Raw genomic sequence first — 121,896 nt, 5'->3', positions numbered from 1 at the left:
AATTCATTTAGCTGCAAGATCAAAATTAGGATAAATAATGCCAACTAGACATCAAACGTAGCATCTGGCGCATAACTTACGCGCACCCCCACCAAAGCAAGGCATGCCCAGCACCTAGTCCACGTCTGCACAAAGGCTTTGGTCAAATCGGACTAAGCACAAGGGGTTGTACGTGGGGCCGTTTCCCAGTGTGCTGGACAGCTGCAGCCTCCCCTGCACCAAGAGCCTCACAGAGCTACTCATCCTCACAGCAACCCAACGGCGGGGAGATGCTCTTTCCCCTGCCATCCCGCAGACGATGTCCAGGGCACAGAGAGCCGAACATCACGCTCCATCGAGGCAGGAGGGTCCAAGCGCCCGGTGACCCCCAGCTCTGGTACTAAGTGACTCGGTCAAGGCTAGCCAGGAAGTTTTGTGGCAGAGCAGACACACACGAATCCAACTGCTGGTTACACTAACGATCATACTCCAAGTTCTCTAATAATCATCCTGGTCACAGTAAGAGACAATTTCCATCCCACCACCAAAATTCAATGTACAACCTTCTGAGGTCCTTTGAGACTCTGCTAATAAATTAATTCACAGAACTACCCCTTTGAATCATGGGCCAGAGCCTTGGCTGGAATAAATCAGCACTGCTGAAGGAAAGGGATAGCGCAAGCGCTGGAGGCAATGTCAACAGGACAAGGTGACCTCTCTGACCATCTTCAGAGGGGCTGCAGGAGAACTCGCTGGAGCCAGGCCAGCCCGCCCCAAAATGTGCTGGCAAATGGGAGAATTTCCCTGCCTGGCAATTCAGTAATTCATTTACCCTGGTTTCTGCGTCTCGGGGAACAATTTCCACACTCAGTGTTAAGCGGACACGTGTTTGCTTGGGGCTTGGGTGCTCAGCGCCTTCGAAACCAAATCTTTCAGCAGTCCAGCCATGGCCCCACCAACCGCCGCCAGCTGCACCTGGAGCCACGCTCGCCCTTCCCGTGTGCCGATGCTTCATACCGGCTGGGTGGGATGTTGCAATAAACCACACGTTTGTCTGCGAGGTGGTGAAGTAAATGAAAATCGAACCAAAGAGGCCCTCAGGGAAGAGGAGCAGGGCTCAGCTTCCCAGTTGATCTCCAAACCCTCAGATCCTCGACTCCATCCTCCAAAACACAGACTGACCCTGGCAAAAGCATCAGACCCTGATGCTCCTCCTGCCGATTAACATCTGTCTTATTTAGAAAAAGCTTCAGCAAAATAGCTTCAGATGTTTTTTAGTGTTTTAAAACTCGGGCTCACATTCAGGAAGGATTTATAAGCCACATATAACCTGCCCAAGGGTCCCAGTCCTGCTGTGTATAACCGGTGTTGAAGGCAAACATCCCACTGGCAAAGGGGATACGCCATACGCTCAAGCTCTGTACCGAGCTGGGACCTAGCTGAGCAATTCAGAGTAAATCCAGCTGGGAAGCTCAGGCTTCTTACCCCAGGGAACCGCTGACAAGACTTTACGTTTTTAGATAAATGGGTGAATGGAAGGAGCACGAATTAAGTACAAACTAACACTGCAGGGCTGGACAGCGTATAAACATGTGCTTAACTTGCATGTCCACCTTTTCATTGACTGCTAGGAAAATGAGTTTGAAAACTCATTGAACTCATTGAAAAAATGGATTTTTTTTCTATGTAAAAAGTTATTTTTGCTTGAAAAAATATTTTTAATATAAAAAGTTGAGTGAAACTATATCAGTCAGCTTTACTTAACACTAGCATGTATAAGCAGGGGTGGGTGAAACTATGAGTGGAATCAAAATATGCCTTAGACCAGGACCAAAGGTAAAAAAATACCAACAGCAAAATGTAGCACAAGTCAGGTGCACTTCCAATACCTTTTTCTAAGAGATCACGAAGGGGAAAGTGGGGGAGAGAGAAACTGGGAGCGCTGGGGAGAGGCACAGAAAGGGGGTGGGTTACATACCAGCGACTGTGTCTGCTGCAGCGGAGCTCTTCCCCCACCCCACAGCAGCTGGCCGAGCTGCTGCTTGCTGCCGAGGGGCAAGGAGGCAAAGCAGCCTTGTTACTGGGGCTGGCTGCGCCCTGCACACCATCCTGCCTCCTCCTCCTCCAGGGCATCGCACCTTCTCCAAACCGTCAAACTTTGGCCGTCACCAAGAGGAAGCAGGTGGAGAAGATGGTGGCAGTATATATGTCTAGGTTTCAGAAAGAAAAGAGGGGAAGAGGATGGCTGCGACAAGCACAACCAACAGTAAAGTTATTTTTTCTCATCGTGCAAGTCCCCCCTTGCCCTTCCTACCCAGACTACGAGCAAACAGTGCTGGGAATAGCTGGCCCACAACAGGTGGAGGTCGTGGGTTTAATGTCATTGGGAGCGTTGGCACCACATGGTCAACACGGGGGCAGAGAGACGTCCAGCAGAAAATGCAGGATTGCGGTGGGGAGACATCACTCAAGGCTCGTCTCATGTGAGACACACTTTCATTTGAAACTGCGGGGTTCAATGGCTGCTCTCCCCAGCCAAACAGTTCTCTGCAGCCTGTCCACTCTAGGATCATCTCCAGGTCATGTTAAGGCCATACAAGGAAAGAAATAGAGCCTTCGGTCTCCTCAATTATTCCAGCCCCGACATTGAGGCTAAAACCTGGGAACCAATCTTTTCATGCAACGTAGCCTCCAGCACTGACTGATGGCAAAGGGACCTGGAAGGCTTGTGCAGCCCAAGCCACAGCTCATGATGCTCCTTTGGCAGGTGGCAAAGCCACCTTGTCTGAAGCTAGAACTAAAGAAACGTCTCCAGCACGTCAAAGGAGATGTCTGTCTGCTGGTGGCACAGCCAAGAAGGCAGTTCCACCGCTCCCCCAGTTGAAGAGGACCCATATCGCTGTGTCAGAGCAGGGCTGTTTGGCCCAGGACACTGCATCGCTGGACTTCCAGGCTTTGAAGTGACCAGCTCCTGGACTTTCAAGGTGTTTGTTTTCAATCCCTTCATGAAGGTCTGCAGGCTCCATGGGAAGGATGCTCTCTCCTGCTTCTCTCCCCCCTGAGTTTTCCTGGCAGCACATTTTAAATATGGGTTTTCTCCTAAATACAATTACGCAATCCTCCCTGCCTCCAGCCAAGCCGTGTGCTGCCTGAGGGGAGAGCTGCCTCGGGGCTCCCTCCCCTTCAGTACCCAGGGCAGGAGTTTTCAGCCTTGCTTTAGAAAGCACCATTAGGATCAGAGATACAAAGTAATGGTTTAGGTAGGGATGCAGCAAAGTTGATGAGAGGAGCTTTTTCTATCCAACAGAAAATCACGAGCAGTGCAATTCACTGCTACGTTATTATCCACCGCTCCTCTACGTGTTGGTCAAAGGACCTTCTGGGAAAGCAGCCGTTAGCCTGTCCGTGGATAAAAGGCTCTTCTGCATTTCTTTTTTGGTCTGTCTTCTGCCTCCTTTGAGGTTTGGCTCCCACTGTGCCCGTGCCCGACTCGGGGCAGCCTTCGCTGGGTAACTTGACCCTAAACCCCTGCCCTCTGCACTGGGACCACGCCGGGCAGCGCACACCTCTCCTCTTCCCACGGCGTCCGGGCCAGGACTGAATCATGGCTCCAGGCGGGATCCTGGGCTTGGCGAAGCAATGGCACAAGGATGCCAGACCTGGGGACAGGCGGGTTCTGCTGACAGCAGCATCACCAAGCCCGCAGGGAGCCTCTGTGCACAGCTTAGCAGAGGAACAGGGTCTGAGCAGGTTTGCGTGGGTGGGAATTAGAGGTGGAAAGACACCCTGCAGCGGCAGTGAGGTCTGTCTGAGGGCTTTCGGCTCCGGAAAGCGGCAATAAGAAGTTTTGAGGTGGGAGGGTGCAGCCCTCGGCAGGGCAGCACGTTATGGTCTCTGCCCGCGTCCCACCAACACCGGGAGCCGCGGTGGGAACAAACGGCTGCCCAGGCAGCATCAAGCACTTGTTTAATAATGACCCAACATTCGTTTCATGACAAAACAAAATTAGTGTAGGCTGAAGAGGCATTTGCATCTGATTAGAAAACAGAAAATGCAATTGTGTTGCTTACAGGATCAGCTACAGAGCATTGATAATAAATCAAACAGAATAAATCAGGTACTGTGGAGCTGGGAAGCAACTGCACACTGTTCACAGTCACGGCGCAGACCACATCATTTTCATAAATATTACCCATGGAGCTGCTTCAAATGAGCTCATAAGATCAGGGACGTTCACAGACAAGTCTGAACAGAAGAGGGAACAAACAAAACCACGCTGCCAAAATTACTGGCGGAGAAAGCAGGCAGGTACTACGGGGAGCACCCAGGGACCGGCAGCTCTGTGCACCCACTGTGGTGCCCTCTGCCCCAGCCCTGGGCATCAGCAGCTCCTCGGCCACCCGCCTGCAGGCAGAGGGGTGGTAGCAGATGAAGCGGTGCTGCCGGCCCCGGCGGGGTGACACCGCTCCGCCGAGCCCGGGGTCCTGCCTCTTCCCGGTGACACCACTCATGGAGAAAGCTCATCCCCACGAGCCCGGCTGGCAGCGGTCACACATCGATGTCTCCGCACCCTATGGGCACCTTTCTCCTCCCGATGGCCGCGCAGACCGTGGTGCTCCTTCATCCCCTTCCTCTGGTGCAAAGAAGGGGATCTCAGGGGACCAGAGGGGTTGCCCCGGGGCTGCTACTGCTTCCCACCACCACCTGTGTGGTTGCACACCCATCCCCTCCTCCCCGAGGCGGAGAGCCAGCCCTGGTCATTGTCACACACCTCATCTCCGCGGTGTCCCTTCCTTGCGAAGGGGCTCAGTCCTCCAGGCCAGGAGGGAAAGGGACCTGCCCTTCCTCCGAGGTAGCACCCCTACCCCATACTAACACCCCCTCGCCAACCCAGCTCCCCTCCCTGCAGCCGAGCACGGGTCTCCTCTTGCCCATAGAGGAGCGTTTCATCCTCCCCACTCCTTGTGTGTGTGGGTCACCCTTCACTCCTGCCTGAACCAAAGCCTGCTCGTTGGTCTAAAGATGGAGAGGTGCGGAGGTTTTAAAGCTGAGGCAGTTTTCCAATGCTTACTCCCTCCATCTGTTGAAGGAAGATGCTTCCACCCGGGGCTGGATGTGTCTCCTCACCCTTTGGGGAGGGAGACCCCTTCTCCCATGGCATCTGCCCCATGAACCAGGACCACCGGGCCACCAAGACCACGGTCAGGTGGAGATGCCATCTCTCACTGCTGGACAGGCTTTTCTGTTCTTCAACCTCCTTTATCACCCTCCTCTAAACTTCATCCCATTTTCCAATGTCCTTCTCAGCCAGTGGATTTCTTCAGCATGAGGGATTGATCCCAATGAACCTTTGCTGTCTAAAAGTCAGGTCTCTGCTGCCCATCACCTACACCCCGGTGGGGACAGGGGCTTCCAGGAGGGAGCTGATCCCACCTGAAAGATATGCATCAAGTCAACCGAGGTGGAGCATTTTATGGACGTGCTTCTTGCCCAGTGAGAAGCAGCTCAGCTCGCGGGCGCTTGCCTGGCAGAGCAGAGCTGGTCTCAGAGGCCGCTGGGGCTTGGAGCGGGATTATGAGTGTTTTCCCACGGACAGACCCCTCCATCGACATGCAGCTCTTCCTGTGCTGCTTTAAAAGGCTTTGCTTGAGGAAAAGGCCTCTTTAATTAGCCTGTCCTGCAGTAATTAGGAAGAGAGGCTGTTTCAGGTGGAAGCAAGGTCAGGCTTGGTCTGCCAGAGGTTTTTTTGGGAAAGGTGTTTAGGCCAGAGCCCCGTACCCAGCCGAGATAAGTGTCCCCCAACATCTGGTCCAGCCCAGACCTCCCATGTACCCACCTGAGATGGGGATTAATGCAATTTAAATACAATCACAGGGGAAAGCTCGAATGAGCGCGCTTCATTTTCACCCCAGCAGGACCAAGGCACGGTGGCATACCGCACGCGGGGAAGCCTTCCTCCCTCCTTCTCCTCCTCCCCCTCCCATGAGGTAGGCGATCTGCTGCTCTGCTTGGGGACTCACGCTGCAGCCCTGGTTTGGGCATCAGCTCCTGTGAAGGGTTAACAGGATTATAAACCTGCCTGCCTTTCTAAATCCCCTGGGCTGTGGGATTGGACTGGTTATAAACTTATTAACAGGGGACGGTCACTGATGGGGGCTGCGGACCCTGCTCTGCCGGCCAGGCCACCGGTCTGTCCTCAGGGTCAAGCTCTCCAGGTCCCCCGGGGGGGGGCAGCAAATCAATTAACTTCCCCAATTAGGGAAAATGCAAGAACAATGGCAGGGAACTCACCCAAGTGAATCCATAAGAAAGAAGAGGGAAAGGAGGGGACGGAAACAGCTGGGTACGGAAAGACAGGAAAACAATGTATTTTTGGGAAAGATTTCAGAATGCGCTACTGAGCTGGGAACGCGGCAGAGGCTGGCGCAGAGGCTTGGGAAGAGCTTTGACCTGTCCTTGAGCTGCGAACATCCCTGTGCTCAAACCCAGACCCTGGCACAAGCCCTAATCATGGCAGCAATAATAATGCAAAGAGGATTGGGGGAAGTGCCGGGCTGGTCTTGCACCCCGGCCGTGCCCAGTGAGGAGCCGGCAGCGGGTCCGCACCCACCTGGGGCACACACAGCATGGTCCGGCCGCCAACCACAAGACCTGCCCCGCATCGATGGGCACCTTTGGGGCTGTTTTATTTCCCACTAGGTCTGACAAAGCTCCTGCATAAAAGCCACCATTGCAAAACCTGCTTACGGCCTCCAGCAGCCGCTCTCCGGAGGAGCGAAGCCGAGCGGGAGAGCCCCGCGGGACCACGCTGGCATCACATCCAGGAGAAACCGGTGCTCAGAGATGAGCTGCCAGTCCCACCACGTACCGTGTCAATCACCACCCCATGCCCTGATCATGCTGGGTGAGGTCCCGCTGGCGGCTCATGTTTATTTATTAAATTCCTATTTCAAACTTCAAAATTAATCTTTTAATCAGTGGCAGAGCGGGGCCATACTTATCGGAGCACTGGGGAGGTGTTATCTCCCCGCCATCTGCTCGCCACCCTCCGCCGTGTACCGGCAGAGCTGCCAGACAGCCAAACGCCGGCTGGCACAGCCGGCATCCGTCACATGTGGAGGCTGGTCCCCCGGCACAAAGCCGGCCGCCCCTCGGCCAGGGCTCTCCGTCCACACAAAGCGCAACCCAGCAGGTTTTGACCTGAAACCCCAACATATGAGCAGATTTCTGATGTAGAAAATGGTTTTTGAGCATTTTTGCCTTGCAAGTGCAGGGAAGCAGGACTTAGCAGCTCCATGGGGCCAGGGATGCCCGGGAGACCCCGGTGAGGCTGCTGATGCTGCCGGGCAGGGGTATAGCACTGCCTTGACTTCCCCAGCCCTGGTATGCACACCGTGGCCCCACAACATCAGCACCCATCGGTGGCACCAACCTGGCAGTGCTCCCCAGAGTGCACCCCACGAGGTCAAGCCTGTCCTGCACTACCTCCTTCTGACCGGCAACGGATTCTGCCTTTTCTGCTCCCAAAAGCAGCAGGGAGGCATCGGCGTAGTGCCCCAAACCAACCTCTCAGGTGAAGGTAGCGGTTAGCCCAGGGTGCTGCCCTCACCAGCCTGCCTGCACCCCCGTGGGGTGCTGCCACCCCCCAGCCCCCCCAGCCCTTGCTCCCATGACCTACTTCAGCAGGAGACAGATTGTGCCCCAGCAGCGTCCATGGTCCCCAGTGACCGCAGGGTGCCCTGGGCTCTCGGTCCCCAGGGAGGATGCCCAGGATCAGCCAGCCCAAGAAAGCCTCTGCCAAACCTCAGGGTGGCCCTGGATCCGGCCCACTGACCCCCAGTTAATCGGCTAAAGTCGCATTGTCTGAACCCTGGCCCCGGCCGTGCTCCCGCCCGCTCTCTCTGCCCTACATAGACATCTGCAGCTGCCCAGCGCCCACCTTCACCTCCCGTCCCCTCTGCCGTGCCCACCGCCTTCCCCGCACCCACATCGGGGTTCCTGCTCCGCACCCACCTGTCCCCCTGGGCACTGGCACAGGGTGGACGTGGCCCCTTTGGGGAGGCTGGTTTTGCCAGATGGGACAGCCCAGCACTGGGGCTGCAACAGGAGCAAGAGCACCCACGGCTGCTTGCAGAGACTGTAGGTGCTTCCCCAGCTGCTGTCTGCAAAATAAATCCCCTTCCCCACCCCTGGCCGATACCGGCCTCACCTGTGCGCTGCCCCTCCTAGGGGAGCTCCGATGCTGCGGGACCCCCGTGAGTCCCTGCCCTCTGGAGAGGGGCCACCAAAATGAATTGAATTAAATCCTGCAAAAAGCTGCGGGCTCACTGAATGCATTCTCCCTCCACGGGCTAACGCTGCTCCCGAAGACGGGGTCTGAGGCGCCGAGCAATGCCCTGTTACCGGTGTGGCAGCATCCTGCCCTGCTTACCAGTAAATGAGAGAAAGCCCATCGAAGTGCTCCAGGTCCTGGCCGGGTGGCTGGAGGTAGGACATCATCCAGGGCCACCCGTCCCCACCGAGCCCTTAGGGCCACCACGGCCGGCTCCCGCTGCCCGGGGCCATGGGCTCAGAGCGCCGGCGGCCAGCACAGCTCCCCAGCACAGCTCCCCGGCACAGCCAGCCACATCTAATCCCGGGCGGGTGAGCATGTGATCGCCCCTCTCCCGGCTCCCCCCCAGCTAAACCCTGCCGATGTCTCCAGTTCTGCGGTGCCAGCCAGGCACGGAGCGGCTGTGCCGCTGCCCAGGGATGCTGTGGTATGGCTAATTCCAGCCGGCAGGTCCAAGTCCCCCCTGGGGGGGGTTAGAGCCGCTCGGGGCACGGCACGGTGAGTGCCTCCGCCACGGGACCCCCACAGCACCCGGCAAAGGCGTCCCACCACCGGTGTGCGGCCGTCAGCTGGGGGCTCTCCCTGCCTGGCATGGCCCCCGGTTCAATAAACCGAGCATTTATTTTAGCAGGATGACCCCTTCACCCCCCCTACCAGTGAGGTCCTCCCCTCGCCTTTCACTTGCAGTGGCTGTTAATGATGGTTATAATCGTTAATGATGGTTATAATCAATGGTTAACCTGCCACAACAACCTATTTAAAGCTAATTGCAGGCGTCACTGACCTGCGCTAAGCACAGGCTGTGGCGACACGCGCTGCTCCCCTCCTCAGCCACTGCCAACAGGCTTCAGCATTTCTAATTATTTATATAATTTATATAATTTGGGGCACAATTCTTGCATGGGTTTCCCTGCCTCCCCGCCCTGTTTAAGGTCGTCTGGTCATACCCAAGCCTCCAAATGATCCTTTAGACTATTAGGAAAGCTCTGGGAGCAAGCGCAGATGGAAACTGTTTGAAGCGGGGGGGCTGGTCCCTGTAAATTATCCTGGAGCGGTGAGGTCACAGCTGGCCCCGCCGTGCTTCCCCATATCCAGCTGTGAGTGGGATGGGCAGAGAGCAGGACGGGCAGACAGCAAGACAGGCAGACAGGTCCCTGATTCAGGGTGATGCAAAAGACACAAATGAGCATCAACCTGCTGCACGATGCCTATTTTATTTCTGCATCTCCCCATCAGGCACGGCCCCATGGGACCAGCCCGGGGTGGCCGGGACCTGGGGATTAGGTGAGTCTCGGGGATTACAAAATGCATCCGTCTGCCCCCATCCCGCATGTCCCAGGAAGGCCGACAGCCCCCCCAGGGGCCAGGTCCTGCACCCACCGCTCCTCCCTGCTCCAGGTAACGCGGGGACACTTGGGGACTAACTGGGGAAAACACCAAATGGTAGAGGTGGTGACAATCCATCTGTCTGGCCACTGCTGCCCGAGCCGAGGCGTCCCGCAGGCATTGCACGGCGGGTCTCTGAGGACTTGGTGGTGGCCGGTGGCATCTCCAGCCAGGGCGTGAGTGCCCGCGGGAGACGAGTCAGGAGACCTCGGTCCCTGGGGTCCAGGGCTGGACCAGGTGGCTCCCCCTGGGCCACCCCAGCCCATGTGTCCTGGTTTCAGCTGGGATAGAGTTAATTTTCTTCCTAGTAGCTGGTACAGTGCTGTGTTTTGGATTTGGGATGAGAACAATGTTGATAACACACCGATGTTTCAGTTGTTGCTGAGCAGTGCTTACACTAGTCAAGGACTTTTCAGCTTCCCATGCTCTACCGACTGAGCAGGCTGGAGGTGCACAAGAAGCTGGGAGGGGGCACAGGGGGGGACAGCTGACCCCAACTGGCCAAAGGGACATTCCATACCATGGGACGTCATGCTCAGCACATAAACGGGGGAAAGCTGGCTGGGGGGGCCGCTGCTCGGGGACTGGCTGGGCATCGGTCGGCGGGTGGTGAGCAACTGCATTGTGCATCACTTGCTTTGTATATTATTATTATTATTGTTATTGTTATTATTTTATTTTAATTATTAAACTGTTTTTATCTCAACCCACGAGTTTTCTCACTTTTACTCTTCTAATTCTCTCCCCCATCCCACTGCGGGGTGGGGGGAGAGTGAGCGAGCGGCTGCGTGGGGCTCAGTTGCCGACTGAGGTTAAACCACGACACCACGCCAGCCACGCTGTGACAAAGAGGAGGGAGGAGGCCGGCAGGCGGACCCGGGACAGGTGGGTGCGGAGCCCCATGGCACCCAGCAGCCACCCAGGAGGATGCGCCCGTGCCCGGGGTGACAGCCCACAGGCATTGCTCGTCAGGCATTAATGAAGCTGCCTGGGAGAAGGGAGTGAATTAAGGCTGATCCCGCTCAGAATCCTTTCCGAATGACTGTGAAGGATGTGCCGGTGCCAAAATCCTTTTCACCTGCTGCTTCCCAGCCCGGTGACAGGTCCCCTGAGGAGGCACAGTCCTCCGCCTGGGACAGCTGCCACTGCCGGGGCCTCATCCCTACACGCCTTTAGGGGTGCAGCTCTGCTTTACACCCTGCCGCAGGCCAGCCCTCTGCAGCACATCCCTGGCCAGGACCCTTATCCACAGGGACACCGCACGGTGCATTTGGGGTGCATGACCTTCCCCAGCCCAGTGAACCCTCCTGCCGAGGGGTGCCGGTACCCCACGCTGGTGCGGGAAGAGCCGCCCGCTCCCAGGGCTGTTGCAACCCGGTGCCAGGCGGTGCTGGGCGTGAGCCCCAGGACTGGTTTCTGCCGCCGGGAGAGGACAGGCAGCAGGGTTTGCCGAAACCGCTGGGAGCGGGCAGGGGTGCCAGGATGCCGTGGCCGGCTCGGGGCTGGGCTGGCCTCTCCCAGTCTCACTGGTCGGGATTGTCAAAGGCGGTGTCACCCCACTCCGGGGCAGGACAGCACCCAGAGACCGCGGGGATGGCGAGGCCACCCTGATCCTGCCCTGGTGTCAGCGGTCCAGCTCCGCCGGGGTGCCTGGTGCCCTGGGGCATCATTTCCACCTCCCTGCCTGCAGCTGCCAGGAGCCCGCAGGGATGTCCCACGGATGTGTGCCCCCTTGCCCACAGCCCTGGGGGGGCCACAGCATCCCCCGAGCCGGGCTCATAGCGTAAATCACAGAGACGTGCCGGGGAGGGACGCGCTGCCTTGCCCTTTCCTCCGAGAGTTTCCGTGCTGGCGGAAGCGGATCATTATCTCCCTCACCCATCAGAGGCAGCTGCCCGTGGGTGCACTCCATCTGCATGTTTATACAGATGCAAACATTACACCCCGGAAATTCCCAGCCTTTACATCACGGGCCAAAGCCTGCTGTGGAGGCTTGACCTTTTTCTCCCTCTCGATGGGTCTTGGGGAGCCTGCACCAGGGCGGACCCTAGCTTGGGACATCCTGGCTAGGATCTCGGCCACGGGTGATGCTCCCCTGCGGGCAGTGGGAGCCCCTTCAGCATCGGGACCATCGCGATGGTACGGGGCTGCAGAGGGGCATGGCTTGCCTCCGAGCTCCCACGAGGCCAGGGCTCCTGCACAGGTGTCCGGGGCTGCAGCATCGTGCCACACAGGAGGCAGAGGAGACAGCTGGGTGTCCCCCCTTGAGGAGCTGGGACCCCCCTCCCCTCTCCATCCCTTCATGAGACAGGAGAATAAGGACCAAGAGTGGCTGCCACCGCCTCGGATGCAGTGAGCGCATCACAATCTTAAAATCCTGATGCCACCAGCCCCGTCGTACGGTGCTCAGTGCCTTTCTGAAAGCCGTGGCTGGGGCACACAGGATAGTGACACGCCAAGGAGGGGGTGTCCCCCTCTGTCCATCCCCCCACAGTTTGGTGCAGATGCACCCGATCCCTCCTCGATGCCCTCCGTCCGTGCCACCACTTGATGCCTCCAGCCTGGCACGGGTGGCACCAGTACCACCCAGCACCCCAAAGCCAGCACACCAGCGTGCTCAGCTGCACTGCCAGTGACAACACAGCTCCTCTGCTCCATACCGCACTGGGAGGATGAGGAGGAGCTGAAATTTAATTTATTCCATGCTGCATTTTCATGCCAAATGAGTCAGAGCACCGGCCTCGCTCAACCTTTGTTTTGCTTGGCTGCTAGCGCTGGCTTTTGCTTAGTGTTTGTTCAATATTTAACTCCCTTGATGGCACTTGGGCTCAAACCAGCAAGTGCAGCAGAAAAAAGCCACTTCTCCGCAGGGGCAGGAGCTTTCCCAGCCTTCGGCTCCACTTGGGAGCAATGCACTAATTTTATTTATTTCTCGCAGCTTGATGAAGCCCTGAGCTTGGTCCTTCGAGCCACCACATCCCGCAAGACCCGTTTAAAGCTATTGGGGCTCACAGGGGCTGCTTGATGGGGCTGGAGCACCTGGAACAGCTGGGCTGGCTGCTGATTTTGGAGCAAACCCAGCCTTAAACGGAGCCGAGGGAGGTTTCGCCCGGTGCAGGACCAGTTAGGAACGAGCACGGCTGCATTCCTGTGCACGTGGGAGCCAGCGAGAAGGAAGCGGCAGTGCGGAGGTGTTTCGGTGCCCTGCTTTCCTGCGCTGCGCCAGCTGTAAGTGGGAACTCCCTTCCCACCCCGACAGCCAGAAACCCCCCAGAGATGGGAGCGAGCGGTTCAGCTGGCCCCCCCGAGGAGGGCTGTCAAAAAGGCCCACGCAGAAAATAAATGAGGTTTTGGCCGATCCACTGTTGGTTTGTGTTCCACCAAGTGTCTCAGCTTTTGGAAGAAATTTCAAAAAAATTTTACCCCCCCCATCCAAAGCTAAATCCTAAAGTTCTTCATTGGGAAACGCCCAGGGCTGAGCATCCCCATGCCTGGCTCCTCTGCTGCGATGGGTCGCCAAAACCCCTCGGCACCGCAGGACGTGCCAGGGCCGTGGTGCCTTTCGGGGCGCGCGGGGAGGGGGTTGCCGCTGCCGTGATGTTGGCTTGACCCACTAAGCCCCAATGCCTTCCCAAATTAAGATGGGCTTGCGTGGGGTGGGACGGTGGGACGCGGCGGATGGCCAAGCCCATCGCGAAGGTGTCAGCAGGGAGCAAGACCCCAGCAGCTGATGCCCATCCTGCACCTCTCGGCAGCGGGGTTGGCCTCGGCCGGTGGCGATGGGGACGGTGCAGGGTGGAGCAGGGCGAGCTCAGCAGGGTGTGGGATCTGTGCCGGTGAAGGGCTTGCCAGGAAAATGCAATCTTGTTGCATAAAATATGCTCCTCTCCTGCTCCCCTCCCGCGGCAGCAGCTCAAGAGCTTCTTACCCAGGTTAAGTCAATATTGCCACATCGCTGCCTCTGTCGAGGTGCTCACCCCCATGGAAGGAGCTCGATGGGTGTTTTAATGGCTGGAGAGGAGTCATGGGAGCGCGGCTGGGCGGGGGGTCCCGGTGGGCTCCAGCCCTGAGTGCGGCTTCTCAGGGTCCCCATGAGTGGCACTCAGCGCACCCCTGGGGCTTGGCGTTCCCTCCCCACGAGCTCCTGGCTGCCCCACAGAGGGGCCCGACCCCGCTCGGCAGCTCCCCGGGCATGACAGAGCCAAAGCCCCCTCCCCAGCACAGGGACACCCCTACTTCTTGATTCTCAAGAAACTTCAGAGGAGCCAGCGGCACCGGCTCTGGGTACCAGCACAGGGATGCGCCAGGTCCAGCAGCAGCAGAGTGGGGGGGGGCACAGAGCGCAGCGGGGACCGACGGCATCAGTAAAGCTGCCGAAAGGGTCATTTGCAAAATAAACACTACAAAAAAAAAAAACAACAACCCTCCCGTCTCAGCTCTGAGCTGTGGCTCCGGCAGACCCCAGCTGGGGAGGAAACCTCAGTGCAGGGTGTGCGGTGCTTTGGGCAGGCACCGGAGCTTGTACGAGAGCTGCCAGCACCCCCAAACCACAGGCCCCCAGGTCCCCAAAAGCACGCTTTGTACAGCGCCTCTGATCCCAAGCCAACGTAAAGGCAAAATACCTGGGCAGTTTACGTAAGACGTAGTTTTCCATTACGATGGAGTTTCTCACCGCCCGGCGTTTCACCCAGCAGCTGCAATTTTGCGACTTTCAAGGGCATTCGCACACAAAAATGAGCCATGCCAGAGATGCGGGGAGATTAGGAGGCTTAAGGCTGCAGAGCTGGCACAGGAGAAGATGTGATGCAAAAACCCTCTGGAAGGCAAAGGCATTTCACCCCTAAACCCAGCCTCTGCTCACCTTCGCAAAGGGTTTAAGAACGAGGGGGGCTCTGGGACGCGTACGGCTCATGGGGAGAAGCTGGAAGAGGAATGACCAGTCCCCTGAGCACCCGGGAATGTGTTGCCGCAAGATACTGGGGAGGGATACAAAAGCACGAAAACCAGACGGTGTTTCTAGAGCAAATAAAGACACGCAGAACCTCACGCAGTAAAATAAAAGTAGGTGGGTTGGGTTTCTCCTTCCTCGCCTACCCTTGTTTCAAGGATCGGAGCCAGCGCACGCTGCCCAGGGCGGGGAGGATGGGGATGCGGGTGCTGCCTGGCTGGGCAGCGCTGCCTCTGTGGCACGGGGATGCTCGCAGCCTCTGAACGAAGCGCAGCACCAGGCAAATCCTCCCCCCCAAAAAAATAGGGAAAGCCTGATCTGCTCCTCGTCCTGGGCAGGAGCCCGGCAGGGACGCGTGGCTGTTGTGGGGAGTGTGCCAGCCTCCCAGCACTGCCAGCCCGGCCAGCCCACAGGGATTAACCGGGACTGGGGGGATTGGATGAATAGTTCTTACCAAGGGGATTCTCACAAACTTTTCAATTTTATTTAGAAACAAAAATTGAAGCTGGGCACCCTGAAGACAAAGCTGTAACCTCAGTTATAGTCAAAACGGAGTCGTCATGGCTGGTAACTGATAAAGCCCAGAAACTCGGCCCCAGTCAGTGTGGGGTCAGGCCAGCAGCCCCGATTCAGGCTGTTTCGGAGCTGGTGTGGGAGGGCTGCCGCTGTTGGGCTGCTCCAGCCTCACCCCATCACCCCCCGGCAGCAGACGGGGTACGAGTCTCATTGCACGGTTTCGCCCCACGGGAAGCTCGATGCCGGCAGGACCCTGCCACCTCTGCCAGGACATGGCACCACCAGATTGGGCTATGGCACAGCCGTGGGCACCTGCAAGCGTGTTAAATACATCTCTGCTCGCCAAAGACTTAAAGATGACTGGCTGGATGAGGCCATGAAAATGCAAAGCATTGCTATTTTGCAGGGTGGTAGCCCAGCTCTGAGCAGGGTCAAGGCTCCGCGGGGCATCGGCTGCAGTTTCAGCCTTGCAGCCGAGCTGGTTTCTGATGACTAATTCACCACCGAGAAGCAGCTGGCAAAGCCAGGGAGCGGGGTTGGACCACCCCAGTGCCACAGAGCCTCCAGCAGCCTCCCCGCTGCGTGCCGATGCACTCAGCCCCATGAGGAAACTGCCTCTCGCTCCCCAAAAGCAGCCGGGAGGGCAACCCGCACCGAACCGGGACGGAGGAAACCCTCCTACAAACACACACACACTTGCCTTGCACTGTCGCTGCCGGGACCCGCAGCCGCCCAGCACCCTGGGCAGGTGAAGCCGGACCCACGCAGGAACGTCTCGCAGGCTGGAGGGCTCTGCGCTCTCTCAGGGTGCCTGGGATGAGCTGCCCCGGAGCAGAGGCGATCCAACGTATGCAAGGGATCGGGATCAATAGGTCACAGCATGCACTGGCTTGCCCCCAGAATGAAAATCAGCAGAGGATTTGGGGGCTGGTGGAGAAGCTACAATCAGGCCTTTAATCCCACATGGGCACAAAATCCTGGGATAAAAAGGCCAGAGCTGGACCTAATTGCTGACTGCTGTGTGCTTGTGGATGTGTGAGCACACCTCTTTGGCTGCAGCAGGCCTGGGGGAGGCATCTCATTGCCTTCTTGCTGCCTGTGTGACCAAGGCCCCCGGGAGGAGGCGATCCCCCTTTGTTGGGGGGATCTGCCCCAGCACACGCAAGGGCAGCGCTGGCACCGGCTTCCCGAGCGGGGCTGCAGGCCCGGGAAGGGATGTGCCTGGAAGGAGCTGTGATGCTCGGCACACCGGTCCCTCCTAAAACCAGAAAATACCCGGGAGGCGCTGGGGCAAGGCAGACGGCGCAGGGAGTCTGGGGAGGGGGCAGCCCCCTTGGCTGCCCCTCCACGCCTGCGCCCATCACCCCTGGGCGCATCGGGGCTGGGGGAGCACCCCGGCTGCTGCCGGCTCTGCTGCTCCCCACCTACCCCCTGACTCCAGGGGGAAGTCACGGTTGACCCTACACGTTTTGGGGGGTCCAGCCCCGCCGGAGCCCCTTTCAGGCAGGGCTGGAACCGGGAGCGCTGGGCTCCGCCAAACCCCTCCTGGAAGCCGGGGAGCGCCGGGGGCGGGCGGAGGATGCTGTGGGGCGCGGGGGGCGGGGGGGGGCGGACCGGGCCGGGCCAGCCGAGCAGCGGCAGGCAGGAGGCAGGCAGGAGGCAGGCAGGAGGCAGGCAGGAGGCGGCCCAGCCCCGTCCCCGCCTCCCGGCGCGGCCCGGCCCGGTGGCGGCGCAGAGGCTGCGGGCGGCGGCGGGGGAAGAGCAGGCGGAGCGCGGCGGGCGCCGTGCCGGGGACGCGATGCACTCGCTCTTCAGGAAACGCAACAAAGGGAAATACAGCCCCTCCGTGCAGAAGAAGAGGTGAGCGTCCCGGCCCCGGGCAGCCCCGCTCCCCCCGGGCCAAGCAGCGCCGCGATCCCGGGGCTCCCATCCCGCAGCACTCCCTCCCGGCGCCGGGGCTTGGCGGAGCCTGGGCACCCCCCGGGGTGTAGGCACCCCCCCGAGGTGTGGGAACCGCCGAGGCGTGGGCATCCCCCGAGGTGTCAGCGCCTCTCCGAGCTGGGTCCACTCTCTGGTGCCCGGTGAAGGCACCGGGATGGTTTTTTTCCCCGGTCCCCCTCGCATCGCAGTAGCAGCAGCTCCGGGGAGCGGGTCCCTTCGCTTCCCAGGCGTGCGCTGGATTAGATCTTAGGGGAAAAAAAGTTTTGCTGTCCTCAGCCTTCATCCACTTGTTCCATCAGGACCGAGTATTCAGTCGATCGTCTTTTCCTCAGCTCTTTCTGAGGGGGTGGGGGCGCGTTTCAGTTGTACTGGTCATGAAAAAAAAAAAAGAGCAGCGTGTTGAACGCGCCCCGTGAAAGGTCACTGTTAAAAGGGAAAAGGTGTAAAAATCCCCGCCCCGGGAAGGCTCGGCCCCTCTCCGGGCTGCGTGATGCATCAGGAGCGGGGCTGGAGAGCGGGCAGCCCCCAGGCCCTGCCTGCACAGGGTGGGTGGCCCAGGGGACATTTTTCTGAAGAGGTGGATGTTCGGATCGATTCGGAAGCGCGTCCTGCGTTTCCCGGAGGAGCTGCAGGGGCTCTGGAGCACGCGGAGCGGGGCAGCTGGTGCAGACTGGAGCCCATGGCTTGTTCATCCCTCTCCAGAGGCACCTGCCTGATGGGCTCGGAGCAGCCGCCCTGCTCCCCAAAATCCTCCTTTGGGAAGGAAACTGGGGAGCTGGTACAGGGGCTGACACACCTTCAGGGACCCAGAAAGGGACCAGTCAGCCCAGAAGGTGCTGACATCTTCCAAGCTGGGGGAGCCCCTCGCTGCTCCCTGCCCATGGGTGTGGTGCTGTGGCACATAGGAGGGGTGTTCCTCGAGCGGGGAGGGTGCTGCCCTGGCACAGTGGGTGCTCAGGCTTTGGTATTTGCTGAGCTCCCTCCATTCGGGCTGATGCTCCGGCTTCAGCCCTGGGGCCGGGCTCCCCCAGCAGCCCGGCTGGCTCAGCAGGGCCACCCAGGCTCCTGCTCCCAAAGCCCGGGGCACACTGCTGCCAGCTCCTGCCCTGGGGAGGGCTGGCAGGAGGAGACGGGTGGCACGGAGCCCTCTGAGGCTCAGCATATGCCTCCCTGATGGCCCCAGCGTTCCCATGGTCAAATGACGGTGTAAATACCCAGTTGCGCTTCTAGTCCTCAGGGGTGTTAGTGGAAGGTTTGAAAATGAGAAACGCCACACCTGGGTTGACAACTCAGGACTCTGAGCAGCATCAGGGTGTTGGGAGGCAGGAGAAGACAGACCTCCTCTGCGCCAGGTATCCACCCTGTTGATCCCCACCCTGGGGCTGCGGTCGGCGTTCCCACTGCTGCGCTCTGAGCCCTGCCAGCGCCGGGTACCCTGTGCTCACGTCATTCGGCAGCGGATGGGGCTCGGGAAGATGGTCTTCCCTCCGCCGCCCTGCCTGTGGGCCCGGCTGGCTCTGGGGCAGGTGCCAAAGCACCTCTGAAGGCCACGGGCCAGGCTGAAATCTTTGTTTTTCTGGCTGGCTGGTGGCGGCTGAGGAAGCAGGGCTGTGGCCTCGGGCCTCCCTCCCTGTGCCCCGGCTGTCCGCGCACACCTCGGGGAGGGCTGTGCTCATTAGCCCCAATTTGTTAATTCTTGCATTGGAGTTTACAAACATCTGTGAATCCAGGGAACACTCCCACCGTGTGGAAACAGCCCCACCATCAAGATGGGGAAGCCGGTGCCAGACCGGTTAAACAACTTGCTGGAGAAGGATTGCGAAGAAGCGAGGAGCTCCTGCCGCCCCGTCCCCTGCTCCAGGCGCTGCCAGGCTCCCAGCCGGCTCCCGCCCAGTTTTGCTGCTAGGAAAACAGAGCAACACTGCTAAAATCAACCCACCGCCCCCGCCATAAACAGGGACAGAGATTTCGACACCGTGTATAGCCCAGCCTCATCCTGCGCTTTGGCGAGGCTGCGCAGCCAGAGTGCAGGGGCTGCACCTTAGACGAGGGCTTAGTGCCAAGGTGCTGCTGGTGACGGAGCCTTCAAAGCACAGCGGTGACAGGGCAATAACCAAGCACCGGTTTGGCAAGCGTGCAAGGGCGCTGGAACATTTCCTGCAAGCAATGAATGAGGAGCCAGGGCTATGAGCTCAGCTGATTTAGTTAGGGGTAGCCCAGGAAGCACTGTCCTACAGCAGGTCGTAGCCTGATGAGGAGCCGCTGTGAGTCTTCGTGGCTTCTTCAGCCTTGGGACAAGCCCTTCCCGTGATGGGGGCATCTTGATGAGCAGCACTGGAGAGTCCAGATCTCCATGAGTCTGTGCAGCTCAAGCCAGGCGCTGTAATCTGCCCATGAACACCACTTTTTGTCCCCCTGGATGCAGACAGCCACCCTTCCCCAATCCCAGACTGGCCCTTCAGCCTCCCATCCAAAGCACCTCAAAGCATATGGGCTTCGAGCAGCATCCCTGCCTATCCCCAAGCTGCCCGCAGCCTGTCCGGCTCCCAGGGGGAGAGAGGTCGGGGTGGGCAGGGACGGGTTTCCCCACTCCATCCCTGCTGCCGTGCCAGGGATGCAGCTCCCCGCGGGAGCCGAACCCCTCTCTGAACAAGGAAGGAGCTATTTGCGGCAACCGCCTCCACGTCTCGAGGCCGGTCAGCCCCACACTGGCATTAGTAAGGAGGAAAGCCAGCCTGCTTTGAAGCTCTAATAGGGCAACAGCGGGGAAAGGACAGGAGCGGCATTAAATCCTGCAAAGCCACGATGGTTTGAAGGCAACTTGGTGCCAGGTCCTCTGGCCTGCCGCAGCTCGTCCGTCCTCGGCAACACCAGTTGAGCCTTGAAGCGCATCGGCCACGTGCTGTGCTGTGCCATGGCTTGGCTGGAAGAAAACCACGGCAATGCTCTGTGCTGGGCACCCTGGACCGCATCCCCATCCATCCACCTCCTAATGCCACTCACAGCGCCAGTGGTTACTTTACCCCCGGTGTGCAGGTGATGCTCCTCAACAGCTCCCCGTGGTTTTGTTTTTCTGATGCACAAATTAGCAGGACCAGGGTCCAAGTTTCTCCTTAGGAATATCTGCTGCAGCTCTGGCCTGGGCTTGTGGTCTCCAGGCTCAGCAGCCAGCCCCGTCCAACCCCGGGCACGTCAGTAGGTGTGTGGGCATCTCCCTACCTTGCCTGGGGAACGTGGATGATGATGACATTTCTTTTGCCTCATGGACTTGGTTGTTTTGTGCTCTTCTTGCGCATCCCATCCCAGTAGCGTAAGGCCCTGGGATTCAGCTGGGACTGGCCATGACTACTGTGTTAGCACATCATATATATATATCTCCGTGTGTGTCCCTAGAAGGGAAGGCAGAAGCCTTGAATAGGGACATAGTATGGGGGAAAACTATCATCGTCCTTCCCCGTTATCTTCACCAAACACTTGCCACACTTAGAAAACAGGAGGTTGGTTTCTCTCTTAGAAAGTCCAGGCTTGGGAGGTAGAAAAACACAGCTCAGCCTTGAGAAGTCGCTGCTGAAACTCACCCTCCTGCCAGCAGGAAAGATGTTCATCCTCAGGGTCCCCTGGTGAGAGCATCCATCCAGGAGGGCTCCCAGCCCTGGAGACCCTTAACGGTGTCAGGAGACCCGGTCCCGACCTGAGACGGGGCGCAGGCAGCTGGAGCAGAAGTGGGGAGGGCTCTGCCTGCAGGGCTGGCACCCATTTCTAGAGGCTGTTTGGTAGGGCTGGAGTCAGCACGAAGGATCAGACAGCAGGTGAGTCAGGGGAGCTGCTCTGTATTTAGCGTGGATCAAGCCTCGCCATCGCCTGGCCTATTTCTGCTTTAATTTCCATGCACATTACAATAATATATCACCATTACTACGAGGGAAGATAAATATAATTGAAACGAGCTGGACTAAGCACAGCAACCCTGCTGTCCAGCTACGCCCTAACATAGGTAGCTTGACGGCACGCTGCTCCAGAGTTTTGAGCCAGATCTTAATCTCTCCCAAACCTGAATCACACTAGCCATAGCGCAGCCCTTCCGTCCTCTGCTCTGCCACAGTTTCACTCCGGTGTCGTTATAAGCGGCACAAGGGAATATCATGCAGTGGTAGCTGCGGCTCGGGGAGCTTTAAGGGCATTTCTAGTTCTGTGCTGTGGCCTTCTAGAGGATTCGTGCAGTGTAAGTCCCTCCTGAAGTGCAGTCTCCAGCAGCAGCGCTCACATGGGTATGGTTTTTATGAAATCTGTATAAATGGAAATTAAATTGAGATGGAATTGAGAGCAGCAGTAGGTGGTCACTGCCTGATGCACCGTCTGTGCATCCCAGTAGTGGGACATAGTAAGCAGGACCAGGATCCGTGCTCGGACTCCATCCTGAACCGACTCGCTTGTCCCTGGCCGAGCGGTCCCACCTGTGGGGAAGCTCCTGGCATGGGAAGATTTCCCAGCAGGAGAGCAGGGGCACGGCCAGCGTCGCTGAGCTGGGGGAAGGAGCAGGACAGAGCCCTTCCCATTAACCCTCCCGGCAAGTATCTGATTCACGGGACAAGCTCCCAGCAGGAGCTTTCCCAGGGACCGTGGTCAGCTGGAGCAGGCAAAACTCCAGGAGTGCCTATTTGAACATCCTCACTTGGGGGGATTAGCGAACTAACCTCCTTGTCCGGGAAAAAAGGAGACAGAGAAATCAAAGGGTTTTCCTACCACCTGCCAGCAAGTGCAAAGCCAGGGTGCGAAGCTGCGGACATCCCGGAGATGCCGGCCTCGGGGAAGTTTGCTCCAAAAAGTGCTCTTATCAGTGAGGGAGCAACCTAATAGGAAGAGAGAAAAAAAAAATAGGAATAGAGAAAAAAAAGTCCAGTTTTTAGCAGCAAAGTTTCTGTATCACAATAATTATCAACATGTTTGTTGAGAACCTCTCAAAAAAAACCCAAAAAACCCACAACCAAAACCCTAAGAAAAACCCCCAAACCCTAAGAAAAACCCAAGCCCCTCTGAAACAAAGCATCACCTGAGGTCAGAATTGTGGTACACGGATGAAGTGAAGTCTGCCACAGAGCAGCTGCCTCCTCCCAGCTCCCCAGCTGGGAGAAACCCAGAAAAACCCCTCCTGTTCCTCACGGGAATAATCTCGGGTCCTTCACGCCAGCCAGGCGATGCTACAGCTGCTCAAGGCAGCATTGAAAAGAAATAACGCTTCTGCCGAGCGCAGCTTTTCATGAGTGATACAATTTTTTCCTTCCTGGTCAGAAAATGTTAAAGTCCTCCAGAAATGGCAAAGCCAGTTTTTCCAGGCTTTTTTTTTTTTTTTCCCCATCTTTCAAACAAAGACTTATCTATTTTAGCAGAAAAGCTTTGCATTTCCCTTCCCTCTGCCGGAGCCTCACAAGGGCCGTGCCCTGGGCACCTTTGCTCCTGCCTCCGCTCAGTCTCGCGTGCGCTGCCCTTCCCAGCTGGGCTATGGCCAAATCCTGTCCTTCTCCCTCCCCAGCTCCGCTCTATGCTCCGGCCATCCCCTCCTGCCTGTTTTTTTGGCCCCGGCAGCCCTTTGCCTTACCCTGCCAGCAGCTCCGCTCCAAAGCCCGGATGCACCCGTAGCTCTTCACATCTTCTGCAAATCCCATCCACAAACCTTTCCCGGGCCGGCCAAGGTTTCCTCACTGCTTCACCCATCACCTCGTGCTTCTCCTGCATCTTCCTCCTCTCAGCAGATGAAGGGCACGGGGAAGCTGACCTCCTCCATCCCCTGGCACGGAGATTTTGGCCAGGCTTCAGCTTCCCCAGCCGATCCCTTCGGCGCCCTGCTTGACATCCAGACGGATGCAGGGCCCGCGCTCGTTCTCGTGTTTTATTAACACAGACCCAGCTACGGAGGGGACAGGCAGATTATTAATAGGGCTGATCTACTCATATTGTTGAGTATGTCAATGTCCAAGCTGGTTGATTAAGTGGCACAGAAGTGGTAAATATGCAGAAATAAATACAGAAATAAGAGAGATCTTACAAGAGATAAGGTGCTCTCTCTTTTTTCTGTATTTATTTCTGCACACATTATTTCTGCATTTCGAGCAGCAGTGGGGGTGAACTGGAGCACACACCGACCTCCCCGTTGGCAGTCCCGCGCCGTGTTCAGCACAGGATGGGGTGCGGAGGAGCCGCTCCCCCAACGCTGCAGCGGCTGTTTCGAGATCCAGCTCCCGTGGGAAGTTTTTATTAGGTTTCCCTGCACCAAAACCTCAGCTGGTGACAGTCACCCACTCCGCCGATGGCTCTCGCGTAAACCGCAGAGGTGGAGAGAGCAAACAGCTCTTCTTGCGTGCGTCAGGAAAGCCGAGGCTGAGCAGCAGAGCCATGCCCACATTATAACCGAGCATGTCCTTGCTTGCTCCGAGTGAGCTCTGTGTTTTCTTTTCCCTGGTCACCCAGATACTGCACATCAAAGCAGTAGTTTCTGGATTACCAGGCAAACCATCCTCTCTGACACAGGGAAACACCATCCTCTGCCCTCCCTATTCCCCAGCCCCGACACCCGCTTCTCCTCCCCGCAGTGATGGAGAAGGGACCGTCGCCCCCCCCCGGGTACCACCGGGGCTGGGGGTGGAGGGCGGCTCTGCCCCGGCGCTGGGTTCCCTGAGTCACCCAGGGAGGGTGGGTGGGTGGGGAGGGGTGTCCGGGGGCAGCGCTGCCAGCTTGGGAACCGGCTGGCAGGGTGCAGGCAGCCCCACGTCGGTGGCAGGGTGATTAGATCTCATGGCTCAGACCCGGGGGAAGAACGGGGAGAAGGGGACGAGGGGCACATCCTCGCCCGGACACGTCATCCTCATCCCGAACCAGCCTGGCTGTTCCAGCAGCAGCAGCGCGGCCACAGAGGATGCTCCCAGCAAAGCCGGTACCCGAGTAAGAGGGTCAGGGCCTGGGTGTTGCACTCGCCGGTTCCCGGCACCCGAGATCAGTTTTGCTGATGCAGAGCGAGCACACAGGCTGGGCAGAGGCTCCAGGCTCAGCTCTGCTAAACCAGATCAGCAGCAACAGCTCGGGAAGCCGTGGCTGAAACGCAGCCTTGCCGTGGATCCCAAATGATCCCTGGCTTAATTTTATTTCCCCCGTAAAATTTAGAAGCTTCACTCAAAATCAGAACTAGAAAAGCCCCAAACCTCTTCTGCTTTTTGGGATGGTTTCTCCATCCATACTATAGATCCACTGAAACTCTGAAGATTCATCCATGGGCTTGCTAGAAAACACTGAGACCAAGGTAGGGAACGCGGAGACAAGCCAGCAAGCCCTGCCAGCTCTTCCCGAGCCCTGCTCAGTGCCAGTTCAGCTCTCTGCTATCGCAGCAAAGCATCCCAAGCTCCCACCTGGATAATTAGCCTGTCCTGCCCTCAAAGCTCAGGTGGCCCCCAGTTCATCAGTGAGAGATGAGGAAGGCTCCTTTGCGGTTGCGAGCTTTCTGAGGATGCAGGAGAGGCCAGCTCTGAGTAACCTTCATCTGAAGACACACAAACGCCTGCAGCACATTTTAGTTGCCCAGCTTCAAACCACTTTCTCTCCACTGATTTCATCTGACGTTTTCCCTGGTTTACGTGGGAGGATGTGGATTAGAAGAAACCCCCAAGTGGATTTTGAAGAGCTGCTTCTACCATTGCGCCAGGATCCAGCCACCTGCATCCATCTCCCGGTGCCCCCCTGCACCCTCCAGCTGTGATTATTGAACAGAAAACGAGGCTCATCCTTGCACTTATTGCAACCAGCCTCATGACTCGCAACAAGCCCTTCGTTTGCTCCTCTGCTCGGAAGTGCCCGCTCGGTCCGTTTCTGCTGATGCGAGAGGGCCCGTAATTACGGCAATCCCTCTGCTCATCAGGAGGTGCCAGGCAGGCAGCAGCAGCGGCGACAGACACAAGCCACCAGCCATGCCGAGTACCATCCTGATGATGCAGCTTCTATAAAAAGAAAAAAGATCAGTGCAAATCCCGCCCGCGCCAGAACTTCCCAGGGAAGCGTGAACTTCTGTGGAGCTGTCAGACGCTACAAGGCTCCCGCAGCCCAGGGCAGGGTTCGAGGTAGGGAGGAACAAGCCCAGAGCTGGGTTTTGTTTTGTTCTGCTGCACTGAAAGCGGTAGCACGTGTAGCAGGCAGGAACGTGTCCGGAAGCTCAGCACCAGTGCCAGGAAGGAGGCTGGCCAGACCTGGGCTTGCCAAGCTTTTTCTCCCAGTGCCCACACTGGAAAGGCAGCGAGCGGAGACATCCCCGCTGGAGACTGCGGGCGATTCCCCTGCAGCGCACAGGACTGATGAGGCCACATACTGCTCTCACCTGCTGGTAGCTGAGCACTGGCACATGTCCAGGGAAGCCACTGCAAAGCCCTGGAAGAGGACTGCCTTGGTCGACAGGCCATTTCCACTCTCAGCTTTGGCCCACCTCGCTGTGGAAGACGGGAGGACATGCCTCGTGCTGTCCTGGAGAAGCTCACGTGGTTAAACCTTGCCCTGTGATGGACGTAGGTGCTGCAGGACCCCTCAGAGCTGAGGGGACAAAGGTGCTGGATGAGGCTGTCCACCCGGGGATGAGGAGCTGCCACAGGAGCCCTCCACACCATGAGCAAGCACGGTTGGGATGCTGGTGCTCCACCAGCCAACTCTGCTCTCCCCCAGCCTGCCCCGCTGCCTTTCAGCCTTTGCAGGAGACACACAACTCATCTACTAGCAGCTCTAACGGCAATTAACACTTCCAAGCGCCATATAAAGATTAATTCTACCACCACATAACGAGGTCATTAAGGCTCATTATCCCCGCTCTATAGGTGGTTGGGATTGGAGTGAGCCAACCCTTGGCTGAAGCCCACATGGCAAAGCAGCACAGCTGGGACGAGCCCCAGCCCTGCCACCAGCCTTGGCCCTAGGAACCCTCCAGCTTGCAGGGACTGTTGGGGGAGCACACCCTGCTTTCTGCCTCCGGTCTGCAGAGGCACAGCAGGAGGCTGCGGGCATCGCCTGGCACACGGTCCTCTGGAGCCGGCCCTGGCACGCTGCAACCTCTCATTGCAGCCAAAGTGACAGCAAGAAGACGAAATGTTTAAAATAACCCCAGCAATGCAAAAGCTGCATCGCGGCTTGTTCTGACTCTGCTCTAGCTCAGCCGTCCCTGCAGCGGAGCTGTGAATATTTGGGCTGGCCCTGCACCCTGCCAGCCCGGCTGCAAACGGAGAGGCTTGGACCAGCGTCACCCTGGGAGCAAAAAACAGTGCCTAGCAAGAAACAAAGCACTGAGAGAGAGATGCAATGTGTGCTGTCCCCTCCCTTTATTTGGTTTAAATTGTGAATAACTCCTTGCAGAGCAAGGAAGCCCTGATCATGGCATAGAGGGGCACAGCAGGGGCTCCAAGGCAGGGCTGCGCCCCAACGTGGGGTTGCACACAGGGCTGCGGGCAGGGGCCGCCCAGGACATGGGCAGCAGCCTGCACACAACAGCCTCAAATGGGCCATCTTGCCTGCGTTGCATAGATTCCAGGTCCTCTCTGCTGCTCAGACTCCTCCATCTCCACGCGTGACCCCCCCTCCGTCCCCTGCAAACAGCTCTTTTCTTCCTTGCTCCGAAGCCAAGGGAGGCTCAGGCTCGCCTACGGCATTGTTCCCATTTCGACCGTGCGGGAGACACTACATCCCCCCCCCCCGCCACCCCCCTCCTGGCAGAGCAGCCGAGTATTTTGGAAAGTGTTAGAAAGGCAGCAGTGAGTCACACGCAGCTGCAGTGCCTGGCAGGCTCGGCTGGCCCCCAGCCACCCCCCGGGGTCACGGCACCCCGAGGGCAGCCCCCGGCAGCAGCTTAGGGCTGTGGCCGTGTTTGTGGGGTGACGAGTCCCCCTCTTTCTCCTCCTCTTTCTCCCCAGCATCTCCAGCAAAGAGCTGACTGAGCTCATAGAGCGCCTGCAAAAAAATGCCGACCAGGTGGAGAAAAACATCGTGGAGGCCGACTCCCGAATGCAAAATGTAAGCAAGCCGTGGCCCCACGCGCACGGGCTCCTCCGAGCAGCCCTGTCCCCCCTTGCTCCCTCCTGCCTCAGCCCTTCCTGCTTCGCCACGGTCTCGTCTCCTCTCCTAAGGCACATGTGCACGCCTGCCCTGCCCTGCGGCAGGTACCCGGGCTGCGATGATCCGTAACAGAGGGCTGCACGGGTTCCCCCGGCTCGTGGGAAGAAGGTGGGAGGGTGTAACAAGTGACGGGGTCCCGAAATTCTTCCCTACCCAGAGCTGGGTAGCACTGTGCAGAGCGGGGATGTGCATCCCTGGACGTGCATCCCAGCAGGCAGCTAGGATGGAGGAGAAGGGGCCTGAACCATCCTCCTCTCCCCAAAGGGTATGATGCATCCCGAGGCGACACAGCCCCCCAGCCACAGCCCTTCCTCAGGGCTAACACAGGCGAGGGGAAAGCAAAATACATCCCTGGGAGGACAGGAGACAGCAGAACTGCCCATCTCTGGTGCCCAGGGGCAGCGTGGCGGGGCGACCTCTTGGATATCGTTTATTTTCCCCTCGTGACCCTTCCTCCCCGCTCTCTGCCTGCCCAGGACTTGCACAAGATCAAGGCATGCCAGCTAGCGCAGTACAAGGACCTGACGGCTCAGAAACTCACCGAGTCCGACAAGCTGCTCTATGTGCTGGATGGGGATGCAGCGGTCGCCCGGCACATGAAGCACCCCCAGGGTGACATGATCACAGAAGAGTGAGTATCTGCCGGGGGGAAACCCGTCCCCACAGCCTTGCAGGGCGGGAGGATGCTTCTCCAGGGGCTCCGCTCAGCTCCTGCCTGCAGCTGGGGGAGGCACCGCAGGCTCCTCCACCGCCCAGCTTGCATTAAGGTGCATAACCCGCAGCCATCCGCGGGCAGGTGTTGAGTGAGAACGGCTGCACCCCTGCTGATGGCTGTGTATAAAGCTCTGCACGAAGCACAGTGGGGTGGTATCTGGCCAGCATATGGGCAGCCGATGCTCTCCCCCAGCACCAGCCTGCCCTGAGCTGGCAGACGAGCTGAGCAGCCCTTGGCAGAGGACGGGCGCACAGGAATCTTTGCCCTCTCCCTCCCCAGCCCATTGCACAATGCGGCTGCTGCCAGCCCGCCTGGCAGCGCTGGGCTCTCCGAGGTCCTCTAAGGACAGCCCCCCCCGCCTCCATAGGGGGGCTGGGAGAGGATCACCTACAGCTACCGATGCTAATGCCGGCCCATGCCCACATCCTGCATCTCACCCTCGTCTCTCCCTTCCCGCAGCATCCGGCAGCTGAAGGAACGAGTGGCAAACTTGCGTGTGAAACACGACCAGATCTACAACTTCCCCCTGCAGCGTATTGAGCCCCAGGTCAACTGGTCAACAGTGATCGAGGAGAAACAGGTACCAAGGGGACGGTCAGAGCCCCTGCCTGGGCAGCAGCACCAGCTGGGGACAGGCAGGACCTCGTGCATCTCCCCATGGAGAAACAGGCTCCTGGAAACCTTCTTGGCTGCCTGATACTGGCAGCAGCGAACAGCATGGGAAGGAGGTGGGGTGCTGGGTGGCAGGGGAGGGTGCAGAGATGATGGGGCAAAGCCAGCTGCTGCGGCACCAGGAATCGGTGCTCAAAGTGGCACCGCTGGCAGCAGCCAGGCTAAGCGAGGAAAAGCAGAGGATCGGGGGGCCGCGGGGGAGCGCACCGGCCTTCAGGGGATGGGCTCCTAAGGCTCAGCCTGGCCATTGACCGCTTGGGTGAGCTTGGGCAAACCTCTGCCCTTCTCCATCTGAGGATGGAGATCGCACTCCGTCTCCAGGCAATGTGCTCCAATGCCCCACTGTCCTAAGAGTGGAAAAGCTTCTCCTTATACCCAGTCTGTGCTTCTCCCATTTCAATTTACGCCTGTCATCTCTCATCTTCCTACCACACACCACCCTGCAGAGCCTGGATCCGTCTACTCAACAACTTCCCCGTAGTTATGGGAAGGATGCTGTTAGGTGTCCCCCCCAAAGCCTTCTCCTGCCAAGGCTGAACCAGCCTCAGCCTCTCCTCTTGGGTCCTTGGCTTGGCATCCCCAGTCACCACCTGCTTTGGGCTCTACTCTGTGGCCCTTCCTCTTCATTTTATCCCAGCACTACACTCTTCCAGCCAGAAAAGGGTTAAAACCCCCAAACTGGCTTTCCCATGGCCACTGTCCGGCACGGCCGCCTTCACCCACGGGCTCCCAGGCACCCATGCGCTGCTGATACCGGAGCCCATCCAAGCCCAGCTCCATGTCCACCTCCAGGAGGAGTTTCCCAGGTCTTAGCCACCGCATCCCATTCCCCCATCACTAACCTCAACTCCTGTGCGCCTCAGGATGCGTTAAGCAGCAAGGGCTTCGGGACCGACCTGCCACTGGTCAACAGCCAAGTAGAAGAGCACAACATCTTCCACAATGAGGTCATGGCCATCGGCCCACACATCGCCAAGGAAGGCAACAAGGTCAGCTCTCCTGCCCCTCTCCCTGCTGCCCCACAGGGTTGGCCCCGTCCCGCGTCACTGATGAAGGCGAGGGCATCCCACCATCCAAGCTCCTACAGCCTGGACCAGGTTGGGTGGTCGCCCAGATCCACGCCTAACCTCGGAGCTGGGCATCGTACACCGACTCTAGCTTTACAATGAGGCAAATCCCATAAACCCCACATCCCCCTCCATCATCAAGGCCCCGCCAGACCACCACTCTCCAGAGACAAGCTCCTAACTCTTGCCTTGCTTCTCCTCTGTTACCAGGAATATAGGAGCGACTTCCAAGCCAAATACCAGAAGCTGCTGGTAAGAGACCTCTGAGATCCCAGGGGCAGAGCCCTTGTGCAGGGGTCCCTTGCCGGGGTGGCCAGGCACCCCCAGGGGACATGTGAAGAGGAGCTTTGGACTGAGCTCTCCCTCTGACCCTTTCCAGGCCGGCTCCCAGCAGCGGCAGCAGGATCTGAATTCCCTGCAGGACTACATGCAGCGCTGCACCAACAAACTCTACTGGCTGGATCAGCAGGCGAAGGACAGGACCCGTTACGACTGGAGCGACCACAACCTGGACTACCCTAGCCGGCGCCGGCAGTACGAGGTCCGTGCGCGCTCGTGTGCTGCCTGGCCCCGCACCGACTGGGTGCTTTGCAGCAAGGGAGGGCGGGCACGGAGCCAGGGGAGTAGGCTGGGGGTTGGATGGGGGCAGGAAACATCCCTTCCCCCGTGCCTCAATTTCCCCCACGCCATCATGAAGCACTTTGAGATGTACAGATGATAGCATATAGATAGTAAGGTTAATCCTTTCCTCCTGCCAGAAATAAGGCAATGAGGAAACTCCAGAGCTTCCTCATTCTCCTTCCCCTTACCTCAGCATTCACTTGGCAAGAGTCACATCTTTAGCAACATCTGCAAGGGAAGGAAAAGCGAGAGCTGCAGTAGGGGAACATCACGCTTTCTGTCTCGTGGAGCTGTTCAGGCCCTTTCAGAGTAGCTCAGTCACAGGACGCAGTCAGGGTCCTCTCTCTTTGCGTGGGGATCAGTATCTTGCCTGTCTCCATCTAGAACTTCATCCACCGGAAGCTGGAGGAGAAGGAGGAGGCCATCAACAAGCTGCACACGGATGGAGATCAGCTGCTCGCTCAGAATCACCCCGGAAAGAACGCCATCGAGGTGAGCATCAGGGACGGGCTCCAGCTTCCCGGCCTGCCCCGGTGCTCGGGGGACTTGCCCAGCCCTTCTCCAGTGTGGGACCTGGTGCCAACACGACTCTTGACTTTACTTCCTGGGATGCCAAGTGGGAAAAAGTCTTCTTCACGTGCAAGTGTGTAAACACCATCGGAGGAGCCGAGATAAACCTAAGTAGCTCTTCCCATCTTCCTCGTTCCTGTGTGATTACCCTGTGCCGGCCTACAAAGGATAAACTATGGTGGCAAGTTCCACCTTTGATGGGAAGATGGACATAAAGCCACAGGATTTGCCACCTCCTTCCACCCATCCCCACGCTCCCATCGGAGCATCCCAGCTTTGGACTAGCTCTCCGGTATTCCCATCCCAGCTTTGACCTGAGAGCATCTGGGTGGCTTCACAGGCAGCCAAGGAGTTGTTTGCTCAAGAGGGAAACGGGTACTTTCTGGTGGGCAGCCCAGGCTCACCCCTAGCACGGGGCGTCCTGCTAACGTCCACCTCCCACCTCTGTGTTGCAGGCTCACATCGAGGCAGTGCATGCCGACTGGAAGGAGTACCTCAACCTGCTGATCTGCGAGGAGAGCCACCTGAAGTTCATGGAGGACTTCCACAAGGTACCAGATCCCCAGGGGCAGCGAGCCACTGTTTGCTCTGCACAGCTCAGAGAGCAGGCGCTGGGTTGCAGGAGACCCCAGCAAACATACAAGCTCCTGCTGCTCTGGAAACAGGGTAGAAGACATTTAGTCCTCCAGTCTATGGGGCTTTTAAGGCTAGGAGGACCACTTTGAGCTGATGACACAAGTCATAATTGCTCAAGCACCAAACAGTAATTGCCTGGCCAAAGCATAACTTGCAGAAAGCATCCGCTCCAATGCCGAGGCTCAAGAGCCACAGCCCAATGTCGGCATCCTTGTCTGCAGGACAGCAGAAGTATCTCGCAGAGGTACCTCACCCCCAAAACAAGGGACAGAGAGACCTTGCATGGTCCTCTCGGCAGCAGAACAGGTCCGAGTGGGGAAATTACACCTGCAGAAATCAGAGTTGGCTGTCCGGGGAGCCCTGCGCAAGGGCTCAGCGCCCCAGCTGAGCTCAGCAGACAGATGTCTGCTGGATAAATTGCATCCGACAACCAGGGAGGCTCTGCAGGGGAGCAGGTCAGGCTGGATTCCTCTCCCACAGCCTGGGTGTGTTGACAACATGAGTCTGTTGCCAAAGCTGAATCCTGGTACCCAGCCCAGGCAGTGCCTTTTGTAGGTATCTGCCAGAATAACTGCCCCAGGGGGTGGTTTGTGTGTGGAAGGGTTTGGCTCTGCCTTCTCCTTGGCACTGGCAATGGAGACACCACGCACTGTTGTGATGCTGTCCAAGTAAAACAAAATTGAGGGCGGGGAAAGGTGGGATTTAACAACTCTGCAGGAGAAGACCATGGAATAAGCTGCCCCTGGTTGTCTTTCCCCTAGCTCTGCTGTCCCGAGCATGGGAAATAGCGATTCCTCACCTTTCTCCAGGCACTTCCGAGTGCTCAGATGCCCATCATAGCTCCTGGTGGCTGTCCCTGCTCTAGGCAGCACGAAGACCAGGGTCATGTTTCAGCAGGACCCTCTCTCACAAGAGACTTTGCCTTTCTGCAGTTTCAGAAAGACACTAAGGATGCCCAGGAGCTCTTGAAGAAGGTGGATACGGACCTGGACCAAAAATTCAGCCCAGAGTTCAAGGACAGATACCAGCTCGAGTCTCTCCTCCGGGAGCTGGATGTGAGTATTGGTGCAGGTTCTGCCTGCAAGGGGGGAGGCAGCAGCAGGAGCCAGTGTCCCTACGACACCGATGGAGGGACATTCCTGTTGGAGCAGGCATCTAGCCCAGCTTTCAGCATGGCGAGCAGCAGGACCATGCTGCTGCCTCCCTTTCCCCGGCCTTCACCTGACTCTTCCTTCCCCTCTAGCTAGAGATTGCCTCCCCCATAGCAACGCAATTGCTCACTGGGTTGGTTTTTATTTGTTCTGTCATTGAGCTAGCACTCGTTAAAGGCGGGAGCATAATTAGACCTGCTGCCAGAGGAGGTTGTGGAACTTGCTGTACTGCCGAGAGCCGGGATGGGAGATCGCCCACTTGGGAAGGGCTGTGCTGAGCCGAGCCGCGGGCCCAGCCCAAGCCCAAGCATGCTGCAGCAGGCCCAGATGATGCACGTGTCTTGGGACAGCTGATAGCTCTTCCTGAGAGCGGTCCCTCTCCTCCTGCGTGCTCCATCCCACTCAACATTGTGGGATACCCACCTGCACGGCTAGAAATAGAGCAACCGATGGAGAGCCGTTTCATGGGGCTCTAATTAGAGCTAATAGCTGGGAATGGGGCTATCTATCAACATGCAGCCAGGCAGATGTGGACCATACACCAGGGAATGCCTGTTACTGCCCGGTGGCTAGTGCCAAGGCATGGCAACTCACGGGCACAGTCCCAGTCCTCAGCCTGGCTGCAAAAGTAGGCAGGAGAGTGCAGGAACACAATGGCTGCAGAGCAGGACCCAGGAGCCGTTTTCACTAGCATGAGCAAAAGAGAAGCCCCAGTCTCCGTCCTGGTAGCGTTGGTACGGGCTCCTCCCCGGCCCTTCCCCAGCTGGCAGAGCCCAGGAGCTCGTTCTTCCCACACTTCCCTACTGGTTTTGGTCGTTACCCTGTCCTAGGACCAGGAGAAGGCCTTGGACAAGTACAAGGCGGTGGTGAAGTCCCTGCAGGAGCGCAGCCAGCACGTCCTGCCCCTGCGGTACCGCCGTGAGATGCCGCTCCAGGCCATCCCCGTGGAGGCTCTCTGCGAGTACGAAAGCGAGCAGGTAACATCTCCGTTGTCCCATGAGCAAAGCAGAGGTGCTGCTGGGGACCGTCTCCTCAGGGGGCACTTGGGGGTGGAAGAGACACCTGGGGAAAGAGCAGTTTTTGCCAGTGCCCAAGCGGCAATGTCTCCCGCAGCAGGGACAAGGCGAAGGTCGTGCTCGCCCTGGTGGGAAAGCAGGTTTTGCAGCTCAGGAGGAGCAGTGCAGGAGGGGTCTGGGGGAAATGCAGCCTCTGTCCGCCCTGCAGACAGCATGCCTATCACACACCCTTTGGGAGGCTGCGACAGCCCGGCTCTGTCACATTCCCACGCTCCCTGTGCTGGGACGGTGAAGATGTCCAGGCATGTTTCCGATCAAAGAATCTCACCCCAACATCACCAGCGCAGTCCCGGCGGGTACATCTGCATCCCCCCATCCCCACCATCACGGCATCAGTCTTTGCAGGACTGAGTAGTTGACGGAAAGGATGGGACAGCAAAGCCAGCAGACACCATGGGAGCGGCAGGGGCCTGGAGAGGAGCGAGCGGCTCGGGCTGACTCAGCTGCCTGCCTCTCCGCAAAGGAAAGCCACAGCACAGCCTTGGAAACGCCTTCTCATCTCTGCCCTAGTGGGAATTTGCTTGCCGTGGCTGTTGCAAGAGGAGGCATGGCTTCATACCTGAAGGCTCAGGGGAGGGAGGAGCAGGCACACGAGATTTCTGCAAGCAGCAGATACTTGGATAAGCAAGAGGGAGCAGAGAGAAAAGGGGTTGGGGTTTATGCTGGTCCTGCCGCCCCACAAGCGCAGCTCCCCGGGGCTGCCGGCGTGGAGCAGAGCTGGTGGTGTTTCCTGACCTGCTGCTGTGACCGGTTCCTGTCCCCCAGGGCCAGATAAGCCGAGGAGCCCACTACACGCTGCAGAAGAACAGCGGAGATGTTTGGGAAGTGGCAGACAGCTCAGGAGACAAGATCAGCGCCCCGGGGGTCTGCTTCATGATCCCCCCACCTGATGCAGAAGCAATAGCGCTGGCGGATCAGTACGTGCCCCCCAACCTGCCGTGACGGACCCTCCCGCTGCCCCGGCAGCCTTTGCCCTTTCCTTCACCAGCCCCAGGCCATGCCACCAGCGCTGCAACCCCCCCAGTCTGGCAGCACTGATGGCGGGCTCCTGCCCCGATTCCCACAGCGAAGCCGTGCCTGTTTGAAGCCTCAGGCTTCCTCCAGGAGGGATTCCTGCACCCTCCTGCTTGCACACAAGATCCCACCTAGCAAAGTGGGGCCAGCTCAGAGCCGTCCAGGTCCCCCCCCCTCCTCTGGGGGGCCAGTACAGCAGGGAGAGCTGCCCATCCCTCCCTCAGCAGGCAGGTACCTGCCTTTGCTGCCTCTCCCCTGCCCTCACCCCTCCGGTGAAGACACTGCTCTACCCCTTTGCCAACATGGGGTGAAGGTGCCTCTCCCCTACTTGCTTCGTGGCTGCCTCGAGGGCCCAGGTCCCGCAAACCCCTCCAGAGCTGCACCTCCTTCCTGGAGCAGCGCCAGGATGGGCGACGGGGTGATGGAGGGGCCGAGGGCCTGACTCTGACCTCATGCCCACGCTGTCCCGTTTTGCAGAATTGCCGATCACTACGTGACCGTGAAGGAGAAGACGGCCAACTGCAAGAACATCCTCCAGCAACGCCACGAGGGGCTGAAGGCAGACAGCATTGGAGGTGCGGCTCTGCAAGGGCAGCTTGGGGCTTGCCCCTTCCCAGGCACAAAAAGGCCGCTGTAGCCTTGAACTTAGGTGGTGACCCATCTTAGGGGGGATGTCACCAAGAGCTTCCCATCTCCTAAGGGTCCTGGGGACAACAGCGCTGGGATACGTGCAGGGGCAGAGCAGCCAGGCTGCGGTCGCAGCGGGCAGGGCTCAGGGAGTAGAGGGCGATGCGGGTTTTGCACTCACCAGTGGGACTGAGCCTAGACCCAGCTTCCAACCACCTTTAACCTGGTCCCCCCTCCTTATCCAGATGCTGCATCGGTTCGGGGGCGCCAGCTTCTGGCAGGGCTGGAGAAAGTTAACAGCGACCTGGACAAGCAGGAGAAAGCAATAACGGCAAACCTCCGTCCGCCGCTGGAGCAGAGTCGGGCTGTGCAGGACAGCACCGAGCGCTCCAAGGACCTGAAGGTACGGGGCTGTGGAAGCAGACCGACGGTGCCGTACAGGGACCATGCTCCCAGGGGGTCTCCAGGGTGGCCCTCAGTACGCCGGGTGCTGTAAGCGCTCCCTGAGCCCAGGAGCATGCAGGCATGGAGTCACGCTTACAGCTGGCTGCTTCTTCCAGTGGAGATGGGGAGCAGCCCTTTGAGCAGCCTCAGAAGCCAAAAACCTTTGCCCTGCCCTCCTGGCCCAGCTCGGTCACAGAAAGGTTGAATGGGAAAAAGGTGATGGCTGCAGAGTGTGGGTTGTGAGGAAGAGAGGGGAGCCCTGAAGTTTTGATCCTGCCCATATTCTGAGCACAGCAGGGATGTTAACTTTGCCACCACCATCACCAGCTCAGAAAGGAACAGGAAAACACTTATGGTCCAGGGCACTGTTTCTCTTTGTGGACCTGCTCCACTAGGCTCCAGTGCTGGCAGCATCCTGCTCCTTTCCTCTCCTTCAGACCCCTAATTAAGCCAGGCTCCGTGCCACAAACCTCCCTCAGTTTAGGAGGAAGTTCAGGTCCTGGTTACATCACCTGCTGAGGGCTGTGTCAAAATCCAGGTGCCACCACAAGTGAAAGCAAATTGCTCCAACTGCCTGCAGCGCTTTGATGTCCAGGCAAGAATTCATCCGTCAGGCTGCAGAGCCCAACGGTCCAGATGAGTCCAGCATGTTTCTGACAGAGCTAGAGCTGGTGGGAACCACTCCCCAGCCAGAGTTTCCTTGCTAAGGGCTAGCTAGCCTGCCCCAGAAGAGATACAAGTCAACAGAAAATATCCTTTTGTCCCCTACAGGGCTGAAAGGCACCTGCCATCAAACACAAGCCCTCAGCCCTGACCTCTCTTCTCACACTGGACAGCCAAGGGTCAGCTTCTCTGTCATGTAGCCACAAGGTCTTAGTTCAATTGCTCAAAGGCTTTGTTCCTACTGCAGAACATCACCAATGAGGTCCGTCGCATTGAACCCGAGAAAATGAGGAAGATCCAGGAGTGTGAGGTCTTCATTGAATCCGTGCCGAACACTGGCAGCGCCACCTTGGTAAAGAACAAGGTAGAGAATACCAACAAGAAGTACGACCGCGTGGTCCAGCTGCTCAGCGCTGCCCAAGAGAAGTAAGTCATGGCTTCAGCCCGGCACGATGTAGGATCCTGCAGAAGACAGGGGCAGGCGTGCTTAAACACCTTTCCTCTCGCGTCCATACAGAGTTGAGGTGGCCATGCACCTCGAGAGGAGCCTCCAACAAGGCCGAGACCTGCTGTCCACCTATGAGAACAAACTGGTCATAGATGACACGGTACCAGAGGATTTGCGGGTGGTAGACCGTAAGAAAGAAGAGCTGCTGGTGAGTCTTGTCTCCAGCCAGTTTTCCACCCTACTGACATACTCCACATACAAAACCACTTTCCACAAGCTGGGGTAATTGCCGCTCAACTCACAAGCTTGAATCAGTTGGTAAAGGGATGGCTTCCTCCAGCTGGAGGTGAGGCCTCACGTTCACTGCAGTGATCCCCACCTACTTTAACTGCAAACCCCTCCCATCCCCAAACCAGAAAGCAAATGCCAGTTGAATACTTGTGATTTGACGAAAGGACTGATGGAGAAGTGAAGGATAAAATGGTCTGGGAAAAGCAACGCAGGGGTCTGACACATGAAAGAGATGGACCTAGCAAGGCTTTGAGAACAGTTATCGCTAGGAAAAGCTACCAACCAAAACTGGCAATCCTTCTGCTAGAAAGGCCAAGAACTGGCTAGGCCAGAATTTTACGTCCTTCTTCAGCTTTTCCATCAAGTCCCCAAGCTCAGACTAGCATGCAAAAGCTTTCACAGCTCCTTCTGGAGCTGCTGCCCTGGCAGGAACAGGGTTTAAGGCTTGCATGAGGAACACCAAACATTTTGCACATAGTATGCTTGCTTCTAAAGATTAACAAGGTGGAGAAGGGAGCAAGAGCTAGCTTTTCTCCCCATCAGGTTTACCAGATGGCTCTGCTTATGATGCAAGCCTCTAACTTGCTTTTCTCCACAACCTGTAGCTCTACTGCAGCTCAGCCATTCCTCAGCATCCTCTGCAGCTCCAGTGCAGTAGCTGATGTTGATGGGGAACAGTAACAAAAGCCTGGCATGTGTGCAACCCCAGAGAATCCGTCTCTCCTGCTTTTTCCACAGGCCATGGGCACCGAGCTCCAATCCAAGAGGTTCCTGCTCAATGAAGCAGAGCAGAACTTGCTAAGGACAAAGACGTGCTCCAACACCCTGGCCAGCAAGTTCCAGGAGCACTGCCCCGATATCGAACGGCAAGAAGCCGAGCTCTACAAACTCAACCAGCGCTTCAACAACCTCAGCAAGCAAATCGACCACAGGTAAGACAGAGGACTCAATCCAGCTAGGACTAGAGAGCCGGGATATTTACAGTGGAGTTGGAACCACACTGAATCTGGAAGAGGCATAACACCATCACGGGAATGAGCAGTTGCAGAAGGGCTTCCAGGGAGGGCTAAGGAGGAACAGAGAGAGGCTCCTGGCATGCACTGGCTGGGTAGATCTGAGCAGCCTTTAGGATTAAGTGCTCTTGCAACAGAGATGGGGACTTTGGCAAGAAAACAACTCTGGCTCACATCTGTGTCTTTAGGGAGCAGGGGAAGCGGGGACGGGTTAAGAGGTGTTTGCAGAAGACCCAAGAGATGTGATAATACTGAAGTTGAGCTGATTTCCCCCACAGAACGCAGACCCTGCAGAAAGCAAAAAGCGCCTATTCCAACTACCGCACCAACTACGACAAAGTCAACCAGTTCCTGTGCAACATACCTAACTACGAGCCGCAGGAGACCGACAACATCCAGCAAGTGGAAATGAAGCTGAAGAACCAAGTGGTAATTCTTTCTGAGAGCGCCCCGGGCTCCACGGGGAGAGGAGAAGGAACAGCACTAAAAGATAAGGAATAGAACTTAGATGGCTCCTGAACATAAAATGGAAAAATATAAATACTTATTAGCTTTATTTATTTTTACGCTATACGGTCCCACTGTCCTACCTGTGCCTCATTTACACGTAGAAGGGCAACTCAAGAAGGTTGTAATTCTCGGTGTTGCAATTTTAATGGCAACCCTCAAAAAGGCTGAACAATGCGTTTGGATTTTGTGTTCCCTTTGACATGTATCTCTCTGCATGCCAGGCGCTCCTCAGTGACATTACAAGCAAGGAACAGGAGGTACAGAAGGTCTCCACCACAGCTCAGCAATACCAGCAGGCAGTGAAGGTAAGGACTGCAATCCTGCTGGTGGGAGAACTTTAACATAGAATAGTTTGGGTTGGAAGGGATCTTTAAAGGTCATCTAGCCCAACCTCCCTGCAATGAGCAGGGACATCTTCAACTAGATCAGGTTGCTCAGAGCCCCGTCCAACCTGACCTGGAATGTTTCCAGGGATGGGGCATCCACCACCCCTCTGGGCAGCCTGTGCCAGTGCTTCACCACCCTCAGCGTAAAACATTTCTTCCTTACATCTAGTCTGAATCTCCCCTCTTTTAGTTTAAAATCATTCCCCCTTGTCCTATTGCTACAGTCCCCTACAGGACTAAAAAGTCCCTCCCCATCTTTTTTATCAGCCCCCTTTAAGTACTGACAGGCTGCAGTAAGGTCCCCCCGGAGCCTTCTCTTCTCCAGGCTGAACAACCCCCTCTCAGCCTTTCTTCATAGCAGAGGTGTTCCACCCTCTGATCATTTTCGTGGCCTCCTCTGGACCCGCTCCAACAGGTCCGTGTCTTTCCTGTGCTGGGGGCTCCAGAGCTGGACACAGTGCTGCAGGGGGGTCTCACCAGAGCAGAGCAGAGGGGCAGAATCACCTACATCCTACAAGGAGCCACCTAAAGAAAGCCTAGTGCTCAGTCAACCTATGAGCTAAAACCAGGCTACATCTGCTCTGACATTGACATCATGTGGCCATTAGCGTGGCAACTGGCTCAGATTTATTGTCTGTGAAAGGAGGATTTCCACTCCAAGCCCAGCCTTGGTAAGGTAGCTGGAAGGTCAGCATACCCCTGCAGCTGTGCTGTTATGGTCACAGGGCAGTACCCGACTCAGAACCTGCTGGGAGGTCCTGCCAACAGTGCTCCACATCCCACCATCCTCAGCAGCTCGCCTAACACACAGGTCAAGGGAAGAAGTCATTAAAGCCAGGGTTTAGGACGGACCTGTGCATGAAGGGGACCCAGTAATCTCACTTTCCTCCTGGGAACTTCTTCCCACAGGACTATGAGTTGGAAGCGGAGAAGCTACGGTCCATCCTCGACCTAGAGAACGGCCGGAATGGGTACATGAGCAAGAAGCCCCGGCTCCAGTCTCCAGCCGCAAAAGTGAAAGAGGAGGTAAATAAGGGGTGGCCTACAGCGAGCTAAAGCAGATGGCAGCTTATGGAACCAGTGGGGATTTTGCAAACAGTTATATTTACTGTCGGTGGCCTTGGTCCCAGAGGGGACTGCAGGGGAGGGCGGAGAATCGGCGGGGGGAAGGGATTTTTCATCATTCTTAACCCATCCATTTTTTTGGACTAGGCTGGCCAGAATGAGAGAGGGAAAATACTGGATTTAGCACTTCCCTTCTGAAAGGGAAAAGGGGGGAGAAAAGCCAAACCCCTGAAATTTTTCCCCTCCCAAGACTTTGTGAGGGGAGAGTGAGATTTCACCACTGAAGACTGCATGCTAGATAGAAATACTTACAGTGAGAGCAGGCCACAAGCTACTTATTTATGCAGGATCTGTTTGCTACCTGCCTCAAACTCATCCTGCCTGTCGAGGCAGGCAGCCAGAAGCGTCCACCCGGTTCTTCCTCGGCTGCATCTCTTTTTGCATATCTTGAGAAGGAAACATACAGTACGACCATGAGAGTGTGTGTGCACGAGAACCACTCTTCCTCCCCCAAAGCCTGGCAGATCACCACTGTAGGTTTTTAGAAGAGCACCCAGGGTTACTTCTTTAGGGCCTGGCCATTGCTTCTATGCGGCAAGTCTTGACCAAGCACCCCTGGTTCCACCACCTTTTCTCAATGCATTTTTGTTCCGCAGGAAGCTGTTCTGGCAGCCAAGTTCACCGAAGTAAATGCTGTGAATAAACAGAGGCTGCAGAATCTGGAGTTCGCTCAGAGCCTCCTGCGGCAGGTAAGCGATCACCAGGAGCAACATGATACTGAAAGGACAGTCGTGTAAATAATATACGCGTGTGCCTTTGCTATTACAAGTTGAACTGGAAACAAATCTAGTGTTTCATGCCTCCAAAAATCATTAATCGGCAGACACTTAAATCAGATATACAACCCCTCTGTGTTTCCCAGTCCCATCTCCCACTCACCCTAGGAAGCTCCCCATCAGTTTTAACACCTCTTTTGCCAAACCCATGCCAGAATTAGCGTCCCTCGTGGCCAAAAGATTTGTTTTGACAGCAACAGGCATCGCAGAAAGCATTTCTCAGGCTGGGAATCCACAGAGCAGTTCAAGAGCAGCCTGTTTGCAAATATCCCCACTCAGCATTTGCAATAGGCAACCTCCATTAACCAAGATCAACATCCTCCTGTCGTTTTGTCACAGGAGGCACTGAAAATAAGCACCAAAAGTATGATTATTTGGGTTTTTTTGACTGCGCATTCTTTTTTCAACAACAGCAACCAGAGGTTCAAGTGACACAGGACTTTGTCCAGACCAAAAAATGCGTGAGGCCCGTGGAAGAAGTCTGGAAGTTGAAGAAAGAGCTTGAGGATGAGACTCAGCGTCGGCAACAGCTAGAAGCTGAGATCAAAGCCATTCAGAACAACATTGTCCACCTGCAAAACCAGAAGCCCCAAGAAACTGTTGTTAAGAAAGAACTGCTGAAGAAAGTGCCTGACCCTCAGCTGGAGCAGAGCTTCCACGAACTGCAGCAAAACCTAGCAGAAGAGCAGCGCAAGAACCAGGTGCTCCAGGATGAGCTGGAGGCTCTTAAAATCAGGCTGCGCGTTTTGGAGCACGAGAAGAGGGAAGGAGGGCAGGAGTACATCGTGAAAGAGGTACTGCGTATTGAACAAGATAAGGCTCAAGCTGATGAAATCCTGAAGCTCAAAGAAGAATTGGAAGAGCTCAGGAGGCAGGAAGGAACCAGAGAGAACGAAGTCACCCTTTTACGCCAACAAATCGCTGTGCTGTCCAGCGAGAAGAACAAAGAGCAGGAGAAGGTAACGGAGAAGGAGGTGCTGAAGCTGCAGAACGATCCCCAGCTGGAGATGGAATTCCGGATGTTGCAAGAGAACAAGCAGAGGGAGAGCGCCCTTCGGCAGAAGCACGAGGAAGAGCTCAGCTTCCTCCGGGACAAGCTCAAACGTCTTGAGAAGGAACGGGCCATCGCCGAGGGCAAAATTACCGTCAAGGAGGTGCTGAAGGTAGAGAAAGACTTAGCCATTGAGAGAGAGGTGAATGAGCTCCGGCGCCAGTACGAAGATGAGAAGTCCAAGGGTCGTTCCAATGAGCGGGAAAAGGCTGAGCTGCTCCGGAAGATCCAGCTGCTGGAAGAAGAGAACGCCAAGGTGGTTGTCCAGGAGAAAGTGCGTGAGATTGTGCGCCCAGATCCCAAGGCTGAAAATGAAGTTGCCAACCTTCGTTTGGAGCTGGTAGAGCAGGAGAGGAGATACCGAGGTGGTGACGAACAGCTGAAGAGCTGCCAGAATGAGTTGGCTGCTCTGAGGAACAGAGGGCCACTGGTAGAAGTCAAAGAAGTCATTAAGGAGGTCATTAAGTACAAGAATGATCCAGAAACTGAAAAGGAGCTACAGCGACTCCGGGAGGAAATCATAGAGAGGACAGGAGCAATTGAAAGAGCTGACCTTGAGATCTACCAGCTGAAACAAGAGATACAAGCTTTGAAAGATACCAAACCTCAAGTGCATACGAAGGAAGTTGTTCAAGAAATTCTGCAGTTTCGGGAAGACCCCAAGACTAGAGAGGAGGTAGAGTCTCTGAGAGTGCAGCTAGCAGATGAACAGATGAAACACATTGACCTGGAGAGGGAGCGGCTACTCCAAGAAGAGAAAGTAAGACAGAAGGAGGAAGAACTTTCCCAGGTGAAGGAGAAGGTGGTCCAACAGGAAGTAGTGAAGTATGAGCAAGATCCTGCCTTGAAAGCTGAAGTCAACTCCTTCTCTCAGAGCATTGAGAGCGAGCTGAAGCAAATTGATTGCCTCCGTGAAGAACTCCGCAAGCTGCAGAGAAGGCGGTCTGAGCTAGAGCGTCAGCTAGAAGAACTTGAGAAAGAAAGACAGGCCCGCAGAGAGGCTGAACTGGAGGTGCAGAGGCTGAAGATTAGGTTGAATGAGCTGGAAGAACAGGAGAGGGAGACAACAGAACGAGTGACTGTGAAACAGAAAGTGATCCTTCAGCAAGATCCCCAGCAAGAGAAGGAGCACTCCCTCCTTAAGCTGGAGTTAGAAGAAGAAAAGCACCGGAGACAAGTCTTGCAAACTGAACTAGAAGCCCTGAGAAAGAAGCTCCTTTCTTTGGAGAAGATGGAGGTCAAAGAGAAAGTGGTCTTTTCAGAGAGCGTCCAAGTGGACAAAGGAGACACGGAGTACGAGATTCAAAAGCTGAAGAGCAATCTGGAAGAAGAAAGTAGGCGTAAGAGGGAGCTAGATGCAGATATCAACTGCCTCGAAACCAGGCTGTCCGAGGTGGAATTCAACAACTCCAAGTCATCAAAGGAGCTAGACTTATTAAGGGAGGAAAACCACAAACTGCACCTTGAGAAACAGAACCTGCTGATGGAAACAAGGAGACTGCAGTCAGAGATTGAACTCACAGCAACAGAAACTCGGGATTTGAGAAACATGACCCACGTGGACAGTGGAATAAACCTGGACTCCAGATTCCAAGCTTTGGAAAGAGAGTTAGATGAACTGAAGCAGTTATCCAGAGAAAAAGACACAGAGATCGAGCAACTCCAGAATCGCCTCAAGACAGTGGCTATCAAGAGGGAACAAAGAGAGAACCACCTGAGGCGCTCCATTGTGGTCATTGACCCCGATACAGGAAAAGAAATGTCTCCAGAGGAAGCTCACGTGTTTGGCCTCATTGAATGGAGCCTGTTTGTCAAACTGAAGAGTCAGGAATGTGACTGGGAGGAGATCTCAATAAAGGGTCCCAATGGGGAATCATCTGTGATCCTCGACAGAAAGTCTGGTAGAAAGTTCTCAATTGAGGATGCCTTGAAGAGCGGAAGGCTAACCATGGCTCAGTACAACAGTTACCTCAACAAGGAGATGTCGATCCAGGAGTTGGCAGTCTTGGTGTCCGGAAGTAATTACACAGCGCTCCATCCACTTTAGAAACTTTTTCTTAAGAGCAGCTAGTCAGAGCTGCACCACTTGTTAGACTACCAGATCACTGCAAATCCTTGCCCTCCTTTGCGTCTTCCAAAATGCTAGAGCCTCTGCCCCAGCCATGCTACGAAGCCACACTGCTTGCTGTCATACACTGTAGAAAAGCACCACCAGTAGTGGAAAACACATTTGTCAGGACTACAGCAAAACTTTCTCCCCCTTTTCATCCCTACCTAATCGCTCAACCTAACAAAAACCAAGACAAGAAGCCTTAGGACAGTGAAGTACCTGAAGTCCAAAGACTCAGTAGAACCTGCAGTTTCCTCAACGTATACTCACGTAGTCGCATAAAACACTGTGTACAGCGGTCATTAGGGAGACTGAAGGTCAAGATGAGTCCGAGGTGACCAGCAGGAGCTGGTTACGTCAGCTGCATGTTGGTAAGCCAGACAGTATCATTGTGGACAACTGACTAAATGATGGGATCGTCCTCCGAGAAAACCAGCTCTGTAAAAACAAAGGTGTGCTACACATCTGAATTCAGTATCGCCACATTAATACCTAAACACCATCATTTTGTTCACCTACGTGCCTATGCTGCTGGGGAAGAGTGAAGCCGATGTAATTTGATGGCGTCAGCCGTAGATCCAGGAGGAGCATTCATACACCACAGAGGTCACCAAGAAGTACGTGAAGAGATAGATGGCTGTATTGCCAAACACAAGAGGGTAGTGTAAAGCATGCAGCTGAAACGCAGAGTGCCTTCAAAACACAGTTAGCTTACCTCATGGTTAAAAGCTGTTTGTGCTGGTATTTTACTGGATGGAGTTACACGCAGCTACATGTTTCATTTACTTGTGTAAGGGAATGGGAAATAGAGGGGAATTCTATTTATAGTACAAAATAAAAGTGCAGTGGTTCCAATCAGAAGTTGTTTTTTCTTTATTAATTACGGCAGTCTCTTGATCTTTGGCTTTATAGAAAGATTCCATTTCAGAGTCAAAGTTAAAAAAATAAGACTCTTCATTTTAGCTGTTGACTCTTTTCCAAGAGGAAAATTGCTGGAGCGGCATTAGAGCTGGGACTAATTAGCAGCATTAATGGGAGCGAACGGCACTAACAAATGGGACTGCAGCTGCAGGAAGAGAGGGAATTGCGGTAGGATGGTACCAGGGGCTTCCACATCTAGAACACGTTCATTTGCTTTTTCCCAAATTTTGGCTAATACCCGAACGCCAGTAAACTCTGCTGTCAACAAAAGCAGCCGTAAGCATTCACTGCACATCCATCCTGGCTTTGGGAATTAACCCCATTATTTTACCTTTGCGAATGAAATGATCACGCAGGATCCCACCGTTGCTCCAGGGTCTGAACCCCACTTGTTCCTTCCAGCAGATGTCAACTTCAAGCATCAGCAGGAGCATACCGAATGAGAATATGCAATTCTACCACCACAACGGCTAGAAACAGAGCTGTAATTTACTTACCATGTAAGAGACTTTAGTTAAAACAGCAAATAATTCATTACTCACTCAAGAAACAGATGATCAAGAGATGATCATCCAAGCTGAAACACAAATTTTTGAAAACGAAGTCATGAAACTAGAGGTAAGGAGATGGGAAAAAAGCATTTTGGAAACTTTGAAACAATTTATTCGGTTGTTCTGTACAAGATTAACAGTTTTCATACCACCCCCACCATCTTCAGCAAGACAGTCCCAACACACACAAAAAAATATATAGTAGTAAACCGCAGCTCTTACACCCGAAAGGAACTGCCATACTAAGTAAGTGCCATGGGAGCCTCGCCTCCCCACACCGTCACGAAAGCGTTGCAAGTTGCCTCGCCAAGGCAGAGATGCCAGACTCCTGGCTCCCCATCAGCTGTCAGGTCTCTGCGTGGTTCTGCCTTGCTGCGACTCTGCTCCATACCATTCACTCATTCATTATAGCACGTAAAGAAAAAAATATCCCACAGAATTTCCACCAAATAAACATTTCCCTGAGGCAAGAGGCTTCGCTAAATTCCTAGAAGGAGGGCATTCTGCTCTGGCCACGCACACGGGTGCTTCCCAGCAGAAGCATTCAAGTGAAAGCAAAGAGAGGGAGTAGAACCAGTACCTCGAGTCACTCGCTGAGAGTCCCTATCCTGCCAGGTGTCTGAACGCTCTTTCAGCTACCATGGGAAGTTGAAGGTGCAAAGTACCTCTCAGGATTAGGCCTTCAACGGGAACCACGCGACATCCACTGCTCAGAGTCCATCCATAACTGCTGTGCTTAGTTTTAATAACACAAGTTCTGTCTTTGGCTCTTTTGCTACAACCTAGGTATTTTCTGTAAACAAATTCTGAATCTGAGCTGCTTTTTTTTTTTTTGTAAATACAAACAATGCACTGATCTTGGGAAATTAGGTATCAGCTCAAATTGAAAACAATCCATCTTGGATCTTACCAAAAACGGGGAAAACTAAAGCGGATATTTGCTGGTATACTCAGTGTCAGCATCCTTCCCCAAAGCTCAAGAAGGAAGGCTGCAAGCTTTTGCTTGAAATACCAGTAAACTCTATGCGGATCAGCACTACTACTGCACGATTCAGATGTGGCTGTGGGGGCCTGAGAAAAGGCAGACTGGGGGAAGAGCAGAAAATCAAAACCCATAAAGCTCAGTTGGAACCACAGCCTGCCCTTAGCTATGCGCAGATTGAAAGGGTGTGCTCAGGAGAAGTATTTAGGTCTAAGAGTTAAAAAATTAAAAAGAAAAGACACACCCCGATTCCAGATGGTCCCCGTTCCTGCAGCTGTGACAAGCACATGATCCTAGTGCAGAAATCATCGAGGAGAGCATTATTATTCTCTGGAATTCATTTGACTAGTAGTGACCTTGGTTATCTAGATCATTCCCTCTGCCCACCAAAGAGATCACAACTGACGACCCTAGGAAAGAATGGCTTTAGGGGAGGGTCTGGAACCCGCTTGCACAAACTCGGATAAGAACTGGTGCTCTTGCTGGATTTGGTACTGTGTTCGCAGTCACCGAGACACCACTGAAGTCCAGACAGTGCAGCTTTTTTTTTGATGTGCAACCATAAAAAGCTCTATTAAATAAAACAGAATACATTTTAAATACAGAATGATTAAAAAAGGGTTGAGGAGCACACAAAATAGGGCTGAAATGTGTGTCACTAGTCCATTCTTGCTCCACCATAAAAGGCACTGGAATTATGTCTTCCTATACATGTGACATGCTGAGAAGTGTCCCATTCAATCCAATGCATTCGATGGTAATGAGGATAAAACTGAGGAGGAGGAAAAAAATCCAAAAACGGAAAGAAGTAGAATTCTCAAAGTCAATGACTGCATCTAAAAATGTTTCTCTAAAGAGTCTTCTTTCTCCTCCAGAGGGGAACATCAAGTGGCTCGTTACATTCACCACACAGGAAATGTTAAGTCCTCCAATTAACTGTAGCACAGTTTTATAGTACAATTGAAAAGTTAGTCAAATGTCTTCAGAAAGCACTGGCAGTGCTAGAATTATCCAAGTAAATCCAAAGCAGAAGAAAGAAGCACCTTTCATACCCTCCACTGGGAGACCAAGGAGGTAACTGGACTTGGAGGTACTTGGCAGATACAGACACAGGTGGGTGGGAATCCACTGCAGGAAAGCCAAGCCACCCGAGTCTCCCTGCAGGTTCTAGCTCCTGCCAGTGCCAGGGAATGCGTGAAGGGCAGCAGCAATAAAACAGTGCTACAAAACGCTTCTCTCATCGGGGCATGGCTCAAGGTGGCCCTTTGTGTGGGTGCTTAGCTCTGAAAGCCTCTGAGCAAACGCACCAATGAGTTCCTGATTGCGGTTCAGTCTCTCCAGTTGTCGTGAGGGGGAAAAAGAAAGAAAAAAAAAAAAAAGAAAAAAAAGAAAAAAAAGAGACAGCCGGTATCCAAAGTTCATGACCTGTTCCTCTTGGTTTTATCCTATGTGTGCTCTAGCTCCCCTCCTTGCAGACGTCACAACTTGCGCTGCTGTGCATTGGACCCTTTGCCGTGAAGCTGAGAAGCATCTGGAAGAAAATAAAACCAAGTGGGAAGGGGGTTCGGCATCAGCTCCACGGAGCTGCATGCAGCTGGGGCAGCCAGATCTCTCCGCACAGAAAGACCTACTTTTCCCTTCCAGCACCAAGGAATCAGGGGGTAAGAGGACGTGCTTGGAGACGTCTCACAGCTGGGAGCCGCCCTGCCTCTGCTCCTGAGTAAGGGTCACAGGAAGCACTGAGGGTCTCCTGTGGCCTCCCAGCAAAAGCACCACGGCATAGATTCAGATTGCTCGTTGACTAGCTAGCCTATGCCCGTCTCTAAAAGCCGCTCTACCGTGTCTCCCCATCTAGGAAACTAGAAATACATGGTGCTGGCTGCCTTGCATCTAAAGGTGGTTTGAAATAACACCGTTAGTACACCTTTGCTGTTGTAATGAAGGCTTTAAGGTGCCCACTGATAGCAAGAGGAATCATAGGAATCTAATCACGGAAGTAACAGACAGGAACAGACGCGGAGGGAAAAGAGAAAATGCACTGAAGAGAGAAAAAGGAAGGAAGCTTAAGGAAGCAGAAGTTCTCCAGGGGCAATTAGAACTACTATCAGACTATGATGAACAAATGGGCGTGCTGAGGCGTGCAGTTAAGCAGCAGTGGCACTGAGCAGCGTAGCAAGAGCTTCTTCTGCAGGACAAGGACAGTTCATTCCATGCAAGAGCTCAGCCCCAGCACGTCGCGTTTCTAAAGCGAGCAGTCAGAACCATCGCCACAGCACCAGCACACAGGCACCTCCACCAGCAATGCAGCAGTGACGACACACAAGCAAGCACCGGGTGCTCCTTGCTCAAATGCTTTTTGATGAATGCTGGTATAAACACTTTCATTTAAGACATCGACGTTTCCTTGCATTCGTAGCAACCTCCCAACACGCCAGAGTCCTCGCAGCTTTCGGACAGAGCAATGCAGCTGTGGCCACCTGCTTATACAGCCAACCACAGTTTATTCCACAAAACAAACCAATACATTTTAAGATTACGGTGGTCACTTAAATATCTACTCCGTTCTACAAAACACCACAATTGGTAATATTCCCAGAGCACTAGGCTCAATCTCCAATCTTCACGTGAAAACACCAAGTGAGAAAGCGGGTCTCTGCTGAAGCTGTCTCAATGGTCAGTTTTTCTTCACTTACTCCTAGTCACCTTTTGTCTGTTCGCAGCTTCTAGCACTATGTCCTGCTTAAGAGCAGCAGTCCACCAAAAAATTCTTTCGTTATAAGCCCTATAAGCAACAGTGAAGTAACCACTCCAAATTCCCTCAAATAATGGGACAGAACTCCTTCTCAGTGACACAGAATATATTTCACATCCCATGTTCAAACCGAAATCAATCACCTCGCTCTCCAGTAACTGTGAATTTACAAACAAGAAGGAAGGGTCTGTCACACCAGTGACTGCTGCTAGTACCTTCTTCTGCTCCACCGCATCAGAGTAGCATAACAACCTGCCTCAGACAAGCTCCAGCAAAAGCAGCAAAGACAACAAATTCTTTGAATTTTCACCGGTGCACAGCACTCTCTTCTTTCTTCATCGAACAAGCACTGCGCTCAGCGGTCAAGGGCATTTTTACCCCATGACTGCTACGGGAGGCCACATTAACTCCAGCAGGTTATCCACACGCCTAACGGCCGCAGTGCCACAATATTAGGCTAGCACATCCACTCCTAAATCAGGCTCATATTGCCCAGTAAGACGATCACAGCAGGAGCGGGTACGAAGACAGTGGCACTGAACCGCACTGAAGTGCTAAAGAACACTTGATCAAGAAAGCAGAAATAGCAGTTACCAACGGGATAAACAACTCCCTGAGGCAGATAAGCCTGGTCTGCTGGCCCTGCGTTTCAATTTTCTGAATGCTGCACGGATCCCCCTTACTCCTCTCCCTCCTCCACAGTGCTACCTTATTTACACACGCTCACAGCCCACCAGGCAGGACACCATTTACGAGCAGAGGTGGTGTTCTTCGGAAATCTCTTGTTTTACGCATTGCTTCTGCAGGCATCAAACTGGGGCAGGAACAGGCTTAACTGCAGAATCATCACGTCGTCAACACCAAGTAAAGCAGTCTCCATTTACACTACAAACTTGTCGCGAAGGAGATGCAGGCAATTAGCTCAGTGCACAGATGCAAGACATTCTGGTGACCTATATAAAATGTGTCAGACCAGAAACAAAACTCCACAGAGCCAGAATATTCATTCCTGGGCAGTCCTGGCAGACTGTGCATAAACATGCACAGCTTTAATCCCAGCAGGATAATTCTTCACCACGACGCAAGCAGCAAGCTGAGTACCGCCGGGAACCAACACTTGCTATAAGCACTGAGGACTCATCGTTCCAGAAACGCACAAGTTTGCCCTGGCTAACTAAACAGTAAAGGACACAGAGGGCTACGCCTCGGTTTGTATCTCGGGGAGGCCGCAGGTTTTAGCGACGACCGCACCAGTCGGACAATGTGGACAACCACTTTGCTTTCACCCCTAGAGGAAGTATCTGCTGAGATACAGGATGACTCACGACGCAGAAGACAAATCACAACCGTCTGACAAGTTACCTGGCAAACTTTGCGGTAAATGAGTGGACAGGGCAGAATGTGGGAGTGGCGCTGCATGGTGGGGGCTGGAGTGCAAGCCAGCTAGAAGACCTAGAGAGAAAAACAAAGAAAAGAGAGGGGGAAAAAAAAAAAGAACAAATACACATCGAAGACAGAAATGAGCAGAAGAGCTGCAGCAGTTAGCCTATAGCTCAGCTTCCAGCTATTGGGACTTCTGGGCTAACTACGGGGATGTGCCCAAGGCTCTCCAAATGCAAATGCTGGAGGTGCAAGTGCATGAACTACAGCACGAAGCAACAGCAAGAGAGATGGGTTGGTCTGCAATGGGTTAACACAGCAGAGCATTGGCATTCTTGTTATTTGACAGCACAGGCACAAGTAACACACACATGCACGACCAGGAAGGATACTCACTGTGGCCAAGGCCATGGTGGAAAGTTCCTGGAGCAGGTCCCGTAACTATTGCATCCTTTGATACTCCTGCTTTTGGGGAGGAGTCTGAACTGAAGGAGATGACATGAAGAGGGAAGGAATGAATAGGAGAGATAATACCTAATGGGGTGGAGCTCAGGGCAGCTGGCAGCTTTGGATTGCTGGACTTGTAGGATGGAGCCAGTACACTTAAGGAGGAAGAACTCGTTAGCAGCACAGCTCCACTAGTTCCTTTCTGAAAAGCAACAGAAAAGGTCAGTCAGGAGTAGGAAAACCAAGGCATAGCATCATTCATACTTAAGGAAGGACTGCAAAACAAAGCGCTCAAGCATTCCTCCTTGCAAGAAGCGCCCTCCCAGCCAGGGCCCAAGAGCTGCCAACTCCTGAGGTGCCCAGGACACTGGCAATCCAGCTGCTGGACGCTATGCTCTTCTAAATGTGACTGTACTGGATTTCACTCTGTTGTTCCCTTACTCTGGAACCGTGCCTCCATTAGGCAGAGGATGAGCTTACACACTGTCTGTGAGTTCCAGGGAGGATGCTTCCTACTCACTTCTAGCAGCATATCACTGCTGACAACTCAAGGCACCACGGTTTGGTGTATGCCTGCACCTAAGAATGTTATTGGAGATCTCTCCCATGGAGAGAGATACCACTGGGGAATGCTTTTCAGCTCTCTATCTCAGTAACAGACAAGGTACACGGCCTGAGCAGTACATGGTTTCCAGGCCCATTTAAATATACTCATTTAATTGCCCAGCTCTTTCCACGTGCCACAAAAGAAGGCAGGTATGAGTAGCCAACAACAAATTAATACAACAGCATTAGGAACGATTACTTTTTCGCTACAGGTGAAAACTAAGGTCCTTATACCATTAAATACAATGGCTGAATTATACAAGTCTGTATAGGTAACCCAGGAGTCCTTCATGAGACATTATTGAACAGTATTTTGCTTAGTTGTTACTTTAAGCTGAAAATGAAAGTTTGAATTCTGGAGTGCAAGCCCATGGCAAAGGCCAGGACTCCCGAGCCTAAGCAGCCAAAATCCAGACAGTCATTCAAGAATTTCAGGAAATTCTTTTGAGGTCATCACTTTACAGCAGGTCTGAACAAGTCAGGAGATGGCTTGACACAGTGCCATGCGTTCTCCTGGCTTTAGGCTAGGCCAGCGCACCCCTGCTTACCGGCACAGAGGTAGAAGATGCGGTGCTGCTAACAACAGCTGGCTTTAGGGAGGAGGTCAGCAATTTGGCCACTCCTTGAGTGCCCCCGCTAGAATCTCCGTTTGAACCTCCAGGAGGTGCCACAAGAGTCAGCTTCTGCGAAACGGGCGTCTTCTTCACCGAGGAGCTTGAGGACGGGCGGCTGGACGCCTGGCCCGAGGAAGGGGTCTGCACACTGGGCAGCAAGCTCCCAGAGGAGCAGCCCTGGTTTGCAGAAGCTCCAGATGAGGAGCTGCTGGAAGAAGCCCCGTGCTTGGAGAGGGAACCAGAAACGAAGGGTGATTTGTAAGACTGTCCTGAAGAGCTAGAGCCACTTGAGTGCTTTCCTGTGTAGCTGAGAGATGATGAGGATGAGCCTGGGCTCTTGTGGGAGCTGCCGGAATTTTGGGTGCTGCCTGGTGACGCAGAGGAATGGAAGCTCTGAGCTTTGGTTGATGACTTGACCTGCTGGAGGAGGGAGCGTTGGGGCAGTGGGGAGGAGGACTTGGGATTCTGCAGTTTGACAAACGGAGCCGGGGAGGTGAAAGTTTTCTGTAGCTGGCTGCCTGAGTGAAAGACCTTCACCTGAGAACCCGGCACTGGGGTGGAGGTCTGAGGCCCGTGGCTTGGCCGGACCAGGCTGTGGTGCTTCTGTTTAGCCTGGTGTGCATCAGGAAGGATTTTGCTGGGGGAAGCTTGGCAGGAGAGCTCTTTGTAATTAGAGTTCTCTGTCTTTTTGTCTTGAGAAGATTGGCCCAAAGCCAGGGCCTGCTCAGCCAGGAAATTTAGAGGAGACTGGAGGGAACCAGAGGATGATGTAGGGGAAGGGTTGGACTTTGGAAATGTCCTCTTCTCCTCTGACGATGTAAGAGTTGGGATCTTCTCTGGTGGAGCTTTTGGAGCTCCAGAAAGAGTAAAGTCAGGGCTCCCTCCCGCTCTGCTGTTCAGCACAGCCAGTTCCTTAGAGACTGCTTCGAGGGAGGAAGTGGGATTGTGAATTAAGTCCTCATCCAAGGAGTCATCCATGAAGGTAGCAGGAGTGCCAGTGCTGCTGGCCGCTTGGGCTGTCCCAAGGGACAAGAGTTCTCTGGTCTGGGCACTGATGCCCAGAGCTCCCCCCTGGGGCTCTGAAGACAGAGCTAAGGTGCTGCTTGAGTGCATCGAAGGAACAGAAACCGACACCTTTTTATCGGGCTTGCAGGAAGATTCCTGGAACAAAAATCACAGGAGAAGGCAGAGTCAGAACAGAAGCAGGGTTTACTGCTAAAAAGGGAAGGGAAGGTTCCCGATTTGGGGATAAAAGGCAGAATAGGCATGTTCTGCGCCTGCCGGCCCCCCGCCTCCCTCCCGACTGCTGCTGCCATCAATTTTAGCTGCCGTTCTAGTTGTTTTTTCAAGCCCAATACTGACGAGAGCTAGTTCACAGTACAACTTCCTTGTACCTAATGTATAGGCACAAGGCTCAAATATAGGATTTAAGATGGCAGACACTAGACTCTTGGTGTATGTCAACCATGAGAACCAGAAAACAAAGAACTCACCTTCACTTTCACCTTAGTAGGAGCTATAACTTTCTTCTTCACCCTGTTTTGAGGGAGACAAAAGAAACATGGCTCACTGAATGCCCGCAGGGAAGCATCCAATTAGGGAGCACACTTGGGCCCTGTTAATGATGATCCACTGAGTCTTTTGCAAAGAACCGAGGGAACAGAGGCAGCATCTCAGGTTGCTAGGATTCAAAACCGTATGACATTTGGTCGCTGCTCTAGGAAGCCCCAACTCCCACACAGGGGAATGAATTAGGGAGCGGAGCAGAGTCTTGAAATGGTAGCAGAGCAGTGAAAGCACTCAACAGACACCTCCTGCACCGGCTGCAGGGCTAGGAGCTACTACAGGAACCCGCTGCTGACCTAACTATAGCAATACCCAGAGAGAAACTGATAGAGACTGTTTTGGAGAAAAGTTACACATTTCTTTTAGGTTCCCAGAAGAAGTCAAGGATGCAAAAGCATCTGCCAAATTCACGGAAAATAGAACATTTGGTCTGGTCAGATGCAATCTCTGATACAAGACATCCCTGAACTGCCGGAACGGTATGGCTGAGGGAAGGATGACTCTACACTCTATTTCATACTCTTTCTCACACTTCCCCTCGCTCATCCAGTGCCAAGAACAGGACCGTCTGTCAAACAGACATCAGCCTAAGTCCGTATCATCATCTGTTATAGACTGCCAGCAAGATCCATGAGACCCTTTGGCATTAAAGCACCTGCCCAGCTGGATTCCGATGGCTCTCTTGGTTTGCCACCCACAAGCCTGTTGCACCCATCTTCACTAGCTTGAGCTCATTGTACCCCTCCTTTAACCAGGCAACAAGAAAGAGGGAATCCAGAATCCAGTAAGGACCAACTGAACAGGTAGCAATAATCACAGTGCTGGCATCACACTCCATTTTACCTTGATCTGCCTCCCAGGGACTAGCACAGAGGCCTGACTCCAGTCTGTTGAACAAGGCCAGGAGGCAACCTGGAAAAGTTCTTATATTTGAGCTTACTGTAAGGCTAAAGCACCTCAGGAAGGCTGTCGTTGGGAGATGTCACACGCAAACAACTACTCTCCCTAGACCTCCCCAAATGAAGCAGCGCCAAACTATCTGATGGGAGCCAAGCAAGCTCAGGTGCTTCTGCATGATCCACCCAGGCCCCAGGGAACGGAGTTCACCAGTTATCACTCCAAAGGAATGCTGCGCGATACTCACAGGACTGATGTGAGGTGTCCATGTACACGCCTGCTCTCCTTAAACAGTGTCCTAAGAAGGGAAGAGAGCAATGAGAAGTGATATCCAGCAAGACCCAGTAGAGCAGCTGGGATCACTGGAGACAGAGCTGCACAGTACAGCAGGGGACTTAGTGAAATTAAAATCACAGAGAGCAAACAAATATTCATCCCTTTTCCAGGAAAATCCTGCTGAATTCCCCCACACAATTCCCTCTCTGGGGAGCTATGCTTGTAGGCGCTGGAAAGGCCATTAAGGCAGTTGTTGGACAATAACTAAGGAAAAAGCTCTGTCAGCTTAAAAAGCTGATAGCCAACTGGAGAGGCGGTACAATCATTCAAGCTGGGCGTTACTGCTGCCACAGATCATCCAAGAGCTGGCAGATCATACAAGAGCTCTTCACCAACTTCAAGAGAGAAAGGCTACCTTCCCCTGCCTCAATACAGCAATATGGATGAGAAGCCTTCGCACACTGCATGTCTCTCTTGCCTTTGCGTCCCCAGCAAACAGCTGGGGCGACTTCTTAAATCAGCACAACCATTTCTATAACAGTTGACTAACCACAACCAATAAACAGAGCTTCATCCAAAATCCTTTACTGCTGAGGCTAAGTAAACCAGAATCTCACACAAACACTATTTCACCTAAACCAGCTGCCACTCAGCTGCCTTCTTAGATGTCAGGGTGAGAAGCTTATAAATACACCTTCAGCTCTGGCATATGGAATATGCTTCCCGTCTGCTATTAAGAGCCTGACAAAGACTTTTGTCATCCTTTTTCTTTTAAAAAGGAAGCTTATTTTAACCTTATATTCTGTTAATCGCCTTTTAGTGCTACCTGAGAAAACGGAATCATGGCAGGGCCTCTCCGAACTCATACACAAAGTTGTTTCTTCAAGTCCATCCTCAAGTTCCTCTTAAACATGAACTTCTGTGATCATGATGACAGTGAATCAAGCTGACTTGACCATCAAATTGTTTACAATTCTCCTAGTGTTGCCAATCCCTCCCCTCCCCTTCTGTGTGGCTGTCGGTCTACCCTCTGTCTTTAAACCACAAAGTCATAGAATCACAGAATATCTCAAGTTGGAAGGGACCCATAAGGATCATCAAGTCCAACTCCATCAAGTCCCAGCAGGAGAAACCATTGTCCTTGAGCCACTGGAAAGCAACCAGGAAAACCGCTTTTATTCAGTCATTCTGTAGTTAACTTCACTGGAGGGCCCTCCTACGCTGAGTCTTAGGTGAAAACCTGTAGGCCTAAGAAGAGTTTCACCTACAAACTAGGAGGAAAAGATTTTAATTTCCTTTTATTCAAAGAAAAGTTTTTAAAACTTGGCAAGCTAAGACCCTGAAGCTGGTAATAGCTTCATTAACTAAGTAGGAATCTGCACCCACCTCTTAATGCCATCATTCAGCTCCCGTACACTAAACCAACACACTACAACCATGCACGTTACTGTACTACATGTGCACATGCAGCTGCAATAAATGGCCATGGACTTCTCCACATGGATCTGTAATGTGCTACTCATACTTACTGCTCTTAAGAACTGGTACCTACTTCTTCCTTTATCCCCCATGAAACAAAAAGCAAATTCGGCAGAGAGAAGACGACAGCGCTGCCCAGCTCTTTAAATGCAAAGAGATAGAGATCCCAGCAGTAAGACTGTACAGTTGTTCTTTCTTTAAAACTATTGAGCAAAACAAAGCAGGCCAGAAGCTGATGACAGTCTCAGCAGAACGACTCTCTGCAATTTGTATGGCGCTCTGCAACTGCCAGCTCAATGGCATGGATGATGGAGGGTGTGAAAGAGCAGGAAACAGCAGTGAAGACACCAGAGAGGGTAAAGAAAACCACACCAAATTCCTACTTACTCTGCTCTCTGATGTGTCTAGTGCAAGTCCGAAGCCCCTAACACTTTTCTGCTTTGCTTTCTTTTGGGAATACTCTAGGGTGTAGGGAAGACTTCCCAAAGTGTCTGAAAAATGTATCCTTCATGAGACAGATTACAGAGTGATCCTTTGTAAAACAGATTCAAGAAACCACAGGCTAGCCAGCCTCACCTCAGTCCCAGTTCTACCTTGTAACTTGTCACTGCCAGTGGCATCCATCAGAGGTCAATTCGGGGGCCAAGACTACTCAACATTGTCATTTACAACCTGGACGACAGCACGGACTGCACTCTCAATAAGTTTGAGGGTGATATGAAAACGGAGGGAGGGGGGAGAGTATGTTGGAGGGCAGGGCTGCCATTCACAGGGACCTGGACAGGCTGGAGAAAGGAGCCAACACAAACCTTGTGAAGTTCAACAAAGACAAACACTAAGTCCTGCAGCTGGGATGGAATAACCTCACGCAGCAACACAGGCTGGGGGCCAACTGGCTATGTAGCGGCCTTGCAGAAAAGGACCCGGGGGTTCTGGTGGACAAGTTGAACATGAGCCACTCCTGCAAGGGTGTACTGCTGAGAGCTAACTATATACTGGCAGGTATTAGCAAGAGCACAGCCAGCAGTTCAAGTGCTTATTCCCCTCTGTTTAGCACTTGTGAGGTCACATCTGGACACAGCATCCAGCTTCAGGGTCCCCACAATACAAGAGAGATGTCGACAAACTGGAGACAGTCCAGAGCCACTAAGATGGCTGAGGAACAGGGACACACGACATACATGGAGAGGTGGAGGGAACTGGGTTTGCTTAGCCTGGAAAATGAGAAGAGCGAGGAGGGAGCTAATGGCAATCTTCCACTACCTAAAGAGTGGGGGGCGCGGGGAGCCACGAAGAAGATGGAGCCAGACCTTTCTCAACGGTGCACAGTAAAAAGCAAAAAGAGGGAATATTAAAGTTCAGTGCAGCAAGGGGAATTCTGATTGGAAATAAGGAGAAAAGATTTCATGAAGAGTGATTAAGTACCGGAACGGGGGCCCAGAGATGCTGTGGTAATCTCCATCCTTGGAGATTTCCAAAACTCCGTAGGACAAGGCCCTGAGCACTCTGATCTAACTGTGAAGCTAGCCATTCTCTGAGCAGGGGTAGGACTAATGACCTTCAGAGGTCCCTTATAACAAGGAATCCCTGGAGTACAACTTGATTCTTGCTCACCTGGCCTGCATCCAGCCTTTTGGCCAAAGGGGCTTCACCTCTCCATCTAGGAAGGTCTTCACATAATCCTCTAGAGACTGAGCCTTATTCTTGTCAAGGTCATAACCATCCAACTTAATCTTCACCAAGTGGCAAAGCAGCTCCCTGAAGAACAGGAAGATTTCAAATAGAGTTACACGGATTGATTTTCCCCAGTTGGAGGTCATTCGTTTATCCGGGGCTGGATAAATATGCCAAGACGCGCCTGGCTCGGTAATAAAACCGACCCTACACTGCCTCCGCAAGAAAGAGGAAGGGAAAGGCACGTTCCTCGCTCTGTCTGTGCACGCACATCGATGCGCCAGGGGGGAAAGGCCTTGTCACCCCTTCCCATTTTAGTATCCTGAAACAGCAGAGGTAGTAAACCGGTGCCAGAATTACAGGCGCCATTACCAACCGCGGAACTGAACCTCCCTGCAGACCTTCGTGCTGAGAGGCAACGAGAAGGCAGGAAGCGAAGCTTGCTTTGTTCTAAATGAATCGGCCATCTACGGAGCAGTACCCCAGGTTGTTACAGAATAAGATGAAGACGATAGCGTGATTGATTCTCTTTTTATCCTTTGTCCCTCTCCCCTTCACCCAGCACTCTGTTCTTTGCCAGACACCTGGGTGCCAGGGGCAGCAATTCCCCTTAGCTTTAACTGCTTTCACAGCCACCAATCTGGTCTTGTGCAGAGTCCAGTCTGTAGGATTTCAGCAATTCAGCCGAGTTCCTCCTTTCCCCAAAGATCCATCCCTCTCTTTTGGCCTCTGCACAGAGGCTTCTTAGCACGTCTCTCGGAGTTGGCCTGTGCCTGAAATCAGCTTAGTTTTGCAATGTGTATAAGGGTGAGATTTAATAAATGCAATAGTGGCTTCCATAAACAGCACAGTCTGCCAGAAACCTCCAAGCTAACTGTCACTAGAGATGATCAACGCTGCTCTGAAAACAAGATACAAATACTGAAATGCTTCACTTCCAACTGCATAGAAAAAGACAAGTCACAGGTTCACTTAGTATCTAAATTATGCAAACCTGATTTCATCATTCCATTGAAATTTCTTTCGCGGTCCCATGATGCGCTTCCCTCCCTTTTCTTCATCCTCATCATCATCAGAACAAACTCGATCTCGCTGCTCTTTGTCCTTTTCCTCTTCCAGCATCCTAAAATGGACACAGAGATAATGTGGAAGTCATTGTCCTGGAGATTCAAAGGCAGGATTAAGTATCTCTGAACAACACTGTTCAAAGGTCTCAATAGCAAACGGTAACACACGCATGGGAAGAGGGTCTAAATCTCTTGCTTTGGGTGCAAGCTGAGCCAAGTGCTAAAGGTCAAGAAATCTCCCAATATTGTGTAACAGAGACCACGGGACTAATCCAGCCTGACTGTTCTCAGACTGCCATGTTCCTAAAGACGTGCCTGCACAGAAGTGAAACACTTCAGCCAAGTTCTGGTCCCATCAATGCTGCTGTAGCTGGCATCGACAGAGATAGCATAAAGAACACACACAGTTTAAATAGGCCAATTAATGCCCGTCAGCAATTTTTGACTACAGAACAAAAATAGGTGGTAAACTTCATGAGAGCAGCCTACAGGTCACAGGGAGCCTGCTGAGAAGAGCTACGGATGCATAACGAGCAAACGAGGAGCTTACTTGGCAAACTTGGCCTGAGTGTGGGCTTGGCATTCCTCCTGGTACTTGGCCATCTGCTCTGGCATGGCCCTTCCAATGGCTTCCTTTAGCTTCTGTAGAGGTTCCTTCAATCGGCCACCCTAGAGCACAGCACAGAACAGACTGAAGGTCCACATGGCCTGGTCCACCCGAGACACCCAAATCTGGCAGGTCGAGACCTTGCCAGTTCTGAATCCACACCCCCAGATGCGGCGCCTGAACCCCGCTCCGTGGAGGACACCACCACGCTAGGTAGACAACAGCTGTGCTCTGGAGATCGGGGGGAACGTGCACACGAGACAGGGCTCTGCTGCCAAATTCACTCACCTGCTCGTAGAGGTAAAGCTTACGGGCACGCTTGACCAGGGTGTCCTTACTGCACGGGAAGAAAGCAGCCAGGTGGGCGTACACCCCCGACCGGATCTGGCTGTTCAGCTCCCGGGTCTGCAGCTCTATGCTGAAGAACAAGACAAACGCAACGTTGACCAGGGATCTGGCAAGGGTTCTCTAAGCAACAGAAATGCAACTCTGATGCCACCTGGGGAGCAGGCAGGGAGGGACAAAGTACAAGCCAAACTACATGATGGTTCTGCAGATTTTAGAATCAACAGACTCGAGCCTTTTATCCCAAACTGTGCCTTTTAATCTAGTTTCAGAGTATCTGGAAAAGGAACAAAAGGATGTCGGCGGTCTCATTTAGTCTGCATTTCTTCCTGGCAGATGAAGTGCAGGATCGTCAGGCAATGAAATGAGATGTACACGCTGCTTATGTCAGATACTATGGCGGTCTAACACAGAATAATATAGAATCAAACTTTATCCCTTGGGCTTGAACTTACTTCCCAGTGAGTAGATTCGAGAGGTCAGTGTGTGCCAAACCCATCTACACAGTTATGTATAACTTAAGAGACTAGCTTTTTAAGGCACCTCTCAGTGTCAATAAGAAGTGTAAAAACCCCTAACTGATTCTACGGCAAAGTCACACAAATCTATTTAAATCACTTCTGAATGTGGTTAAAGTTATCAGTTTGAAAACAGATTAGGACTGTTTGCGCAGTCAGCACTGGAATGCTAAAAGGTGGTAATCACCACTTGAAACGAGAGGGAAACAGACTCCCAAACTTCCCTTCGGCAATTCCCTTTAAGTGCCTTCATAAACCTTAATGAAATTAAAGCCTCTGTGTAAGTATTACACTGCGATGATCACAAAGCTGTGTGCATTCATCAGCCTCCTCCAGGCACTTGAAGAAGAATGAAGCCATTATCAACAGCTGCGTGAAGCAACACTGGCATTCTGTAATTGGGGGACTCAAAAACACACAGCAGTAATGGAGTTCCTCCAGTCTGCAGAGAAAACCAGTTGAACACAGCAGCCTTATCCCAGTTACAAAATATTCCATACAGCGTATAACTTAAATAGCAAAGAACACGCCTGACATCTCCGACAGGGAGAGATTTACTGTTCTTGTATCAAGCTACAATCACAGGTCAAGTGACCAAATTTAAGTACACAGGTATCAAGCATCATCTTGAGAACAGGAGGCCTGGATACATCCCTCCCAATCTTCTCCTACCTCAGCTATACATCATATTTCAACTGAAAGCCATTTCTAGGAGACTTTCATGTTATCCCAGGCATGTTCTGCGTGGAGGACCTGTATAAGGACACCCCCCCAACTCCTGCTAAACCTGCTCCTGAATTTACCATAAATGCTCTGCCTAATATTCTCCTTTCCCACTCTTCTCTCGTGGTGCACTTACTCCAGTATGATGTTGTTGATATCCTGAGTGAAAAACCTCTGTTTGCCTTCTCCTTCTGCAGCTCTGGCAGCCTGGAAATCAGCAAATAACACAAGTCATCATCAGTTCACAAATACAGACAGGCACAAGCAATCAAGTGGTTTTTAAACCACTTCAGAAATACTGTAAAACAAGGCACAGTTTTATTCCACCAAACTCTGCACCAGCTACCTGCTGTAGATGGGCTAAAAGCTGCGACAATGGACAGACAGAAGAGAGATTGTGTCCTCTCCTCTTACGCCTCCTCACTCCAAGTCCAACCCTGCCATCTGAACTGGTAAGACCACGTCCTGCCCACAGACCTTCCCGTTCTGGATTCTCCTGTGCAGATACACTGGAGTCGAGTGCATTGGAGTTACTACACTAGAGTGAAGATTCCTCCATTTAATGGGGCAAGGGAGATGGCTTGGCGGCTGCTGGCTTCCTTGGCATACTTCCCATGGGGAGAAGAGACAGTTCTAGGGCACGGTGTTAACTTCACACTAGAGCTGTTAGATTGAGTAACGAGAGCACAGAACTTGTCCCTGGAACAGGGAAGATCATTCTAGTCATGTTTAATGAGGGTCGGGGATAGTTATCATCAGGCTTTCTAGACCAATCTGGACACTAAGCCAAGAAACCAACAGAAAGACTAGCAGCCACAGGGGATTTGTTGTTTCCAATCAACACCATGGAAGCTAAAAAAAAATCCTGTTCAGGAAGCTTCCTGAGCTACGACTGCAGCACACACAGCACTGTCCAAAAATCACACCCATGAAAAATATGTCCAGCGGGAAAATAATTCCAAGAGATGAACGAGATAGTAGAAAATTGCCAAGAGCTTTCAGTCTCTTCTGAGTGGGGATGTAAACAAAGCTGAGATTCACCACAAGGCACCACATCAAGTTAGTGATTCCTGGCATGGGAAAGGAGACCAGGAGAGAAGGGCACGATTTTGAAACCCCCTGATTTAACACTTCAAGGTTGAGGCCGGTAAGCGAGTAATTTATGCCCAGAAGGTGTACATTCCTCTCTGCCAGCAGCAGGTCATGGACAGCTGATGGTATCAAAGGAGCAGGCTCAATGCTAAAGAGAATCCTCTACAGGAAAACTCTTTTAGGAAGGAGAGTTAAAGCCAAATCAGTTCAAGTAGAAGAGGAAATGCCTGGAGGCTCCATTTAACCCAGGAGATGCTCCCACCTGCTGAGATGGAAGAGACCTGGCTCTCAGACAGAGGTATGGTACCTCTTCATTCCCACCTGCACCAGAGAACATGTCCCAAAATCCTAACTGACCCAGAGGCTTCAGTTTGTTAAATCTTGTATTTCTCCTCCTTGGTTTCTTTTCTTAACATACACAGTCTAGCAACAAGAGAGACAGCAGCAGGAAAACCTAACCAGGAAAATCTGTGGGTAGTCTGCTATTACACTATCTTGCAGCAACATAACAATTAACTTGATATCATGGGAGCCTCCGTAATATTCTCCTTTAACTCAGATATAGTTCAGAAACAGCTGTTTCAGTGTTTTCTGTTAACAGCCTGAATAGCAAGTAGAAACATCCATGAAAAGCCTATTCTTTTTATCAGCTGTGGCAATACTTTCCTCAATTCCTCCTTCTCTTCCATCTGCTCACCACCACTATACACACTTAAAATTCCTCAGCAGAACACAGTTATCTTTAACAGAAGCTTATCTTTAGTAACAGAGTTATTAAGTAAGAGATGCTTAAGTAACAGGTGCTCTAAATTGACGTGCCCCAGAAGGCAGAACACACACCACCGTAGAGGTCCGAGAGCACTGTTTATGACTTAAAAATCAATGTTTAAAAACAACACTAGTAGCAGGAACAAAACATCTCAGCATTTGTTCACAGGCTGAGAGTGCCCTCACACCAGAGAAGGCCCACAGCAAGTCTGAAAGCGCACTTCTTCGACATGCCAGGAGAGGGATCCCTGACCAGCACCCAATGCTTTCCCGCTTCTCCAGAACAGCGGTTCCCCAAGCGGGTCACAATGTTTTGGAGAAGATGGACGAGTCCCACAGGAGTCCAGCTGCAGGAGGAGCTACTGGTGAAAAGACGTGGGATCACACTTCTAGTATATTCCACTCCCTAAACAGTACCCCAACACTGAGATGGTAAAGATGGGGAAAGAACCCAAATTGCCAGTGACACGGCTCCAGTGCGGGAGATGCCAAATTGAACCCATGCTTCATGAAGGCATCTGCCTGCGTACGACACGGGAAACGGTTCTAACAAATCCTCAAGCCCCACCTACAGGGCTTTTCACGCCTTCTCACACTGCAGAACAGGTAATGCTTTCCAGCTGTACCCACTTATCTTATATACAGAACACTGCACGCCACTTCACAGACGCTGTCCTGACCATCACAGCATGTTAGAACTACTACGGTGGAATTTGTCCTTCAGCCTCATCAGTTCACATTTTAAGTTCATTCATGTTAAATTGACTTTGGAAATTACCTCTTGCATCAGGTCCTTACTTTGCTAAGAGAGGTAAAGAAACCATACTGACAGGTGGGATACTGAATGTAACACTCAGTAGATAACAAGGCCAAGGACTTTGACACTACCTGACATCTGGGCGTTCAGGAAAGTGACTTGGCCATAAGAGAAAACTGGGTGACGCAAAGGTACGACGCGATGTGGCACAGCGAAACTCCCCCACTGGAGTCTGTTCTGTCTCTGCGTGAAGCTACACAAACCCAGCAGAGCTGTCGCCTCTCCAGCAACCACACAATCCTACTGCCCCGCAATGAACTGCCATACCTGAGCCAGTTCTTTGATGCGTTTCTCCAAAGGGGCTGGCAGGCCTTCCGGGAGCGACGGTGGTTGCTTGAAATCCTGTTCCAAGCCCATCCCAATAGGATCGCTCCCATCCTCCACATCAGGAAAGGGACTCCCTTCTGGGGATTCACTGAGGAGCCGCTCCAGGTCTAGGTCAGTTAACGAGTCCATAGCCGTCGCTGCCTGAAGCAGGTCGTTGTCACTGGCATGGCCGAAGAGCGAGAGCAAAGGGTCAGGCATCGCCTCCGCCTCCCTTGGGGCTGGAGGTTCTGCTGGTGAAGGAGTCACCACTTTCTGCTCTTCATCTTTTTTCTTCTGAGCATCCTTCTCCTTCTGAAACTTCTTCAGCATCTCCTTGACACTAAGAGCGCCAGAGTATTTCTTCTTCTTCTTCTCCTTACTTGCATTTAATGCCGTAAAACTGTAAACAAAGAATGGAGGAGGAAAGGGAACTGAAATGAATACAAGATGAAGGGGAGGGGACAAGGATACCTTCATCCCAGTTTACTTCAACCATATGCACCAATCCCCTGGAAAGTCTTAGCCCCTTAACCAATTACACCGGGAAAAATGTTCTGTTGCCTCTTTAGGTCTTAAGGTCCCGCTGCTTGCTCAGCCTGGAGGAGAGAAGGCTGTCCTTCCTCGCTGCAGAGAGGTGACGGAGCTTAAGCCATCTCCACCGAGTTATGCTCTTCTTTAGCTACGTGCATTATTCCAGCAAGGAAGACGGGGAAGCGCACAAACAACTAGTGCAACTGAAGCAAGAGAGAGTTAGCGCGACAGCAGCTTGACCCTTTTTGCCTACTAAAGCCAGGAAAGCAAATTCCTTTTCCTTCTCTTCAGGCTCTCCAATACCTGCTCCCACCGTCAGTGCCTAAAGAGAGCTCCAGGAAACACCAACGCTGCAGCTAGCCGTGCCGCTCTCTGCTCGGACACTCCTGCTGTGGAGCTGTGCTCCTTCCCTAATCGTCGGCTGCCTTTTTTCTCCCACTTTGGAAGCAACGGGGGTTTACCTGCTGGTGTTTACGCGCCACGCACTCAAGCCACCCCCCACTGCAAGAGGTACTACTGCAGCGTAACAAATGCCACCTGTAACCCCGAGGCAAGGTGTCGAGCAGCAAGCATTCCCTCCCCCGCCTTACCCAGCTTTTGGGAACTTGGACTTTTTGGATTTCTTTTCCTTGTCGTAAGAATCATCCTTCTTCTTCTTCTTCATTTTTTCACCTCCATCTTTCAACTTCCGCTTCTGGAGAGGGTTAAAACCAAGTCACAATCAAAGCGTCTCCTGCTCATGGAATTGGACCTGCACCCCCAGAGCCCCTTTGGGCCCTCTCCCAGGAATTTGAGAACAGCTCCTTCCCCGCCGGACACATTGACCCAACCCCCATACACGTATCACCACATTCGGGCACACGCTGTCTTCAACATTTCACAGCGCACCTAGCTTTTACACTAGAGACGATCGATCCTACCAAGAAAGGGGAAGGGATGCCAAGTGCTCCTGCTCTTTCCCCTTTCAGCCGCATCGCTTCGGCATTAGGAAAGCGGGGCTGTCTCCAACAGACATTGCCACCGAAGAGGAGCACACCTCTAACAGAAGAAATAATCGAGAAAGCTGGCTTGCTGACCTTGGGACACTTCTTCTTCTTCTCTTTAACATAGTCATCTTCAGATTCAGACGCTTGCCGAAACTGCAGTGTTCCTGAGTTGATGTAAAACCCTCCATACTTTGTAGTAAGAGAAGCTGGAACAAGCTCATCGTACTGGAAGTAACGGAGAACAAGCCACTGTAAGCTTTGTCGCTTTATTCTGTAGCTGAGCTGCTTGGAGAACGGAGCGGGACTCGAGCTCCCCCAAGAACAGACGGGGCTGCGGACACGCCTGCTAACCAGCATTCTCCTGCCACGCGCTTGCCCCAGGAGCTCTCGTTCCCCAGCCCTGGCACACCCCCGGCTTGCGCCCAGTTCAGGTTCTCCCCAGGTGCCAGCTCAGCCCCCCAGGCCACTGCCTTCAACCACCCTCACTCCTGCCCCAGTACTCACCGCTTCAGAGTTATCGATGAAGGAGTCAGATTCGTCGTATCCATACCCCATATCAATCAAGTCCTGAATACGGTCCTTCCTACGTCTCTTGCCACCCTAAACAATAAAAGATTGACAGTGTGTTCATCCTTCTTTTCCAGTTACCGCGGGGATGGCCCCGATACAGGACACTGACATTGGCTCCAGTACAGAAGAGAGAACGAGATCTTTTTTGCTCCTAGCAAAAGCAGAACCAAACCAGCGTTAACTCCCATGATGTAATCTCAGGATACGGTAAATCCAGTTTTAGGCCTTGTCATACGGAATCAAAAATGGTGCAGCCAAATGAAACGGAACACTGACCTGCCAGACAGGCCGACTTTGTGCCAGCAGACTTTACGTTGATTTGGGTCTGCACCCCTTCAACATTTCTGCCAGTGCAGAGATGGATTGTTCTTCCATAACTGCTATACAGTCAGTACAAACTCGGTACGACACCCACCAAACATACACGCAGTGCATTGGGGTGACCCATAGGTCAAATTCCTATCACAAGACAATACAGCAACTCGCTATTCAAAAGTGCCAGTTGTAAAACATAACGTAGTGTTATTGCCATCTACAGAAGTAAAGTATAGAGGAAGAACAGAAAGGAAATGGGTAAGACAGATCAGCGACTCTCACGCTACCCAGCGCAAGGCCTAGAAATTAATTTTTGCTTAAGACAATTAAATTTTATAAGCTACATTAAGATAATGACGTTTGCCACTACAAGTGAGAACGTCATTCACTTGAATCAGACTGTCATCTGATTTAAGAACATATCTGAACTATTTTTGTGGACCAAGCCCTGAGACAGGAAAGGAACATAGAAAACAGAACCTTCCAGCCAAGATACAGGACAGCAGGAGAACAGGAACATAAGAGCCAACGACCATTACTAAAATACCACTGGTTGGGAGCTGAACAGCATTGCCCATTCCAAGGGATAACGTAATAGAAAGAAGAAAAACATACATATTTTTCTTCAAACTTCCTAGCAAGAGCCTCCACTTTATGCCTTTCCTTTTCGTCATCATTAAAGGGATCAGCGGGGTCTTTCTTCTGTAGAAATAAGAGAGACAAAAACATCAGACTCAATCCCGTCATGCTGCCACCCAAACCCCGTGCATTAAACCCATCACGACTAGAGCATCCAGGCAGAAGCTCAGACAAATCAACCTTTAGTATGGTATTTAGTACAGTACTCTTTAATATTTTCATCAGTGACACAGACAGTGGGATCAAGCGCACCCTCAGCAAGTTTGCGGATGACACCAAGCTGAGCGGTGCGGTCGACACGCCAGAGGGACGGGATGCCATCCAGAGGGACCTGGACAAGCTCCAGAAGTGGGCCCGTGTGAACCTCATGAGGTTTAACAAGGCCAAGTGCGAGGTCCTGCACCTGGGTCGGGGCAACCCCCAGTATCAACACAGGCTGGGGGATGAAGGGATGGAGAGCAGCCCTGCCGAGAAGGATGTCCTAGTTTCAGCTGCAATAGAGTTAATTTTCTTCCTAGTAGCTGGTACAGTGCTGTGGTTTGGATTTGGGATGAGAACAATGTTGATAACGCACCGATGTTTCAGTTGTTGCTGAGCAGTGCTTACACTAGTCAAGGACTTTTCAGCTTCCCATGCTCTGCCGACTGAGCAGGCTGGAGGTGCACAAGGAGCCGGGAGGGGGCACAGGGGGGGACAGCTGACCCCAACTGGGCAAAGGGACATTCCATACCATGGGACGTCATGCTCAGTACATAAACGGGGGAAAGCTGGCCGGGGGGGCCGCTGCTCGGGGACTGGCTGGGCATCGGTCGGCAGGTGGTGAGCAATTGCACTGTGCATCACTTGCTTTGTGTATTCTTTTATCAGTATTATTATTATTGTTTTATTTCAATTATTAAACTGTTTTTATCTCAACCCATGGGTTTTCTCACTTTTACTCTTCCAATTCTCTCCCCCATCCCACCGGGGGCGGGGGGAGAGTGAGCGAGCGGCTGCGTGGGGCTCAGTTGCCGACTGAGGTTAAACCACGACAAAGGACCTGGGGGTACTGGTGGGTGAAAAGCTGGACATGAGCCAGCAATGGGCGCTCACAGCCCAGAAGGCCAACCGTATCCTGGGCTGCATCCAAAGCAGCGTGGCCAGCAGGTGAAGGGAAGGAATTCTGCCCCTCTGCTCTGCTCTGGTGAGACCCCCCCTGGAGCACTGCGTCCAGCTCTGGAGCCCTCAGCATGAGAAAGACACGGACCTGTTGGAGCGGGTCCAGAAGAGGCCACAAAAATGATCAGGGGGATGGAACACCTCTCCTGTGAAGACAGGCTGAGAGAGTTGGGGTTGTTCAGCCTGGAGAAGAGAAGGCTCTGGGGAGACCTTATTGCAGCCTATCAGTACTTAAAGGGGGCTTATAAAAAAGATGGCGGCAAACTTTTTAGCAGGGCCTGTTGCGACAGGACAAGGGGGAATGGCTTTAAACTAAAGGGGGTTAGATTTAGACTAGATACAAGGAAGAAATGTTTTACACTGAGGGTGGTGAAACACTGGCACAGGTTGCCCAGAGAGGTGGTGGATGCCCCATCCCTGGAAACATTCCAGGTCAGGTTGGACGGGGCTCTGAGCAACCTTATCTAGTGGAAGATGTCCCTGCCCACAGCAGGGGGGTTGGACTAGATGACCTTGAAAGGTCCCTTCCAGCCCAAACTATTCTATGATTCTGAGAGTGTCACTAGGTTTTGGGTGCTCTCTCAGCTAGTTCTGTACCTGTCTCTCCTTCTCACGACTCTCAAAATGGAAAAATAAGCAGCATGAACCGTCAGCTGACTGCTAAACAGTTCTGAAGAGCAACGGTAAAAATGAGCGGAATCAATCAACTTTCTTTTCAGAGAAAAACACCCATAAGACAAAGTTCAGATGCTACAGAAGGTTGCATGCCGCCGTACCCCGAGAAATGGCTTTCAACAGGCAAACAGAACTGTCAGGCAACACCTGAAAGCACCACGTCCACCACCCGGGAAGAGACGCCAAGCGCTAAGGTGCAAATATTCATGTGCAGTAGAGCGGGGTCCCCAAACGGATACGGCCACGTACCGTACAAGCATCTCTCCTTTTGACGCTCTTTGGAAAAGAGCTGCTCACAGCTGCCAGCAAGCTACCTACCAAAAATCCCTTTCCACCAAGCAACTCCAAGCTAAACGAGCAGCACGTCCCACACTCTGCCACCAACACATCACCCTTCCGACGTGACCTTCCAGCCGGGGCGAAGGAGTGTGACGGTGTGGCCCGACCACAAGAACCCCTGTCTGGATGCCAGTTCTCCTGCCTGCGGGATGCCTGACCACCCTCCTTCCACCTCGCCACTAACACACAACCAACGCTCAAAACAGCATTAACACTCCAATACTGAAGAAGCCCTTGAAATCTTCAGACACGACGTAGGTTCCCCACAGGCCACGAGGACACTTACCTTGTCTCCTGAGGAACCACCTTTTACCTTCCCTCGACAACTCTTGAGAAGATCCGGGTAGAAAAACTCTGGACAACGCTTGTGGTCCGGCTCGAAGAGAGTGAGTGTGATTCGAACAGCTGTTGCAGCCGGTTCAGAGTCCTGGGGCTGCTCTCCATCGTCTTTCCGAGACCTTTTCAAGAAGCTGCTGCTCAGCGGACCGTGGAGAGTGGTGAATGAAACCCTGTGGGGCTCCGTCATGGCTACGGCCAGGTCTGACCAGTCCTCACGGCATAGTTCCCATTGCATCAGAAAAGGTCTGCCCCAGCTGCACAGGTTATGGGTTTCACCGGCTGGTTAAGGACAACTGAGAACGATGGCAGTGGAACGAGGCGTTTGGGTTTGAAGTTTTCTTGGGAAACGACAAAGGCCCGTGCTGCTGGCGCTTGCTGCCATCATTACAGAGGAAGGAAGACAGAAAGACAGACAGACAGACAGACAGACGTCAACCCTCGGACCAGAATTCCCTCCAACGCTGGCAGCCCCCACGCTGTCGCTTCTGCCCACCCCCCCGTCTCTCTCTCAACGCCACACCGCTCCATTCCCACAGGCTGGAGGAACTACAGCTGTCGAGGAAACCGAACCAGACTTGCGGGGACACGGCCCAGCGGCCCCGGGCAGAAGCGCCGGCCCGGGCTGCACCGCCTCGGGCCAGGGCTCCGCTCCGGCCGGCAGCTCTCCCGCCGCACGGGGGCCCGGACACCCCTGTCCCTGGGAGAGCGACCCCGTCCCCGGCACCCGCGGGGGGCTGAGAGGGAGCCCGGGGGCTGGCCGCGCCGCCGGAGGGAGCCCCGGCCGCGCTGAGGGGGAGCGGGCCGCGGGGCTGAGGGGAACCGGGGCCCCGCGGCCAAGGGGGAGGCGCGCGACGCCGCTGACCGGGCGGCGGCGGCGGAGCAGCGGGGCCGGGCGCGGGAAGGGGAAGGGCCGGGCCGGGCCGCCCCGCACTCACCGCCGCCGCGGCGGGACGCGGCCGCCGCCGACTGACTCCCGGGCCGACTCCGAGCCCCGCTCCCACGTCACGTGCAGGGGGCGCTGCCCTCGCGCTGAAGCCGCGCGCCCCGCGCCCAATCAACGCCGCCGCCGCAGTCACGCCTCGGAGGAACGGCGCCCTGACGGCCGGCCCGATCCACGTGACGAGGGCGGACCTATCCCCGCTGCCGGTGCCGCCCCGTCCCGGCAGCCCTCGCCCGGAGCGGGAGGGAGGGGGAAGGTGGCGGCTGCGGGGCGGCGGGCGGCGGCCGGGCCGCGCCGCGTCTCGGGAGAGCGGCTGAGGCTCCGCCGGCGCTAAGAGGGGGCCGCGACCCCCCAGTTTGTTACGGGAACAAGCGGAGCCTGTGACGTGTTTAGAGCCGTCACCGGCCGCCCGGAGAAGGCCCTGGAGGCAGGAGCAGCTCTGGCTGCGGCAGCGGAGGAAAGCCCCGGTCACCGGAGGGAGACCCTCCGTCCCCTCAGCGCTCGTTCCTGGGCCGCTGCTGGCGCTTCCCGGCTCGGCCCCGCCACCCTCGGGGCCAGCCCGGAGCGGGGTCTCCGTGCCCGGCGCCGCCGTCCCTCGGGGCGCTGTGGGGAGGAGCCGGGAGGGGTGTGGGGGCCGCGGGCCGGCACCGGAGGTTGAGGGGCGGCAGCGGCGGCTGTTTCGGGGCTCTCGGAGCGGCTGCCCGCGTCCCCGTCGCTTGCGGAGCAGCGCTCGGCGGAGCCCGGTGAAAAGCAGTGACGTGAACACCCCTGGCTCCGGGAAGCTGCGTTCACCTTGTCCCTCTGCCCCTCCTGGGCCCGGGAGCGTTTAAACAAGCTCAGGTTTCTTCGGTAGAATTAAATATAACTCAAGGAATGTACGTAACGACAGAGAAGGGGCAACAGGCTAGGGAAGTAGTGGAAGTTGTCAATAAGGCCGTAAGCACTGGGACCGCCAGAGCCCTGTGCTGGAGGGGCGTGACTGGGGGGGGGTGATGAACTCGTTCGGGACCGGCTGCTCCCGTGGATGCGCATGAGGCCGTGGGGCCCGATGGGATTCATCCCAGGGTACTGAAAGAGCTGGCCGACATCATCGCGGGACCCCTCTCTGTTATTTTTCAACGGTCTGGGGAGTCTGGAGAGGTCCCAGTCAACTGGAAGCTGGCAAAAGTTGTCCCAATTTTCAAGCAGGGTAAGAAGGAAGACCCCGCTAATTACAGGCCTGACAGTCTCACTTCAGTGCCTGGTAAAGTGATGGAGAAGGTTATTCTGGGAGTTACTGAAAAACACTTGAGAGACAACATGGTCATTGGCCGTAGCCAGCACGGGTTCGTGAGGGGAAAGTCCTGCTTAACCAGCTTAATTTCCTTTTATGACCAGGTCACCCATCTAGCTGACCAAGGGAAGCCGGTAGATGTGGTGGGTTTTAGCAAAGCTTTTGATACTGTCTCTCACAGTATCCTTCTGGATAAACTGTCCAGCAGGCAGCTAGACAAGTCCATCATGTGTTGGGTGAGCAATTGGCCGACGGGTCGGGCTCAAAGAGTTATAGTCAATGGGGTGACATCAGGCTGGCGGCCAGTCACCAGTGGGGTTCCCCAGGGCTCAATTTTAGGGCCAGTGCTCTCTAACGTTTTTATAAGTGATCTGCATGCAGGAGTCGAATGTACCTTAAGCAAGTTTGCCGACGATACTAAAGTAGGAGGAGCTGTGGACTCCATCGAGGGTAGAGAGGCCTTACAGAGATATCTGGACAGGCTAGAGAGCTGGGCAACCACCAACCGTATGACATTTAACAAGAGCAAGTGCCGGATTCTCCACCTGGGACGGGGTAGTCCTGGTTATACGTACAAACTGGGGGACGAGAGGCTGGAGAGCAGCCCTGCGGAAAGAGAGCTGGGGGTTTGGGTGGGTGGCAAGTTGGATATGAGTCAACAGTGTCCTGGGGTGCATCAAGCACAGCGTCGCTAGCCAGTCAAGGGAGGTGATTGTCCCACTCTACACTGCACTGGTGCAGCCCCGCCTCGAGCGCTGTGTGCAGTTTTGGGTGCCTCAATACAAGAAGGACATCAAACTATTAGAGTGTGTCCAGAGGAGGGCGACCAAGATGGCGAAAGGCCTCGAGGGCAAGACTTAGGAGGAGCGGCTGAGGTCACTTGGCTTATGGACTCGATGATCCTTATGGGTCTCTTCCAACTTGAGATGTTCTATGATTCTTTCTTCGCTTCAAGATTCGTGACGTGGGAAGGGAAGGCACGGAGTCGTGGGGCTCAGCAGGGGATAAACGCACGTGGTGCAAAAGGCTTTCCCGGAGCATTTGCAGGTCTGTAATAGGAGCAGGGGAAAAGGCAGTGGCTGGAGCTTTGTGTTCCAGTGACCGTGCTGGGAGGAAACCCAGGGAGAGGACAGGTTGAAAGCCATTTCCCGTCCTATTTATTTCAACCCTCTTCCGCTTTCCAACACCCTTTGCCCTTGGCTGATGGCACCAGCTCCGACCTAAGTCATCCGCAAACGCGCTGCTCACCGGAGGAGAGGTCAAAGGCCGGGAAAAGCCCCACGAGCAGAAGCCACGGGCTGACCGCAGGCCCCGCGGAAGGCGGTCAGAAACCGCAGGGGCTGGAGTTGCACTGGCATCACTCCCGCAGGGGTGCCAGACCCCGCGTGGTTCTGCCGCCGGGCTGCCACGAGCGCGCGGTGCTGTGGCGTCCGTCTGGCTCCGCTGGAGATCCGTCCCAGCCAGACTGGCGTTTCAGCGGGAACCGCAAGAACCCTCCACGGGGCAGGGGCAAGGTAACCTCCGCTGCCTTTACCTCCTCTGGATCTGACACACAAGCGTTGCATTTAAACATCCCCTCCAGGCCGTTAGCTGTGCTAGCGTGGCTATTTTGGACGAGCACCTTCAGATTCATGCCTCCAAGGGCCGCGAGAGGAAAGACAGACAGTTTCTACTTTTATTATTACAGTTTAATACAGTCTTTGATACAGGAGAAGCAGCAGGAGCCAACATGCAAAGCAATTAAAGTCATTGGGGGCTCGAGAGGGATCACCAACAGCTCCGCTCCTGTAAGCAACTGCTCTCTCACAACAGCGACGCAGATGCATCTCTAGGAGCCCGTTGCCCTATGTGCTGCCGCTCGACCGTGCCCCACAGCGCGCCGAGTTCATCGCAGATACCAAACCGACACGCAACAGTTAGGAGGAGGGGACTGGTCTTTGTCTTTTGAGGAGTCGAGTCCGTTACGTGACTAGAGTCTAGTACGCTTTGAAACCGGGAGGCCACCTTAAATCTTGTCTCTGCTGAGAGTCTGCAGAGAAGAGGGATCCTTCAGGAAGAGGCGACGGCTTTGACAGCAAGTCAGGCGATGAAGCTCAGATACTGGGCTGCAGTTTACCTGTTTCACAGAGCTGGGACCTCTCTAAGCCTACAGGCCTTTTCAATGCATCTATTAAAACACAAATGTAACCTTCTTCCCACTCCCTTCACGCCTCAGTCTTCTACTTTGCCAGCGTTTTCTCCTGCAGCCCTGCTGCAGCCAGACTCCGAGTTCAGCCAGAGCTGTGCTGCGCCCCCCGCAGTCCCTCTCCCTGCAGGCTGCTGCGGCTGCCCTTGCTCTTACCGGCAGTCCAGGCGCCCCGGAGGTTCACGCACCAATTCTAAGGGGTCTGCAAAACGCGGGCAAGGTGAGATACTCCAAGAGCTGCAAGCTGCAGGCAGCCGCTCCAGTTGTCGTTGACGAAGGGACTCACAAGGCTGGTGGCCTTTTTGGCCTCAATCCCATTCAGACCATTTAATTCTCAACCCCTCAGGACAACTCTTATGCCCTCTGCTGCCCTTCCAGCCATCCTGCCTTCTGCCGCCGCCCTGCCTGCGTTACCTGTGTAGGAGAGTCCCCAGCTGTCCTCGTCCTTGCCCAGCAGGCTGCAGAAGGTGTGGCGGTACTTGTCCAGATTCACATCCGACGTCCCGATTCCCACCATCTGGGAGGCAAGGCCAGGAAGAAGAACACAAGCTTAGCGCCTTTTCAAGCAACAAAACGCAACCGAGACTCCACCTCCGGCTCTCCCCTCCTTCTCTTGGCTCGGTGCAGAACACCCAGAGGTTTTGGTGAAGCCAAGTCAGAGGTTTCGGGACGGAGCTGAAGGCTCCCAGCTCCAATTTCCTTTCCTAAGTGAGGAGGCCCAGCTGAACTGCTGGAGAAGCTTGCTGTCCTGTTCAAAGAACACCGGACATTTCTGCGTGCCCGTAAGCGACTCTGCCCCACGTACCATGTCTGTGCCGTAGACCGGGGAGGTCATCTTGATCTCCCAGAAGTGCTGCCCGTCTGCCAGCTCTTTGTTCCCCCGGACGGCGGCGGTGCCGCAGCTGTACTCCATGTGGAAGTTCACCTTGCGGTTGTCGCAGGTCAGCAGGGTGGCCGTCGACTTATTCAGGTCGTCCCACACCCAGTTGAAATCTGTTCGGGAAGCACAGAGGGGACAAGGATGGGCAAAGGCCCTCAGGGAGCGATCCCCAAGCCAAAGCACAGGCAGACATTAGTTTTGAAGGCCTGTCAGGGGGTTGTTTTGGGGTTTTTTTTACCATTTAAGAGAGTAAATCCTAAGCTGTGCACACTGGAGAGTTGTTTGAGGCCTGAACTATTCTGCAGTGTCCCACCGGGATGGTTCGGTGCTCTGAACCCGAAGCTGTTGGCATTAACCAGCTCCCATTTTGGCTAACACGAGCCACAGACATGCTGTAGTATGGAGGTCATTCTGCTTATCCGGGGCTGGATAAATACGCCAAGACGTGCCTGGCTCGGTAATAAAACCGACCCTACACTGCCTCCGCAAGAAAGAGGAAGGGAAAGGCACGTTCCTCGCTCTGTCTGTGCACGCACATCGATGCGCCAGGGGGGAAAGGCCTTGTCACCCCTTCCCATTTTAGTATCCTGAAACAGCAGAGGTAGTAAACCGGTGCCAGAATTACAGGCGCCATTACCAACCGCGGAACTGAACCTCCCTGCAGACCTTCGTGCTGAGAGGCAACGAGAAGGCAGGAAGCGAAGCTTGCTTTGTTCTACATGAATTGGCCATCTACGGAGCAGCACCCCAGTTTGTTACAGAATAAGATGAAGACGACAGCGTGATTGATTCTCTTTTTATCCTTTGTCCCTCTCCCCTTCACCCAGCACTCTGTTCTTTGCCAGACCCCTGGGTGCCAGGGGCAGCAATCCCCCTTAGCTTTAACTGCTTTCACAGCCACCAATCTGGTCTTGTGCAGAGTCCAGTCTGTAGGATTTCAGCAATTCAGCCGAGTTCCTCCTTTCCCCAAAGATCCGTCCCTCTCTTTTGGCCTCTGCACAGAGGCTTCTTAGCACGTCTCTCAGAGTTGGCCTCTGCTTCACGAGAGCAGCCTACAGGTCACAGGGAGCCTGCTGAGAAGAGCTACAGATACATAACGTGCAAACGAGGAGCTTACTTGGCAAACTTGGCCTGAGTGTGGGCTTGGCATTCCTCCTGGTACTTGGCCATCTGCTCGGGCATGGCCCTTCCGATGGCTTCCTTTAGCTTCTGTAGAGGTTCCTTCAATCGGCCACCCTAGAGCACAGCACAGAACAGACTGAAGGTCCACATGGCCTGGTCCACCCGAGACACCCAAATCTGGCAAGTCGAGACCTTGCCAGTTCTGAATCCACACCCCCAGATGCGGCGCCTGAACCCCGCTCCGTGGAGGACACCACCACGCTAGGTAGACAACAGCTGTGCTCTGGAGATCGGGGGGAACGTGCACACGAGACAGGGCTCTGCTGCCAAATTCACTCACCTGCTCGTAGAGGTAAAGCTTACGGGCACGCTTGACCAGGGTGTCCTTACTGCACGGGAAGAAAGCAGCCAGGTGGGCGTACACCCCCGACCGGATCTGGCTGTTCAGCTCCCGGGTCTGCAGCTCTATGCTGAAGAACAAGACAAACGCAACGTTGACCAGGGATCTGGCAAGGGTTCTCTAAGCAACAGAAATGCAACTCTGATGCCACCTGGGGAGCAGGCAGGGAGGGACAAAGTACAAGCCAAACTACATGATGGTTCTGCAGATTTTAGAATCAACAGACTCGAGCCTTTTATCCCAAACTGTGCCTTTTAATCTAGTTTCAGAGTATCTGGAAAAGGAACAAAAGGATGTCGGCGGTCTCATTTAGTCTGCATTTCTTCCTGGCAGCTGAAGTGCAGGGGGCTGGCAGGCCGCCTGGGAGGGATGGCGGTTGCCTGAAGTCCTGTTCCCAGCCCATCCCAATAGGATCGCTCCCATCCTCCACATCAGGAAAGGGACTCCCTTCTGGGGATTCACTGAGGAGCCGCTCCAGGTCTAGGTCAGTTAACGAGTCCATAGCCGTCGCTGCCTGAAGCGGATCGTTATCACGGTATGGCCGAAGAGCGAGAGCAAAGGGTCAGGCATCGCCTCCGCCTCCCTTGGGGCTGGAGGTCCTGTCGGTGAAAGAGCCGCCACTTTCTGCTCTTCATCTTTTTTCTTCTGAGCATCCTTCTCCTTCTGAAACTTCTTCAGCATCTCCTTGACACTAACAGGGCCGGAGTATGTATTCTTCTTCTTCTTCTTCTTCTTACTTGCATTTAACACCATAAAGCTGTAAACAAAGTACGGAGGAGGAAAGGGAACTGAAATGAATACAAGATGAAGGGGGGGGACGAGGATACCTTCATCCCAGTTTACTTCAACCATATGCACCGATCCCCTGGAAAGTCTTAGCCCGTTAACCAATTACACCGGGAAAAATGTTCTGTTGCCTCTTTAGGTCTTAAGGTCCCGCTGCTTGCTCAGCCTGGAGGAGAGAAGGCTGAGGGGTGCCCTCGTCGCAGTCTACACCTTCCTCAAGGGGGGCAGCGGAGGGGGAGGTGCTGATCCCCTCTCTCTGGTGAGCAGCGATAGGACACGAGGAAATGGAGTGAAGCTGCGTGAGGGCAAGTTCAGAGTGGACATTAGGAAAAGATTCTTCACCGAGAGGGTGGTCGGTCACTGGAATAGGCTCCCCAGGGAAGTGGTCATGGCACCAAGCCTGTCAGAGTTCAAGGAGCGTCTGGACGATGCTCTTAGTCCTAGGGTTTAGTTTTAGGTTGTCCTGCGAGGAGCAGGGAGTTGGACTCGAAGATCCCTATGGGTCCCTTCCAACTTGACATATTCTATGACTCTATGATCCTAAGCTCATACCTGAGAGTTAAGGATAAGACTGAAGTCCTGACACTTCACCTGGTATCGGATGCCCTAAATGACACAAGGCATTTTCATTCAGTTATGTCTCTCTGTTTTTAGGTAACTTAGCTATCAGGTGTTCACTTACCCAACTTGAAATTTTAAGTTTCAGTCCCTTTTCTGTAATCCTCTCTGCTTTCTGAATGCATTTGTCCCACGACTCCTATGTCAGATTTAATAACTGTTGCCCATGAAACAACAGTTGGGGAATGATGGAAAGTTGGATGATGTTTAACGGAACTGCCCTAAAGAGATTCTGCTGGAGCAGAGGAAACTATACCCATCTGTTGGAAACCAGGGAGGCCTGAGGATACACGACTGCTATTCTGCACGCTTCTCTGCCGCTCAACTCAACTTCACAATTGATTTGAGCCATGGATTCCATTTTTAAGGTCTAGCGTGTAGCTGCCCTCCACACAGCAACCGTCCCTCCACCCATGGCCCCTACTCCAAGGATCCAAAGCTAAAGCTCTTTGCAGCTCTGCAACCTGAAACTGAGGGGAAGCAGAAAGACTCATGCAACAGGTTCATCACCTGTGCAGCCACTCACACCAGGGACAGGGCTGCCACAGCGCAAGCCTCACGTTGATGTACAAGTCCTTCCGCGCCGCAGAGAGGTGACGGAGCTTAAGCCATCTCCACCGAGTTATGCTCTTCTTTAGCTACGTGCATTATTCCAGCAAGGAAGACGGGGAAGCGCACAAACAACTAGTGCAACTGAAGCAAGAGAGAGTTAGCGCGACAGCAGCTTGACCCTTTTTGCCTATTAAAGCCAGGAAAGCAAATTCCTTTTCCTTCTCTTCAGGCTCTCCAATACCTGCTCCCACCGTCAGTGCCTAAAGAGAGCTCCAGGAAACACCAACGCTGCAGCTAGCCGTGCCGCTCTCTGCTCGGACACTCCTGCTGTGGAGCTGTGCTCCTTCCCTAATCGTCGGCTGCCTTTTTTCTCCCACTTTGGAAGCAACGGGGGTTTACCTGCTGGTGTTTACGCGCCACGCACTCAAGCCACCCCCCACTGCAAGAGGTACTACTGCAGCGTAACAAATGCCACCTGTAACCCCGAGGCAAGGTGTCGAGCAGCAAGCATTCCCTCCCCCGCCTTACCCAGCTTTTGGGAACTTGGACTTTTTGGATTTCTTTTCCTTGTCGTAAGAATCATCCTTCTTCTTCTTCTTCATTTTTTCACCTCCATCTTTCAACTTCCGCTTCTGGAGAGGGTTAAAACCAAGTCACAATCAAAGCGTCTCCTGCTCATGGAATTGGACCTGCACCCCCAGAGCCCCTTTGGGCCCTCTCCCAGGAATTTGAGAACAGCTCCTTCCCCGCCGGACACGTTGACCCAACCCCCATACACGTATCACCACATTCGGGCACACGCTGTCTTCAACATTTCACAGCGCACCTAGCTTTTACACTAGAGACGATCGATCCTACCAAGAAAGGGGAAGGGATGCCAAGTGCTCCTGCTCTTTCCCCTTTTAGCCGCATCGCTTCGGCATTAGGAAAGCGGGGCTGTCTCCAACAGACATTGCCACCGAAGAGGAGCACCAGTTTCCCAGCAGAGTCTCCAGCACACCTCAGATGAGAAAGAGAAGAACCCTCAAACATATCGTGGCATCCCCATAATGCTATGTGACTTTTCAGGGGGACAAGCGGCTGCTGCCACCTACTCCAGGAACTAGGCAACCCCAGGAGTCGTCTCATCCATGCCAGACATGCTTCATTTTACTATCAAATATGGGGATAGAATGGGATTTGAAGTGCTCATCCCTATTCTGTCCACGCCAATTCACAAATCTCTCTCTACTTTGAATGTCAACACACTTTTCATGCAGCAAAGCCACCGAGCTCTAACAGAGGAAATAACCGAGAAAGCTGGCTTGCTGACCTTGGGACACTTCTTCTTCTTCTCTTTAGCACAGTCATCATCAGATTCAGATGCTGACCGAAACTGCAGTGTTCCCGAGTTGACGTAAAACCCTCCATACTTTGTAGTAAGAGAAGCTGGAACAAGCTCATCGTACTGGAAGTAACGGAGAACAAGCCACTGTAAGCTTTGTCGCTTTACTCTGTAGCTGAGCTGCTTGGAGAACGGAGCGGGACTCGAGCTCCCCCAAGAACAGACGGGGCTGCGGACACGCCTGCTAACCAGCATTCTCCTGCCACGCGCTTGCCCCGGGAGCTCTCGTTCCCCAGCCCTGGCACACCCCCGGCTTGCGCCCAGTTCAGGTTCTCCCCAGATGCCAGCTCAGCCCCCCAGGCCGCTGCCTTTAACCACCCTCACTCCTGCCCCAGTACTCACCGCTTCAGAGTTATCGATGAAGGAGTCAGATTCGTCGTATCCATACCCCATATCAATCAAGTCCTGAATACGGTCCTTCCTACGTCTCTTGCCACCCTAAACAATAAAAGATTGACAGTGTGTTCATCCTTCTTTTCCAGTTACCGCGGGGATGGCCCCGATACAGGACACTGACATTGGCTCCAGTACAGAAGAGAGAACGAGATCTTTTTTGCTCCTAGCAAAAGCAGAACCAAACCAGCGTTAACTTAGGGTTGAGAGCTGAACAGCATTGCCCATTCCAAGGGATAACGTAATAGAAAGAAGAAAAACATACATATTTTTCTTCAAACTTCCTAGCAAGAGCCTCCGCTTCATGCCGTTCCTTTTCGTCATCATTAAAGGGATCAGCAGGGTCTTTCTTCTGTAGAAATAAGAGAGACAAAACCATCAGACTCAATCCCGTCACGCTGCCACCAAAACCCCATGCATTAGACCCATCACGACTAGAGCATCCAGGCAGAAGCTCAGAGAAATCAACCTTTAGTACGGTATTCTGAGAGTGTCGCTAGGTTTTGGGTGCTCTCTCAGCTAGTTCTGTACCCGTGTCTGCTTCTCACGACTCTCAAAACGGAAAAATAAGCAGCATGAACCGTCAGCTGACTGCTAAACAGTTCTGAAGAGCAACGGTAAAAATGAGCAGAATCAATCAACTTTCTTTTCAGAGAAAAACACCCATAAGACAAAGTTCAGATGCTACAGAAGGTTGCATGCCGCCGTACCCCGAGAAATGGCTTTCAACAGGCAAACAGAACTGTCAGGCAACACCTGAAAGCACCACGTCCACCACCCGGGAAGAGACGCCAAGCGCTAAGGTGTAAATATTCACGTGCAGTAGAGCGGGGTCCCCAAACGGATACGGCCACGTACCGTACAAGCATCTCTCCTTTTGACGCTCTTTGGAAAAGAGCTGCTCACAGCTGCCAGCAAGCCACCTACCAAAAATCCCTTTCCACCAAGCAACTCCAAGCTAAACGAGCAGCACGTCCCACACTGCCACCAACACATCACCCTTCCGACGTGACCTTCCAGCCGGGGCGAAGGAGTGTGACGGTGTGGCCTGACCACAAGAACCCCTGTCTGGATGCCAGTTCTCCTGCCTGCGGGATGCCTGACCACCCTCCTTCCACCTCGCCACTAACACACAACCAACGCTCAAAACAGCATTAACACTCCAATACTGAAGAAGCCCTTGAAATCTTCAGACACGACGTAGGTTCCCCACAGGCCACGAGGACACTTACCTTGTCTCCTGAGGAACCACCTTTTACCTTCCCTCGACAACTCTTGAGAAGATCCGGGTAGAAAAACTCTGGACAACGCTTGTGGTCCGGCTCGAAGAGAGTGAGTGTGATTCGAACAGCTGTTGCAGCCGGTTCAGAGTCCTGGGGCTGCTCTCCATCGTCTTTCCGAGACCTTTTCAAGAAGCTGCTGCTCAGCGGACCGTGGAGAGTGGTGAATGAAACCCTGTGGGGCTCCGTCATGGCTACGGCCAGGTCTGACCAGTCCTCACGGCATAGTTCCCATTGCATCAGAAAAGGTCTGCCCCAGCTGCACAGGTTATGGGTTTCACCGGCTGGTTAAGGACAACTGAGAACGATGGCAGTGGAACGAGGCGTTTGGGTTTGAAGTTTTCTTGGGAAACGACAAAGGCCCGTGCTGCTGGCGCTTGCTGCCATCATTACAGAGGAAGGAAGACAGAAAGACAGACAGACAGACAGACAGACGTCAACCCTCGGACCAGAATTCCCTCCAACGCTGGCAGCCCCCACGCTGTCGCTTCTGCCCACCCCCACGTCTCTCTCTCAACGCCACACCGCTCCATTCCCACAGGCTGGAGGAACTACAGCTGTCGAGGAAACCGAACCAGACTTGCGGGGACACGGCCCAGCGGCCCCGGGCAGAAGCGCCGGCCCGGGCTGCACCGCCTCGGGCCAGGGCTCCGCTCCGGCCAGCAGCTCTCCCGCCGCACGGGGGCCCGGACACCCCGCACCGGCCCCTCCTCGCTGCCCTCCGACCCGACCCGAGCTCCCCCCGGCCGCCCCCCCCTCTCCCCGCCGGGAAGGGAAGCGCGGAAGGCTCCGCCGAGACCCCCCGCACCCTCGGAACTCCGCCCGAAACACCGTTAAACCGACGGGCCCCGGAGCAGGCCGGCCTCGGGGGCACCCGCCGGCGACGTCCCGCGCCCTCGGGGCTCCCCTCCGGCCCCGGGAGAGCGACCCCGTCCCCAGCACCCGCGGGGTGCTGAGGGGAGCCCGGGGGCTGGCTGCGCCGCCGGAGGGAGCCCCGGCCGCGCTGAGGAGAACGGGGTCCCCGGGGCCGAGGGGGGGCCCCGGCCGGCCGCGGGGCCGAGGGGGGAGCGCGGGACGCCGCTGGCCGGGCGGGGGCGGGGCCAGCCCGCACTCACCGGCGCCGACTGACTCCGGGGGGGGCGTTGCCCTCGCACTGAAGCCACGCCCCCCCCCGCCACCGGCCGGGCGCGCGTCACGAGGGTGGGCCTATCCCCGCCGCCCCTCCGCCGCGGGTGCCGCCCTCGCACCTGCGGCAGCCCTCGCGCGGCGGCGAGAGGGGCAAGATGGCGGCCCGGCGCCGGCGACGCTCGCTCGCGTCCCCCTCAGCGCAGCCAAAGCCACCCGGGCGCCGGCCACCGCCCCCTCCGCCCTCCCGCTCCCTGGGGAAAAGAAGCGGCGGGAGAGACAATGGGACTCCCGAGTTTATTATAAAACAAGCTACTGGACGAGTTACGGGAACAAGCGGAACCTGGGACGTGTTTAGAGCCGTCACCGGCCGCCCGGAGAAGGCCCTGGAGGCAGGAGCAGCTCTGGCTGCGGCAGCGGAGGAAAGCCCCGGTCACCGGAGGGAGACCCTCCGTCCCCTCAGCACTCGTTCCTGGGCCGCTGCTGGCGCTTCCCGGCTCGGCCCCGCCACCCTCGGGGCCAGCCCGGAGCGGGGAGCGCGGGCGAGTTTATTCTCTGCCCCCAGAGAACCGCACTCGTTCCCCACAGCTACGAAGCTGGGGAGCTGGAGAGAGACGGGCAAAACATCTGAGCCTGCACACAGGAAAGCCCCGGGGGACCTTGTTCCCTGGGTTTAACCGTGCCCCTGTTCCGCGGCAGGGTGCAACGTCGCTGCCCCTGCCCTTACGCTCCGGCAAGGCTGCGCAGGGAGCTCGGACACAACACAGCTCGGAGGAGTTTGATGTTCCAGGGAGAGCTCACAGCAGGGTCAAGGTGTTGTCCAACTGTTCCCGAAACCCTCCCGGCAGGGAGCTGACAGCTCCACTGTCAGACAAGGAAGATCTCAGGATCTGCCAGAGCTCTGTGCCAGGACTCCACAGCCTGCACTGCGCACAAGAGAGGACTAAATAGTCCTCCTAGTCCTTCCTGAGCCCCAAATCTACAAATCCTTCCCCACCCCACTCTTCCCCCTTCTGTTCCTGTAGTTTGCACAGTGCTGCCGCTTCCCTGGCGTGCGTCAGTTGCCGTGGAAGTACAGCATGAGACTGACCGTGCTGGGTCAGGCCAGGGGCCGTGCAGCCAGCAGCGGAGGCCCGCGGAGAACCAGAGCAGACCTGGAGAAGCCGCTCCCAGCACCCGGAGCCAGAGACACTGTGCATTTAACAGCGTCTGGCGAATCGTCCTTCCACGGACTCGCTAATCACATCTGAAGCCGGGTGAACTTGCACCAGCCCTGGCACGCAGAGCTCCCACCAAGGGAGAGCGAGCACTTCATCCTGTCCTTCATTCCTTGTCTTGGAACGAGCTCTTCCCCCAGGAGGGAACTTTCCCCCTTATCCCATAGCAGCCTAATTCTTATTTAAAAGCCCTTGGTGAAGAACCTTACAGAAATGCAGGTAGATGGTATCGATCGCATCACCTTGCAGTGACCGGAGCACCTCTCCCAGCGGCGAGGAGCACACGTTCTCCTGCGCCAGGCAGGTCTGAGAACGCACAGGAACAGGCACAGAGCCCAGCTTTCACTTCAGTAAACCACCTTGAGCTACTTGGGATTGAAGATGCTGCAGCGAACAGAGCAACAATACACCAACTACTTACGATAGCAGAGAGAGAAAGAAAAGAAGTGGCTACTCTTGCAGGGAGCTGAGCCGCAGAGTTACACACACAGACCGGCTCCCAGGACCCCTCCACCCACACGCAGAACAGAAACCCCCGCAGCACGCGACACCGCAGCAGGATCCACAGCCAGTCCAAGCGGCTGCGATGAAATGGATGGAAACGCCCCGTGCCCAGGCAGGAAGACATACTTCCCTCGGGCTGCCCTTCTCACGCGTAGATCCAGTGCTCGGCCGTGTTCTCCCAGCAAGTCAGCTCCTCCGGGCGGAACCAGAGGGAGATCTCCTGCCGGGCACTCTCAACCGAGTCGCTGCCGTGGATCACATTCCTGTGGGGAAGAAGAAAGGGATCAGCCGGGACTAAGCAGAGAAAGGCAGGAGAGGGCAGCTGCAGCTTGGAAAGTTTCACCTTGACCAATTTAATTAAACCGATTGAGCCAGTCGCATCCTACAATACTCTTTCCGACCGCACAGCCCTCCTCCTTCCAGCTCGGGCTGTTCGTGGCTGAACACGGCTTAGGTCATGGATGTGCAGGAGCTGTCAGTTCCCAGCACTCCTTCCTCCTGTGATGAGGAACCATTTGTTTGCTACAGGAGGAGCTGCAAGTGGCTGTTGATCTGGGGTTTGCCTTGGTTTTATGTCAGTAATTCAAGTTTTGCCTCCAGATTTCCCTCACTCCTTTTGCCAAGGCAGGTCCATTGAAGCAGGTTTGGTGTCAGACACCGTGGAACAGAAACCTAATCCACGAGGGCTGCAGCCACCCGAGGTCACAGCCGGTGGATCTTCACTGGTGAAGAGCCCTAGCGCATGTAGAGCTCCCGCTTGGCTTTCGTTACAGACTCAGATGCCCGGTGGAGCTAGAGCAGCTCTCCAGGTGCCCTGCTCCCCCAGGAAAGGACTGAGAGGGCTCCTCCCTTCCTCTTCAGTCTGACAGTCCCGATTCCCTGAAGCAAGAGACAAGCAAACCCCACACGCTTTCAACAGAGAAGGCCTCAGGAGGCAGGAATCATAGAATCACTGAGGTTGGAAAAGACCTCTAAGATCATCGAGTCCAACCATCGACCCAACACCACCATGCCCACTAAACCATGTCCCTAAGCGCCTCATCTACTCGTCTTTTAAATACCTCCAGGGATGGGGACTCAACCACTTCCCTGGGCAGCCTGTTCCAATGTTTAACCACTCTTTCAGTAAAGACATTTTTCCTCACGTCCAATCTAAACCTCCCCTGGCGCAACTTGAGGCCATTTCCCCTCGTCCTATCGCCTGTTACTTGGGAGAAGAGACCGACCCCCACCTCGCTACAACCTCCTTTCAGGTAGTTGTAGAGAGCGATGAGGTCTCCCCTCAGCCTCCTCTTCTCCAGGCTGAACAACCCCAGTTCCCTCAGCCGCTCCTCATCAGACTTGTTCTCCAGACCCCTCACCAGCCTCGTTGCCCTTCTCTGGACACGCTCTAACACCTCGACGTCCTTCTTGTAGTGAGGGGCCCAAAACTGAACACAGTATTCGAGGTGGCGGCCTCACCAGTGCAAAGAGTACAGGGGCACGATCACTTCCCTACTCCTGCTGGCCACACTGTTTCTGATACAGGCCAGGACGCCATTGGCCTTCTTGGCCGCCTGGGCACACTGCCGGCTCATGTTCAGCCGGCTGTCGACCAGCACCCCCAGGTCCTTTTCCGACAGGCAGCTTTCCAGCCACTCTTCCCCAAGCCTGTAGCGCTGTGTGGGGTTAAAGACACAAACCCAGGCTCCTCCTTCTGGCAAAGCCAACCCCAGGAGGCAGAGGTCAGCACCTCCTGCCAGGGCTGCTCTGCAAGCCGTCAGAGGGAGTCAGCTCTGATGCGAGCACAGAAGGGAGAAGCACTGCTCTGCGCATGCAGACTCGCGTGGCTCGGGCAGGCCTTGCGCAGGAATGCCTGGACAGGATGCCCTGAACTACTGAGGGAACAAAAAGCCAAAGCTCTCACTTGCTGACTTCAATGCAGAAGTCTCCTCGGATGGTGCCAGGCCTGGATTCGGCTGGGTTGGTCTCCCCAATCATCGTGCGAACTGTCTTGACCACATCCAGGCCCTGCCAGACCTACGTGACAGCAGAACAAGAATCAGCTTGCACAACTGCCCCCAGCAGATCCTATCGTCTGTCCTCTAAATTCCCCATCTGATCCACCTGGGTGAGAGACAGGAAAGGGTCTCTCTGTAAATAGTCTTCAAAAGTTGATTTTGGAAAATAATCAAAATTGTCTGTGGATTTAATTTACCACAGAAAATGTCCCTGCAGTTCAGTACAGCTTCAAGAGGCCCTCTGAAGAGAGAGGCCACCTTGTTTCCATCGTACCGCAAGCCCACGCTGCTTAAACATTGCCCTTACTTTCTGTTCCTTGGTTCTGGAGAGCCTGGCCAGCACTCACCATGGCCACCACAGGCCCAGAGCTCATGTACTTCACCAGCTGGCTGTAGAAGGGACGGTCACGAAGGGCGATGTAGTGCTCTTTCAGCAGCTCCTCCGAGGCCTGAGCACAAAGAGCACAAAGCTTAGTCTGCTCTGACCCCGTGGGGGTTTGGGCAAGGTCTACACCAGAGAGATGTCGTTGAAGCTGGACAGCGCGCGTTACAATTAAGCTCCTGCACAGACGCTCACTTCCAGGAGTGAAACAGCTTTACTTTGCCGAGGCCTGACACAGGGAAGGGAGAAGCTTCTAGGTCAGAGGACCAACAACAGCCAGCTTACAACAGCCACGTACAAAAGCCCTGGAGCACGGACGGCATGCCCCGGGCAGGCATGCTCCCCACAGCGGGAATCACTCCTCCAGAAGCAGTTTAGGCACCTGGGTGCCAACACCCCTCTGACCCGTGAGGATCTGGTGCCCGAGTGACAACAGCAGGCTGTACAAGCTGGCAGGCAGGCAGAAACCCCCCGGGAGTTACCAGCAGAGCCGGGGCCGCAGGGGCCTTGCTCCCGCCTGGGCCCCTCGGCGCCAGGGACGCCCCCCGCCCTGGCAGCAGCGGTACCGGCCGGGCCGGGCCGCTCACCTGCAGGAGCTTCAGCCCTACCAGCTGCAGGCCCTTCCTCTCGAACCGCCGGATGATCTCCCCGACCAGGTGCCGCTGGACCCCGTCCGGTTTGACGGCCACGAAGGTGCGCTCGTTGGCCGCGCTGCAGGCTGCAAGGAGAGGGCGGAGGCGTGAGGGGGGGGGGGAGGACCCCAACCCGGGCCCTCAGCCGCGGGGGCACAGGGGGAGCGGGGGCCCGGCCCAGCCCCGGGCCCTCAGCCGCGGGGGGGAGGTTGGACAAGGGGCAGGGGGGTCCCGGCCCGGCCCGCACCGCTCTGGAAGAGGCCGGCGAAGAGGCCCAGCACCAGGCAGATCATGGCGGCGCCGCTCTTAAAGGGGGCGCGCTCCCGCCCCGCCGCGCGCTCTCAGCGCCCCTGGGCCGCCCCGGCACCCGCCCCCGGCGGAACGATCGTGCCGAGGTTGAGGAGCGGCGGGGCCGATAGAGGGTGGCGCTGTCCCCGTTCCCGTGGCAACGGGCGGGGCCCGGCCGCCGGCGCTCGGCCATGGCTGGGAGCGAGCGGCGCGGCCCGGGGCTTGCGGCCCGGCGAGCCGCCGCCTGGGCGGTCTCCGAGTCGGAGCCCGAGAGCGAGCCCGAGCCCCACGGCCCCGGGGCGGCGGCGGCGACGACGGCGACCGGCTCCCCTCCCGCGGCGGGCCCGGCCGACTCCCCTCCCGCGGCGGGCCCGGCCAGCCGGCCGAGGCGGCGGAGGGCCCCCGGGGAGGCCGCAGCCAGGAGGCGGGAGCGGGAGCGGCGGAAGGAGCAGGAGGCGCTGGAGAAGCGGCGGCGGCGGGAGGCGGCGGCAGCGTGGCGGCTCCTGCGGCCGGAGCGGTGCCTGCGGCTGATGGAGGTGTGCGCCGACCCAGGTGGGCGGCGGGGGCCCGGGGAGGCCGAGCCCGCTGGGGCGGCCCGGGGGGGGCCGGGCTCTACCTGTGGGGGGTGGGACGCCCGGGGCCTCCTGGCTGCCCGGCTGTCCCCTCTGAGCCCTTACGTCCGAGCTGCTCCTGGGCCCTTGGCCTGGGGCCCACACGGCCCCCTGGCTGTTTATCGGGCTCTTTCGGCTTCGTTATCTCTGTCGTTGCTGTCGTGACTGCAGACTAGCTGTGGTTAGACTGCAGCGGGCAGCTGCTGTGGTCCCCGCCTTGTTCCTGAGCATCCTGGAGAGAGGACCAACCCGCCAGCTCCGGGGCTGACAGGCCCAGGCTGGCACCTCTGGAAAATGAGCTCTGAACTTCTCCGGGCCTTGTTGCAGAAGCGGAAGGGCAACGCTTCAGCCCCGGAGGGCTCTGGGAGCTCGTCTTTATAGAGCGTGTGTTTCTGACCTAGTTCTGGGGCGGCGAGCTCCCGGCTGTTAATTTGCTCACGTCCTCAAGGGTCGTTATGAAGAGATAAGAAGACCTGCAGTCCCAAGCTCGGTCGCCTGCTCGGGCAGGGCAGTTGCCTATCTGGAACTCGCTTCTTGGGACAGCTCCAAGATAAGCCTCTGGAAATACCAGTGCCTGAAATATGTTCTCCAGGTGCCTCACAGAGGGCTGGGTCTGCTTCCAGAGCTGCTCTGCCTGGTCAGGGAGGACGTTCAGGGCATCAGGACTCCATAGGTCACGGCACGGAGCTTCCTTGGCAGAAAATGAGGTGGCTTATCTTGCAGCGCTGGCCGCCAGCGTGTCCCTGGGATCCTGGCTCTTTCCCGGCACTCGCAAGTGCCGCTGCTGATCCTCTGACACATCTGACTGCCTGGAGCGTGTTTCTAATCCCCTGTCCCAGGCGGAGCAGGGCTGCCGGCCCGTTCATCGCCCTGTTTGCTCCAACACAGTCCTGTTGTTGTCTTTATTATTCTGCCAGTAGAAAAGTCTCTGTAGGATAAATGCTGTCATCTGTTCTGTTGTGGAATTTGCTGTGAAGTCGTGGGTACAGCCGGTGCTTGGGAGGTGGTGGAGGTTCCAGAAGTATATTTTCTCGGCCTTTCTCCAGGTGAGCGATCCCGTTTGAGCAGGGTCAGCCTGGTGAGGCAGGCTGGCTGGTGTAACGCACAGCCCACCAGAGAAAATACCCTGTGATTTTCGCTTTTAAAACTCCACTGTGGCGATTGTATCAGCACCCACCAAGTCCTCAGAGTTTCTCTCTGCCCCTGGGTTTCACATTCCCCTCTGTCCTGGTGCTGATCAGTTTAGTTCTTGCTCATCTCTTCTGCCCCGTTCCTGCCTTCCCAACCCTCCTCTCCACCCCTTACCTCACTGCTGCGCCAGCCAGAGGCTTTTCTCCTCCTCTTCCCGGGTGCCGGCAGAGGGAGCGCAGGCAGCACGGAGGAGCTCTCTGCCTGTCCTGTGCCTGCAGCACCCAGCCCTGCGCCCTGAGGTCCGTCCTGCCCCAGGGAGCAGCCTGGGGCTGGGCCGGGCGGTCCCGCTGGCAAAGCGCCCTCATCAAACAAGGTGTTGATATTTTTAACATGGACAAGCAGCATGTTGTTAACCCTCCCCTTGCATTCTTAGAAACAGCTGTGCTGTTTTGTTGAAACGTCTCAAATAAACTCAGTCTAGAGCAGGTATCTGTCAAAGAAAACCGTCCAAACGCTTGGCTTGACGAGGTTACAGACAGCTGTAAGGAAGGTGCCTAACGGATGGTGTCGACTCACCTTAGCTACGATTGACAGTACTTGCAGAGCCAGTAATTAAGAGCACGTTCTCCGTGGGCTCCCCGGTGACATCCACGTGTGTGTCCAGCCCGGCTGCTGGAGTAGCAGCGTGCCCAAGAGTGATGGGAACGGGGCTGAAGTGAGCATCGAGGGAGGTCTGTCGGGGCCATGCACGGGTGGTGAAACCCAGCTTCCTAGCTACGAACTGCTTGGCCTGTTGGCTAATTTCAGTCTTCTTTCACAGAGAGAGCTATTTCAAAAATAATTAAGTTTCTACAAATTTAATAAAATTTGTTCTTGGGGGAATGGAAGAGCCGGCTTTGAAAGTTTGCCGTTAGTAACCTAGAATGCACGAGCTGATTTTTACAGTCATTGTGGCAAATTGCCTGTCACTGTCCAGGTACTTGGCTGGAGTGAAGAAGGACAACTTTATAGGTGCCTGCAGAGATGGTCAGTGATGATGTCAATAACTTGGTTAACAATCCAGCCAGCAAGCACACGTGCTGGAGGAAGCCAGACTTCCCATGCTTGCAGAATTCCTCGTTTTCCACTTGCGCTTTTGTTGTTGTTGATTAATGCTGATGAAATACCTCTTTTTCTCACGTCAGCGTCGTTCTGTCCTCCTCACAGGTCTCCTCAAAGATCCCGGCTCAGACGCTTGGGTGAAGGTTTTAAGTTCCTTGGACTGCAAATACTCTTTTGAGCCTCAGGCAATTCCCTGCAGCATAACCTGGAGGAGAAACGTGCCAAGCGCTCCGTCCACTCCAGTGAGTCCTTCTCATCTTCTCTGTACATGCAAGGTGACAACCGATGTGCTGTGAGGAGAAAGCTTTGACTTGCCTCTCTAGGCCGGGCATTGGAGTCATCAGCCTCAGAAACGCTGATTACTGGTGACCTGTTAGCTTGGGGAATGGAGCTGGGTGTGATTCTCACACAGATTATTCCAAAGCCAATGTCCTAAACATCTACATCTCATTGCTTTAGGCAGGCACACCTCTAGGGTGAGCCCGGGGAACCTGTAGTAAGCAAGAATGAGACCACTACAAGTCATCGCTACAGAGGTTTCGCTTGGGTACTCGGCAGCATTTCCAGCCCAGATGCTGTGCATGGCATGCTGCCACGGGCAACAGCTGCACGTCTGGAAGAGGCTGGGCAAATTTGCTGCAGGGCCCCTCGTTTGGAAAGCCCAGTGATTGCTTCTTGAAGCCCACTTACTGGGAACCTGAAAGGGCAGGTACCTTCTGGTACCAAATACGGTTCCCATTTCAGCTTGGTTTCGGAAGGTTCTGTGTCAAACGGTATCTGCGTGGCAGTGGAGGCTGAGGTAGGCTGTTCTCATGCTCCACTACAGGAATTTCAGGCGGAGGCAGAACTCGAATTTTTGCCATTGCTGGATAAAACATTGCAGATGCTGTGGTCATGTAATAGACTACAGATAACGTAGGTGCAGATAACGTGGTCATCTAACAGTGTGCGGTGCAGACAAAGCCATTTTGTGTCCTTTCGTCTTAGGTAGCAACTTCGGCAGTTGTCACTGCCTTCCTCGCCAGGCTATTTTTGCACCTTCGCTGATCTGCTTGTTCGGGGAGGGTTTTTACCTCTCAGTTCAGCCATGTCTTTCACCAGCGTAGTATTGACGTAGCCTTGCGAGTCTTGGTGCCTCTTACAGCGTGGGCTCTGCACAGGTGGAGACTTGCTGTCTGCTTTCATGCTGGACCCCTGCTCGTGTTGGAAATGATTTCATCTTCTTTAGGATGGCCCCATGGTGAAGACTGAAGAGGAGAAAGAGGTGTTGGTGTTGGTAGAGCCGGAAGATTTTCTTAAGCGCCTCTTTTCCCTAACCCAGGTGATACAGACCTCTGAGCCAGACCTACACAAAGTGCTCTATGGCAGAGTCACTTTGCCAGGTGAACACGGAAGGGGAGGGAGGGTTCATTCAAAACTGCCCTTGCTCCACCCTGAAACAAAGCTGTGTTACAGAGGACGGTGGTTTGAAAGGAGAGAACCTGTGGGAGAAGCCCTATCTGAGTACAGCAGGAGGTCTTTAGGGATGGTACGCAGGCACCTGCCTTTAACCCCGGGAGAGGATGCTGCTTTCCTCAGAGGGGAGCTGGGCAGGCCAGACTTGCCTTTCCTTGCACTTAGCTTTTCCATCCTCATGGAGCACGTAAAAGATTTGCTTGAAAGAAATGGTCAGAGTACACAGCCCTTGGAAACACCTGCATTTTGAAGCAGAGAGATTTGTTTTAGTTCTCATCTGTATGCAGTCCTACAACCTTTTATTTATACCTGTCTAGGCAGCCTGTGCTTCTGCCCCGAGAAGCTCCCAGTCCATCCAGCCCCATCCAAGACTAGAGAATGACAGGCTAGAGTAGGCAGTGTCTGTGAGGAGATCAGTGCTAACGCTCCAGGGGAAAAAAGGTGAGCCAGAAGAAGCAGCGGGACATTGGCAGATGTGGCCTGTGGTGTGTGCCCAAAGGCACCGCTCTCGGCTGCAGTCTGAGGCTGGCTCCTGCCCGTTCCCACCGATGAGATGCACCTTGGAAGGCCCCGCTGTCCTGCCAGAGGTGGGGAGGGGTGTTCCGGAGAGGAAGGCTGCTACAGACTTGAGTGTGATTTGTCTTGCTTCAGAGTTTTGTCAATGCCCCGTCAGCGAGTCAGCCTGACCTGAACCAAGTGTTGCCTTTGGCTGGTCTGGAGGGCTCCTCCACCAAAACCTACAGCCTGGCCGTCGTCGGGCTGGATGCCTACAGGCGGTACGTGCCGGGCGAGCGGCGGTGCTGGGGAAGCTCGCGGTGGGCGGAGATCAGCGTGTCTGCAGGGGGGGCACATTCGGGGCTGAGCTGCTGATGCTTAGTGCCAGCGTGGTGGCTGTGAATTGCAAAGTCCATGCTCGTGGGGGCCGGGACTTGGGTTTTGCAGTCTGGAGGGTGTACTTTGCGCATGCGTTTGTAGCAGCCTCTGAGGATCTGGTAGCCAGAAGGGGTTCACAGGTAAGGCTTCTCTCTGTACCCCAGGCGGAGGGCCGCAGTGACGTGGAGGAGCTGAGGGAACTGCTCTGGTGAATTGCCCTGCTGTTCAATGCCCTGAGAGATGTTCAGTGCCTGGAGCCCTTTTCTTGTCCCCTGAATGTCTCATTCGTGTGCTGCTCCCAGTGCCTGGGTCCTTCCTGTCCACGGACATGCACGGCAGAGGAATCTCCTCTGTGGTGATGGTGTGATCACTTCCAGAGTTCCCCACATAGACACAGCTATGGTAGCTCCATCTGTCCTGTCCTGTCTGGGCTATTTCCCAGGGAAAGCTCTTGTCTCACCACCTCCTGGGCTCTTTCTCACTTAAGCCTGTGAGGATGAACTTTACCAAGAGTGTTATGTATTAAAAAAATCATCTGTGGCCTGTTGAGTTCTGCCACCAGAGGAACCGAGTGGCTCTCACCCTGGTTTCAGGTCTCCCCTTCTCTCCCTCGCAGGGGAGCTGCTGCCACCTGGGGGGCAGGTGGCCTGGAGCAAACTCGACACCTTTGTCTCCAGCTTCAAGTCAGACTGGGAGGTGGCAGATGTGGGTGGGTTAAGTCTGGCCTTTTCCTCTATATCAGACAGCAGCCCTGAGGTGCGAATATGTAGAGCTTGTGTGTGAGCGGTGTGTCTCGCTTACAGGTGTAACCGGGAGCAGGGCAGGCAGCGGGCACGGAGCCCTGGAAAGCAGAGTCCCAGCTCCCAGCCTGGCCCAGAGCTGGCTATGACTCGGGAGGAGATACTGGAGGTAAGACTTCTTACAGCCCTTGAAGTTTTATGTTACTTGGGGTTGAGCTGTGCGGAAAAGGCTCCCACTGGTGAGCCCTTGTGTGTAAGGAATGCTGTGCCAGGGGAGGTGGTGGCTGGCTTGGATCGGGTTGCATCTGCGTGCGTCTTCCTCCACCCTGGCTGGCAATGGGATTGAAGAGGGACTGCAGACTTGGAGGCACGGTTTGGAGCCTCTTGTTCTTAAGACCCTGGGTCAGAGCTGATCCACCCTCTCCTCACATGCGTGAGCTGCCTCCCCTCCCCAGCCCCACCAAGAACTGCCCAGTTAGCTGTGAAAGGAGCTGTTGGTTCTCGCTCAGGTCTCTGCCTTGCAGAGCCTGCGTCCCGCAGCAGAGCAGGAATGCTCCTTGTGATGCCGCAGCAGTCATAAACTAGGTCAAATACGATCTAAACCCTTGCTTGATATCCCTCGAACTGAACTCCTGCCCTGCCTGAGTATGCCCCAAAGCGGGTTATGACTCGCTGGCTTACTGGGAGCTAAGAAGGATGCGCAGGCTTTACCGCAGCGCTGTGTAAACCGAGCTAATGCAGGCAGCCCAGCCTCCCTCCCCTTCTAGCCCCAGCCCAGCTTCATCCTGCCGAGGGATGTGTCCTCCCCATGTGCTTTCCTTGCTCCTCTTGCTGGGTGCCTTTGGTGGCCAGGGCTGACACCAGCACTACTGGCAGAGGGTGAGGGCCTCGGGCTGTCCTGGCTCACCCGAGCCTGTCTTCGTCCCGCTGGTCGACGTGTTATGTGTTTCACCTCTGTTGCTTCTCCTCCAGGCGCTGGTGGTGCTGCAGCTGTGGGGTAACACCGAAGTGCTGTTCCTAGACACGTGGCAGGAATTCGGCCAGCACGTCTCTGCGCTGACGAAGGCAATAGCAAAACGCCCGTACAAGTGAGTCGTATCGCTGGACTGGGTCACATCCCAAACCCAGAGCTTAGGGAAACCTCAGCGGAAGCTACAGGAACGTTTATCTGTAGCTGCCAGCCTGTCCTTGATGCTGTCAGTGTAAGGGCCCACACCAGATGTGTCTCAAGGTCATTTTCGGTCTCTGTGCCAATGAGAATCCTCTGTTCTCATGGTGAATGAGGTGGTGATTCAGCACTAGGAAAGGAGGGAAAATGACGGCCTTAGGAAAACCAAAAGGTTAGGAAAACCCCAAGGTGTTCTGGAGCTTTCCAGGGAAGGAAAGAAAATTATGAGAGGGAAAAAATATTAGTCCTGGGCAGAAAGAGGTTTTAGAAGGAAGCCCGCTGCTTAATGCTAGGGGAAGGCTGCAACGCCTGGGGTCTGCAGGCCTGTGCTCGGTGCACGCACCGGCCCCAGGTCTTGCTCTCAGCAGTCTGTCTTTCTGCAGGAGGCAGCTGGAGTCGCAGGAGTTGCCTTTCTGCACTGCCGGGGCCTGGGCCAGCGGGGTGCGAGTGGAGAAGGATGGCACAGGACTCTGGCAGGTGTGGAAGAGACAAATCCAGCAGTTTAACAGAGTCAGCCCTGCAACAGCAGCAGCTATAGCGGAAGCATATCCCTCTCCAAGCCTCCTGTTACAGGTAAGCCCTCAAACCCCTTGGTGTCCTGTTAAAAGCTCGGAGGATGCAGGCAGGGAAGGGTGCCACATGCTTCCTCGCTTAAAGGTCTTTGCTGATGCAGCAAACAAGCCATGAGTGTGAAATCGGCTCTCCAGAAAGGCAAGGCTTGTCTCCAGATAGTGTTTGACTTAAACCAAAGCTTTGTTTCAGCAGTAGCCACCTACCCCTCCTGTTAGCCCTTCCAGGCCTCTCTCTGCCTTGGTCTCGCCTCACAGGACCCGCTCAAAGCGTCTTTGCGTTTTTGCTTGGCGATACATTTGGTTGCTCACCCCAGCCGGTGCAGCTGAGGGTCTGTTGGACGCATCCCACTGCCCTTGCCCAACACGGTCTGTCCGTCAGCTTTGCTTGGTTTTATTTGAAATGGGTGATGTCTCAGGTGGCTGCCGTTACGGTCCAACAGCTCTACATCACCCTCAAGCAGAAAACGTGTGTCACCCCTGCGGACTGTGAGGGATTTCCACAGGACACCCGAGCTCTCTTACTGCTTGCTGTCACCAGCGGCATACCCCACGCTTTCCTTGCTCTTCTGTTGCCTGATCCTTCAGAGAGCTGATTTAGCTCACTAAATTCTCCCTCTCCCTACTCCCCTTAGCTTTCTGCTGGTTCGTGAGCCGGACTGGCCCAGCAAGGTGCTGGGGGAGCAGGATTAGACTAGAATGCTGTCTGACCCTTCTGACAGCAGCTTAGCCAATTCATGAAGACACATTTTTATCAGCAAGTGCTTGTTTTTGTGAGCGTTAATCACATAAACTCTTTCCATTAGATCAGGAACTGTGACAGAACTTTTTTTTAAAAAGTCGCATGTAGTCAAATACTCGCCTCTCCTTTTTCTTCCCCTGGAGCTTTGACCTCTGTCCCTAGCACAGCCTCTTCGGAAGAAGTGGCTTTACAGCTCTCTCCTTGTACGCTGGCAGGGCAACACACAACTGAGAGTGTGAGGTCTGTTTGCAAGTGATAGATCCTGTTTCTTCTGAGCTTTAGCCCCTGATCCTGGTATGTTGGGATGAAGGCTCACTCATGGATCCTCACTGTAACGGTGGGATGGAGCCTTGCAGGGATGATTGGAGTCTTCTCTTAAAGCATCTGCGCTAACTGCTTCCTTCTCTTGTGTGCTCGAAGGCCTACGAAAAATGCGGCACAGAAGATGAAAAACGCCTTCTGCTGAGTGACATCCCAGTGAAATCGGACATCAGCGGGAAAGACCGCCGTGTTGGGCCAGACTTATCCCGCCGCATCTACCTCTTCATGGTATCCACCGACCCTGACCTTGTCCTGGACCTGAGCACGTAGAGGGACCGTGGGCCGTGTCGGTCAGCCTCCTTGTTTTATCTGCCAAGACTCGGCGGTGGCTGAGCTGCTGCTGACACAGCAGTGCTGCTGGGAGCCTGGCCAGGGGAAGCAGCTGATTCTGTTTCAGAAGAGAGACCTGCACACCAATAAATGTCTTGTTACAGATGCTTTCTTCAGCCTCTTGGCTCTCCTTTCCTCTTTTAGCTGCCCCAGCTTTCTATCCCCCTGGCTGGAAAGCAGGCTGCCTCCTAAAAGAGCTAAGGAATGGTTGGAACAGGGGCTGGATGTGAAAGCGTTAGTGAGCTGTCCCTGAGCAGCACAGGACCAGCTCCCCCCCTGAGACAGCCGCTTGGGAAGTCTGTCCTGCGCTGCCTTTCAGGTGAGTTGTTGAACGAGCCGTCTGTTTTCTGCAGCTTGTCCTGACTTTTAATGTCCTGCTCCCCACTGGCTCTTTGGTGAGACCGGACCTGTTACTGTAGGTCCTGCTTGTGGCTTTCTCAGGCAGGTTGGTCTCGCTGGAGTTACTTCGGAAAACGTTTGCCAACTGTCAAAACCAGCTGGCCAGAGAGGAGTCACATCCTTGGGGTAAGACGGAGCTCAGGGCAGGGGAGGGGAGTTTGTTGGTTGAACTCCCAATACAAGGAAATGCCAGGTGAGCCCCAGAAAACTCCCTGCGAAATGGTGGGTTAGGATGGGATTCTCTTTTTCCCAAAGCAAACTGAGCGCTCAGTTTTTTACTCAGAAATAGCCGCAGCCAGGACAGCAGGCGTCAGGGACCCCCCAGCGCCTGAGGTTTTGGAATTGCTAATTGGGGCCTTCCACAATGACGTAGAAACCCCTGAACTTCCTCCCGTGAACCGCAGCTCGCTGGCTCAAAGCGACGCCAACTGGTGCTGCAAAAGTGGGAGGGCACCCTCTGAACAAAGTTCCTCCTTGCCAGGGATTCTTCTGCCTCCATCTGCCAATACTTGAAGTAGTTTCTGGGGAGAAGCAATCCAGCAAGGCAGTTTTTTCTGGCTGCAGCACCGATACAGATGGATTGACAGAGAGCCTGTCCTACTTCATCAAGATTCTCATTCAAAGCCTGTCACCAGAGAAGCGAGGGCCATCTTCGCTTCAAGATTCGTGACGTGGGAAGGGAAGGCACGGAGTCGTGGGGCTCAGCAGGGGATAAACGCACGTGGTGCAAAAGGCTTTCCCGGAGCATTTGCAGGTCTGTAATAGGAGCAGGGGAAAAGGCAGCGGCTGGAGCTTTGTGTTCCAGTGACCGTGCTGGGAGGAAACCCAGGGAGAGGACAGGTTGAAAGCCATTTCCCGTCCTATTTATTTCAACCCTCTTCCACTTTCCAACACCCTTTGCCCTTGGCTGATGGCACCAGCTCCGACCTAAGTCATCCGCAAACGCGCTGCTCACTGGAGGAGAGGTCAAAGGCCGGGAAAAGCCCCACGAGCAGAAGCCACGGGCTGACCGCAGGCCCCGCGGAAGGCGGTCAGAAACCGCAGGGGCTGGAGTTGCACTGGCATCACTCCCGCAGGGGTGCCAGACCCCGCGTGGTTCTGCCGCCGGGCTGCCACGAGCGCGCGGTGCTGTGGCGTCCGTCTGGCTCGGCTGGAGATCCGTCCCAGCCAGACTGGCGTTTCAGCGGGAACCGCAAGAACCCCCCACGGGGCAGGGGCAAGGTAACCTCCGCTGCCTTTACCTCCTCTGGATCTGACACACAAGCGTTGCATTTAAACATCCCCTCCAGGCCATTAGCTGTGCTAGCGTGGCTATTTTGGACGAGCGCCTTCAGATTCATGCCTCCAAGGGCCGCGAGAGGAAAGACAGACAGTTTCTACTTTTATTATTACAGTTTAATACAGTCTTTGATACAGGAGAAGCAGCAGGAGCCAACATGCAAAGCAATTAAAGTCATCGGGGGCTCGAGAGGGATCACCAACAGCTCCGCTCCTGTAAGCAACTGCTCTCTCACAACAGCGACGCAGATGCATCTCTAGGAGCCCATTGCCCTACGTGCTGCCGCTCGACCGTGCCCCACAGCGCGCCGAGTTCATCGCAGATACCAAACCGACACGCAACAGTTAGGAGGAGGGGACTGGTCTTTGTCTTTTGAGGAGTCGAGTCCGTTACGTGACTAGAGTCTAGTACGCTTTGAAACCGGGAGGCCACCTTAAATCTTGTCTCTGCTGAGAGTCTGCAGAGAAGAGGGATCCTTCAGGAAGAGGCGACGGCTTTGACAGCAAGTCAGGCGATGAAGCTCAGATACTGGGCTGCAGTTTACCTGTTTCACAGAGCTGGGACCTCTCTAAGCCTACAGGCCTTTTCAATGTATGTGATGGATGTTTAGGCTAAAGACTTCCAACAGTGTAAAAGAAATCTTTCCAAACAAGTAGAGATGGAAGTCCCCGTGAAGAAAGAGGTGCATCAGGCCTGGCTGGTCCTCGCAGACGGCGGAACAAAACCCCACCCGACCCCCTCACAGCAGTTCATCTGCAGAGACATTATGTCCTCCTGCACCTCTTCCTTTGGCAGGCCTCTGCGTCTGAGCCACAGGAGCTGTCTGAGTCGCTTCCCGATGAGGAGGAGGAGGAAGGCTTCGACGTGCTATAGTTCATGCTCAAGACCCACCCCAGTTTGTTGTGTAGCACCTGCTTGAGTCCCGGTGGCAATGGCAGCACCTCCAGCGTGTCCACGTAGTCGGGCAGGAGCTGGCGCAGGCGGTAACAGCAGAGATACTGGAGGGACGTGCAGCTGGCGCAGGAGCGGATCACCTTCATGCTGCTCTTGGCCGCCGTCGAGCACACCATGGGGTAAAACTTCTTGTTCTGCAGCTTCGTAGCTGCAACCCCTGCCGGGGGACAGCATCGGGGAGGTTTCACATTAGTTTTGACGAGGTGATCTCACTCCTCCCAACTACCCTGAACCTATTAACTACAGAGCTGTTGGAAAATGCCTGGAAAACAGCCTTTTGAAATCCCAATCTATTAAAAAAAACAAACGTAACCTTCCTCCCACTCCCTTCACGCCTCAGTCTTCTACTTTGCCAGCGTTTTCTCCTGCAGCCCTGCTGCAGCCAGACTCTGAGTTCAGCCAGAGCTGCGCTGCGCCCCCCGCAGTCCCTCTGCCTGCAGGCTGCTGCGGCTGCCCTTGCTCTTACCTATGCACTTGCGGTTTTTGAAGAACGTGAGCGTCCCGTGCCACGTGTCCAAATGCAGCCCGATGATGGAGCCTTGGCCAAACCTCGAAGAGAAGTTTGTTTTGTCTCCCTTGTGATGCAGTAGTCCTTAAAACAAAAAAACTGGCCTTCAGTGGAAAGCCTGCGCTCCACAAACTCACCCCAACTCCCGCACTGTGAGTTCCCACTGATACGGCCTCACTCAGTGCCTAAAAAATCCCTCCGTTGCCTGATCCTTGCCCTCCCACCCCAGAGTGGGCGATGAAAAGGGGAAAGTTGAGGTTTTGCAATACCAGAGCACAGGCAGCGGCACTGAAACCCCCCATCAGTGATGTGCAACCGGCAGTCCAGGCGCCCCGGAGGTTCACGCACCAATTCTAAGGGGTCTGCAAAACGCGGGCAAGGTGAGATACTCCAAGAGCTGCAAGCTGCAGGCAGCCGCTCCCGTTGTCGTTGACGAAGGGACTCACAAGGCTGGTGGCCTTTTTGGCCTCAATCCCATTCAGACCATTTAATTCTCAACCCCTCAGGACAACTCTTATGCCCTCTGCTGCCCTTCCAGCCATCCTGCCTTCTGCCACCGCCCTGCCTGCGTTACCTGTGTAGGAGAGTCCCCAGCTGTCCTCGTCCTTGCCCAGCAGGCTGCAGAAGGTGTGGCGGTACTTGTCCAGATTCACATCCGACGTCCCGATTCCCACCATCTGGGAGGCAAGGCCAGGAAGAAGAACACAAGCTTAGCGCCTTTTCAAGCAACAAAACGCAACCGAGACTCCACCTCCGGCTCTCCCCTCCTTCTCTTGGCTCGGTGCAGAACACCCAGAGGTTTTGGTGAAGCCAAGTCAGAGGTTTCGGGACGGAGCTGAAGGCTCCCAGCTCCAATTTCCTTTCCTAAGTGAGGAGGCCCAGCTGAACTGCTGGAGAAGCTTGCTGTCCTGTTCATGGAATCATAGAATGGTTTGGGTTGGAAGGGACCTTAAAGATCATCTAGTTCCAACCCCCCTGCCGTAGGCAGGGACACCTTCCACTAGACCAAGTTGCTCAAAGCCCCGTCCAACCTGGCCTTGAACACTTCCTATGATAGGGCATCCACAACTTCTCTGGGCAACCTGTTCCAGTGTCTCACCACCCTCACAGTAAAGAATTTCTTCCTAATATTTAATGTAAATCTACCCTCTTTCAGTTTAAAACCGGTATCCCTCGTCCTATCACTACACTCCCTGACAAAGAATCCTTCCGCATCTCTCCTGTAGGCCCCCTTTAAGTACTGACAGGCTGCAATAAGGTCTCCCCAGAGCCTTCTCTTCTCCAGGCTGAACAACCCCAACTCTCTCAGCCTGTCTTCACAGGAGAGGTGTTCCATCCCCCTGATCATTTTTGTGGCCTCCTCTGGACCCGCTCCAACAGGTCCGTGTCTGTCTTATGCTGAGGGCTCCAGAGCTGGACGCAGTGCTCCAGGTGGGGTCTCACCAGAGCAGAGCAGAGCAGAGGGGCAGAATCCCCTCCCTCAAACCTGCTGGCCACGCTGCTTTGGATGCAGCCCAGGATACGGTTGGCCTTCTGGGCTGCGAGCGCACATTGCCGGCTCATGTCCAGCTTTTCACCCACCAGTACCCCCAGGTCCTTCTCGGCAGGGCTGCTCTCCATCCCTTCATCCCCCAGCCTGTGTTGATACCGGGGGTTGCCCCGACCCAGGTGCAGGACCTTGCACTTGGCCTTGTTAAACCTCATGAGGTTCACACGGGCCCACTTCTGGAGCTTGTCCAGGTCCCTCTGGATGGCATCCCGTCCCTCTGGCGTGTCGACCGCACCGCTCAGCTTGGTGTCATCCGCAAACTTGCTGAGGGTGCGCTCGATCCCGCTGTCCACATCCCTGACAAAATGTTAAATAATACTGGTCCCAGTGCGGACCCCTGAGGGACCCCACTCGTCACTGGTCTCCGCTTGGACATCGAGCCGTTGACCGCAACTCTTTGAGTGCGACCATCCAGCCAATTCCTCATCCACCGAGTGGTCCACCCGTCAAATCCATGTCTCTCCAATTTAGAGACAAGGATGTCGTGCGGGACAGTGTCAAACGCTTTGCACAAATCCAGGTAGATGACATCAGTTGCTCTTCCCTTACCCACCAACACTGTAACCCCGTCGTAGAAGGCCACCAAATCTGTCAGGCACGATTTGCCATTAGTGAAGCCGCGTTGGCTGTCACCAACCACCTCTGTTTTCCATGTGCCTTAGCATAGTTTCCAGGAGGATCTGCTCCATGATCTTGCCAGGCACAGAGGCGAGACTGACCGACCTGTCGTTCCCCGGGTCTTCCTTTTTTCTCGGGGGTTATGCTTCTCCTTTTCCAGTCACTGGGAACTTCACCGCACTGCCACGACTTTTCAAATACGATGGACAGTGGCTTAGCAACTTCATCTGCATCAGTTCCCTCAGGACCCGCGGATGCATCTCATCAGGTCCCATGGACCTGCGGACTTTCAGGTTCCTTAGATAGTCTCAAACCTGATCTTCTCCTACGGTGGGCAGTACTTCATTCTCCCAGTCCCTGTTCAAAGAACACCAGACATTTCTGCGTGCCCGTAAGCAACTCTGCCCCACGTACCATGTCTGTGCCGTAGACCGGGGAGGTCATCTTGATCTCCCAGAAGTGCTGCCCGTCTGCCAGCTCTTTGTTCCCCCGGACGGCGGCGGTGCCGCAGCTGTACTCCATGTGGAAGTTCACCTTGCGGTTGTCGCAGGTCAGCAGGGTGGCCGTCGACTTATTCAGGTCGTCCCACACCCAGTCGAAATCTGTTCGGGAAGCACAGAGGGGACAAGGATGGGCAAAGGCCCTCAGGGAGCGATCCCCAAGCCAAAGCACAGGCAGACATTAGTTTTGAAGGCCTGTCAGGGGGTTGTTTTGGGTTTTTTTTTTACCATTTAAGAGGGTAAATCCTAAGCTGTACACACTGGAGAGTTGTTTGAGGCCTGAACTATTCTGCAGTGTCCCACCGGGATGGTTCGGTGCTCTGAACCCGAAACTGTCGGCATTAACCAGCTCCCATTTTGGCTAACACGAGGCTCCGCAGACCCAGGCAGAGCCTCCTTTCTTCCTACACTTCTCGTAGGCTCAAGGGGTAGCTCCGCTATGCCACAGGCTTTCTCAGCCAGCCCGAGCCCACCCTCTGCCTACCTCTCCCCTCTGCCCTGAGCACGCCCTGCCGCGCACCCTGCCAGCCGTACCAGGGATCAGCGGCCAGAGGGCTGTAACCACGGGGGCTGGTTTCACTTGTGGCCTCAGCTGGATTTGAAAGCAGGTCCCCAGAGGTGAACTCTGATGCATTAACAAGTTCAGCACTTAGCCCTTGAAACATCACAGGAGGCACGTGCTTGTAATCTTCCTACAGACTACGTGGCCTTGAGATGTAAACAAAGGAGCACCACCGCACGCTGGGACAGAGATAAGGGCCCCGTGGAAAGCAAAGGATCCGCGCAGGGGTGCAGTCCGTGCCGCCAGGCCAGGACTGCACCCACCTCAAACCCCAAAGGACTACGGCGGGCCGTTGGGATGCCCCTTCCTTACACTCGTCCTCCTCGCCGCACTGGCAGTCCTTGACGCGGTGGAGGGCATGCAGGCTGGAGAAGTAGGGCGCTTCGCTCTGGCTCTCGCAGTTGCAGTAGGACTCCCCGGTCACAGGGATGGCGCTCGGGATGGAAGGCGAGAGGGAGGAAAACTCTGGCTCCGAATCCGAGTCGCTGTGCTGCCGGGGAGAACGGAGGAATGGTCACTGCTGAACGCCCCCAGGCTCGGGGAGCTGGGCTGGCAGAGGTCTGCGAGGCCTCAGGCACCGCAGAGCTGTGCGGGGAGGTCCCCAGGCTCGTGCCAGAGCCGGCGGCAGCACGGCTGCATCGTGCCCCGGCCTGGCCTGCCACGCAGGGGCCGTGCCAGTCGAATTACCCTGCTTTGGGACCTGGCTAGCATCTGTCTGAGCTGCAGAGACCTCTCGGCACGGGGCACTGTACGATGTGGGTACGTTCTTTGTGCCTTCCAGGGGCGAGGAGCTGTCACAGCAGGCAGGCAGCGTGACTAAGTCTTTAACACAGGTATTTTTAAGCAAACTCTGTGCTAAAGCTACGGCTTACAATGGGCAGGTTACAGCCAGCTGGAGACCCAGGCCAAGGCATCACAAAACCGGAGCACGCTGCTGAAAACCACTGCTCTAGAGAGCCTGGGAGCTGACAGAGAAGAGAGGGAGGCAAACAAGACGAGGAGGAAAAGGGACAGGAGGCCAGACAGGGGAGAGGGCAGAACAAAGGGGAACCAGTTCAGCAGTGCGGCTGCAGCTCCTCACGCCAGCGCTGCAGACAGGCCCACAGGGAACCTACGGAAGGATTAAAAGGCTTTTGTTCACTTTCATGCATGAACACAAAAACTCGATTTACTATTCCCCAGTGCCAAGAGACCAAAGTGTCCCTGCACTGGACGCTGTAAGAGTCAAAGCCCCGTCTCGCTCTCTATGTTACGGGAGGCTTGGTGTCGCCTAATGGAGTCTCTTACCACAGATTACAGCGAGTTACTCTGGGTTTACATGCCGGTCAGGTGTACCTGCTCGTTATTCACCCCCATGGCAGACTTTGTAAGCAGTATTTAAAGACAAAAATCCTTCAAACTCATGTTCTTGCAGCTGTGTGAAATGACTCGGGCTTACTTACGTGCTGCCCACCCCTCCTTCTCCAGCCTGCGCATTAAAAAGCTTGATTCCTGTCTTTCATTGGCCTAACCACTGCTATCTAGAAATCCAACCATTCCCGTTACCGCAGAAACACAAAGCTACTCTGACTGCAGAGAAAAGGCTCATTTTCTGGGAGCGGAGTGCCTGGGTTTGGACACCATGCTCTGGCAGTGGCCTCGTAAGGCTTTAGCCTAACTTTGAAGCTCCAGGAGCAGCTCCTTGCGTCCCCGCCGCTGCACAGGGAACTGAACTCACACACTCAAGAACTGGGGAAAAGAGTGAAGGATGGCGGAGGTGAATCTAAGTCACTCCTCGCACTGTTTTACTGACTGCTCTTCCTGCCGTCTTCCCACCTTCCAGCACACCTGCGTGCCCGGGCCAGGTTCAGAAGTGGTGTGCACGTTACAGCACAGGAAACGCGAGAGAATTTCAGTTCAAAGATACCCGAGACTGTTAACTTCACAGACTGAAGCAGCCCCACTCCCTCCACCAGCATCTACCAGCCGCACAGAGACCAGAAGTTAGCACAGCCGCGCAGCGAGCCAGGCTGGAGAACGGATCCAGTCGAAACACATATTTAGTGTTTAAAATATGTGCGCGCGGTGGCGCGCGCCCGTAGTGCCAGCTGCTCGGGGACTGCCTGGGCATCGGTCGGCGGGTGGTGAGCAATTGTACTGTGCATCACTTGCTTTGTGTATTATTATTATTGTTATCATATTATTATTATTATTATCATTTTATTTCATTTATTAAACTGTTTTTATCTCGACCCACGAGTTTTTCTCACTTGTGCTCTTCCAATTCTCTCCCCCATCCCACCGGGTGGGGGGTGAGTGAGCGAGCGGCTGCGTGGGGCTCAGTTGCCGACTGAGGTTAAACCACGACAGTCCTTTTTGTGTTTTTAACACATATTTTTAACGCATATTTAGTGTTTAAACTAGTACTTAAAAAAGAATATTTAAAAAATATTGTATGTATTTTATATACCCCACACACACGTTATATGCTTAAAAAAAGCGCTTAGCTTAGCATCGATCAGCTCCCTGGCTCAGCTGACGACAGAGCTGTGGTGCACAACCGGGGAGCAGAGTACGGGCAGTTTAGCCTTCCCTGCCTCGGGCCTCCTGTGCCAGGAGCCCCACACCCCGCGTCAGAGCTTGGAGAAGGCTCGTTAGACGGCCCGTATATTTTATTAAGTCTTTTCTGATTTTGGCCAGTTCTGCTGAAGTACTAGCGGCTCGGTTACACGGACCTCGAGTAAGTGCCTGCTGTCGGGGGAGAGGAAAGCTTTCCCTCGTGTCACTTCAGAGCCACCCGAGCACCAGCCTACCTGCCCGTCGGAGTCGTAGCCCCAGCCACGTGTGCCGGTGGCCAAGGCAACCGCCCGGCTGTCCGCCTCGCGCCGCACCCCGCTCAGGACGAAGTGCCAGGCCCTGCTGCTCCGCGTGCGTCGCGCCATGCTGTTCTGAGAGAGGTAAGCTGGGGGGGCAAGGGAGAGGAGGTTACACACAGCAGCCACGTCCCGCTTCCACCCACCGCTCACCGGGCTCTGCCCTCTGAAGCAAACTCCCCCAGGTCACCACAGCCCCCCCCCGGGAACGGATCAGCACGAACCACGTCTGCATAGGCCCCATCAATGGATAAACTGACGCAAGATAAGTTCCTCCCGCATCACGAGCCTCTGCAAACTTCAGTCCCTTTCGCCACGCAGGGTCAACTTCTCCCCGAGCCCAGGTGCTGAACTGGCCCCCAGAAACGCTCCCAAGACCCGGCGGCAGCAGCAGCTGCCCCCTCCGCAGCGCAGGGATCCAGCATCCGCCTCTCACCAGGTCAGGATCGTCAGCCACCGAGGCACGGCCTCCCCGGCGCCCGGTCACCTTCCGGCAGCTGCCTGGGCTCCGGCCACGCTGCTCGGCCACCTGCGCTGCCCTGGCCACCGCCGCGACCCCTGTGCGGCTGAGCTGCCTGCGTCTGTCTGCGGGGAAGGCTGTTTGTTCACCTCGGAGCAACTGCCCACTGAGAGAAGACTTTGCTCTCAGCGTTTGGGGTGGGGGAAGAGACCACTTTCTTGCCCGCTGAAGGGAAACCGGCCTTTTCACGGACTTGTCCCGACTTGCCTCAAGGGCAACAGACAGAAGCGAAGCAGCTGCCTGTCTCCTGACTCAAGCGGGGATGTTCAGAGACAGATTTCCACGGGCTCCTTCCCTGCGTACAGCCCGCCAGACCACACCAGCTCCCAGCCACCACGCGGGAGCGTTGCACTGGTTGTGACAGGGGAACCTCAACCCCCAATCTCATTTCCCCTGAGGTTTATCTTTGCAGAAAACAGCTCCCCACCAAGAGGCACCCCGCAGGGCTGTAACCCCCTCCCCTCCCTTGAACCCGCTCCCTCTGCTCAGCCTCTGTGGCTGCCTCCCTGCCACAGGCAGCCGGTCTGCACACCCATACCCGCTCCGGTGCTTCCCTGACGTGCAGCAGCTCAGCCCCGAGCGCATGCAAATCCTGCAAACGTGCGGCGGGTCAGCCCCGTCCCGCTGCCTGCCGTACGGCACCCGTCCCCATTCCTCCTGCACCTCGGTCCCCGACGGGCTGGCAGCTCCCGGAAAAGCAGGACAGGCCGAGCCACGGCCGGTTGTGCAGGTGCCCACGGATGCTCTGAAGATCTCTAGGCATCTCACCCGCCGAGATCAGGGGGCTCTCACCTCCGCCACGCGCAGCCATGCTGGGAAAGCACCTAAAACCGCGCTGGAGCCCCCCTTCTCCGGCTTTGAAGGGCACCCGCAGCAGCCAAACGCAACAGCTCCGCTCCCTGGCACCTTGCTAAGGCCGGGGCTCACGGGGTAGAGTCGGCACGGCACGGCACGGCGCTTGCCGTGATCCGGCACCGAGGGCAGAGTCCGTCCCTCACCCCGGAGGGGGACCTAGGGCTGCCGAGGCCTCCTCGTGGGTCCCGCCCGCTCCAGCCGCTCCTCTGCGCGTCGGGCCAAGGGCTGACCCCGACGGGCAGCCCGGGGAGCTGCCGCCGGGCTTCCCTCCGCCGTGACGGCGCTCCTGGCCAGGGGGCCGGGCCCTGGACGGAGCCCCCCGCCCCGGCTCGCCGGGGCAGCGCTTCCCCAGGCACCGACCAGCACGGACGGGGCGGGGGGGGGGGGGGTGCCGCGGGGAACCGGCGGCCCAAGGGGCTCCCCACGGCGGGCAGCCGCGGCCCGGCCCCCTCTCCCTGACGGCTCCCGGCCCGGCCTCAGGGGCAGGCGGCTCCGCCGGAAGGCGGGCACCGGAGCCCCGGCCGTCCCGCGCAGCTGAGGCGCGGCCGGACCGGGCCAGGCCAGGCCAGGCCGCCGCGCTTGGGCCGCCCGGCCCGGCCCAGGCCTTGGCCCTCGGCTCCCACCCGCGTCCCGGTGCCGGTGCCGGTGCCGGTGCCGGTGCCGCCGATCCCGATCCCGATCGCGGTCCCGGTCCCGGTCCCGGTCCCGGTCCCGGTCCCGGCCCACCTGCCCCGGCCCGGCCCGGCCCGGCCCCGCCGCCGCGCTCTGACCTACTTTCCCCCCCCACCGGGACATAAACAATCCTCTCTCGACACCGCCCCCCAGGCGCCCATTGGCTACGGCTGCGCCGCGCCCCCTCGCCGTTGGCTGAGCGCCCCGTCGCTCACAGCTGAAGGAGGAGGGAGGGGGGGTGCCTGAGTGGAGCCCTGCGCCACTGGCTGCGTCCTGCGTCAATCCTCGGGGAGCCGCGCCATTGGGCGGTTACTGCGGAGGGCCCGGGAGCGTCGCGGAGGGAAAGCACCAAGCCCATTGGATGGCGGAGGGGGAGTCGGAGGGTTGGATTGGCTGCGAAGCCCGGAGAGGCGGGTTCCCGGTGAGCGCGTGGCTCCCGATTGGGGCGGCGCCTGCCAGTCCGAGGGGGCGGGGCTTTAACCCGGCGGAAGGCGGAAGCGGGCGGCGCCGGGCAGCAGCATGGAGGAGGCGGCGGGGGGTGAGCGGTGATGGGGCCGCGGCCGGGCGGTTCCCCGGGGCCGCCGGGCCGGAACTCGGCCTTCCGTGGGGCGGGGGGAGCCCCGGGGTGACTGGGCCTGGCGGGGGACCACAGCCCACCTCGCGAGGGACGTCCCGCCTGGGGTGACCGGGCCTGACGGGGGTTCGGGCCCGGCTTTCTGGGGGGTTCCGGGGTGACCGGGCCCGACCGGGTGCCGTGGTGGTGGGGCGGCCCGGCTCCTGGTGAGGGGAGCTCCGCGGTGCTCGGGCCGGGCCGGGGCCCCGAGGCGGCGGGGCCCGGTTGCCGGGGGGTGGCGCTGGGCCTCGCCGGCGGCCCGGGCCTGGCTCCCGCGGGGGAGGGGGAGCGCCGAGTAACCGGGCCTGGCGCGGGGCTGCCGGTGTCACCGGGCCGGTTTCCCGGGAGCACCTCGCTGCGGGGCTCCGGCCCCCCCCCCCCCCCCTCCCCGGCCCCCCTTCTTCCCCTCTCCCCTCCCCGTTATCGGGGCCGAGCGCCGTTACCGTCGGTGGAGGTGCGGATGAGGTCCGCCATGGTGCGGGCGGGCTCCATGCCGCCGGTCCCGGTGCCGGTGTGATGCCCGAGCGGCGCGGGGGCGGGCCGGGCCTGGTGCGGTGAGTCAGTGGCCGGCGGTGACGGGGGCGCCCGGGAACGCGGGCCCGGGTGGGTGGCGTTTGCTCGGCTGCGGCCGGAGCGCCCGGTCCGTCCCTCCGCCGCCTGCGCAGCCCCGGGCTGGGGAACCGGCCCCCAGCGTTCCCCGCTCTCGGCTCCGCGTTGACGGGATGCGGCGGCTGAGCCCGAAGCGGGGGCCCGAGCGGCGCTGACAATGCGGCAAGAAACAGCACGAAGGCCGGAGAGGAGCGTGGGACCGCGGGGAGGCAACCCGTGTGCCGCGGAGGAAGGAAACGCCAAGGGCCTGAGCTCACCGGCAGCCCCCGAGCCATTCCCCGAGAGGGCTCGGGCTGAACCTGGCGCGGGCACGGCGTGACGAGGCCCTGTAGGTGTTTATTGCTTGGCCCAATTGCCGCTGAGGTCACCAGGACAAAGCCTTTACTCCCCGCGGAATGTTTACAGCCCTTGCTCTTGTTGTCCCTTTTCTGATGGCGGAAGGGCTGTGGCGCGTCCGCCTCTTGTTCCCCTCTCCCTTACACGTAAAACAGACTTGCTGGCGCAGCGACGGCCACCGTCACCCTCAGCAGAGACCCGCGTCTCTGCGCTGACCCGTCGGGTGCTGCCGGCTTACTTCGGGAGAGACTCTGATGCCTCATTACTGCTCTTGTTAGAGCCTCTGACGCCTTGTTATTGTTCCTGCCAGAGAGAAGCAACCTGGCCGGGGTGCGGCACATCCTGCTGGTGCTCTCCGGGAAGGGTGGCGTGGGGAAGAGCACCATCTCCACCGAGCTGGCTCTGTCGCTGCGGCACTCCGGGAAGAAGGTGAGCGAGGGCCTGTGGGATGCTGAGCTCTGTCTTCTCCTTCCCGACCTCCGGCTGGGTTTTGCTCGTCCTTTATGTGTGCGTGTGTCCTGTGCGGGCAGCGTATGGATTCTCTGTGCGAAAGTGCTGTTTGTGATAGCAGCTCCAGTGATTCTTTTTCCTGTGTTCGCTCGATCCAGCGCAGGTAACGGCACTTTGTTTCCCTTTCATCCAAGAGGCTAAAATCACCCAAGGTTTGTTGTTGGTTTTGAAACTGAGGCACTGAGAAAGGACTTTGCTGGTTTGTGGTGTAACACGCGCTCCCTTCGTGGAGTGAAGTGGGCGAGCTGAAGGACGGCGTTACGATGGGGACAAAGGGGAACTGTGCGGGGGTGAGACAGGCTGAATTCCCCGAGGATTTTTTATTTAAAGGCTCTGTGCAGCCGATGCCACTTGGGTCCTGACAGGTCTCTGGCATAAAGATCTCCCCAAAGTTCCCGGGAGATGCTCCTCAGAGGGATGGTGACCAGGAGGGCAGTCAAACTTTAAAGCGGTTCTTTGTGTTTCAAATCTGGCTGCTGAGCTCAGAGTCCGTGCAGTAAAGTGCTGCGAGCAGCCGAAATTCGGACGCTGCCTCCCGCCGCCCGGGGAAGGGAGCACGGCCGGGTGCTGCCGCCGTGCTCAGCCCTGTCTGAAGGGCTCTGCCTCATCGCCCGCAGGTGGGGATCCTGGACGTGGACCTGTGTGGCCCCAGCATACCCCGCATGTTCAGGGTGCAGGACAACGACGTGCACCAGTGCGACAGCGGCTGGGTCCCCGTCTTTGTGGACCAAGACAAGAGCATCTCGCTCATGTCCATCGGCTTCCTGCTGGAGAAGCCGGATGATGCCGTGGTGTGGAGGGGACCCAAGAAAAACGGTACAGTTGGTTTTTGCTGTTTGTGGCTGCTTTCTAGTGCTAGGAACCTTCTGCAAACCCTCCTGGAGGTGGTGTTTGTTCCTGCTGGGGGCCAGACTTTTCTGGGCAGGTCATTCCTTGGAGCAAGACAAGGCTCCTGTTCTGCAGGGGTGGGTTCAGATCACTCGGATGGGGAGAGCGCAGTTCGTGTTGTGCTGACAGATAGCCCTGCCGTCTCTCCCTGGGCTCTTGTCACCCAGGGTGCCTCCCGACCCCTGCCCCGCCTGCCCCACAGCTCCCAGGGCACCTGCTGAAACCTGCTGGGTCGTGGGGGTGGTTTTTTTTTCCCTGCCCCTTTTATTTCCGTAGCTTTGATCAAACAATTTGTTGCTGACGTGGCCTGGGGGGACCTGGACTTCCTCATCGTGGACACACCGCCGGGCACGTCCGACGAGCACATCTCCACGGTGGAGGCCTTGCGGCCCTACAAGCCTCTTGGAGCAATCCTGGTCACAACGCCGCAGGTAGGGCAGCCGGCTGGGGCTGAACTGGAGTTCCCGGGCAGGCTTCTGCCTCCGGGCATGGTTTGGGGGGGAATATGCACCCCAGGGTGGGTGTTTGCACAAGCCTGTCCGTGGATGCTTGTTCTACACATCTGCCTCTCATTTGATGCACGCCCGCTCCAGACCCACGGTCCCTCTGGACAGACGGACACCCCTAACCTCCCCTGCTCTCCCCCGCAGGCCGTGTCTGTAGGAGATGTAAGGCGAGAGCTGACATTCTGTAAGAAGACGGGCTTACGAGTTCTCGGCATCGTGGAGAACATGAGCGGCTTCGTCTGCCCGCACTGTTCGGTGAGTTTGTTGGGACCGCTGGGCTATCGCGGGTTCTCGTTCGTGACGGGGCGTTGTAGGATGCAGTGCCTCGGGTGGAAAATGGGCAAACGCCACGAGGGCGATGCTGTGAGCCGGGCAGACGAGAAGCTGCTGGCTGCTGCGCGTCAGCTTTGGAAGAAGCCACTGGCTCTGCCTTCCTAAAGAGAGCTGGGGGAGGGCAGGGGCAAAGGCAGTACCCTGAGGCTGGAAGGTGGAGGGGAGCTGGCTCTACTCACGTGCAGGCAGCGCCTGCCCCGTCACACAGGGCTCTGGGGTTTATGACTCGCTGCTTTTGCTCTCCCTCCTTCAGGAGTGCACAAACATCTTTTCCAAAGGGGGAGGTGAGGAGCTGGCCAAGCACGCTGGGGTCCCCTTCCTAGGTGAGTGGCCTCTTGAGCAGAGCTTTCCGTGGTCAGAAGCGATATCTCTGTGGTGCTGTGGGAGTGCTTGAGCGGAGGGATGCGGCGTCACGGGGGTGGGCAGGCTGGGCTCCGGCTCCCTGTGAGCCCCTGCTGCCCGGTCAGAGGCGAGGTGTGATTCTCGCTTTGCTTCTCTGCCATCCAGACTGCTCGGAGCGGGCATCCGTCCCTGCTGGGGCAGGGGCGCTGAGGATCAGCAGCCTGCTCTGGCTGCTGTCGTGGTGACAGAGTAAGCAAGCCTGAAACGGCACAAGAGCCATCCTGAAATGCCCTGGAGCCGCCCTGAGAAATGGGGGCTGCGGGCTGAACCCTGCCCTCCAGAGAGGGGTGGGATCAGGGTGGGAGAGTGTCTCTCATGAAGCACTGTGGCGGGGTCTTGGACCCCGAGGAAGCGGTTGCAGGTGAGAAGTAGCTCCTGGAGAGCTCAGTGAGGCCGGTGGTTGCTCTCTTTCCTACCGCTTCTCCTGGAGACGGCTCTGGCAGGGTATTTCTTTAATCCTGACTCCAGGCCTTCGCCTTACAATGAGCGAGCGGTCACTCTCCCCCTTCTTCCTCTCCCACAGGCTCTGTTCCTCTGGACCCCCAACTCAGCCAGAGCTTGGAGGAAGGCAGAGATTTCATCCAAGAGTTTCCCAAGAGCTCTGCCTTCCCTGCCTTGACTCACATTGCCCAGCAGATCTTGGATGGTACGTTGCAGCAGAGCTCCTGAGGAGGGTGTGGAGCTGGACTCTTGCCGGCCGAGCCCCTGGCCTGGCAGCACCACCAGCAGCCCGTGCCGGCGGGGAAGGGGGATGCAGAAGCTGTTCGACTCTAAAACTGTCTCGGTGGGGGGTGACGGAGGGAGGGGGGAGCAGAGCGTCCCTGCCGCTCACGGTGACCCAAAAAGGGAAGCGCTGCTCCGTCCCCCCGGATCTGAAGAGACCCTGCGCGGGTGCTCCTACCTGCACAGCGGCAGCCTGCTTCTTGCCTTCTCAGCGTGGGGGGTGCTCTGCCCAGATGGTACAGTCGTTCCTGGCCCCACGCACGCGGCGCCTTCCTCCGCAGCCAGCCGTTGTGCGGGTGCTTGGGGAGCTCTAGCTCGTGTCCGCGGCGTCTTGTACGCTGCAGCGCTTCTGGCGATCACCCGGTGCGGCTACAGTGGCAAACGCCATCGACCCTTCTTCCCTCGATGAACCCAAACGGCACCAGTCGTCTGGATCGTGGCTCCATGCGCTGCTGCCTTCTCCTACCGCTTTCCTTGCGTGACGGATTATATGGCACGTGGTTCAGTGGCTGGTGAGTTCGTGCTGGATGCTCCGATGTGGACCCAAGCCGGGCCACCTTGCTCTGAAGTCGCGGATCGCTGGTTCCTGATGGGCAGATGAGGGCACGGCACGTGCTTCACAGGAGAAAATGTCTTTAGGAGATCTACCGCCCGCCTGAGGTCTGCATCCCGCCCTGCTGGAAACAAGGCCTTTTTGGTCTACTGGGGGTTATCGTGACTCAGGAATATTTTTAAGGTTCCAGGCAGTAAACACTTTTCTTAAAATCCAAGTCTGTGATGTGTTTTTCCATGGCTTCAGGACTCATTGTAGTTGTGAGTCTTGGTGTTACGAGCACTTCACGCACACCTAGGTATTTCCTCCTTTTCCCTGGTTTCCTTGCTGGGGTTTGGCTAAATCTTTCCCCCTTCCGTACCAGCTTCAAGATCCAGCCAGTCCCTTGTCTTGCTGAAAGCTGGCCCTGGCGGTCCTTTGTGGGATGCTTTGCCGCGGCTGTTCTCCGCACCCCTGCCACACGTGGTGCTCCTCCGTGCCCCTGGATGGTTCCTGCCTTGTTGCTCAGCGTCTGTTCCCTTGGACCTCCTTCCCTGGCCCCAGAGCTGCTGCTCCCGTGGGGCCTGTGCTCCTCTTGCCGGCTTGAGTTAAGCTGGGGAAGCAAACGGAGGTGGTGTCCTTGCGTCTTATCTCCCGCCCTCCTGGACTCTGAGCCCCTCCTGTCTGCGTGCCCTCTCCACGCTGGGGACTCGCCCTCGCAGTTTTGTTTCAGGGAGATGGGGGAGAATCTCACATTTCCACTGACCAAACTGGATTATAGCTGGCCGCCATCATTTGGAGGAGAGCAGGAGGAGCATCTGTCCCTGCTCCCGCTGTGCCCGCAGCAAGGACTCGCACCTGACCAGGTTTCCCCGTGTGCAACTTTCCGGGAAAATTTTGTCTGACCTTTGGTCACTTATCTGGGATTTGGAGAGCCGGGCAGCGGCGCTGGAGTCTGACCGGGTTGTTGGCATCTGCGGGATGGCCGGTCACCTCTCGCTCCCTCCCTGGGCACATGCCACCCACGTGGGGCTTGCAGGAAACTTGCTGCAAACTCCTCCGGCGCCCTGGGGAGCCTGCGCTCCTTGCCCTGTGTCTGCAAGCCCCGAGGGGCTCTGATAAGAAACCCCAGCCGGGTGCGGCACGTGCTTTGGAAAAAACATACTTACAAGATGGGTTGCGATAGCTCCAAAGGTTTATTTGTCTGCTATGATTTATCAAGTAAGTCACGTGTGTGGCTTTCTGCACCCTTGCGAACACCTCTGCTAGCGCAAGGAATGATTATAGCAAGTCATCTGCCCCCTTCCCTAAACCTGCCGGGGAGCTCGGGGGGGCTTTCAGCCTTTCTTGGCTGCTCCGTGGCAGGAAGATGCTTTGCTTTGTCCCACTGAGGAGTCCTGGCCCCGGCAGGGAGATGCTGCTCGCCGTGGGGAGGGCTCTGGGCTGGGGGTGCAGCTTTCCCTTGTCCCGGAGGCTCAGAGATGCTCGTGTTCCTGACAGGAGCCGGGAGCGACCATGCTAACCCAGGGGCTGCTATTTAAATATTAAAGGACTGAAATATTTCAGTTTGAAGCCAGCAAAGCCCATCTGGGGTGCTGGTGCCCATCTCCCCCTGCCAGCGGCCGGGGTCGTGGTCCAGCATCGTGCAGGCACAGCTCCTTGCTTCTGCCCCAGGGAGCTGGCAGCGGCAAAGACGGGCTAAATGGGGGCGGCTGCGGAGCAGGAGCTCCTGCTGCTGCCGCCCCAGGGAGCCCAGGATGGGGCTGGGGAGGAGGCAGGTGAGGGTCCCTGGTGCATCCCCCCAGGAAGGGCTGGCATGCATCAGCAGTGAGCAAAGCTGTCCTCGGTGGTGTCGCGGAGGTCCAGGCCTGCCACGGCCGGGGGGTGGAGGCAGGTGAGGTTGTTGTAGGTGTAGACGGGGACGTGGGCATCGTCCCCCTCGGCCACGGACTGCACGAAGCGCGGGACCACCACGGGGTGCTGCAGGGAGAAGTCCCGCAGGCCCTTCAGGGAGCAGTTGCAATGCCAGTTGTTGCCCCCCAGCCACAGCTGCTCCAGGGCGAAGGAGGCGCAGAGGAAGCCCACCGAGAAGGTCTCCAGCGAGTTGTTCCTCAGGCTGAGGTACCGCAGGTTGGCCAGGGGGGAGATGACGGTGTTGTCTAGCGTCTCCAGCTGGTTATGGGAGAGGTCAAGCCAGAAGAGTCTCTGGAGCGGGCTGAAGGTGTCCTGGGAGATCTCCAGGAGCTGGTTGGAGGAGAGGAAGAGGTACTCCAGGTTGCTCAGACCCATGAAGAGCTGGGGCGAGAGGTGGCTCAGCCTGTTGTGCTTCAGGTCGAGCTCCAGGAGCTCGTGCAGTTCGCTGAAGCTTTGGTCTTCGATGATGGAGATGGCGTTGTGCTGCAAGAAGAGCCGCCGCAGGCTGGAGAGGCTGGAGAAGGTGTTTGCCTGGATCCTGCCGAGGCAGCTGTGCTCTAGGTGGAGGCTGTGCAACTTGGTGACCCCCTTGAAGACATAGTCGGGGAGGACCTTGATGCAGTTTGCAGACAAGTGCATCACTGCCACATTGTACAGCCCCAGGAATGCCCCAACCCTGATGTCTTGTAGCTGGTTGTTGTTGAGGCTGAGGACCTCCAGCTGGCCCAGCCCGTCGAAGGTCCTTTCTGCCAGGCTCTGGATCCTGTTGTGCCCCAGCTGCAGCTCCTCCAGGAACTGGAGGTCTTTGAAAGTCCGGGGCCTCAGGCCGGCGATGGAGTTGGTGGACAAGCGTAGGACGTGCAGGCTCAGGAGGCCCAGAAATGTGTCCTCAAACAGTGAGACGAGCCGGTTGTGGGAGAGATCCAGCCACCGGAGGGACTTCATGCCCATGAAGGCGCGGGGCGCGATGGCGTTGATCTGGTTGTGGTTCAGGTACAGCTTCTGTAGCTTCTGCAGCTTGACGAAGATGTTGATCTTGATGCCCTTGAGCGCGTTGCCGCTCAGGTCCAGCTCCTTCAGCTCGGTAAGGCTGCAGAAGAGCTGGTGCTGGAGGTAGGGGAGCTTGTTCCCAGCAAGGATCAGCTCCCTCAAATTGGGCAAGTCATGGAAGACCTTGTCGGGCAGGACCACGAGCGAGTTCCAGCCCAGGTTCAGATACCAGAGGTTGGAGAGCCCAGCGAACAGCCCTTCCTCCACCTTACTGAAGTAGTTGTTGTTGAGGCTGAGGGAGACGAGGTTCTGGGTGTGCAGGAAAGTGTGGGGAGCCAAGTGCTTGAGGCGGTTGCGTTCGAGGTGGAGGTGGTAGAGGCTCCGCAGCCCGTGGAAGGCGTGCTGCTCCACGGCCGCCAGCTGGCTGCTCTGCAGGTCCAGAAAGTCCAGGGCTGAGAGGTTCCTGAAGGCAGCGGCCGGCAGCAGGGTGAAGTTATTGCCATCCAGCCAAAGGGCTTTGGCGTTGGGGGGGACGTCCTCAGGCAGGCGCGTCAGGTTGCGGGCGCTGCAGAAGACGTTGAGCTCCTCGCTGTAGTCGTCCAAGCTGCAGGCGCAAGGGCTGGGGCAGCGTGGGGCATCCGTGTCCCCCTGGTCCTTCGGGCTGTCCCCCCCGGGGGGCTGGGAGGCGGTGGCCAGCAGCAGGGCCAGGGGGAGCAGGAGGGTGACGCCTGCTGCAGGGCGCGGAGGGAAGGGGACACCATCAGCGTGGGGCAATGGCTGCCCTAGGGGACCCCCCTGGGACCCCCCTGGGACCCCCCGGGGTGTCTGCACTGCTGGGAGGGGTGGGGGTGGTGGAGGGGTCAGTCCCAGCCCATCGCACACACTGGGCAGCCGCAGGAGGTTTCGGAGGCTGGATCTGCCCTTGGGAGAGGGCGTGGGATCGTCCCCCACTCCTGCTGCAGCTCAGACCCCTCGGGTGCCCAGGCCCCCAGAATTCATCCCTTTATATCGCAGCAGCAGCTTCTCCCTTTTGTGGGGAAAGGTCCCCGGTCCCCTCTCCTCCTTCCTCCCCAGCCGCCCCCCTCCATTAACGTGCTTTTCCTCGGAGCAGGGGGGGGTCCCGGTGCCGCGGCCCCTGCCCGTCCCTGCAGCCCCCATCCAGGTTTGGGCTCTGCCCAGCGGTGCCTGCAAGCACCCCAGGTGGCACGGGGGGTCCCAAAATGTCTTATTAGCAGCGGAGGGGGGAGAAAAGCTAAGGGTGACTTGAGCGCGAAGCCCCAGCAGAGTTTTAGCGTCTCCCCAACCACCCCCCTGCCCTGCCTGTCCCTCCTGGGACGGGCAGGTCCCCCTGCCTTACCTTTGCCTGTGCTCATGGTGGCGGGCAGGGCAGCGCTCCCTCTCCGCTCTCCGGCCCCGCCGACTGCGCAGGGATGGATGGAGCAACCACCTTGACGCCTGTCCAGTCGCCCGCCCGGCCAGGCTTAACCCCACCGTTGCTGGGACGGGACGTGGGCTCAGCCCCCGGGACAGCGTGGCCAGCGCGAGTGTCACCCGGGACGGGCTCCTTGCTTCTCCCCCCACCCCGGGTCTGCAACTGCCTCTATGGCAGCTCGGGGAGGGGGGGGTGGAAGGAGATGCCCAGGAGGACAGGTTATGGCAGGGACTGCGGGCCTGGGGGAGGGTGGTCCTGCCGGAGTTGGGGTTTATGTTGGGCAGCGAGCACAGAGGGATGGATGGAGCAGCCTCACGGGATGCCCCACGGCCGTGTCCTGGGCTCCTGGAGACCCCCGAGCAGCAGCACTGACCCTTCCCTGGGTGCCTGCCCTGCCCTGCTCCGCCGGGGATGCCCTGGGGTGAGCCCTGGCAGCGGGTCCTCACGCTGCATCGGGACCCAAAAAACACACGCTGGGGCTTGCAGCATCCATATCGCACAGGGGGTTAGAGGTGTGGGGATTACCCTTACCGGGAGACGGGCTGAAATGCCTGAGGCTTTATGGTGATGCGAGTGGGAAAGGAGTTGGGAAAAGCTTTTCCCTGTGTGGCAGTAAAAGCCTCAGGGCCGAACCCGCAGACCCGTCGTGTGGGTGTATCTGCCCTGCGGGTGGAGACGGTGCTGGGAGCACTGCTCGGCTCAGCGCTTCTGTGCCACAGGGGAAGCAGAGAGCAAAGCCCGGGTCCCACCGGCGAGGTGATGGCTGCGAGGGTCCCTCGCCTCCTCCGCCAGCCCCGCGTCCGGCGGGATGATGGTGGATGATGCTCCAGGGCTGGTGGATCGCCCTCTCTGCCTGGCAGCTCATCAAAACCACCCCGGGGAGGCCGGTGACCTCGTTGTGTGTCCCAGGTTGTTTCCCCACCAGCGTCCAACACGGCTTCTGCAGAATCTTTTACCAGTTTCCAAGAAAGAAAAAATAAATGAAAAGCTACTACTGCCCCAGCGAGAGGAGCCCTGCAGGCCAGCGGCTGCCCAATGGAAAAGCCATGGCTAACCCTTCCCGATGGCCTGGTAGCCCCCTTCCTCCTTGGAGATGCACCAGGACGGGCCTGGCACCGTTCACATCCATGTCTCCAGGAACGGGCGTCTCCCAGTGGTGCTGCTCTTCCCTGCCCCGGTTCCCCCTGTGCCCGTCGGCGAGGTGGAGATGGAGCAAGGGACGCTCTCCACCACCAGCCCCACGCCATGGCCATCCCCAACCGTGCTCCCACCTCACCCATCCCCGTGGGAGCCTGGCATCTCCCGCAGCTCCCCAGGGCACAGCTCAGCTCTTCGCCACTGAACTCAGGCGGTTTTAAGCCACCTTCTCACCGGCCAAAGCGGGACCGTGCCCATGGGAAGAGGCATCGGAGGGAGACGGCCAGGCTCCAGCCTTGCAACCCAACTTTCTCACAAGCACTGTTTTCTCCCTTTCTTTTTGGCCCCAAGCGGTGCTCTCCTCCCCCTCTATTTTTAATCCTCTCTTCTGGGAAATTATAGATCAGAAGGGAGAAATGAAAGATGGAGACACAGGCACCCGCTAATAGGCGCTAAGCACATATTGACACAAGGTGTAATCAATCTGGAAGCTAAAAAGAGCTGAACCAGCACGGGCCAGCCAGCCAAAACCCACAAAACCTCTTCAGGAAGTTTAAACGAGCCCTACCTGCGGCTGGGAGCGGGTTTATCCCTGCCTCCAACAGCCCTCTTTCAGGGAAAATATCAAACGAGCTGTGAAGGGAAAATAAAGAGGGTAAATAAGCAGATCCCTTCCCAACGTGGCTGCGGTGCAGGGAAGAGCTAGACCCGTCTCCGCCTTTAAGCCTCCTTGAGGGCATCTCCTCCAGACGCGTCCCACCGCCGCCTGCGGCAGGGGATGCTCAGACCCCGCGGCACGGTTGGTCCCTCCAGCATCACCGTGAGCCCGTCCTGCGCGCTGGGACCTGACGCCTGCCCGGTGTACCGTGGCACCGCAACCACCGTGGGGACCTCATTCTGGGTCCCTACCACGGATGTCCCCCTCCCACCGCGGCCCCGGCCAGCGCGGACCTCCCCAGCCGATCCCCCCCATCATTTCGGCTCCGGTGGCTAATCTCCCCGCCTGGGACCAAAGTCTGAGCTGCCCCACCTGGTTGCCATGGAGAAGGCTGTAATGGTATTAGGAAAAGCAGCAAGATCATAAAAAAAAAAAAGCGCTTTTAAACCTATTTAAACTCAAAGGAATCACATTACCTTCCCAGCAGCCCTCCCATGCCCGCAGGTCCCCCCCCAGGGAGCTCCCCCGTCCCTTTGTGGGGGTAAATGCCACCAGCTGTCCCTGGCTCCCTGCGCTGTCCCCAGCCGCTCGGGCTGGCCGAGCTGGGGAGGTACCGGCGCTGGTGACCCTGCCAGGTCTGCCGGAGCCAGGGAGGCTGGTGGGACCCCAGGAGCTCCCTGGGCCATCCCCCCCAGGCCAGGCCACCCAGGGCAAGCTGGCCCAGGGCCGGCTCTGCGTACCAGCAGGGACGGCACCCACCCGGCTTGAGCCCTGGGGCAGGAGGGATGTGACATGGGTGGTGGTGTCACAGCTGAGTTAGGAAGTATTTTTAGCAATGCCAAATATTGTCCCCATCTGGAGGAGAGCATCTCGCATTGCCAGGGCAACCGGCGCTGCTGCTCCTCATCCCGAACCGAAAATGCGCGAGCCCTGACGCTGCCACCCGAGAGAGCCGGGACGGGTGACACTGGCATCCCAGAGCTTGTGCCACTCTCTTGGGGACACCTGCAGGGACCAAGCTCCCTCCCAGAGAGACCCTCCCGGTGGAGACGGGCTTTGCCCGGTGCTCACTGGCCACCCACACTTCTGGTCATCCCGGTCCCCACCTATTGCGCTGCATCATTTTCCACTCGAAAAGTTCTGCGTTACTCAAGGTGGGGACCTGGCAGCGGTGGCAAAAGGTTTTGGCGGTGGTGGCAAAGGTCCCCATCGGCATCTCCGAGAGTCGGCTCGTGCCCTGCTGCGGTTGCAGCAGGCTCGTGCGGGGAGTTGAGAAAGGCAGCCGATGCGTCGGCGGCTCTTGAGGATGCTAATTACCACGCCGGTGTCCCACCCGGCCATGTGAAACCGTGTCACTGGCACCAGTCTGGCCGGGCTGGTTGGACCGGGGAGGCGAGGACATCCCTGAGCCGTGACTCAGGGTGGCCAGGGCCATTGCTGGAGGCACAGATGGGAAATTTCCCAAACCCTGAGTTTTGGGAGTCCCTGGGAGCGGGGGGGGGGGTCGGAGGCACACGGGAACAGGGAAAGGAGAGAGACCCTGTCCCAGCAGCGGGCGATGGAGGGAGCAGCCTGGTCCTCGGGGCACCCGGCCGGTGGGATGGGGTGGGAGCGTGGCAGAGGGGCCGCACGCCTTCCTCCTGCCGGCGGTTGCACGGCCACGACCCCCCCGCGCTGCCTGCTGCCAGGCTCTCCCTGCCTGCTGCCAGGCTCTCCCCGCCTGCTGCCAGGCTCTCCCTGCCTGCCCCGTCCCAGCCCTGCTTCTCAGCCCTGCGGGGAAGCGCCTGGAGATGCTGGGGGCTGACAAACGGGACGTGAGCTGGCAATGCGCGCTTCCAGCCCAGAAAACCCATCGCATCCTGGGCTGCATCACAAGCAGCGTGTCCAGCAGGCGGAGGGAGGTG

At 55.9% G+C, this 121,896-nt stretch overlaps 9 protein-coding genes across 25 annotated transcripts; 3 read left to right on the top strand and 6 right to left on the bottom strand.

Annotated features, from left to right (window-relative positions):
• The first annotated feature begins 16,911 nt into the window (after positions 1-16,911).
• PPL (periplakin) lies at positions 16,912-45,060 on the top strand. The gene is made up of 22 exons (XM_076350618.1): positions 16,912-17,021; positions 27,032-27,131; positions 27,710-27,864; positions 28,408-28,528; positions 29,484-29,609; positions 29,898-29,939; positions 30,067-30,228; positions 30,693-30,800; positions 31,334-31,429; positions 32,447-32,569; positions 33,496-33,642; positions 34,507-34,658; positions 35,233-35,330; positions 35,628-35,785; positions 36,737-36,915; positions 37,007-37,145; positions 37,967-38,160; positions 38,520-38,670; positions 38,973-39,056; positions 40,047-40,163; positions 40,859-40,951; positions 41,452-45,060. The coding sequence occupies exons 1-22, from the start codon at positions 16,960-16,962 to the stop codon at positions 44,134-44,136; spliced, it is 5,292 nt and encodes a 1,763-aa protein (XP_076206733.1). The 5' UTR covers positions 16,912-16,959; the 3' UTR covers positions 44,137-45,060.
• Positions 45,061-45,767: 707 nt separating this feature from the next.
• LOC143166800 (ubinuclein-1-like) lies at positions 45,768-71,124 on the bottom strand. 8 transcript variants are annotated; one of them, XM_076351577.1, is made up of 18 exons: positions 71,075-71,124; positions 70,087-70,514; positions 67,605-67,691; positions 66,609-66,704; positions 66,195-66,329; positions 65,709-65,812; positions 64,549-64,987; positions 61,741-61,811; positions 60,307-60,436; positions 59,962-60,080; positions 59,339-59,467; positions 58,285-58,428; positions 55,163-55,213; positions 53,946-53,988; positions 52,387-53,613; positions 51,182-51,434; positions 50,768-50,857; positions 45,768-48,184 (listed from the first exon to the last, which is right to left on the bottom strand). In XM_076351577.1, the coding sequence occupies exons 2-18, from the start codon at positions 70,372-70,374 to the stop codon at positions 48,132-48,134; spliced, it is 3,459 nt and encodes a 1,152-aa protein (XP_076207692.1). In that variant the 5' UTR covers positions 70,375-70,514; positions 71,075-71,124; the 3' UTR covers positions 45,768-48,131. The 8 variants fall into 8 exon arrangements, with proteins under 8 accessions (XP_076207692.1, XP_076207696.1, XP_076207694.1 ...); XM_076351581.1 differs by lacking the exon at positions 50,768-50,857; XM_076351579.1 differs by lacking the exon at positions 55,163-55,213.
• A 2,894-nt stretch (positions 71,125-74,018) lies between these two features.
• Positions 74,019-75,502, bottom strand: LOC143166509 (F-box/SPRY domain-containing protein 1-like). Its single transcript, XM_076350923.1, has 4 exons — positions 75,343-75,502; positions 74,952-75,054; positions 74,694-74,739; positions 74,019-74,381 (listed from the first exon to the last, which is right to left on the bottom strand). The coding sequence occupies exons 1-4, from the start codon at positions 75,448-75,450 to the stop codon at positions 74,156-74,158; spliced, it is 483 nt and encodes a 160-aa protein (XP_076207038.1). The 5' UTR covers positions 75,451-75,502; the 3' UTR covers positions 74,019-74,155.
• Positions 75,466-83,087, bottom strand: LOC143166508 (ubinuclein-1-like). Of its 3 annotated transcripts, XM_076350919.1 has the most exons (9): positions 83,068-83,087; positions 81,905-82,332; positions 80,938-81,024; positions 80,622-80,717; positions 80,208-80,342; positions 79,424-79,527; positions 76,880-77,009; positions 76,535-76,653; positions 75,466-75,530 (listed from the first exon to the last, which is right to left on the bottom strand). In XM_076350919.1, exons 2-9 carry the CDS (start codon positions 82,190-82,192, stop codon positions 75,500-75,502), a joined length of 990 nt encoding a protein of 329 aa, XP_076207034.1. In that variant the 5' UTR covers positions 82,193-82,332; positions 83,068-83,087; the 3' UTR covers positions 75,466-75,499. The 3 variants fall into 3 exon arrangements, with proteins under 3 accessions (XP_076207034.1, XP_076207036.1, XP_076207035.1); XM_076350921.1 differs by lacking the exons at positions 80,938-81,024; positions 83,068-83,087 and having other exon boundaries at positions 81,905-82,581; XM_076350920.1 differs by lacking the exons at positions 75,466-75,530; positions 76,535-76,653; positions 83,068-83,087 and having other exon boundaries at positions 76,946-77,696; positions 81,905-82,581.
• Positions 83,088-83,355: 268 nt separating this feature from the next.
• NME3 (NME/NM23 nucleoside diphosphate kinase 3) lies at positions 83,356-88,155 on the bottom strand. Its single transcript, XM_076350947.1, has 5 exons — positions 88,060-88,155; positions 87,768-87,898; positions 87,146-87,247; positions 86,705-86,817; positions 83,356-85,061 (listed from the first exon to the last, which is right to left on the bottom strand). The coding sequence occupies exons 1-5, from the start codon at positions 88,103-88,105 to the stop codon at positions 84,944-84,946; spliced, it is 510 nt and encodes a 169-aa protein (XP_076207062.1). The 5' UTR covers positions 88,106-88,155; the 3' UTR covers positions 83,356-84,943.
• Positions 88,156-88,291: 136 nt separating this feature from the next.
• Positions 88,292-97,251, top strand: EME2 (essential meiotic structure-specific endonuclease subunit 2). Its single transcript, XM_076351136.1, has 8 exons — positions 88,292-88,652; positions 91,049-91,185; positions 92,172-92,264; positions 93,050-93,174; positions 94,075-94,180; positions 94,984-95,099; positions 95,563-95,752; positions 96,911-97,251. The coding sequence occupies exons 1-8, from the start codon at positions 88,292-88,294 to the stop codon at positions 97,079-97,081; spliced, it is 1,299 nt and encodes a 432-aa protein (XP_076207251.1). The 3' UTR covers positions 97,082-97,251.
• A 1,662-nt stretch (positions 97,252-98,913) lies between these two features.
• SPSB3 (splA/ryanodine receptor domain and SOCS box containing 3) lies at positions 98,914-109,503 on the bottom strand. 8 transcript variants are annotated; one of them, XM_076350545.1, is made up of 7 exons: positions 109,466-109,503; positions 106,303-106,451; positions 103,823-104,000; positions 102,863-103,050; positions 100,856-100,958; positions 100,240-100,365; positions 98,914-99,930 (listed from the first exon to the last, which is right to left on the bottom strand). In XM_076350545.1, the coding sequence occupies exons 1-7, from the start codon at positions 109,494-109,496 to the stop codon at positions 99,584-99,586; spliced, it is 1,122 nt and encodes a 373-aa protein (XP_076206660.1). In that variant the 5' UTR covers positions 109,497-109,503; the 3' UTR covers positions 98,914-99,583. The 8 variants fall into 8 exon arrangements, with proteins under 8 accessions (XP_076206660.1, XP_076206663.1, XP_076206658.1 ...); XM_076350548.1 differs by lacking the exon at positions 109,466-109,503 and adding an exon at positions 108,464-108,474; XM_076350543.1 differs by lacking the exon at positions 109,466-109,503 and adding an exon at positions 107,546-107,983.
• NUBP2 (NUBP iron-sulfur cluster assembly factor 2, cytosolic) lies at positions 108,919-114,094 on the top strand. Its single transcript, XM_076350552.1, has 7 exons — positions 108,919-108,947; positions 110,278-110,396; positions 111,095-111,293; positions 111,642-111,796; positions 112,016-112,126; positions 112,458-112,527; positions 113,130-114,094. Exons 1-7 carry the CDS (start codon positions 108,929-108,931, stop codon positions 113,273-113,275), a joined length of 819 nt encoding a protein of 272 aa, XP_076206667.1. The 5' UTR covers positions 108,919-108,928; the 3' UTR covers positions 113,276-114,094.
• A 940-nt stretch (positions 114,095-115,034) lies between these two features.
• On the bottom strand, positions 115,035-118,155 carry IGFALS (insulin like growth factor binding protein acid labile subunit). The gene is made up of 2 exons (XM_076350542.1): positions 118,123-118,155; positions 115,035-117,496 (listed from the first exon to the last, which is right to left on the bottom strand). Exons 1-2 carry the CDS (start codon positions 118,136-118,138, stop codon positions 115,683-115,685), a joined length of 1,830 nt encoding a protein of 609 aa, XP_076206657.1. The 5' UTR covers positions 118,139-118,155; the 3' UTR covers positions 115,035-115,682.
• Positions 118,156-121,896: the final 3,741 nt, after the last annotated feature.

The sequence above is a fragment of the Aptenodytes patagonicus genome, chromosome 13, assembly GCF_965638725.1.
Source record: "Aptenodytes patagonicus chromosome 13, bAptPat1.pri.cur, whole genome shotgun sequence".
NCBI lineage: Eukaryota > Metazoa > Chordata > Aves > Sphenisciformes > Spheniscidae > Aptenodytes > Aptenodytes patagonicus.
This window is presented reverse-complemented; position numbering and strand designations above follow the sequence as displayed.

Excerpts from the sequence above, each read along its gene's own strand:
- PPL (XM_076350618.1), top strand. The coding sequence starts at position 16,960 with ATGCACTCGCTCTTCAGGAAACGCAACAAAGGGAAATACAGCCCCTCC. Across the intron at positions 17,022-27,031 it reads CCCTCCGTGCAGAAGAAGAG|CATCTCCAGCAAAGAGCTGA; the intron begins GTGAGCGTCCCG and ends CTTTCTCCCCAG. Across the intron at positions 38,161-38,519 it reads AGCAAGCAAATCGACCACAG|AACGCAGACCCTGCAGAAAG; the intron begins GTAAGACAGAGG and ends TTTCCCCCACAG.
- LOC143166800 (XM_076351577.1), bottom strand. The coding sequence starts at position 70,374 with ATGCAATGGGAACTATGCCGTGAGGACTGGTCAGACCTGGCCGTAGCC. Across the intron at positions 67,692-70,086 it reads GTGGTTCCTCAGGAGACAAG|AAGAAAGACCCCGCTGATCC; the intron begins GTAAGTGTCCTC and ends TTATTTCTACAG. Across the intron at positions 51,435-52,386 it reads CATCTTCTACCTCTGTGCCG|AAAGGAACTAGTGGAGCTGT; the intron begins GTAAGCAGGGGT and ends GTTGCTTTTCAG.
- LOC143166509 (XM_076350923.1), bottom strand. The coding sequence starts at position 75,450 with ATGGAGTACAGCTGCGGCACCGCCGCCGTCCGGGGGAACAAAGAGCTG. Across the intron at positions 74,740-74,951 it reads CTGGGGACTCTCCTACACAG|ACCCCTTAGAATTGGTGCGT; the intron begins GTAACGCAGGCA and ends CGCGTTTTGCAG. Across the intron at positions 74,382-74,693 it reads CCGGGGCGCCTGGACTGCCG|ACTCTCAGCAGAGACAAGAT; the intron begins GTAAGAGCAAGG and ends TCTTCTCTGCAG.
- LOC143166508 (XM_076350919.1), bottom strand. The coding sequence starts at position 82,192 with ATGCAATGGGAACTATGCCGTGAGGACTGGTCAGACCTGGCCGTAGCC. Across the intron at positions 81,025-81,904 it reads GTGGTTCCTCAGGAGACAAG|AAGAAAGACCCTGCTGATCC; the intron begins GTAAGTGTCCTC and ends TTATTTCTACAG. Across the intron at positions 80,718-80,937 it reads GGAAGTTTGAAGAAAAATAT|GGTGGCAAGAGACGTAGGAA; the intron begins GTATGTTTTTCT and ends TTTATTGTTTAG.
- NME3 (XM_076350947.1), bottom strand. The coding sequence starts at position 88,105 with ATGATCTGCCTGGTGCTGGGCCTCTTCGCCGGCCTCTTCCAGAGCG. Across the intron at positions 87,899-88,059 it reads CGCCGGCCTCTTCCAGAGCG|CCTGCAGCGCGGCCAACGAG; the intron begins GTGCGGGCCGGG and ends CTCTCCTTGCAG. Across the intron at positions 86,818-87,145 it reads CTGGGCCTGTGGTGGCCATG|GTCTGGCAGGGCCTGGATGT; the intron begins GTGAGTGCTGGC and ends GCTGTCACGTAG.
- EME2 (XM_076351136.1), top strand. The coding sequence starts at position 88,292 with ATGGCTGGGAGCGAGCGGCGCGGCCCGGGGCTTGCGGCCCGGCGAGCC. Across the intron at positions 92,265-93,049 it reads GCCTCTTTTCCCTAACCCAG|AGTTTTGTCAATGCCCCGTC; the intron begins GTGATACAGACC and ends GTCTTGCTTCAG. Across the intron at positions 94,181-94,983 it reads CTCGGGAGGAGATACTGGAG|GCGCTGGTGGTGCTGCAGCT; the intron begins GTAAGACTTCTT and ends CTTCTCCTCCAG.
- SPSB3 (XM_076350543.1), bottom strand. The coding sequence starts at position 107,693 with ATGGCTGCGCGTGGCGGAGGTGAGAGCCCCCTGATCTCGGCGGGTGAG. Across the intron at positions 106,452-107,545 it reads CCAGCCCGTCGGGGACCGAG|CTTACCTCTCTCAGAACAGC; the intron begins GTGCAGGAGGAA and ends TTGCCCCCCCAG. Across the intron at positions 100,366-100,855 it reads CTGGGGACTCTCCTACACAG|GACTACTGCATCACAAGGGA; the intron begins GTAACGCAGGCA and ends TTTTGTTTTAAG.
- NUBP2 (XM_076350552.1), top strand. Across the intron at positions 111,294-111,641 it reads GAGGGGACCCAAGAAAAACG|CTTTGATCAAACAATTTGTT; the intron begins GTACAGTTGGTT and ends TTATTTCCGTAG. Across the intron at positions 112,127-112,457 it reads TCGTCTGCCCGCACTGTTCG|GAGTGCACAAACATCTTTTC; the intron begins GTGAGTTTGTTG and ends TCCCTCCTTCAG.